Source organism: Scleropages formosus, chromosome 3, assembly GCF_900964775.1.
Source record: "Scleropages formosus chromosome 3, fSclFor1.1, whole genome shotgun sequence".
NCBI classification, from domain to species: Eukaryota; Metazoa; Chordata; class Actinopteri; order Osteoglossiformes; family Osteoglossidae; genus Scleropages; species Scleropages formosus.
The window spans coordinates 31,285,712-31,428,172 of NC_041808.1; the positions used below are offsets into that span (position 1 = coordinate 31,285,712).

The 142,461-nt window shown below is 45.3% G+C and overlaps 6 protein-coding genes and 1 long non-coding RNA gene across 16 annotated transcripts; 5 read left to right on the forward strand and 2 right to left on the reverse strand.

Moving 5' to 3' along the window:
* The first annotated feature begins 2,409 nt into the window (after positions 1-2,409).
* LOC108928816 (extracellular serine/threonine protein kinase FAM20C-like) lies at positions 2,410-7,393 on the forward strand. The gene is given in 12 exon segments (XM_029250718.1): positions 2,410-2,606; positions 3,376-3,551; positions 4,914-4,992; positions 5,549-5,641; positions 5,725-5,840; positions 5,932-6,112; positions 6,319-6,428; positions 6,674-6,687; positions 6,689-6,710; positions 6,713-6,755; positions 6,873-6,932; positions 7,166-7,393. Coding segments are annotated over 12 exon segments (1,275 nt in total). The 5' UTR covers positions 2,410-2,433; the 3' UTR covers positions 7,374-7,393.
* A 1,766-nt stretch (positions 7,394-9,159) lies between these two features.
* Positions 9,160-23,556, forward strand: sp100.1 (SP110 nuclear antigen, tandem duplicate 1). 2 transcript variants are annotated; one of them, XM_018742949.2, is made up of 15 exons: positions 9,160-9,639; positions 9,900-10,074; positions 10,757-10,996; positions 12,023-12,142; positions 12,363-12,496; positions 17,358-17,420; positions 17,682-17,730; positions 17,877-18,086; positions 18,809-18,948; positions 19,042-19,110; positions 19,979-20,106; positions 20,372-20,483; positions 20,591-20,665; positions 20,976-21,119; positions 21,399-23,556. In XM_018742949.2, the coding sequence occupies exons 1-15, from the start codon at positions 9,343-9,345 to the stop codon at positions 21,492-21,494; spliced, it is 2,052 nt and encodes a 683-aa protein (XP_018598465.1). In that variant the 5' UTR covers positions 9,160-9,342; the 3' UTR covers positions 21,495-23,556. The 2 variants fall into 2 exon arrangements, with proteins under 2 accessions (XP_018598465.1, XP_018598466.1); XM_018742950.1 differs by lacking the exons at positions 20,591-20,665; positions 21,399-23,556 and having other exon boundaries at positions 20,372-20,548; positions 20,976-21,050.
* Positions 23,557-27,848: 4,292 nt separating this feature from the next.
* On the forward strand, positions 27,849-40,524 carry LOC108928850 (GTPase IMAP family member 7-like). Of its 4 annotated transcripts, XM_029250498.1 has the most exons (6): positions 27,849-28,334; positions 29,374-30,880; positions 31,681-31,746; positions 31,849-32,276; positions 38,119-38,176; positions 39,293-39,493. In XM_029250498.1, exons 2-6 carry the CDS (start codon positions 30,542-30,544, stop codon positions 39,419-39,421), a joined length of 1,020 nt encoding a protein of 339 aa, XP_029106331.1. In that variant the 5' UTR covers positions 27,849-28,334; positions 29,374-30,541; the 3' UTR covers positions 39,422-39,493. The 4 variants fall into 4 exon arrangements, with proteins under 4 accessions (XP_029106331.1, XP_029106330.1, XP_029106329.1 ...); XM_029250497.1 differs by having other exon boundaries at positions 31,681-32,276; positions 39,313-39,503; XM_029250496.1 differs by having other exon boundaries at positions 31,681-32,276.
* A 6,793-nt stretch (positions 40,525-47,317) lies between these two features.
* Positions 47,318-61,064, reverse strand: LOC108928851 (uncharacterized). 2 transcript variants are annotated; one of them, XR_001965705.2, is made up of 3 exons: positions 60,529-61,064; positions 48,696-48,757; positions 47,318-47,397 (listed from the first exon to the last, which is right to left on the reverse strand). It is a non-coding gene; the product is annotated as an uncharacterized LOC108928851 (long non-coding RNA). The 2 variants fall into 2 exon arrangements; XR_001965706.2 differs by lacking the exons at positions 47,318-47,397; positions 48,696-48,757 and adding an exon at positions 54,063-54,787.
* A 4,715-nt stretch (positions 61,065-65,779) lies between these two features.
* LOC108928818 (Na(+)/H(+) exchange regulatory cofactor NHE-RF2) lies at positions 65,780-89,499 on the reverse strand. Of its 2 annotated transcripts, XR_003797568.1 has the most exons (7): positions 89,284-89,499; positions 87,567-87,824; positions 73,239-73,478; positions 68,571-68,724; positions 68,162-68,271; positions 67,178-68,050; positions 65,780-66,265 (listed from the first exon to the last, which is right to left on the reverse strand). XR_003797568.1 is itself a non-coding variant. In XM_029250584.1 (6 exons), the coding sequence occupies exons 1-6, from the start codon at positions 89,488-89,490 to the stop codon at positions 67,883-67,885; spliced, it is 1,137 nt and encodes a 378-aa protein (XP_029106417.1). In that variant the 5' UTR covers positions 89,491-89,499; the 3' UTR covers positions 65,780-67,882. The 2 variants fall into 2 exon arrangements, 1 of the variants encoding a protein (XP_029106417.1); XM_029250584.1 differs by having other exon boundaries at positions 65,780-68,050.
* Positions 89,500-95,635: 6,136 nt separating this feature from the next.
* Positions 95,636-100,440, forward strand: LOC108928834 (myeloid-associated differentiation marker homolog). 3 transcript variants are annotated; one of them, XM_018742997.2, is made up of 2 exons: positions 95,636-95,782; positions 99,058-100,440. In XM_018742997.2, exon 2 carries the CDS (start codon positions 99,247-99,249, stop codon positions 100,099-100,101), a length of 855 nt encoding a protein of 284 aa, XP_018598513.1. In that variant the 5' UTR covers positions 95,636-95,782; positions 99,058-99,246; the 3' UTR covers positions 100,102-100,440. The 3 variants fall into 3 exon arrangements, with proteins under 3 accessions (XP_018598513.1, XP_018598514.1, XP_018598512.1); XM_018742998.2 differs by lacking the exon at positions 95,636-95,782 and adding an exon at positions 96,692-96,728; XM_018742996.2 differs by lacking the exon at positions 95,636-95,782 and adding an exon at positions 98,859-98,940.
* Positions 100,441-111,259: 10,819 nt separating this feature from the next.
* On the forward strand, positions 111,260-121,858 carry LOC108928802 (somatostatin receptor type 5-like). Of its 2 annotated transcripts, XM_018742952.2 has the most exons (4): positions 111,260-111,609; positions 112,236-112,319; positions 115,953-117,114; positions 119,965-121,858. In XM_018742952.2, the coding sequence occupies exons 3-4, from the start codon at positions 116,017-116,019 to the stop codon at positions 120,046-120,048; spliced, it is 1,182 nt and encodes a 393-aa protein (XP_018598468.1). In that variant the 5' UTR covers positions 111,260-111,609; positions 112,236-112,319; positions 115,953-116,016; the 3' UTR covers positions 120,049-121,858. The 2 variants fall into 2 exon arrangements, with proteins under 2 accessions (XP_018598468.1, XP_018598467.1); XM_018742951.2 differs by lacking the exon at positions 112,236-112,319.
* Positions 121,859-142,461: the final 20,603 nt, after the last annotated feature.

Consider the following 142,461-nt stretch of genomic DNA (forward strand, 5'->3'; position numbering starts at 1 on the left):
CATGTAATATTAATGCAAAGCTGCACGTTTCCCTGCCGTCTGCATGCGCCTCTCCGCTCGGTACGTGAAGACAGCTGTGCGCGCTGGTCCGGGTCTGTCCGGACTCCACTGTGATGTTATCTAAGAGAAGAGACACGGAGAAAAAAGGAAAACGGAAAAAAAAAAAAAAAAAAAACAGCAGGAAGGGAATGTAAAGAGAGACGCTGACAAAGGCAGAGCTGGTAAAGTGAAAAAACAGTGATTTATGATGGTCTCAGAGCTGATTTACAACTGCTTCCCCTCTCCCTGACCCGCTGCTTGCATATATTTGAGCACCTTCTCAAAATTTGCTCAGAAAGCAATAGAGATGTTCTAAAGCAACATTGCTGGGATTGCGTAACGCTCGAGCAAAGGCTGTTTCTGATATGCATTCCGTGCTCTTCAAAAGCGAGGTCTGGAATAAAATGCCCTAATCCTCTCCCTCGAGACAACATTCTCAGTTTAATTCAAGACCAGATGATGTTTTTTTTCCTTTTTCTTCTTTCCCCAGATGGTATTATTTACTTATTAATTTATTTGTGTGTGTGTGTGTGTGTGTGTGTGAAATGGGCTTGTGTACACCTCCATGGTCAGTATGATGCTGTCTGTCCCTCATCTGCAGGTCTTGTGTGGGTGCGTTTAGTCTGCCTTTAAGGTGTGTGGGGCACCGATGGGCATATTGGCACTATTAAACTGCCAGCGTTCATCTTTACCTAGCACATCCTCAGCCCTCGCACCCTGTTCCCTTTGGACCAGGACACATGAGTCTTGAACCCATCTCTGTGGAATACCCTGCACTGCTCCTGGGGAGATTTTCTGGTTCTCACACTACCTGCATGTACGTAACTCTTATTCCCTTACAAATATGCGATCATCTCACCACATGATCCTGCCTGAATATATATTTCATTTGCATATTAACTTCTTTCTCAGAATGTTCAGGCATTTTTGTGTTCGTCTGCATTTAGGGCAGTATGGTGACCCGCCTGGAAGCACTGGCGCTTCACAGATCCTGGGCTGTAGGTTTGCTTGTGGGTTCGATCCTGGCTTGTGTTGATTTTGCATGTTCCTCCCATGTTTCCTCTGTATGCTCTGGTCTCCTCTCACAGTCGAAGGACCGGTCGTAGGTTAACCGATGACTCTAAATTGAACATAGTGTGTGAACTGTACCTTTGATTGACTGGGTGTGTGACCACGTAATGGTCTGGTGCTCTGTCCATGGTCTACTTTGCCTCATGCACTATACCTCCCATATAAGTACAGCACCACTGCAACCCAACACTGGATAAGCAGTCATTGACAATGAGAATAAAAATAAAACTGACACCTCGGACACAGGCGCTCACTAAATAAAAATACTAATTATAATATACACCTCCATCTATACATGATCAGTATAAGCGATCTTGGCTTGCTTTAAGAGTACATGCTGAGAGACAGATAAGTAAATATATGGATCGTTGTGAACAACCAAACATTCAGGTCAGTGTAACCTGGCAACGTCACTGTTTGAACTACAGCTGCATGACGGACAGTGATTGCTCCACAGCAGAATGAAAGAGCTCAAGACAGAGATGAGTAGAAGGTAGGACATTGGGAGATTCATTGGGGGAAGAGGAAAGGTGCTTTTATTCACTGGTGAGGTAAAGAAGTCATCATCCTCTCTGGTTATTTCTATATTCCATAGCTGCAGATGATGACTGCTGGTTCTGTAGTCTATAATCAAGAGCTTTAATTCCATAGGTTTTTGGCGGTCTGCTGTTCATTTCTAACAAGGGTACTTCCACCGAAATTGACTATTTTGACATTGATTAAATATCAAGGATTTCAGCTTTTTATCAGCTTTTCCTGGCTTCCAAACTGCTGACATGAGGTATCCATAAATGGAATGAACAATGTAATTAAAATGTTAGTCTATGTCTGAAAGATTCAAAATCTCATTTTATCGCTCTTGCCTGTTAGTTTTTTTTTTTTTTTTTTTTCTCCAATGACAACTATTCTTCTTCCTCCATGCTTTTTTTCCCCTTCTCTTTCTCTCGCTCCCTGCGCTTCCAGCAGGATGAGGCGAGTCGTGCGCCGCTTTTCCCGGCCCATTTGCATGCTGCTACTTTGCCTGTCCCTGGCACTGCACCTGCTCCTTACCTTCCTGTCCCTGGCCATGCTCCAGATGACCTGTGACACCCAGCCCTGCACCACCGCCGCCACCACCTCCACCAGTGGGGCTTCCGACAGCCTGGCGAATGACAGCTCTGCCTCATCAGTGGCCAGCGAACCCAAACGAGATGCCTTGTCCGTCGCGGCCCCCGGCTGGGAGCCCAAGCCCATGCGTGAGGCATCCACAGCGGAAACAAGAGGCCAGACTGCCGCACAGCAGGGAGAACGGCCCCAATTGCCTCCTTCAACACAGCCAACAAAATGAGCCGCCTGGTGTCTGCGGGCGGGGCTTCCGCCTCGGGCCCCTCCAAGCTACAGGCACTCTTCAAACACCCCCTGTACAACCTGCCTCACCCAACACCCAAGGAAGATGACTGGCTATTGCGGGTGAAGTCCAAAGTGAAGCACGAGACCAAGGACAGTTCGCTCGAGTGGTGAGGGCTGGAACACCCCCGCTGATGTCGTTTCCGTGGATAGCGATGCTTGGCTTTGTCATCAGTTGGACCACAGTCACACAGGACATGCGTGGAAGTTAATTCTGAAACCTCGGGCAAAAATTGCGTTCATTTTTAAATACCTGCGCATGCAAACGTCCTAATTACTAAGGATCTAACTCCTAAACGTCTAACCTCCCCAAGGGTGCATAAATACTGCTGTGCCGATTCGCCCCTTTTTATTTATGCAGTTGTTCAGTTGCTTTGCATAGCTGCCACAGTTGTTATCAAAAGTGTTTCTCAATTCTCAGTACTGTGCAAAAGTTTTAGGCACTGGCGAAAAAAGCTGCAAAGTGAGAATGATTTCAAAAATAATGCTCTTAATTAATAAACTTCCTACAAAGCTCAGTAACCATCCGTCATCAGCAAGCACTTGGCGCAGCAGGCTTGGCTGGGTTGCGCTCTCTGGCGGGTCTAGGGATTGAGCCTTGCTTGGGGTGCCTTGCGATGGACTGGCATCCTGTCCTGGGTGTGTCCCCTCCCCCACCAGCCTTATGCTCCGTGTTGCCGGATTAGGCTCCGGCTCCCTGCGATCCTGTATGGGACAAGCTGTTTCAGACAATGTGTCTGTGTATATTAACTACTTCTTGGCCTTAATGCCATACTCAGAGGTGGGATGGCAGGGCCCTTCCTGGGGTTTGAGCCATCAGATGTTTAACTGCTATGAAGCTATCTGACAATTTGGCTTCTTTCTGTCTTGCCCCGGCAGGATCAGTGACAGTATGGAGGGCTACGACGAAACCCGCTGGACTGAAAATGAGGACTCCCACCCACCGTGGCTGCGCTTTCACCTGGGCATATCACGTTGGGAGATGTACAGTGCCAAGGAACCCAGCCTAGCGGCTCTGCTGGAGCAGCTGGCCACGCACCACATACGCAGCGCAGGTATCTGGGCTGGCTTACCTTACTGCTGAGGCGAAGCAAGCTGCGGCCAGTTAGCACCACAGGCAAAGGTCACCGCTGAAAGATCAAACCTAAGAAATGCTCAGAAGTGAATGTGTGACAGCTGGTGCTACAGGCATCTTAGTGCTTCCTGGCCCAGGTGTAGATGATCGCTGTACTCTGGAGATGTTGCTGGCTGCTCAGCTTCTTCCTGCAAGGTTCGCTCAAGTGGTTGGGTCCGGTATTGATCTTTTTACCAGTGAAAACCTCTGCATCAGAATAGTTAAAACACACTGTACCTGGGACGGGATCATAAAGCCACAATATGAGCATGATGATGAACGGTTATCTTGGCAGAATGATGGCAGTGCAATGAAATGGTCCAACAATCCCTCACTGATACAATCTTTGGTTCAGAGGGTCAGATGTTTTTAATCCAGCCCCAAACAATCTCCTGCACAGGACGTACACTTAATACCGTATGGAGATGAGTGTTACGCAACAATCCAGCTTACGTATGTGCATTCGTCTGCCCCAGTCACCCGTCAACATTGTACTTATCTCATCACCAGCATCTTGTTTGTCAGCGTCTCATTACCAGCGTTAAAGTGACACTCATAACATGCCCACCCAGAATCAATTTAAGGATGGTATTGTGATTATTTTTAATATAATTTGAAAATATATCAACTATTTACTGCATCTGATGTGCGGTGATTCGGTCAGCAACAGCTTCCATCACACCGAGGGTTCCACTTTCCCTTGTTTACTATAGTAAGTGAAGGTGATTGATAATAGCCTGTGCTGCTTTGACTTGTGCTGCAAGATGAGGGTAAAGTCTGCAATAAAGTGAAGCACAGCTTGATTCTCTGTGTTAGGATGACCACTGCTGGAGAAACAGAGGAAGTTCTCTGACCATAAAATCCAGAAGTAATGTGCTAACTGGGCTGTAACTTCATTTAGGCGGTGCCTGCGGTGCCTGCGGTGCCTGCGGTGCCTGCGGTGCCTGCGGTGCCTGCGGTGCCTGCGGTGCCTGCGGTGCCTGCGGTGCCTGCGGTGCCTGCGGTGCCTGCGGGTTGCCTGGTTCGAACTCTGCTTGGAGTGCCTTGTGATGGACTGTGCCCTGTGTTGCTGGATCTGGCTCATCGCAACTCTGTTTAGGATGAGTGGTTGTGATGATGGATGATGCTTGAATGTTCAGTTAGTCAGGTTTTATCTGCGAAATTTGACAGTGTACCATTGTGTTTAAGTGTGGGTGTGTTTTTACATCTGTTTTGCTTCAAAACTTGTTTGCTGCTTTCATCATAGGGAATAATTCTGTGTTTCCGGTATGTTGGTGTGTGTGTGTGTGTGTATCTGTTACAGTGCAGAAGCCCGGAGGGACACAGCTCAAACTTGTCATGTCTTTCCCTAACTACGGACAGGCTCTCTTCAAACCCATGAAGTAAGAAGTAAAACCGTGCTTTTTACTGCTGCATTTTCATACCACTTCCCAGCGATGGTTGTGCTGCTCTGGGATCATTTTTGTAGTGACTCTGTGTCGTTCTTGTACTTTTTAACACGTAGAAAGATGAGAAGAAGCCCCATGGTTTTCCCCAAAGTCAGAAGCTAGAAAACAGTGTCATCTGACTACATATTCTGTCACAGCCCCACTGTGTCTTATACATTCCATTTATAATAATAATAATAATAATAATAATAATAATAATAATACATTTCTTACATGGTGCTTTTTATAAAGATGGGCTCATAGCACTATTCAGTGGAAGGATGACAATATCCGGAAAACTGAAAAATGATTAATACGATAATTACACTACAGCAACTAAAATTAAGGTTTTAACAAAATTTAAACAACAAAATCATAGAAGTGAAAAGTGTAAATTAGAGAAAATATTTCTAAAACAGATTGAAAAGAACAGATTTGTTGCCCTCTGTTACATTTTGCTCCAAACAGCTCTCAGCAGTCCCCTCATTCTGACTCTGTGTCCATGTCACAGACAGGAGCGGGATGAGGAGACCAACCCCAACCTCTTCTACTTCTCAGACTTTGAGAGGCACAACGCTGAGATCGCTGCCTTCCACCTGGACAGGTACCTACAGATGAAAACATGGTCCTCAGAGTTCTGCGGGACAGTTCTCTCCATCTCGTTCCTGCCGTGTGTGTCTTTCCAAGGGTGCTGGGATTTCGGCGGATACCCCCTGTTTCTGGGCGGCTGATCAACGTAACCAAGGAGATCAAGCACATCACCACAGACCGCAAGCTGGCCAGGACCTTCTACACCTCGCCCGGTTTGTCTTAGACTTTCACACACGTCCGTATCATCCAATTTTTAAAACAATCAGTGTGTATACTTTACATGCTCCCTCTCTCTGTCCCCAGCGGGTAATGTGTGCTTCTACGGCCAGTGCTCGTACTACTGCTCCACAGAGCATGCCGTGTGTGGTCGCCCTGTCTTCCTGGAGGGTTCAATGGCTGCTATGTTGCCTGACCTCTCCCTGGCACCCCGCCGGTCCTGGAGGAGCCCCTGGAGGCGCTCGTACAGCCGAAGCAAACTAGCACAGTGGGTCACCTGGTGGTTCATTTGAGAGTCGTTTTGGGTGGGAAAGTGTTGGTTTAAGCTACCCACCGTTGAGGCACAGTGCTCATTAACACATTTATTCTCATCAACATATTTATTTATTCCTCTTTTAAAAGAGTCATATGTGCTTCATTTTGTTGGTTGGGAGGACTGAATACTCTTGACTCTTTCCCATGTTTCTATATCAGATGGGAAAAGGACCCAAAGTTCTGTGACACAGTGAAAAAGACAACGCCGTACAACAAAGGCACAAGACTGGTTGATTTGACTGACATGGCAATACTGGACTTCCTCATGAGTCAGTAAAGATATATCATTATTATTTATCGAGCTGTATCAGTAGGACCAATCAGTTCATAAACCCTAGGCAGGGAAGATTCAAGCATATATTTGTGGGCTGATTGACAGGTTGATTCATTGACTTATTGGTTGGCTGGATGGATTTTTAATTTGTATACATATTAAAAAAACAGTGAAAGCAAATAGAAGAATTAAGTGGCCACCTTAAGTATATGTCACCTTGCGTTTACTCCCAATGTACAGGCAACATGGACAGAACATCATTATGAGACCTTTGAGAAGTTGGGAATGACACTTTCTTGCTGCACCTAGACAATGGAAGGGCGTAAGTAAACGTTAGAGTATGGCCTCCTCCTTACCTTACAGAAAGCATCGTAGTCTACTTTATTACTGTACTCATTGTGTTAAAGAAGTGTTGAGGTTGATACCTTTGGGGTTACAGGTTTGGGCGTCATTCCCGGGATGAACCGTCTATACTGGCACCCTTACAGCAATGCTGCAGGTAAAACACGCCCAGGATGACAATTTCTCCACAGTGGACATATATAAAGAAGCTCAGCTTCACAAAAAATTAACTTCAGACACTTGTTGAATTTCACGGGGTACGAGGTCTGTTTGGAGATATTCTTGCAAGTGCACCTGCACCTTATCTTTGTGTACCCCCACCTTTGCCAGTATCTCCCCTTGCTCTCTATTTTTTTAGAACCATCACCCTCTTGTGCCTCTTCTTTCCAGAATTCGCCGCTCCACACTTCTGCGTCTGCGCCTCCTGTCACTCCCACAGTTTCGTCTCAGCGATATCATGCGGGAGTCCCTTGCCCAGGATCCCCTAACCTCTGTGGCTCCCCTCCTCTCTGAGCCACATCTGTCTGCCCTGGACCGGCGCCTCACCACTGTACTCCAGACTGTGAAGCAGTGTAGGAGACCGACATCCAGGGACTAGGCGAGGTCATCTATGATGACATCGGCACCCTCACGGGCATCAACATCACAGCTGGCCTATAGACAAATGTCATGGTAGCTGTGGTGATGTCTGTCACAGGAAAATTTTTGCTTGCTAATTCCGTTGTGGTTCGTCTGTACAACTGCATCCTGTGGATACCATGTATCTTTGAAGTGAGAGCTACAGAATTTAGCTCAGCAGCACTGACATATAGCATCAGTCAAAAATGTGAGTACACTTGCTGGAAACTAGTTTTTTTTTTCTTCCGCAAGCCATTTGCTTAACTAATTTGGTCAGGAAATCACCCATGTCTTCCCAGCTCTTCTGCAGCAGTTCCTAGAGATGCGGAACAGCTGTTAGTTACTTTGCTTTGCAGTTCATCTCAAATGAATGTTACCTAGCTTGCTGAGGTGTACTCAAACTTTTGGCTGATACTTCACCGCTGCGGGACTCACCTCTGCAAGTGTGCAGGCATCTTGAAGGATGTACAGAGTATCTAAGTGTGTCATCAATACAGACTTGAGGGAGAAGTCTTCGGGTTCAGTCTGGTGAAGAAATATATTTACTGAGCAGACAAACACCTGACTAGATGGTTATGAAAACATAGCTGTAGGCAGTGCGGCATCAAGGGTGTCACCTTAAGATCTGAAGGCTCCAGCTTTGAATCCCACGCCTTCTCTAGTACACTTCCTCAAGGTTCTCACCTTGAATTGCTAACATTACATTTATTTATTTAGCAGACACTTTTCTCTAAAGCAGGGGGGTGCAGCGGCATCTGGGTTAGACCAGGTTCTGCTCTCCGGTGGGTCTGGGGTTTGAGTCCTGCTTGGGGTGCTTTACGACAGAGTGATGTCCCATCCTGGATGTGTCCCCTCCCCCTCACACCCTGTGTTAGGCTCCAGTTCCCCACAACCCCATGTGGGATAAGCAGTTTCAGACAATGTGTGTGTGTTTCTCTAAAGCAACTTCCCAAGAACTCTATGTAGTGTTATCAGCCCACACACCTTATTCACCAAGGTGACTTACACTGCTAGATACACTACTTACATTTATTCACTTAGCAGATGCTTTTCTCCAAAGCAACTTACAATGGATACCACATAGTGTTACTAGCTCACACACCTTATTCACCATGGTGACTTACACTGCTAGATACACTACTTACAATGGGGTCACTCATCCATACATCAGTGGAACACACACACTCTCTCTGTCACTCACACACTATGGGGAATCTGAACAGCACATCTTTGGACTGTGGGAGGAAACCCATGCAGACACGGGGAGAACATGCAAGCTCCGCACAGACTGAGAGGGGAATCAAACCCATGTCCTCTCACACCACCCAGGCGCCATGAGAGACAGCAGCACTACCGGCTGTGCCACCCCAACATAAGAATATCCTGTAGTATAAGTGGATAAATTACATAAAATGCAAATCTACCACGGTACGTTGCTTGTACAAGCGAATAAACCAAATAAAAGCCAACGATGACAGCCGACCCATTCTGTTCATTGAAACACTCATTCAGTCATTCACTGACTGCAGTCAATCGCTCCTCCAAGTGAGGATCGCAGCAGTCTGGAGCCCCTGCCCGACACAGGGCACAACATTGAGAAGGCTACACGTAGACCCTGTGTTTATTGAAACAATTAAATTTCTTTAATTTTTGGAACGAAGTAAAATGAAATGAAATGAAATAAAATGCTGTCAACGGCCACCCGCCCGCGCGCGCCATGTGATCCCGCCGCACAGCGGTTTCACTTTCGGTTTTCTTACGTCATCGCCAACCAGCAGGAATTTGAAAAAAACAGAAACTGAGAAAGTAAATCCGTTCGCGCGCCTGTTTTTGAAGCAAGATTTTTTTGTTGTTGTTGTTGTTGAGGTGGCGGGAGATTTGTCTTTTCGCCGTGTAAGTTAGCGGATCGCCGTCGCGGAGCGTGTCCCACCAGCGAGGTAACGCGTCGCATGTGGATCCGCTGGAAACCCGCCGCCTCCTCGTTCTGCTCAGGTTGCCAGGCCGCCGAACCGCGCCTCCTCTACCGTGTTTCTGAACATTTAGGCCGCTCGACCAGGCGGTTCAGCGGAAACTCGAGCTCTGCTTCTGAGTCTGACACGATCATGGACCCGCTGGACTTTCTGACTGACGAGCAGCTGCTGCAGATTTTCCACTGTAAGAAGACGGAGATGTCGTGCATAGAGCAGCCGCACACCTTCCTCAACCAGCTCCGGGACCACGACCTCATCCCCGAGGACAAGTACAAGGTGCGTCCCTCACCTTTCTTTTCATGCTGTGTACTGTATAGTCACCCATCTGTACAACGGGGTCTTCTTGATGTTTCAGTTTCGGTTAAGTACCAACTTTCGGCAATGGTGCTACAGCAGTGGAGTGGGATTCAAACCTACACCCTTGAGATTACCAGTCTAAAGCCCTAAATGCTGCACGACCTGCTGGCTCTTGCTTTGCAATTGCAAAAATGCTGTGTTATTGACCTGGCTTCGTGCCGCTCTCCCCCTGGAGGCAGACGGTGATGAGGTCGAAGACAAAACACAACCGGGAGATGAGGATGTATGAGATGCTTAGCTGGTTCGAGATAAAGCGACCCGAGCGCGTGAATCTCTTCTGGAAGTGTGTGTTCAAAGACCACATCCTCCAGCAGTACCATGTCCTGCGGCTCCTCCGGAAGAGCCTTCTAGACGGTCAGTGGACTATGGGCCTTGGGGAGGATGGTGCTCTTCAAGTGGATAATGAAAAACCTTTGTTTAGATGTTTGTTTCCTGACCTTTGTTCAGATGACACCTTCTCCCAATTCAGCTTACATTGCTAGATGGTCTACTTTACACTGGTTTACCCATTTATACAGTAGGGTATTCTTACTGTATAAATGTAGGGTAAGTACCTTTATCACAGGTACAACAGCAGTTGTACAACTGCCCTCTAAATCCACTGACTCCAGAATGCTTCAATAAATATGTTATAAATAATAAAAAACACAAAGTTGCAACCATATGTCGCCTTTGATGGAAGACGACCGCGGTGTAGTCCAAACTCCCCTAAAATTGAGGGATTGTTTTAGTGACTCAAGAGGCGCTATGCAATTACAGGCTATTTTTTTTTTCACAACTGGTATCCTGTTATTATTATTAGATTATTGTTGCTGAAGTATTATTATTGCATTACTGCCTGTTCCAGTAATATCATTATTACTGTCGCTTCCAGTCATTATCGGAACGTTACAAAGAAATTTCTATTCAACTTTTATTACTTATATGGAAAATCGTTTTAACAAACTAGTTAAGAGGCTTGATATCAATGGAGTTGTGTTTGATAACTTGGCTTTCACCGGTGTATTCAGTATTGCCTCTTGCCTGTCAAATATAGGGTCTTTCTCTTTTCCTGAGAAACTTCCAGAGAAAGAAACAACACCAGAGGACCCCGAGGTGTCTTCAAAGAAAGTGAAGAAGGCAAAGGTGGAAAAAAAGAAGGGAGAGAAAGGGAAGGAGAAGGAGGCAGCAAAGAAGAGGAAGCAGAATGGAGAATCTGGTGATGAGGAGGAACAGCCAAGCTGCTCATCGCAGGCCACGCCCACCAAGAAGAGGAGACTCTCAAAGCCTACTTATCGTGAGACCCCACTTTCGAGTGTGCAGGCATAGACGTGTGATACATGGACCAGGAACACTGTATCACAAATAACTCCTTGGGCCACAGTCATTATAATGGAGATGTATAAAACTGTGCTGTACTGTGTAGCCCGATACCACAATTTCACAGCAGTCTCAGTCGTTCCCTTCGCTATGTACTTTTCTCTAGATAACGGCATTTGGTGAGTAAATAATGCCGTGTTCTTGATTTTGGTCCACGAATCAATATTCATATTTGGACACTGCTAAAATTGCAGATGTGAGAAGCCATACTGTATAATACAGAGAATGATGTTTTGCGGGTTTCAGAGAATGAGATAGAGGAACAAGGAATAAATCTCATGCTAAGAGTGTGCAAGGTGGCAACCCAGAACAGTGTGTAAGTACAGATGCTCCTTGAATAATGATGGGGTTACGTTGCGATAAACCCATCGGAAGTGGAAAAATCGTGAGTTGAAAAAGAATACAGTACTCCATCTACCTAATATCATAGCCCAACCGTGCTGAGAACACGTACCATAGCCTACAGCTGGGAAAATTTGGGCAGGAGACACACATGGGCATTCAGCAGACATGGTGGAATGCGAAACACAAAATAAAAAACACTTTCAACACAGTATCGGTTGTTTACGCTTGCGCTCATTTACACTCGTTGACATGATCGCTACAGAGATCGCGAGCGTGGTTGAGTTGATGCTGCGGCTCGCTGTCATCGCCCGGCGTCGGGAGAGAGTATCTTACCACATATCGCAAGCATGGTAACGGATCAAAATTCGAAGTATGGATTCTACCGAATGCATGTCGCTTATCGTACCATCGTAACTTTGAAAAAATCGTAAGTCGAACCATCGAAAGTAGAGGAGCATCTGTATGTAGTCTGGGGTCTTGAAGCATAAAGTTGCTTTAGTGTCATTCATGCTACAGACATGTGTAATTAGGTTAGTGTGGGCACAGGGATGCATTGTTGGAACGGACGTGCCAACATGCATCTGCTATAAATCCACAGGGCCTTCCTTAACGAGGGGTGAAGACGAGAACTTCTGGAACTGGCCAATATACAAGACTCAGCTGCCCGTTGTCTGCGGTGACAAGACTGGAACTCTCTATCGAGACAAGCTGGCTAAAGGTGAGGAGGGAAACGGTGCAGATTGTGGAGATGGTATTGTTTCCTAGGGTCCAACAGATAGAATACCGCTGGAGGAGTCCATACGTTACACTGTTTTTTTTTCCAGTAGTGTAGTAGATAAGAGCATGGATTATTATTATTAATATGAATAGTTCTTTGGTTTCATTGGAGGTTAAGGCTGAATGTGGTGTTTTTTTTTTGTCTGTTTTGGCTGTCCTAGGAGAGAAGTGCATCCTGACTGAGCAACGCTGGTTGAACCCAAACGAATTTGAAGTGCTTGGAGGGAAGAAAAGCTGCAAGAACTGGAAGACAAGCATCCGCTGTAGGAACACCACTCTGCACACACTGATCCAGGTGAAGTAGGTGGCTCGGGGGGAGGGGGAGGACCATCAGTGCACAACGTCCGACAACACAGCAAGGCTTAGGTTTGTTCAGATCCCATTGGCCTTCCCGTTTTCCTTTGCTCAGACAGTGAACTTGCACTGTGTGTAACTAACAGCTCATGGTGGGGCAGCAGGTAGTGCTGGATCCTCACGGTGCTAAAGAGTTTTGGGTTTGAATGGCCTTTGTATGTTCTCCCTGTGTTTGTGTGAATTTCTACTCATGAACCAAAGATGTGTTTAGGTGAATTTAAATTGTTCATAGTGTAGATGCTCTATGATGACCAGACATGGGGTCCCCTCCTTAGTTCAGGTCGTCAGGATCGGGGGGGGGGGGGGTCCCGCTTGGGAGCCATGGAGCAGGGAGAGTGTTGTTTGGTTTGATTTGGCTTGGTTCGGTTGTTGATTTTAAATTTATCCATCCATCCATCCATCTTCCTCCGCTTTTATCCGGGGCCGGGTCGCGGGGGCAGCAGTCCGAGCAGAGTACTCTAGACTTCCCTCTCCCCGCACACCTCCTCCAGTTCCTCTGGGGGAACCCCAAGGCGTTCCCAGGCCAGCCGGGAGACATAGTCTCTCCAACGTGTCCTGGGTCTGCCCCGAGGCCTCCTCCCAGTGGGACAAGCCCGGAGCACCTCCCCAGGGAGGCGTCCAGGAGGCATCCGGAACAGATGCCCGAGCCACCTCAACTGGCTCCTCTCGATGCAGAGGAGCAGCGGCTCTACTCCGAGCTCCTCCCGGGTGACTGAGCTCCTCACCCTATCCCTAAGGGTGCGCCCAGCCACTCTGCAGAGGAAACTCATTTCTGCCGCTTGTATCCGCGATCTCATTCTTTCGGTCATGATCCAGAGTTCATGACCATAGGTGAGGGTAGGAACGTAGATCGACCGGTAAATTGCGAGCTTCGCCTTACGACTCAGCTCCCTCTTCACCACAACAGACCGGTACAATGACCGCATTACTGCGGACGCCGCACCGATCCGCCTGTCAACCTGCCGCTCCATTTTTCCCTCACTCGTGAACAAGACCCCAAGATACTTAAACTCCTCCACTTGAGGGAGCAACTCCCCCCTAACCCGGAGGGAGCAATCCACCTTTTTCCGACTGAGAACCATGGCCTCGGATTTGGAGGTGCTGATTCTCATCCCCGCCGCTTCGCACTCGGCTGCAAACCTCCCCAGTGCACGCTGCAAGTCTTGACTTGATGAAGCCAACAGGACCACATCGTCCGCAAAAAGCAGAGACGAGATCTCGCGGCCACCAAAACAGACACCCTCCGTTCCCTGACTGCGCCTAGAAATTCTGTCCATAAAGATAATGAACAGAATCGGTGACAAAGGGCAGCCCTGGCGGAGTCCAACATGCACCGGGAACAGGTCTGACTTACTGCCGGCAATGCGAACCAAGCTCCTACTCCGGTCATACAGGGAACGAACAGCCCGTAGCAACGAGCCCCGAACCCCATAATCCCGAAGTACCCCCCACAGGATGCCACGAGGGACACGGTCGAATGCCTTCTCCAGGTCCACAAAACACATATGGACTGGTTGGGCAAACTCCCACGAACCCTCCAGCACCCTAGTGAGGGTATAGAGCTGGTCCAGTGTTCCACGGCCAGGGCGAAAACCGCATTGCTCCTCCTGAATCCGAGGTTCGACTATCGGTCGGATTCTCCTTTCCAGTACCCTGGCATAGACTTTCCCAGGGAGGCTAAGGAGTGTGATCCCCCTGTAGTTGGAACACAATCTCCGGTCCCCCTTCTTAAAAAGAGGGACCACCACCCCGGTCTGCCAGTCCAGAGGCACCGTTCCCGAACTCCACGCGATGCTGCAGAGGCGTGTCAGCCAAGACAGCCCCACAACATCCAGAGACTTGAGAAACTCGGGGCGGATCTCATCCACCCCCGGAGCCTTGCCACCGAGGAGTTTTTTGACTACCTCAGCAACTTCAGCCAGGGTAATGGACGAGTCCCCCTCCGAGTCCCCAGCCTCAGCTTCCTCTACGGAAGGCGTGTCGGAGGGATTGAGGAGATCCTCAAAGTACTCCTTCCACCGCCCGAGAACATCCTCAGCTGAGGTCAGCAGTGCACCACTTCCACTGTAAACAGTGTTCGTGGAACACCGCTTCCCCCCTCTGAGTCGCCGGACGGTTTGCCAGAATCTCTTTGAGGCCGACCGAAAGTCTTCCTCCATGGCCTCACCGAACTCCTCCCAAGCCCGAGTTTTTGCCGCGGCGACTGCCAGAGCCGCGCTCCGTTTGGCCCGTCGGTACCTGTCAGCTGCTTCAGGAGTCCCATGAGCCAGCCAGGCCCGATAGAACTCCTTCTTCAGCTTGACGGCATCCCTTACTTCCGGTGTCCACCACCGTGTTCGGGGATTGCCGCCGCGACAGGCACCGGAGACCTTATGGCCGCAGCTCCGAACCGCCGCACCGACAATGGAGGAGCGGAACATAGTCCATTCGGACTCGATGTCCCCCACCTCCCTCGGGACCTGGTTGAAGCTCTGTCGGAGGTGGGAGTTGAAGACCTCTCTGACAGGGGCCTCTGCCAAACGTTCCCAACAGACCCTCACTATGCGTTTGGGCCTGCCAGGTCTGTCCAGCTTTTTCCCCCGCCATCGAATCCAACTCACCACCAGGTGGTGATCAGTTGACAGCTCAGCCCCTCTCTTCACCCGAGTGTCCAAGACATATGGCCGAAGGTCAGAAGAAACGACTACAAAGTCGATCATTGACCTCCGACCTAGGGTGTCCTGGTGCCAAGTGCACTGATGGACACTCTTATGCATGAACATGGTGTTCGTTATGGATAAACCGTGACTAGCACAGAAATCCAATAACAACTCACCGCTCGGGTTCAGATCAGGGAGGCCGTTCCTCCCAATCACGCCCCTCCAGGTATCACTGTCGCTGCCCACGTGGGCGTTAAAGTCCCCCAGTAGAACGACAGAGTCCCCAGTGGGAGCGCTTTCCAGCACGCCCCCCAAGGACTCTAAAAAGGCCGGGTACTCTACACTGCCGCTAGGCGCATAAGCACAAACGACAGTGAGAGACCGTTCCCCGACTCGAAGGCGTAGGGAGACGACCCTCTCATTCACCGGGGTAGACTCCTCCGTGAACCGCCACCTTATCGTGGTGGAGGGGTTTGAGTGCCTGAATGAGTCCAGGAGCTATGTTGTCTGGGGCTACATGCCCCTGGTAGGGTCTCCCATGGCAGACAGGTCCTGGATGACAGACGAGACAAAGCGCGGTTCAAAAACCCCTTATGAAGGAAAAATCAAGGCGTCCGTTTACCCCGCCCGGTATGGGGTCACCGGGGCCCCACCCTGGAGCCAGGCCTCGGGGGGGGGGCTCGCATGCGAGCGCCTGGTGGCCAGGTCTATGCCCACGGGGCCTGGCCGGGCTCAGCCCGAAGCCATGACGTGGAGCCGCTCTTCGGTGGGCTCACCACCTGCCGGAGAAACCGTAAGGGGCCGGTGCATTGTGATTTGGGCGGTGGTCGGGGCCGAGTGCCCGGCCGACCCAAACCTCGGGCGCCAACTCTGGATTTTAAATTTGTTTTAACAGGATTTTAAATTGTTGATGTTCAGTAGTATTTTAGAGTTTTGTGTGGTTTTTTTGTTTGCTTCTTAAAGTTAATGATAGTGGAGCAGACCGATTTTATGAAATGTAGGGTTGAGATATGGACGGATTTTGGACTGCAGGTAATGAGAAGCTTTTATAGTGGGATTATAGATTTAATGTTTTAGAGCCTGTGTTTGGGGGTTGTGGTGGTGCAGTGGGTTTGGCCTGTGCCTGCTCTCTGGTGGGTCTGGGGTTCGAGTCCTGCTTGTGGTACCTTGCGATGGATTGGTGTCCCGTCCTGGGTGTGTCCCCTCCCCCTCCAGCCTTGTGCCCTGTGTTGCCGGGTTAGGCTCCGCTTTGCCGTGACCCAACTTGGGATGAGTGGTTTCAGACTGTGTGTTATAATCCGTTGAAGGACACTGAGAGTTGTTCAGCTTTACCTTTCAGAGAAGGTACAGTACTGTGCAAAAGTCTTGAGCACTTAGATGTTTCACAAAGTATTTGTTCTAGACGGTTATTTAATGTTTTCTGCGTTAGTGCCAATGGGAAAGCGCATATTTTACGTAGATTTCCAAGCATTTCTTTTGCAAAAAGTTACAGTATTACAGTAAGGGTTTTGTATGTTGTTAAAGAAAGTACAGACACACTGTCTGAAACCGCTTGTCCCAAGGTTGGAGGGGGAGGGGACCCACCCTGGATGGGACGCCAGTCCATCGCAAGGCACCCCAAGCAAGGCTCGAACCCCACACCCATCAGAAAGTGGGACCCAGCCAAGCCTGCTGCGCCAAGTGGGTGTCGACGATGGACGGTTTTTAAGCTTTGTCGGAAGTTTATTAATTAAGAGCATTATTTTTGGAATCATCCTCACTTTACAGCTTTTTTCCCCCAAATGCCTAAAACTTTTTCCCAGTACTATATCTCATTTTAATGCGAGAGTAGAGTTTAGCATTTGTTACATGGTTTTCTGTAGGGTTGTAAACTTAATGTAGCCGTATTGATCCTGACGTGTAGGAGGTGCTCTGATTTTGGTTGTTTATTGCGTTTGCTGTGTTTTAAGTACTAGAGGAGTTGGGGAAAAAAATCAACGTATAACAGTCCTGACATAATAAGCCACCTTTAGCAAAATCGAAATACGGTATAACTGTAAGGCTGTTAGATCACAATCGGTTAATTTAGAGAGTAACACAAATGCAGCAGGGATGGTGTGTTTGCTGTACGAGATGGCACAGCACTTCAAGCTGCCGCTCTCCTCTCTCACACTTTCATCTCAGGGAGGTCATTTGAAATGTGCAAACTACAAACGACGACGAAGACAGAGCAGCCAGAGTCACCAGGTAGGAGACCTTTCGCACGTTGACTGGTTTTTAGCCGTGTCACGTCCCCATGTTCAAATAAAGATCCTCTCTCAAAGGCTTTACCCTCCTGTCCCATCTGTGCCATCGTGCTGCGTTCCCGGCCTGTTCTAGATGTCCGCCGCGGTTGAAGCGATCCCGCGTCACCTGTTCGTGCTCTCTGAATTGTGTCAAGGCGAATGTGAGCGAAGTCTGTCATTCCACTTGAGTGGTTCAAATGCTGATATTTGATTTTTGTTCCAGGGGAGGAGACTCCACTTCCCCTTCAGCCAGTCAGAAGGCTCCACCTCAGGTCTGGAAGGAGGGGTACCTCTCAGCCCCAACTGCCTTCTTTGTCATGAGAATGAAAGCTGTCGCAGTAGATAACCCCAGACTTGCTCTCCACCTGTGATGTTTTTTATTCTTCGAAAAAAATGTGACATATATGCTGCCTTCCAGTGTCAGACTCAGAATTGGAAGAGGAAGAAGAGGAAGGACATCAGCAAGCTGTGCAGGAGAACACGGGGGAGACCAGTGATACAGATGCACGGGAGAGCAGTGGTGCAGAAAGCCACGATGAGACGGATATGTCCGTTTTCCAAGGAGACTGTCTCTCCGTCACTTGCGGGTCTGCCGAGGGGACTCTGTATAAATACCGCTTTGCGTCAGGTGAGCGTGTGCGGGGTCTGGATATGTACCACGCTCTCTCACGAGCCATTAACCATCAGTCATAAATCATTTTCTGCTGCTCTAAAAGCATATCTATAACAGCATTTCATTTCCGAGTACTATGCGTTTAGCAGGGGCAGCTGGTAGCATAGTGGTTAGAATTGCTGTGTTTGGATCCCTGGGTTACAGGATCCAGTCTCACCTCCAGATAGTAGCCTTGAGCAAAGGATTTACCTTAACTTGTTCTGGTAAAATCAGCCTGCTGTATAAATGGGACGGGGGGTGTGGTGGTGCAGTGGGTTGGACCGGGTCCTGTTCTCTGGAGGGTCTGGGGTTCGAGTCCCACTTGGGGTGCCTTGCAATGGACTGGCGTCCCGTCCTGGGTGTGTCCCCTCTCCCTCCAGCCCTACGCCCTGTGTTGCCAGGTAGGCTCTGGCTCCCTGCGACCCCGTATGGGACAAGCCGTTCAGATGTTGTGTGTGTGTGTGTGTGTGTGTGTGTGTGTGTGTGTGTGTATAAATGGGTAAACAGTTGTATGTAGCAAGTTACTTTGGAGAAAAGCATCAGGTAAATGTGAAGGTAGCTAAAGGTGCTGCTCAGTCTTCTTGAGCATCTAAGCGAAAAGTACCGAGACGTTTAAAAACGTACGGGCTCTGAGATCACGTTCTAGAGAAACGCGCTGTTGAACGGAGCACTGCCGTATCAATCGCTTGTGTTCATAGGCATTTGTGGAAAGTGCATTCGAACAGAGGATAAGTGGCTCACGCCTGAAGATTTTACGAAGGAGGACCCAACACTGAGCAGCCCCCACTGGATGAAGAGCATTCATTGCCACGGCACACCTCTCAGCTTTCTTATAAAGGTAGACGACGGATGGGTGTCGTGCGAGAAAGACGTCAGATGGGCCACGAAACAAAATGTAATTTGTGTTTCTTTCTTTCTTTGTGGGCTGCAGAAGAGGATCCTGCAAGTCCACTCCCTCCTTTGCAAGAGTGACTGCTGTAGCCGTCAGCAGGATCGTTTGGTGAGCTGCTCCCCCGCGCTGTCACGTCCCGCTGAGCCGGTCACAGCACTGACCCCATAAGAAACGAATAAAAGCGAGAGTCACTTCTCACATGAATTACGTTAACGTTGACGATAGCTGAATTTTATTACTGGAACGACTGCTGACCCCTTCAACTTTGCATCGTTGGAAAATATATAAAGCCTGTGGGAGAAAAATTGTAACTGCAAACATTTTTGCCGTTAGATCTCATCTGAGCAAACCTTGTAAGGTAACTTTTAAATCTCTCTCATACTCACTTTGCATAAACACTTGTCCTGGTGAGGGTGCCAGTGGTCTGTAACCTATCCCGGAATCACCTGGTGCAAGGCTCAAGGGGTACACCCTTGACGGGAGGCCTGTCCGTTGCAGGGTGGCCGCACACATGCTCACTCATTCACAAAATAAGTGCAGTTTAGAGTGGCAGTTCACTTGATCTGCGTGTCTTTGGACTGTGGGAGGAAACCAGAGCACCTCTAGGCAAACACGGGGAGAACATGCAAACTCCATGCAGACTGCGCTGGATTTGAAACGCTGCGCCATCGTGTCGCCACCTTTTAAATCTAATTGATTTAATGCCGTCACTGTTTCCTGTCCCAGGGGATGCGGTGGCGCAGTGGGTTGGACCGCAGTCCTGCTCTTTGGTGGGTCTGGGGTTCGAGTCCCGCTTGGGGTGCCTTGCGACGGACTGGCGTCCCGTCCTGGGTGTGTCCCCTCCCCCTCCGGCCTTACGCCCTGTGTTGCCGGGTGGGCTCCGGTTTCCCGTGACCCCGTGAGGGACAAGTGGTTCTGAAAATGTGTGTGTGTGTGTGTGTGTGTGTGTGTGTTTCCTGTCCCTTGTGACCCACAGAAGGAGCAGGAGAATGACGATGAATGCTTTATATGCTGCAAGGAAGGCGACCTTCTCTGCTGTGACCATTGTCCCCGTTCATTCCACTATCTGTGTCACCTGCCCGCTGTAGATAAGGACATTCTGGGGTGAGTGTGGCTGTGTACCACGAAATATATCTCTATTCTTGGCACGTTTGCAAAACACTGCACTTGTCATGAGTTTACAGATTGTAAACTTGTCATTTGAACTCTTCTGTTTACCCATTTTATTATGATATACTTGGAGAGAAACTGCCTCTATGTCTTCAATGGATATGTTCATTATCACTGTCATTCACTACTGAGCCAGGGAGGCATGTCTTAGCCCCAGTGCTTTTGTGTTTGACTCTTTCCACATCCGCTCTACATGCAGGGAGAAGTGGATGTGTACATACTGTGTGCTGAAGCAGAGCCAGCAGTGGCGATACCCGAGCCAAATGACCTTTCAGGCAGCTCTGCAAAGTCTCGTCTCGGACTTTATCCTGGTAAAGCCCACGGTCCATCGCCCTTCACGAGTGGCGTTCGTGCAGATTGCTTTTTCAGATGAGCGGTGATTCCTGTTTTCTTTTATTTCTGCTTTGTCACTTGACAGCACTGCCAGTATCTCCTGCTGTGCCTGTACAAGGCAGACATACAGCATGTGTTCGCACCCAACCCCTGCCATACAGTGAGTCAGTTAATTTATCTGTCATTGGTCTCTGTGGGAACATTTACATTGATTCATTGAGCTGACACTTTTCCCCCAAGCAATGTACAATGTGAAGCTACTTAATTATTTACCCATTTAAACAGCTGGGTAATTTTTTTTACTGGCACAAGTAAGGGTAAGTACTTTGCTCAAGGGTGCTACAGCTGGAGGTGGGATTCAAACCTACAACCTTTCGGGTCCAAAGGCAGCAGCTTTAACCACTGCACTACCAGGTGTCCGACGTGGGCGTTGCTGTTTCTGTGCCTCCAACCCGGTGTCTTTATGCCAGGTGACGGGTTACTCCAGCTTCATTAAGCACCCTATGTGGCTGGACAAGGTTGCTGAAAATTTGGAGCAGAAGCGCTACAGTACAGTATCCCAGTTTTACTCTGACATCCTGCTGACCTTTGACAACTGTGCCAAGTTCAACAGGGTGAGAAACTCAGGAAATCTCTTTTTAAGATGTTGTCCGTTCTGGCATTAAATGAAGTTCACAATGCATAAACGTAAGCACTGAAATGTGGAGTAAGGAGATTCTGAAGATTAAAATGCCTTTGCACTAGTTTTTAGGAACAAAGTAACTCACTACCCTGGTTTAAAGCAACATTGCCTGCTGCTTCCAAGGAAAGAAAATATGTATTAATGCTGGATCGCACTGCAGATTTCTCTGTGCTGTGTATAAGTCTATATTTTAATACGTTTTTTTCCTCAGGACAATGACTTTGGAAAAATGGGCGCCAAACTCAGGAGCTTATTTGAAGAGGAGTTTCACAAAATTTTTGGCATACAAAGCAACTCAGAACCTTGAGTATTTGGCTAGATTTTTATTTTGTATAACATGTAAGTTGATGTCATGATATCCGAACCTACAGAAGTACAGTCCTCCTTGGTATTACAGATCAGACCATCATTGTAAATCTAGAATCTTCCAGCAAACATTGAGAACTTTTACAGCAGACGCATCCTCAACTCTTCTGTATATAATTGTCCTAATCAGGTTTCATACTTTTTATGAGCTGTACGGAAATAAGACGTGCAGTTTTCCCATTTTATGGCTGAAGCGGTTCAAGTTACGGCTTTTTGATTGATTTTGCAGATGATAAATGAGCTTGAAAGGGGTCCGGAGCCTATCCCGGAAGGACAGGGCAATAGGATAATCGGGGTACGCCCTGTTTGGACACCAGTCCATCGCAGGGTAGCCGCACACAAAGTCACGGGCTACAGGCAATTTAGAGTCAATGTTTGCCGTGAAATACAGGTCTTTGGTCTTTTGGAGGAAACACGTGGAGAACATGCAAACTCTGCACAGACTGAGCCAGATCTGAACCAACACAGCATATGGGCTATGAGGTAGCAGCACTACCTGCAAAGCCACCATGTTGCCCTCTGCCTGCTTTAAGTTAGTTTTAATTTTAACGCGGTTCGGAAAATGTTAAATGTTGGCATTAAATTGTCTTTTAATATAGCTATACGTGAGATTTTTACAGAACACTACCCATCAATAAATCTAGAGACATCTAGGCTTTCATTGTTTGCGTAGATGATAGATTAAGCTGAAAGTGGCCTGAATCTGATGAATGTTGAACATGTTGATGGGATTAATTTGCCAGCAGCATTTTATTGGGGATTGTGGTGATTATGCATTTTTTTTTTTTTTACTTTCTGTAGCTTTAAACAAGTTTAAGCTTTATTGAAACTCGAAGTCATGTTTTGTTTCCAGGTGTTAGCCGTCCAGTGCGACCCTACACTGGACAAGCAGTTATTGACTATGGATAAATTGAAGTGTTACAGAGTGTTTCATATAGCTGTGTCTGAAGTTTATGTATAACCTTATTTGTAAAGTGGAGGGATTTCAAAATTATGTGCCCTGCGATGGACTGGTGTCCCGTCCACGGTGTAGCGACCTTAGCCTTACGCCCAGTGCTTCCGGGATAGATACCAGTTCAGCCTGCTCAGGACAAGTGGTTCTTGAAATTGGATGGATGGATGTCTGTATTATTCAGCTTCTGCTGACTGCAGCTGAGTAGTAGAAATGGCTTTGGAGCTACAAACAAATTGAGTTATGAAAAGACTTCCAGTCCCAATTGAGGACTCAGTCTATTCAAAATAATTACTGAAAAGCCATGGGGCATTCATCTATTTTAACTTGCAATGCAAAAGCAATATCCATCTTTTTTGCATATTGCATTTGCATTGCAAGTTAAATCAGATCAAATTAATTTTTAGCTCATTTGAAGGTCGTGGTTTAACAGGGACAGCTGAGAGAGAGTTATGAAGGCTCATTGAAACATTGGAGGAGTCGGCGTCAAGGCCTTGAGACTCAACAGCAATATTAGGATCAGTTTCTGTTTAATCTTTGAGTTGTCGCTCCTCATTGTTAGTAATTAGTTTTGTGATGAATTCTGAGTGAAACATATGGAACAGAGGCAATGGGCAGGGCAACGGCGTTCAGGTGGTGGAAGATTTTGAAAGACAGCGACACAACAGTGACTAAAGACATTCGATGATGGAGTGAAAGAGCCTCAGGCACAAAGCGTGTTTTTGGTTGGCAGGAATTTTAAAATTGTCAGACACATTATTTTAAACTAATTTCTGAGCTTAACATGTATGTACTACGTTTCACTTTTCAATCATCTCACTTTATGTTTTATTTAGTTATTTGTGCCTATTACAGGTATTCTTTACTTTCTGAAACATAATTTCAGGATCTTTGGTTTGTGGTGCCTCCAAGAGAAACTGTTTTCCTATCTACAGCTACCAAGCAACCAGAGAAGGTCACAGTAAACCCATGAAATATCCCAAAACCTCCCTTCATCGCAGTTTATTGTACTTGTTGGAGATTCTATTCAGTGTGCTCTCATGTTGGTGAAGTATCGATCACATGACCTTTGTTGTGCGTGATGTGTTCTGATGAAGCACGTATGTAAATAAAATGTTCTTCCCTTCCGGTTTAAGCAAACCGATGGTGTGAGCGTGTACTTTGTTACCTCCGTTAAGTATAATCTATTTACCACTTCTCAAACGCAGAGATGGCTGCGCCAACAGGTTATGGGCCCAGAAGAGAAGTAGGTAATAGACTGAGTAGACTGTGTTTCGACGGAGACGAAAAGAATTACGAACTTTGGGAGACAAAGTTTTTGGGGCACCTGCGTTTGCTGGGACTGAAAGAGACCATATTGAAAGTCCCCACACCGAGCGATAGAGACAGCGCGGACGAAGATGAGATTGACGACACTGATAAAAATGAAGAAGCCTACGCGGAATTGATCCAGTTTTTGGATGATAAAAGTCTTTCCCTTATAATGCGAGAAGCCGCAGATGACGGAAGAAAGGCACTGCAAACACTGAGGGGCTACTATGCAGGAAAAGGGAAGCCGCGAATTATTAACCTGTACGCAGAATTAACATCCCTTCAGAAAACTGCAAAGGAAAGTATTACGGATTACATTATTCGGGCAGAAACAGCCATTACCGCTCTGAGGAATGCTGAGGAGACGCTCAGTGACGGACTGTTGATTGCAATGATTCTTAAAGGTTTGCCAGAATCGTTTAAACCATTCGCAGTTCATGTAACACAGAGTGATGAAACTATGACTTTTGCAGAATTTAAGACAAAGCTCAGAAGTTTTGAAAACACTGAAAACTATGCTAGGTCAAATGACGACAACGTTATGAAAGCGAGTGGTGCAGCTTCTGAGAGAAGAGGAGGGAGAGAGAAAAACGCAGACCCTTATAATATTACATGTTATAATTGCGGTCAAAAAGGACATAAAGCCTGGAGATGTCCAAATGAACGTCGTAAAAGTCAAAAACAGTGGTGTAGCTATTGCAAAAGCTCAACACATAAAGATGCATCTTGCAGACGCAAAAGAAGGGACGACGTAAAACAAGCGACACATGAAGAGGACGCAGATAAACATGCATTTGTCTTCAAAACGTGTGATTATCAACTAGACGGGCTGAAACATAAAGGGCTAATGGTTGACACGGGAGCAACATCACACATAATTACCGACATCGGAAAGTTTAAGAAATGTGACGAGACTTTCCAAACGGGCAAACATTTCATTGAGCTTGCGGACGGGACAAGAGCGAGTGGCGTTTCGCTGAAGAGAGGTGACGCGGAGATATGTTTGATTGACAGTGAAGGAAAGCAAGTGAGTACAACGCTAAAGAAAGCACTGTACATTCCTTCATATCCACAAGACATATTCTCTGTTAAAGCAGCGACTGCCAACGGGGCTTCTGTTCGTTTTCGACAAGGACATGACGAGCTCATCCACAAGGATGGCACGAGATTTGAAATAAAAGAGTATAATAGACTGTACTATCTAAACACTATAGATAAGGGAGGAGATTATTGTAACGGCTGTTACGACATTCAAACTTGGCACGAAATCCTCGGCCACTGCAACTATGATGATGTTTCCAAGTTGCCAGATATTGTGGAAGGAATGGAAATCAAAGGAAAGATTGACAAGTCCAAACTGCACTGTGAAATCTGCACACAAGGCAAATTTGCGCAAAGCAGGAACAGAGAACCCAATGCACGTGCCAAAGTCCCACTTGAACTTGTGCACACAGATTTGGCTGGTCCTATTCAACCAGAGGCTAAAGACGGTCACAGGTATGCACTTGTATTTGTTGATGATTTCTCAGGCACAATATTTGTTTACTTCCTGAAAGCGAAAAGTGACACTGTAAAGGCTACGGAAAAATTCCTAGCAGACACTGCTCCTTATGGTACTGTAAAGTGAATTAGGTCAGATAATGGCACTGAATTCACAGCAACAAATTTTCGGTCATTGCTAAGCAAAAATCGCATTAAACATGAGACCTCTGCACCGTATTCACCCCACCAAAACGGTACCGCTGAAAGAAGTTGGCGAACATTGTTTGAAATGGCCAGATGCATGCTCATTGAGAGTAAATTACCAAAAGAGTTATGGACTTACGCTGTGATGACTGCTGCAGTAATTCGCAACAGATGCATTAATAACAGAGTAAAGCAGACTCTATACTACATGTTGACAGGAAGAAAACCGGACCTTTCAAAGATGAGAGTTTTTGGATCCATGTGCTATGCATACAAACACGACAGAAAGAAGCTAGATTCACGTTGTGAGAAGGGAATATTTGTTGGGTATGACAAGAATAGCCCTTCATACCTAGTGTATTACACAGACACTGGAAGAGTCCTTAAACACAGGCTTGTCAAATTCTTCAAGAAATGTGCTGTCGAGCAGCAAACTCAAACTGACCCACAAATACCAGATGAGGATGTTTATGGGGGAAGTTATTTGCCATCTAAGGTAACAACAAACATCACTGAACAGAGTTCAGGGAAGTCTCAAGATAGTGGAGACAAAACAGATCTTCAAAATGATGATCAGACTGAAAATATTCAGAATAGATGCAACCCCAAAAGGAACAGGAAAGCTCCCCAATACTTATCTGACTACGTAACTGATATTGAAGATGATGATCAGATACTTACTAATATTGACTACTGTTACAGAATGTGTAATGTACCACAAACCTTCAAGGAAGCCATGAGTTCAACCAAATCACAGATCTGGATTAAAGCCATGGAAGAAGAGATGGATTCTCTAAAAGAAAATGGAACTTTTACATTGATGGCTCTACCCGAAGCAAATATCACATCAGTTCGTGTCTTGAAGCAAATGGCAGAAGTCGCTCCAGCTCCGGCAGCCGCCGCTCCGGCTAAAGCTTCCAAGAAGAAGGCTGCGTCCAAGCCTAAGAAGGCGGGTCCCAGCGTCGGGGACCTGATCGTGAAAGCCGTCTCGGCCTCCAAGGAGCGAAGCGGCGTGTCTCTGGCCGCTCCGAAAAAGGCTCTGGCGGCAGCAGGCTACGATGTGAAGAAGAACAACTCCGCTCTCGGTGTGAAGAGTAACGAGAAGCTGAAACTTACGGCATACAGCGATGCTGACTGGGCATCAGATCCAAATGACAGACGAAGTACGACTGGATACTGTTTCAGTCTAACCAAAAATGGTCCCCTCATTTCCTGGAAGTCAAAGAAGCAGCCTACAGTTGCTTTGTCAACATGCGAAGCGGAATATATGGCACTGGCTGCGACCACACAAGAAAGTCTGTACCTTGTACAATTGATGAATGGACTGGAAAATGGATGTCATTATGCACCGGTAAAAATCTCTGAGGATAACCAAGGTGCAATTGCTCTTTCCAAAAACCCTGTTTGTCGACAAAGATGTAAACACGTTGACGTTAGGTACCACTTCATTCGATCAGCAATTAGTGATGGTAAAATAACAATTGAGTACTGTCCAACAACAGAAATGGTTGCTGATGTGATGACTAAACCAATGACGAAGTATAAGACAGAAAAGTTTGAAAGCTTTATGTTTGGGGCATAAATGTTGCTGATACAGGGATGTAACTGTGTGTTGTATTGTAAATGGACCTGTAGAGAATGAGAGCAAGTGGGGGTGTTGGAGATTCTATTCAGTGTGCTCTCATGTTGGTGAAGTATCGATCACATGACCTTTGTTGTGCGTGATGTGTTCTGATGAAGCACGTATGTAAATAAATGTTCTCCCCTTCCGGTTTAAGCAAACCGATGGTGTGAGCGTGTACTTTGTTACCTCCGTTAAGTATAATCTATTTACCACTTCTCAAACGCAGAGATGGCTGCGCCAACAGTACTGCCACTTTTTGTCACATCCTGTCTGCTTTTATATAGTGAATGTATGTGGACTTGCCAAGGCAAACTCCTGGAGCATTTACTGTTCTTGGCTAATGAAGCAATTCTGATTATGATTGTACAGGTGTTTACACCAAATGGATTGATATTTTTCCAGAACATATTAAAATTTTGGACCAAATAATCTTTTGCAGATTCCATTTTGTGTTCAAAGTGTCTCTTTTTAGTGTTTACTGTCTTGTACACAAATTCAAGTCACCGGCATATAACCTCAATCAGATGAAATGCGCCCGTAAAATGCATGTGCTTATAACAGATAATATCAACAACAAAAAAGCGACTAGCTACACATTTTCTGCATGGAAGCGCAAACACTGCTTTTGCAACAACTGCCTTACGTTCATGCGTATTACGTCATCGGGGACACGCGCAGCGAATCCCAACAAACAAATGCGCAGCCGCGTTGCGCAGACACACTGAGCAGAAAATAAACGAGCAGCTTCAGTGAGGAAAGTGACGGTGGCGCTGTGGATTCGTTGCAAACTGAAATAACTGCATAAAACTGCTGTTTTGAAAACAAAGACTTCTTAGGTGTTGGAAGTGTGACGAAGGATTTAAAATCCTTGAATTCACAGGAACGAAGCGCTAAGAAAATGAACTCGCATTAGCAATATACGGCTAAGCGAGGACTAGCAGTCTCTGACATACAAACTGCTAAGTACAACTTAACTTTATTCTAACAAAAAGAGTCATACACTCTGCACGAACTAACAGAAATGATGAACTGCAGCCGGAGAAACGATGTGACCCCCACTGGGCATGAAACATCACAGCTGCGCAGCAGCGGAGACAGCTTCGCGTCTGCGGGCGGCGGCTGCGCAGCGTTCGGAGGAGACGCGGCAGACAGCGACCACGCGCTGCAGACGGTGCAGACGGCTGGCTCCTCCCCCTCTGCCCTGCTGTGTGAGTCACGCGTTGAGCTCACTTTGTCTGGGACTGTCATATGTAGCTCAGTCATCCAGGAATCAGGGAAATAAGCATAACTTGTCCGCTGTTTTATTTCTGTTACGTGTTTTAGGTGCTTGGAAAATGCGTTTGTAATGGTGTTTAATAAATGTTTACTCATAAATGATGTAGCAGACACTTTTTTCCAAAGCGATTTCCACTGAACTCTAGTGTCATCAGCCCACACACCTTTACCAAGGTGACTTACACTGCTAGATACACTACTTACACTGGGTCACTCATCCATACATCAGTGGAACACACTCTCTGTTTATCACCCACACTATGGGCCATTTTAGAGTTACCAGTCCACCTGAACAGCATGTCTTTGGAGTGTGGGAGGAAACCAGAGCACCTTAAACAAACCCATGCAAACACAGGGAGAACACGCTGACTCCACACACACTGACTCAGGGATCGAACCCACGTCTATTTGCACCACCCAGGCACTGTGAGACACCCTGCCACCATGCCACCATTGTACTTGTTTAAATGTAAATCACAGTGCCTGCTGCAAGTCAAATGCTCCTTTATGTCTGGTTGTCTTTTTTAAGAACACATTCTTTGCCAGACTGCATGTCACATATAAAGAGGTTGTTTCCTTAAAATAAATACCGGTATATGTAGTCATCAGGATGTGAGGTGTCCACAGACTTGCTTAATGCAAGATGGCATTTAAAACTACACTGACAATATTTAACAGTTCAGTTAGTCATTAAGGTCATGCTGAAGTTGGAAAATCTTTTGAGTAATTTGCTGTTAATGGGAACTACACATGAGCTGTTTTTTCTCCAAATAGATGGCATGCAGCTTTCTGATTTGACAAGAGCAATCAGTCAGATAACAGAAAGGGTCTATCGATTAACCGAATAGTTAAAGCTTTTCCATCTAAGGGGACTTTTAAGATTTCATCCCGCTTGCATCCTTGTCTTTTGGAGCCAATAGGCACCCTACCGCTGCAGAAACGTAACGCGTGCCGTACTCTCGTCTTCCACAGATCCTGTGAGCAGCGAGAGGGTCCTGTCCTTGGATGGTAAAGCCATGTTCAAGATCGCTCCAGGTCATCGTTTTTTTTTTTAACCCCTCCAAATTATGATCTTGTGAATTTTGAAAAGAACGGTCTACAACTGTGGGGTTTTAAGCTTAGTGAATCCATTGGTATGGTATAAAATGCCAGTAAATATACTTCTCGTATTAGAGGCTAGTAGCGGTGCAGGACAAGGACAAATATCCATAGATGTGCACCTCAACTTACAAATGCAGTTGGGAAGCAAAGTCTGTTTGTAACTTGGAATTGTTGGAAATTATACCCACTACGCTACAATCCAAGCTTAATAATAAAGCTTAATCCCTCAGTTTCTTCATAGGTTCTGTTAAAAACATCAGATAAAGGTAAAAATGAGCTGGAAAATTCCGTATAAAACTTTGTTCTTTTTCCATCAACAGTTCGTTCAACGCAGGGTCTACGTGTTCCACTGTACCGGAAGACGGGATGCCATGTGGACCAGATGCCGTTTTAACATGAAGCAGCAATAAAGTCTGCTTTAAAATGACTGGAAATAATTTAAAAAGATTAATCTTGACAACTTCCAATTCAGTGTGTTTCGTACACAGAAGGAAGTGGCGTGTTCCTCCCCCCGGGTGCCACAGTGGGGGTATAGAAATTAGACTGATAGAGCTGTAGTGTCATTTCATGGAGAAAATGAGTTGCATTTTCACCTTAAATGCCGACAACATGTCTCACGAAGCTTTAACAAAATTGGCCACAAGGAAAAGACTGTTACTTTGTTTGTTTGATTGCAGTCAAAGAAGCAAAATAGGAGAAACACACCTTTATTCACTGGGTACTTTCTGAAAAAGTGTCGGATAAAATGTATATTTACAAAATACACTGATTGAAATCGGTTCCTGAAGCTGCCCCCCGCAGAGCCGTATGAGAGTTTTACTACCGTCTAATGATGACAAGTGGAAATGCAAGCAATTTTTAAAAAAAATATATTTGTTGGTTTGTTTGTTTTCTTGTTCTTGACAACAGACAAATTTTACAATGTGAAGAAAATACAACTAATAATAAATACGCTGGGAAACGTTAGTATATCTGGAAAACCTAATAGCTGGGAGCTATTAGTAGAAAATGTATTGAATTTCAGCTGTGAGTTACATCGATGCTAAAAGTTACAGCGAGTCTCCTCTTTCTCTGTCCATGGCCCACAGTGGTGACAGTTCCTTCTGCAGGCAGCTCCGAGCAGCCGCCCAACCCAGAGTTCACTTCCCAGGCTGTCGTGTGCCTCATTGGGGCAGTGGGACGGCGCTGGGGGCTGTATGGTCCGCGGGAACGAGCCCAGCTTTTCCAGGGTGTGCAGCGGGAGCTGGAAGACCACGGCTACGTATTGCCCGTTGAGAGGATCCGCCGCAAGTGGAACAACCTCATCGTCACCTACAAGAGGGTCAAGGATCGGAGCTGTGGGACGGGCAAGGCCAAGACCTCTTGGGAGTACTTCGAAGTATGTTAAGAGTACCTGTGGTGGCTTGACTTCACTTTAGGCCAGCAATTAGAACTGTAGTCAAGGATTTGGACTAGTTACCCAAAGACTGGAGTTGCTCCAGTAAAAAATAGCCGGTTACGTGAAAGTGATGAAGACCATAAATTGCTTTGGATAGAATGAAACAAAACAACACCACCATTACATAATAAAAGCAGTACAAACACTGGAACAATAATAAAAGCGATACTAGTAATCGCAGAAGATCCTTGCTGGTTATCCTGCAGCTTTATGGATGATGATGATGAGAAGGACACTAGGTTGCATTGTGGTGTACGCTATGCTTTTACCCTTATGCTCGTGACGTTATTTGCTTTGTCGAATTTGATTTTATTTTACAATAGAAAATTCACTCCAGTACACAAAGAGGCAATGCATAAAAAAATTAACCAGTAGATCAATGTGCAAAAGTTCAGCGCAATAAGTTCTGCTTACAAATATCATATGAACCGGAAATCCATTAAGTCAGATTTTAGTGTTATTGTTTGCAAATCGTGTGCGAGGTATGGTAGCCATTGTAAACATGAATAAAGTGTGTAAACGCATCCAGCGTGTAAAACTTGTAAAATACATAAAACCTCCCACATTTCAGGGTCTTTAAGCTATAATGATAAAATGTATTATATACCTTATTACCCTGCCTGGGGTTAAATACTTGCACTGCTTGTCTTTCATGATACAGTTGAATTGTGGTATGTTTATGATTCAGCTGTTTTCTTGCATGTTCCTCATATTATTTCTTCTTCCTGGTCTCTAAATAGTTGATGGATGCCATGCTGGGAGACACCGTTGGTGCCAAGAGCAGCGGCACTCCATCAGCATCCATGGTAAACATCTCCAATGGTGCTCAGGAGACTCCATCCACCAGTCTGACTGCTACCATCAAAACCAGCCTCCAGTCAAGCAGTCTCATCCCCGCCTGTTCCCAGGTCGCCACCGTAACGCCTGCTTCCCCGCCGCAGTCCACCGCTCCACACCCGTCCTCCACAGCCCCTGGCTACGCTGACCCCCAGGCCCCCTCACCTTCCCGAGGAAGCCCCCCCGATCGACACGACAGGCTGCGCGCACGACGGAAGCCGCGGCAGGGTCCGGCAGATGTGGCCGCATCCTTCTTGTTGCAGCAGCAGAGGCAGGCGGAAGATTGTAGCACGATGCTTTGCGACTTCCTTGCCGGCCAGGAGGATCGGGCTCGGCTGCAGGAGATGCGCCTTGTCCGGCACGAGTCTCGTGAGAGGCGCCGCGAGAGGAGGGAGGGCAAGATGGCAGATGCTCTGTGCAGAATAGCCACTGCCTTGGAGCTGTTGTCCTCCAAGCAGGACACCGTCATTGCCCTGCTACAGCGGCTGGCGGACAAGCAGTGAGTCACGAAAGCGTGTGAATGTGGGGGGAACGTACCCTTCAGAGGTGGGGTATAGTGGAGAGAGGTATGTAAAGATGGATAGAAGTAAAAGAAGCGGAAAGACACTGGGAGCCTTTAAATGTTCGCCCTTGAAAAACCGAAGGCATCCTGTGTGTGTAGCTGCTCGTGTGATGTAAATGTTTGATGTCAGTTTTGTGATTAGAAATTGTCGATTAATGGATAAACCTTTATGCAGCTGCTCGTGCGACGGACATCGGCTCATATGGTGGAAAGTAACGAGTTAACCGTACTTCGGAATCACGTTTGTGCATCTAAGTCGCTTTCGGTTGATGTAATGCACGCATTGTGTTTTTGTGCAAGATGTACGTCGCTTTGGAGAAAAGCGTCAGCCGATTGAATGAATGAGCAAATCTGAATGTGTGTTAAGAACTACAGGTCATTTGACTGCACTGCTATGAATTAATTCCAAAACAGAAGGGGTCTAATGAGGAATAACAGACCTGTGGGTGTGGAATAAACATGTTCATTGAGCAGTCGGTGGGAGGCTTCCGAATAGGAATCACGGATGGAAAAAGGAAACAGAATAAATATAACGTTGTCATGACACCCCTAGTCGCTATTGGAGGCCCCACTCTGTTCCAATAATCCAGAGTTATGCACCTGTTCACAATATGGTAATCACACACACACATTGTCTGAACCGCTTGTCCCAAACGGGGTCGCGGGGAGCCGGAGCCTAACCCGGCACCACAGGGCGAGGGGCCGGAGGGGGAGGGGACACACCCAGGACGGGACGCCAGTCCATCGCAAGGTGACCTAAGCAGGACTTGAACCCAGACCCACCGGAGAGCAGGACCCGGTCCAACCCACTACGCCACCGCCCCCCCCATATGGTAATCAAACAAGTATAAAAGGAACAAACAACCGAGACAAGACTGCGGATTCTTGATCAGCTTTCTACTGCGTTTTTCTCAGTTTCCTTGTAAACCTTAGTTGCTCACTTTCCCAGGTCCTGTTCCATAGTTGTTTATGTTCCAGTCCTCGAGCGCCTGTCCTGTCTGCGCCAGCCTCCTGTACTCCCGTCCAGCTTCACTGTTCGAGCCAGGTGTTCCGTCACACCTCCGTGTTCGAGTCCCACCCGCAGATTTGTTTCCCTTGTTGCCCTCGTGAGAACGCACCGCGCGTCTCTCTGTTCTGTCGTATCACCTCTGCACCGCACTTCCCAAATTGCACAGTGCATTTTGTAAATACACAGTAAACACACTCCGCACGTGGGGTCGCCATACTTTAAGTCCGCATGCGGACGTTACGGTAATACACGTCCGTGCCCATATGTCCACATGTTACAAAAATACTAAATTGAATTAAGTTAGAGGGGGCGCGGTGGCACAGTGGGTTGGACCGGGTCCTGCTCTTCGGTGGGTCTGGGGTTCGAATCCCGATTGGGGTGCTTTGCGACAGACTGGCGTCCCATCCTGGGTGTGTCCCCTCCCCCTCCGGCCTTATGCCCTGTGTTACCGGGTAGGCTCCGGTTCCCCGCGACCCCGTATGGGACAAGCGGTTCCGAAAGTGTGTGCGTGAATTAAGTTACTTGAAATATGAATTGTTATTATTCAGTTAATGGTTTTGACCCATTTGTTCAGGCTATATTTTGTCCCCGATTTGCCATTTAATTCCTTTTTCAAAAGTGCAAATTGATTCACACATGTATCTCTACAACCAGTGTTTTTTTTTGCAATGTTTGCATTCTGAAATATTTTTAGTTTCATCATTTACAGTCCTCAGGTTTAGTGAATACTTGAACTTCATCTTATTTATTTTTTTTTAAAACTTTATTCATTAATTTTTTATCAAATTTATCAAAACATCACAACACATAAACCAACACATCCACAACCATGTACAAAATAATCTCACAAAAAAAAAAAAACCCTCTCCTTGTATATAGTAGTGTCAGCATCCCTCCTCCCTGAACCTGTTCTTTATTCAACAGAAACGGCTAAATTTATCAGAATAGCCTGCATAATTGACAATCTATGAGAAAGCAATTTACATTGCAAAATCCATAAACTTTCCTGACATTAGTCACCTTTACAGGTTAAAAAATGTCCAGGGAAGAAAAAGAAAAAAAAACAAAAAAAGGAAATAAATAAAAAATAATCATAATAATAAAAATAGTAATGAATGGCGGGGGGCATTAGGCTATTAAATACCTCATATATTCATTAAATCCACTTCTTACTTTGATCACTGTATATTAAGGGGTTGTATTGTTTAGTTGTCACCTGTAGAATTAATCTCCTTGAAATAATCTATGAAGGGTTGCCAAATTCTATAAAGATTTTTCTTCTTTCTTTTTCTAGGAGAACCTAATTTTCTCTAGCTCCAAATACTTCATAACCTCTCTCATTAAATTTATATGTGTAGGGGCAGATTTATGTTTCCAATTTAATAATATTAATCTCCGTGCTAGTAAATTGACAAATGAGACCATACCGTGTTCAGCACTGTTTTTTACTATCTCGGATTCTACTATACCTAGAATCGCCGCCATCGGGTCTAGATCAATAGGCCTTTGCAATATTCTTGACAGCGTCAGAAAAACACCTTTCCAGTATGCTGACAATTTAGGGCAGCTCCAAAACATATGGGCCAATGAAGCCCACAACGGTCACATGAAGGGTCTATATCTGGAAATATCCTGTTCAGTTTTTGTTTAGACCAGTGTAAACGATGTATTATTTTGAATTGTAAGAGACCGTGTCTAGCACACACCGATGAGCTATGAATCTGTTTAAGGGCTGACTTCATCTTTTTTTTTTAAGAACCTGTGAGCAGATTTATGATTTTTCTCTGTTTGGAAATTTCGAAGAATACGAATAGGTGCGTTTCTTAGTTTTTTCGGTGTACCGCGTGTACTGCTAGGAACCTTAGCGAACCACATTCTTCCTACGGCTCTTTAATGGCCTTTCTAAGAATACTCTACAACATCTGCGTGCCTGGTCTGATGCCTGGGATGCTGGGTACCCGCTGTCGGTACCTTTCCTCGGGAGGAACGTATCAAAATCGAAGACGAGAGAAAACCTTACTTTGCAGCGTTACGGAAGAGTCACGAGTTATGGTCCGGTTTGAATGGGGCAATATCTGAGAGATCTTTTCCCGGAAAAGTCCAAAAGAATGTCGATAGAGCATTTCAGGATGTGCTTAAAAGCTGATAGGGTACAGTGGTGTTTGCTACTCTGGAAAACAGAAACATGAGGACTGATGCCTTTCAAGGTAAACCGGTTCTATGAAGACTATATGTCACAGGTTTGGACCGAGTCATTAACTTGTATGAATTCCAAACGGTAACACCCAGCCAAACTGCCTTCTGAGCACATTTTAAGGATGACCCTTCGAGAAAAGAATTGGACAGAGTACGGAAGCGTCTCCTTTTACAAAATACAGTAAGTACCCGGTATTTTTATGAGATCGTTTTGGAGATTTCTTGGGAAGTTCAAAGATACTTAAATGTCATCTGTGTGGCACACAAAATACAAATTACTGTTAGTATCTGTCGTTTGCAGCGTTCGTACATCAGTCTTGATTGCGGCGTAAAATTTAACACAGGAGAAAATATGCAGAGTTTAAATTTGAGTGAAAGTGTACAGGTGGCCCTCAGCTGACATGGGGGTTCCGTTCCGACAACGTTGCAAGTCCGCAAGTTCTAATTTTTCAATAAGTATTATTTAACACGAATGTGCGTAATTATGTTATTTTATATGTTATTATTTATATAACTGATGATATATAGAGTATAAATGCAGTCATTTTTATATTTTCATGCAGCACTATTATTTTCACTTTCATTTATACATCTTCTGCTTTTTTATTTTCCGCACCACTATAACACATTTTTGCTTGTTAGCCATTTTAGCTATAAAGTATCCTGAAGAGAAATGAAATGAGCTGTAAATAAAACAGCATTTTTGTAAATAAAATGCAAATGCTGATAGATGCACTATGTAGCAGCAGACAGAGCTGTCATCGTTCGATGTTATGACCAAACATCAGGATTCAAAAATAATATAATACGGTTAAGGATACATAAACCACAAGGATAATATAAAAGGATATAAGGATACATGAAAAGGTACAGCCTTTGTAAGTTCAGGTCTTCATAAGTCAAGTATGTTGTAAGTCGAAAATTATTTGTAGTTAATTATCTGCCTACTTTTTACAAATGAATGGTTTTATTCTGGGAACTGTCCTTAAAATGCTTTCAGTATATTTTGATGATAATATAGAAGACAGGTTTAAAGAGTATAAACTTCTCCTTTGAACTTTTAATAGTTTAATAGTCCATTGCAGTTGTATTTTACGTCTAACAAAGATTCAGTTCGGACTATTGGCTTCTGAGTTAAGTTTCTTCCTTCTTACCTCACCAAGAAGCTGCAATTAATTTTCAGCCAAGCGCTGTGGTTTTCTTCCTAGGCATTGTCATTAATTACCAGTGATGTGTTATAAATGTTTTTATTCATAGTCTGATAACCTGAGGTGACGTAAGCATTCCTTTCATAACTGGGTTGGAGTATGTAGTAGAAACCTGTAAGATCTGTTTATCGCTATGACATTTAGCAGATGCTTTTCTCTGATGTCACTTACAGTGTTAATCTACCTACACCTATTTACTCATTTATACTGTAATTTTACAGGCGCAATTCAGGATGAGTACCTTGCTCAAGGGTACAAGGGTACTAAGACCCTAGTTATTGCCTACAAATGTATCAATAGAACTGCTCCCAGCTATTTACAAGACTTGATCAACCACTTCACACCAGCCAGACCCTTACACTCTTCCACATCTGCCCGCTTGATGGCCCCGCGCACAAAAGGTAAAGCGCGGAGGTTCTCGGTTCTGGCTCCGTCGTGGCGGAATGACCTCCCCCTCTCACTCAGAACTGCTGAAACTCTAAATTCAAGAAGGGCCTGAAAACTCACCTTTTCCGGACTCGCTTCGCCCATGATCTCTCCAGCTCACGTATGGTGTAAATGTTCATGCACCGTAACTTTATAATCATATTTGGATAAGCCTTTAGATAGCCGTTAGTCCTGTACTGTATGTAAATGTTTGTGTATCTTTAAAAAAAAAATTTCAGAAGGTGATCAGGAATCCTCTAGGCTGAGTTTTATGCACCTACTCATGTGATGAACCAAATGGAAAGTAACAAACTAGGTTTACTTAAGAATCGCATCTCTGCCTCTTTCTCCTAACGTAATGCACAAATTATATTTTCTCTGAGATGTACGTCACTTTGGAGAAAACACACACACACACTATCTGAAGCCACACATCCCAAGAGGTGTCACAGTGGTCTGGTGTCTAACCCAGCAACACAGGGTGTAAGGCTGGAGGGAACACACTCAGGAGAGGACGCCAGTCCATCACAAGCCACCCCAAGTAGGACTCGAGCCCCACACTCACCAGAGAGCAGGACCCAGCCAAACCCACTGTGCCACTGCATCCTCTTATGCTTTGGAGAAAAGCATCTGCTAAATGAATAAATGTAATACAGCTTGAGGGAACATTTGAACCTGTAACCTTTGGGTCTAAAGGAAGCAGCACTAACTACGCTGCTACCAGCTGTCTCTGTAACAGAACATATCAGACTAACTTCTGATAGGTTGGTCTTGTTGTAGTTCTACTCTGTCCAGGTATTTCCACCTCAACCAATATGGATTAGAGTAATACACACAGGCTACTCACAGCAAACTTGTTTTAAAATCCATATTTCCTCAACCAGCAGTAGAAAATGGTTATGTTGTAACAGCGGGACATTTCTATGACTTCTTGTTTCAGGAGAAACAGCTTTCAAATATGGAAAAAAATCTGGAAAGAAAGTCTGAGGTTCTCACTTGTGAGTATAATCTAAGAAGACTTTCACATTTCACATCCCGCCCATCCATCCAGTTCCAAAAAAAATCCACTTGTCCTGACCAGGGTCGCGGTTAAGTGGAGCTTGTCCTGGAAGCATTGGGAACAACACCCTGGATGGAACAACAGTCCATTGCAGGGTAGCCACACATGCACTCCTCATTTCACACACTACAGGCAATCTAACATTACCAATTCACCTGAACTGCGGGAGGAAACCAGAGCACTCGGAGGAAACCCAGCAGACACGGAGAGCACATGCAAACCGCACAGACTGAGTGGAGATCAAACCCACATTCTCTTGCACCACCCAAGCAGTGTTGAGGCAGCAGCGCTACTCATTGCCTGCATGTTGTGTCCCCTTTTATAGTAACTGGAGAATGACAGTGCATATGGTATACTTAACACATTTGAAATAACACAAATACTACTTTCTCTGGAAAAGACATTGCCCTCTTAGGCCAAAAAAACAAAAAATTAGAGCTCATTCATTTGTTCATTTATTGTCCGCAATCACTTGTCCTAAGACATGGCTGCGCTGCCTACATGCAGACCTCAAACGTCTGGAAATTTTCACACCAACGTGTTCGTTATGTACAAAGAGTCTAATTGTATGTCTTTCTAAACTTTATAGATGATGGTCAATGTTGAGTTTAAGTTTGGATACTGAAATCTGTACTTGTAACAGGTACAGTGTGGTAGTACCTCGTCTTTCCTGGGCTGTGGGTTGGGACATGGGTTTGAATGTGACTCAGTCTATGAGAGTTTGCATGTTCTCTCAGTGTTTGTGTCTTCTGGGTGCACTAGTTTTGTCCTACAATCCAAAGAAATGTTTCAAGTAAACTAGGCTCTTTAAATTGCCGTTATTGTGTGACTGTGTGAGTGAATGAGTGTCTGTGTGATGGACTAGCATACCATGCAGGGTGTACCCTGCTTTACTCGTGATGCTTCAAGGATCGGCTCCGGGACATTGCGACCCTAAATCGGAAAAGCAATACTGATGGATGGATGGAAGGATGGATGGATGACATCAGGTAATAGAAATAATAAAAGATAGCATTCACAAAAAGTGTTGCATTCGGTGACATTTGCATTACAGCGGACACTGCTGTTCCCCAGATCCACAGGAAGTCGAGGAGGAATGGAGGATCATGCTTTTGGGGAAAACTGGCGCCGGCAAAAGCTCCTCTGCAAACACCATCCTTGGGAGGGAGGCATTCAAGTCTGACATGAGACTATCCAGGGTCACCTGGTCCTGTGAGAAGGAAAGGGGGCGGATTAACGAACGACCTGTCGTTGTGATTGATACACCGGGCCTTTTTGAGACTAATCGCACAGAGAAAGAGGTGGTGCGTGAGATCTTGAAGAGCGTCAATATGTGTAAACCCGGGCCTCACGTCTTTGTGGTGTTCATTCCCCTGGGACGGTTCACCCTAGAAGATCAGGAGACTAACCGGCTGATTGAGAACACGTTTGGGGAAAACGTCTGGAAGTACACAGTAGTGCTGTTTACACACGGTGACCGAATGGAGGGCAAGACACTCAACAACATCATCCAGAGTGGTGATGAGGAGCTCCGTGATTTCATCAGAAAGTGCAGCGGCGGGTTCCTTGTTTTCGACAACAAGGACACGGGGAACCGGGAGCAGGTCGTCAAACTCCTGGAGAAGATTGAGATTGTGGTGGCGCTGAACGGAGGGCTCTGTTACACCAGTGCCATGTACCCCTCCCGCGAGCGAAAGATCCGAGAAGAGCAGGAGAGGATTCTCGCGGAGAAGGAGAGGGAGATCGCCAGGAAGGAGGAGCTGGAGGAGTATCACAAGGGCGAGGAGCTGCAGAGAAAAAGGAGGGATCTGTGGAGGAAGGAGGAGGAAGCAGCAAGGAAACAAGCAGAGAATCAGCCCAGCCGCTTGGCTCAAGTGCTTAAATACCTTGGTTCAATAGGATTTGGGGCAGTAGTTGGCATGTCTTTAGGTGATACCCCATGGGGTCAAGTCGTTGGGGTGGCAATAGCTATAGGGTTCTTACATAAGACTACGCTGTCTGAGCTTTATGAGAAATTTCAAAACAGTCAGTATTACATACTGAGAAGATGATGAGAGTCATGTAAATCCACATGTCAGTGCGTAAGCCACTGTTTACTAAAACATTTCTAAAAATATTTACATTTTTCTTTGAATGATAAAGTGGAGTACAACCTTTTTTTTTTACATCTGCTAATGCGATTGTTCTGTTCGCCATTAATCACATTATTGTAAATGATTGCAAACTGTTATTATCTAAATGTGCGTGAATGAAACACACACACACTTTCTGAACCGCCTGTCCCATACGGGGTCGCGAGGAACCAGAGCCTACCCGGCAACTCAGGGCGTAAGGCTGGAGGGGGAGGGGACACACCCAGGATGGGACGCCAGCCCATCACAAGGCACCCCAAGCGGGACTCGAACCCAAGACTCAGCAGAGAGCAGGATACGGTCCAACCCACTGCATCACCGCACCCCCTGTGAATGAAATATTTTTAAATAAAAATGTTTTATAATAGTGGTCTTACACACGACAGTAAAATCTCTACTTAAAGCACATGGGAAGTTATTTATTGAGACCCCAAGTGGGTTTAGTCCACCCACTACATCACAATTATACACACACACACACACACACACACTGCCTGAAACCACTTGTCCCAAGTGGGGTCGCAGTGAGCCAGAGCCTAACTCAGCAGCACAGGGCGCAAGGCTTGAGGGGGAGGAGACACACCCAGGACGGGGCACCAGTCCATCACAAGGCACCCCAAGCGGGACTCGAACCCCAGACCCACCAGAGAGCAGGACCCCGTCAAACCCACAGCACCACAGCACCACCGCACCCCCCTTACATCACAATTAATGAAAGTTTAATCATATATCTTAATCCTTTGATTTATTCTCATGTTTGGTGCTGTAAAAAAACATCAGATAACATTAAAGTGGATTTAAAATTTGCCGTAAAAGTTTTACTGATGAAATATCTCTTCAAGAACAACTCACAGAACACAGGGTCTCAGTGTTTCTCCATAAGGCACTGGAGGTGTGAGAGGGTAAGACACGATGCCAGTTTATTTTACCAATAACACAGAACAACTTTAAAGCCTCATTTTGAATGGCTGGCATCAAAAAATAACATCTCCACTGTCTCCTGCGCGTGCGTTGCGTCCCACTCATACACGTGAGAGGACGCTGAGCTTCTTCTCACAATGAGGTGCTGCGGGAGAATTAAACGGTGGAGATGAGCTGCAGCGTGAAGGAGGATCGTGCGGGAGGAAGAGCGTTTCACCTCAAATACCAACTGCGTGTCTCATGTTAAACATTAACAAAACTGACCCTAAGAAAGAAACCGAAGTATCACGTGCAGTGAACATGTTTGTCACCATCTGGTTTCTTCACGTTTTCACTCAAAATAGCATAATGATGGGTGCATTCTGGATATAGCAGTGATTTAAAAACGCACTGGCAAAAAGGTTGGAAAAGCTGCACGATCCTCCCTCCAAGTTTGAGTTTTATGGAAATGGTGAAAAGTAGAAATGCAGACCAGTTTCGCTCTGCAACAGATAAATTTTATGAAATAAATCAGTGAAGAAAAATCTAATTAAAAATAAATGAACTTGGAAAAGTCTTCAAAAAGGTGTCAGTTGGATGTTGGTAATAAGAGGTCCAAGTGCACATTATTATCATAATTCATAGCAGCCGTAGCGTTTTTTGTGACCCCCGCCATCATACCCATCGAGGAGCACAAAAGGGCGCCCATTCCTGAGTTCCGAGGAAAACCCCGTCTACCTAGAATCAGTCTCCTGATGTAAAAGAGTCTGCTGAATGAATACGTGTGAATTGTTGTATTAAATCATGGCTTGACAGTCATATACATGTTTTACAGTGTCATTTGCTAGTGTGCTAGTGATATTTTAGAAATTTGCATTCATGGTGGTGGTGTGGTGGGTTTGACCAAGTCTTGCTATTGGGTGGGTCTAGGGTTCGAGTCCTGCTGGGGGTGCCTTGCAAAAGAGTGGTGTCCTATCCTGAGTGTGTCCCCTCCCCCTCTAGCCTTATGTCCTGTGTTGCCAGGTTACGCTCTGGCTCCGTGAGACAAGTGGTTTCAGATAATGTGTGTGTGCATTTGGTTCTTCAGTGGGTTGTGAACGCTTTGTTATTTTTCCCATTGAAAATAATGGGAAATAAGCTTTCGGGATATCCAAAATTTCGATATCCATACTGCTTTCAGAGAGATTAATTTCGTAAATCAAGGGATGTCTGTATATTCCTGCTCTGGGTTCAACTTAATCTGTTCTCTGTAATGTTATAGTATGAGTACTATTTCTGTAAGTACTTGCTAGTTAGGAAATCTTCAGTCACTATTACAAATCTGCACTAAGGGTCCTTTCCCAGCTTAAATGCACCAGTGAAATAAAGCAAATCAAAAAATATTAAACTGCTTTCACGAATTACCTCTGAAGTAGGTATGATTCTGTTGAATTTCTTCAAAAAGTCTTTAAATCAGAAAAAAATTAAAAATTACTTGGATCAGGATTGGGGGGGAGGGTGCAGTGGCACAGCGGGCTTGACCAGGCCCTGCTCCCTGGTGGGTCCGGGGTTCAAGTCCCACTCGGGTTGCCTTGTGATGGACTGGCATCCCGCCCTGGGTGCCAAATACTGTGACCTACACATGAATTTAGAGTTAAATCAAGATTCTACAAAGTACACATGCAATGACACTGAAATTCCTATCCTTACAAAATTGTAAACGAATATACATTCATGATTAGTACATCTTTATCATTTTTCTTAGGCTCCACAAAACACACCAGAGTTCTGCCAAGAACGTGCGAGGACAGTAAATTTAAAATTGTTCCTTGAATGTCCACCAGAGGTCGCCCCTGTATAACAATTATTCCAGTTCGCTAAATAACAGCACGGAACATATTGCATAATTCAAACTTCTCTATAATAAACATTCCACTTCTGGTCCAACCCCAGCAGTGGTCCATCTCAGTCTGTTTGGCACAAATCTGACACATCACCTTTGTCAGCGGTGCGATGAGGCCTCTATGAATTTTTCTCGTGAGTAGAATACAAGATAGAGCCATTTAATTTGCTGGATTGCGTTGCTAGGCTACCCCGTAAATGATTGCGCAATAAAATATTTGCTGTTAAAGTTTCTCCATGTGTGGATCGCTACCTTGGGATTCAAGGGAGCTGCCAGTCAAGACTGATGCCCTGAGGAGGGATCGTTTCGTTTCGTGCAGCTGTAATTCGGAGGAACATTAATTGATTTAATTTGGATGGTGTCATGTTCATCCCGTGATCAGGAATTCTAATTTGCATGACCTTAATCTTTATTCTGCTGATTCCCTTGGACATGGCGAATGGCAATCAACTTTGCAATGATGTACAAATTTATAGCAGGGTATTCTTACTGTGCTCCGGGGTGCGGTGGCGCAGTGGGTTGGACCGCAGTCCTGCTCTCCGGTGGGTCTGGGGTTCAAGTCCCGCTTGGGGTGCCGTGCGACGGACTGGCGTCCCGTCCTGGGTGTGTCCCCTTCCCCCTCTGGCCTTACGCCCTGTGTTGCCGGGTAGGCTCCGGTTCCCCGTGACCCCGTAAGGGACAAGCGGTTCAGAAAATGTGTGTGTGTGTGTATTCTTACTGTGTCAGTTCAAGGTGAGTACAAGTACAGTACCATGAATCATCAAATGCGCCACAGCAGAAGCGGGATTCGAACTGAGAACATGAGGGAAGCTGGAGGTTCCAGTCTCTTGCTATAACTTCACATGGTGAATATGTAACAAACTGAATAGCAGGGAGTACAGTATTTTAATATGGATATAATCCATTCTTCTAATGCGGTGGGAAATCTCCACACACATACACACACACACACTTTCAGAACCGCTTGTCCCATACGGGGTCGTGGGGAACCGGAGCCTACCCGGTAACACAGGGCGTAAGGCCGGAGGGGGAGGGGGAGGGGACACACCCAGGACAGGACGCCAGTACGTCGCAAGGCACTCCAAGCGGGACTCGAACCCCGGACCCACTGAAGAGCAGGACCCCATCAGACCCACCGCGCCACCATACCCCCTACTGCTCCATAAGTTGGTGTTTTCAATTAAAATAAAATAAAATAAAATAAAATTTAAACCGCTTAACAGCGCAGCGCAGCGCAGCAAACTTGGAGGGAGGGGGGGGAGGATCCAGACAACCCCGCCCCCCAGGACAAAACCCCCTCCTTCCAAACATAAAACAGGACAAAACCTTCATAATTAAGTTTAAAAAATGACAAAAGTCTCAGTTTTTTTCTGTTTTTGCACTTTAAAGAAGAAAAGGTATAAATTAAGTAGTTTAACACTGAAGTAATCCTACAAAATATTACAATCTTTCTCTGTTGGTTCATGGCGTAGGACACAACATCAGGTGGTAGTAAATTAAATTTAAGTAAACCTTAACAGCCGATGATGTTTTTAATATTGCTTTTTTATTTTTCAAAGATATTATATCATAATGATGTTCTTTTAATTATGCTCTTTTTATGATTGTATAAATATTAATGTTGTGAAACAGTGAGCATGTCCTGGGGGGTTCTGTCCTACACTCTGAGAGAGGGAGACGCGGAGACCGGGTCACGTGCTGCAGCGTGGCGCTCATTGGCGGATTTATACACACGTGGCTGTTCGCGAGCCTCTTTCGAATGTTGGCGCGCGCACAGACAGGTCTGCGCCTGTGTACATTTGTATGTATGTGTTGAGGTATTTATACACTTTTATTGTTTTAATGAATATTTTTCATTTGTTCTCCCTCTCTCTTTTTCAACAGAATGTCCACAATAAATGTTGTTGAATAAAGGACACGCTTAGAAAAGAGCTCTTTTGAAGATATGAAAAGTTATTTGCAGTAATTAGGGAACTGCACCTGGGGCCCCTAATAGTGCAGTGGTTACGGCTGCTGTCTTTGGACCCCAAGGTCACAGGTTTGATCCCCACCCCGTGCTGCAGTACCCTTAAGCAAGGTCCTTACCTTAAATTGCTCCGGTAAAATTACCCAGCTGTATAAATGGGTAAATAACTATAAGCTGCTTTGGAGAAGAATACAATGCTGTGAAAAAGTATTTGCCCCCTTCCTGTTTTTTTTTTTTTTTTTTTTTGGATATGTGTCACAGTTAAATGATTGAGATCAAACAAATTTTAATATTACACAAAGATAACCTGAGTAAATACAAAATGCAGTTTTTAAATGATGATTTCATTTATTAAGGGAAAAAAGTTGTCCAAACCTACCTAGCCCTGTGTGAAAAAGTAATTGCCCCCCTCCTTGTTAAATTATGAATGAACTATGATTAACCACATTTTTTTTGGAAAGCTGGGCTAAATTTCACTTGCCACACCCAGGCCTGATTACTGCCAGACCTGTTGAATCAAGAAATCACTTAAACAGAACCTGTTTGACGAAGTGAAGCACATCTCAAAAAGCAACACATGATGCCGCCATCTAAAGAAATTCAAGAACAGATGAGAAACAAAGTCATTGATATGTATCAGTCTGGAAAGGGTTACAAAGCCATTTCTAAGGCTTTGGGACTCCAGCGAACCATGGTGAGAGCCATTATCCACAAATGGTGACAACTTGGAACAGTGGTGAACCGTCCCAGGAGTGGCCGGGCTACCAAAATTACTCCAAGAGCGCAATGATGACTCATCCAGGAGCTCATAAAAGAACCCAGAACAACATCTAAAGAACTGCAGGCCTCACTTGCCTCAGTTAAGGTCAGTGTTCATGATTCAACAATAAGAAAGAGACTGGGCAAAAATGGCATCCATAGGAGAGTTCCAAGGCAAAAGCCACTGCTGACCAAAAAGAACACAAAGGCTCGTCTCACATTTGCCAAAAAACATCTTAATTATCCCCAAGACTTTTGGGAAAATATTCTGTGCACTGATAAGACAAAAGTTGAACTTTTTGGAAGGTGTGCGTCCCATTACATCTAGCGTAAAACTAACACAGCATTTCATAAAAAGAACATTATACCAACAGTCAAACATGGTGGTGGTGGTAATGTAATGGTCTGGGGCTACTTTGCAGCTTCAGGACCTGGACGACTTCCCATAATTGATGGAACCATGAATTCTGCGCCCTACCAGAAAATCCTGAAGGAGAATGTCCGGCCATCAGCTCGTGACCTGAAGCTCAAGCGCATTTGGGTTATGCAGCAGGACAATGACCCAAAACACACCAGCAAGTCCACCTCTGAATGGTTCAAAAAAAACAAAATTAAGGTTTTGGAGTGGCCTAGTCAAAGTCCGGACTTAAAGCTAACTGAGATGCTGTGGCATGATCTTAAACAGGCCGTTCATGCTCGAAAACCCTCCAATGTGGCTGAATTAAAACAATTCTGCAAAGAAGAGTGGGCCAAAATTCCTCCACTGCGATGTGAAAGACTCCTTGCCAGTTAACGCAAACGCTTGATTGCAGTTGTATTTGGGGTGGCACAACCAGTTATTAGGTTTAGGGGGCAATTACTTTTTCACATAGGGCCAGGTAGGTTTGGACAGCTTTTTTTCCCTTAATAAATGAAATCATAATCTAAAACCTGCATTTTGTATTCACTTGGGTTATCTTTGTGTTATATTAAAATTTGTTTGATCTCAATCAGTCAACTGTGACAAATATGCAAAAAAATCAGAAAGGGAGCAAATACTTTTTCACAGCACTGTGTCTGCTAGATGAACAACTGAAATTAGTGACTAATAGCTTTGAAACATGGGCTTTCAGTTTGTCCTGTCACCTCCACCACAGGTTTAATGGCCTGCACTGGTGTAACTGGAAGTGTCCTCTGGCCCGCTGCATTCAATCGAGTTGATGTTAAAGGAAAACTTGTAGGATCTCTGAATGCTCATTTTCGAAACTGATTTAGTGTCGAGTCCTATTCAAGTTACCCAATCCATTCGGAAGGCTGAGAAAAATTCAAGAAGTCATTCTTGTGATGACTGACTTGAAATCACACACACACTGGCTGAAACCGCTCGTCCCAAGCGGGGTCATGGCAAACGGGAGCCTAACCTGGAGGGGGGAGGCACAGCCAGAATGGGACACCAATCCATCACAAGGCATCCCAGGTGGGACTTGAACCCCAGACCCACCAGAGAGCGGGACCCAGCCATGCCACACTCCTGTTGAAATCTGTCAATTTAAAGGATAAATTAATATCGATTTTAAATATTATGTGCATAATATTTTATCTGTATTAAAAACTCAAGCACACACACACACACACACACACACACACACACACACACATTTTTGGAACCGCTTGTCCCATACGGTGTCGCGGGGAACCGGAGCCTACCCGGCAACACAGGGCATAAAAACTCAAGCATAATCATTTAAATTTCTTTTTATAGGATGCCCTTCTCACACAGTGACACAGAGTGCTGAACAAAGGATCAGATATAATGCAAATAAAAGGCTGGCTGTACATTAAATTATGACAATGACTATGTAATTATTAAAGCTTTAAGTAAGCCACCTGGCCACGGAGGGAAGGAAGAAAAAAGCTCCTAGCCAAAAGGCCAGAGAGAGGAAAAAAAACCTCTTATGGTCCAAGTGTCAGTGGCTGCCCATCCCTCCTGGGCATTCTAGATTAAAAACACATGTAAGTCAATTAGCAGTTATTTATAACATTGTCACTAAATACTAATAAGTTGATTAAAAGCTAAAGTAGAAGAAAAAAACAACATGTACAGAAATTATGGAAATTGCCCAGGTTTGTTTTTAAACAAGTGTGTAGGATTTTGAAAGAATGTCTGGGCTTTCATTTGTTTATTCTAAAGAAAAAGTTCCCCCTGAACACACAGCAGCCAGATCATCGACTGCACGTAACAAATGCATGTTCTGAGTATTTTTGCTGTAATACCATCGTGTCCTATATGGTTGTATCTGTAATATACTGTATTTCATCTTCATGCTAATCAGCCAGAAGTTCAAGGGATGCTTGAGTTTTTGTTGAGTTTCTCAGGTTTGCCTTAAGAATAAGCAAGAGTATTTCCAAGTAGAGGTTACAACTAAAATACACTGAACGTGGCACTCATCAATTAGTTGTAGTTCTTTTTAAGCATTGTTTAGATGAATGGTGTAATACGCACTTACGTACATCTTGTATTAGTTACAATATAATGTTGAATGATTGATCGTCACCTGATTATCTTCTGTTCGATAAAGAGCTACATTTGATGCGAGGCCTGTTGCAGGTCTCTGAAATAGATGTTAAGTTGTTGAGCTGCATTTATTAATATGTGGCATATATGAGGAGGTTAGCAGATGTACCGCAGAAGAATTTAAGAAGCCACATTTTCCGAGCAACTTTCCATTCGGTCTCTTTGCGATTTCCCGAGAGCCTCGCTGAGCAGTTCGGAATAAATCTCAATATTGTGTGGTGACCAATGCCTCGGCCACACAGTGACCGTGCAGTGGATACGTACCGTGGAAGTGGCACAGCCGCTAGAAGGTCTGTTTGCCTAATAACTCAAGGACAGCAGGGAGCCTGTGGCAGACAGAGTGAGAAGGAAAACTGTTTATTACAGTGTTGTGGGAACAGAGCTTTCCAAGACTCTGACACATTTAGACCAGAGGTTCTGGGAAGTACTTCACTCTTATAAAATGCTTTAAACACTTCTCTTGGTCAATAAAAATCAGTGCACCCAATTATTATTACATTAAAAAGCCACATTTTTCTTCAAAAGAAAGGCTCACGCATTCAGAGGAGCCACAGATGATTAAAAGTAATGACGTATAATAAGTCACTCATGAATACCGGACCACGTAAAGCTTTGCATACATTTGGAGCTATTTTCTTTATTACTAAGCAAACCCCGTAACACGTAAAAGTAATAATCTTTGTGTGCAAACTTGTTTTACCACTTAAATTTTCTAAAATAAAAACGTATTTGTAAAATATGGGCAGCAGCGGTGACTTTCCTCGCGAAGGGCCAAGGATCTTTGAGCCAAGAAAAATTGCCCAGCTTATAAATAGGTCAATAATTGTAAGCAGCTTACAATTAAGTCACTCTGGAGAAAAGTCTCAGCTAAATACATGTATTTCAATAAAATACTACATGACTCATTGCATGTTTCAATGTGTGTCTAAGAAAAGGTGAACCCATCTCTCTGTTATATATTTTGTGTAAATGCATTTTTATATATATATATAGATGCTGTGCCTTAAAAAAAATTTTATTTAATTTCAAAACACGAGGCCTTCTGACATCACGCTCCACACAGGTTGAGTATCCCCTACCCCCGTCGTGTTGACTGCCTTCTCCTATTAATTTCAGTTGCCTCTTAGCCGTGTGCCTGCTTACAAGCAACTTGGAAATCTCATGACTCTTTATTACCTTTAATAAAAATGAATCTGTTTTGTAGTCGTAGGGCGTGACGAAGGGTACAGCCTGCAATTGAGGTCGGTCCGTCATAAAGGAAGTCACACACACACTCACACTGACTCACATACGGGCAAGGTAGAGTGACTAATTCACCAGAAATGTCTTTGGACTGACAGGAGGAAACCAGAGCACCCTGAGGAAACCCATTCCGACACAGGATGAACGTAGAGTGAACAGGAGCTGTGAGGCGCCGATAAATACTCCACGCTGCTCTACCTGACAACACCGGAATAAGGCAATAAGCTCATAGCAAAATATATTATGAGAGGGAAATGGAGTAGAAAAAAGGGAGCGCACAAAGGTATTGCGTATAAGCGATCAGTGTTAATAAGTTCTTTTTACGAGAGTTCACTTTGGAAGCAAACTTTCAGAGACTCACGCCTTACTCCTTATGAGAGAAGCCTATGGCTTTTATGAGATTTTTAAAATGCAGTTTTCCACAATTTTTAGTGTAATTATAGTATGTGCCATGTGATTGCATTGTTCTCTATTTTAATAGGATAAGACCTAGAGTATGTGAAATTTTTTGTAATAAAGATGATGAATGCGTTTCTAAAATCGCTGTCAGTTTCATTTTCATTACTTGAAAATGCGTTACTTTATGTATGAAAATGCATAAAAATTTTTTTAAAAAAATATTTATTTTCCTGGTATTTACTGTTGCATTCATTTTTTTTATATGCAAACCATCTCACAATATACCCAAACTAAACTGATATCTGAAATCAAAAACATCCGTTCATACATTGTGTATTTTTCACAAAAAAGAAAAATATCTGACACGTTTTTGACAATTATTGTTGCATAGTTCTCTGTATAAATTCTTTTCCTCTCCAGTTATTTTTTCGAACCAGCTATAAAAAAGCCATATTTTTATCTAGATGTGACGATAAGCAGAAAAAAAAATAGTCTCCCTACCCATAAAATTAAAATATCGGATGAATTTTGCTTATTAAATTGGTTTCATTTCAAAATTGTATTGTATTAGAAACTCCGTGTTGCCACCCATTAAAAACAGTAAACAAAATAGTGGAAATTCTGAACGATATGTGAATATAAAGCGACTTGTAAGCAGAAATGCCACTGTTTACCTTCAGAACAGCTTCAGTCTTTCTTGGAATCATGTCACTTTAGTGGGAATTGTGTGTGAGATACTGGAAAGTTCTTAGAAGAAGAAATCCAGTTTTTAAGACAAAGGAGGTGGGAACTTACTATTACACTCTGTGTTCGATAACATCACAAAATGAGTCAGCGATTTTTTGATTTTTATACACAGAGCGTGTTCGGTCTTGTGTTTATGAACTGCTTATGAACGTATGAGGGGTTTGTGTTAGAACATGGGAATATTGTGAGGGTGTGTTTGGTACCGCAAATATTCTTTGGCTCGGTGGCACAGCGAGTAGCGCTGCTGGCTCACAGAGCCTGGGTGGTGTGAGAAGACATGAGTTCAGAGATTGACTGTTCCATGTCCCCCCCCCCGTGGGTTTCCTATGGGTGCTCTGGTTTCCTCCCACAGTCCAAAGACATGCTGTCCAGGTTCCCCCACAGCGTGTGGGTGACAGGGAGAGAGAGTGTGTGTTCCACTGATGTATGGATGAGTGACCCATTTAAGTAGTGTATCTAGCAGTGTAAGTCACCCTGGTGAACAAGGTATGTGGGCTGATAAAATTACATAGAGTTCATTGGAAGTTGCTTTGGAGAAAAGCATCTGCTAAATAAATACATGTAAATTCTATTGCTATGAGGTTTTTAGCAACTCTCTTTTTCAATGTTTATTTATCCCTTTGGGCTGTCTTGCAATTTGGCCACCAAATACTTGACCTCTCGAGTTCTGTTAGCTCCAGTTGCATTTTGCTCTCACATACAGTATTAAAGAGCTACTTGTTCGGCTTCTTTCATAGCCAACTTAATGGCCGATGGAATTCAATTTAAGGTTGCGTTTATTTTGTGCCTTTTTATACTATTTATTTACATTTCCTGTGTGGGTGCCGGGAGGTGCCGGGGGGTGGAGTGTTTGGACGGGTCCTGCTCTCCACTGGGTCTGGGGTTTGAGTCCCGCTTGGGGTGCCTTGCGATGGATTGGCGTCCTGCCCTGGGTATGTCTCCTCCCCCTCCAGCCTTGCGCCCTGTGTTGCCGGATTAGGCTCCGGCTCGCCGCAACCCTGCTGGGATCAAGCGGCTTCAGCCAGTGTGTGTGTGTGTGTATGTGTGTGTGGATTTCCTGTGCTGTAAGTTTCGGAATGATAATCATCCTCTTTATTCGTAATTTGGATCAACTCCTGTACTTGTTAGCACAAGTTTTAAAGATAAAGCACATTTAAATGACCACAAGCAAAAATGCTGATTATTTGAAGTTATCTCAATCTGCCGAAAGCTTTCAGTGATGTATCATTGCCATTATTTTATCTTTAGTGCTTAATGCAAAGGGGTGCGGTGGTGCAGTGGGTTGGACCGGGTCCTACTCTCCGGTGGATCTGGGGTTCGAGTCCCGCTTGGGGTGCCTTGCAATGGACTGGTGTCCCATCCTGGGTGTGTCCCCTCCCCCTCAAGCCTTATGCCCTTAGTTGCTGGGTTGAGCTCTGGCTCCCAGTGACCCCATATGGGACAAGCAGTTCAGAAAGTGTATGTGTGTATTTAAAGCAGGCTTTGCAGCTGACCTTTCGAGCACCTCACTCAGTGCTGAAGTTGTGAGTTGAGCCAAACATCCCTGCTGTGCTGCTCGGAGCGAGAGGGTAACAAGCGCCAGAGTCGCTACCTTCTGTGAGTGTGCGGTCGAGACGTCAGATGTTTATTTACGCCACGGTATCCTCAGCATTGCCGAGCCCTTCCTTCCGTTCGTATTTACCTGTTATTTTACCATGGTATCTCCCCGTGCTCCGCGAGGTGGTGCGGGTGAGGTGAGGAACACTCGCTGGAACAACTTGGAGCTTCTCGAATGCCAAAAGCATCCGAGCAGCGACCAAGCCAAGCCGCTGCCGCTGGGCTATTTCCGGAGGTGGGTCCACTGGTGGCAAGAGCGCAAATGCTCAGGCTGCTGACCGCTTCTTCAAACCGCCTGACTGATGTGAGGAGGTGCAGTCGATAGTGTACCCTCTGCCCTGCTCACTGAGGATTACGTGGAAGATATACTCCTCGTGAGCTTTTCGTGCAGCACGGTTTACGTGTTTAATTCCTGCTTTTGAGTTGCGTTGAACTCGGTTTTATAGAACGGCAGCACCTGCTCTATGCCAGGTCTACCGCGGGAGGAGGTCCTGACTATCATTACTGTCCCTCCAATGTGGGTAACTTGAAATATAACGTGTTAGGCCAACATGAGAGACTGCAGGCATGGGGACCATGTATTCTCCCGTCATCCTCTTGTTTTATTCCACACTGTTTGGGAATTATCGATTATTCATGTTGATGTCTAACCGCTTCTTTTCCTACCGTGCTACTTGAAAGTATGCGAACCGCCAGCGTCCCTTCGCTTTACCGCAAAATGGATGTTTAACGAGAAGCAGTCTTTCTCATCTGACATAATAGGTGTAAAATTATCAATTCGATATGCTGCTTTAGAGCAAATCGTGCGTGTGGCAGAAACACTGAAGTAGTGCAGGTGCAAAAATAAGTGAACCCCAAGCTGCTGCATTGGTTGAACCAAGTAGGTAAGTAGAATCAGGTGTGTAAATCACAGCAATTTATTCGTAAGTTTTTTTTAACATTTAAATTTTATATTTTATACAAGACTAATGACCGTTTCTATAGAATACATATACTTTCAAGCAGCACTGTATATCGTGTATGTGCCTTTTGTTATAATTCTCTCAATTTGGAAAAGTCTGTTGTTTTGCACACAGATCTCACACCTTCTATTCAGCGCTACATTACTTTACTTCTCGTTATAATAATTAAACTCTTTATTATTCCCACTGTGCTCACTTCCCTGTACTGAGTTATGTTAGTTTTTCTCTGCTTTGTACTCTTGACCAGAAGGAATGTTAGTCTTGTCGAACTTGCTGAGCTCCAGTTGAACCTGTTGATTAAGGTGAAGTTATCCTTCTAATTGCTCTTATTACTGCTGAGGGTTACTAAGTTGAAAAGCTGTGATGTTATGACCGGCAATACCAGTTTTGCAAAGGAGTGTGTTTGTATCAGTTATGTTGCTGTATTTTCCATTTGAGCTCTGTGAATACACCTCCTGTGTACTGTCAGAGAACAAAAATTCACATGTCAGGCCACGTAAGCGGTGCAGTCGCCCCACTGTTTCAGCACAACACGCGAAGGACGATTCTACGTTGCACTGATGCGGGAAGGGGAAACTCAGAAATGAGACTTCAGCCCGAGCGCTAAAGTGTCGTTATGAAAATTACGCAAGTTTTCTTCCACGTGTCATTTTAAATGTTTGCCGATGAAAGCCATTGACATCGCTTGGAGTTCGATTTCATTTTTATTTTATTTTTAGCAGATGAATATGCTCTGTCCACGTTCGGGTTACCGGTGTGCAACGGTATTGATCTCAGAATGGATCTTGGAGTTATGGTGTGAAGGACTTTTCTTCCTCCTCCTCTTCCACCACCACCGTAGCACTGGTGGCACGAGGCTCCTGTTCCTGCTGAACTGAGCCAGCTGGAGTGAGTTGCTGATTATCAGCGCAGCAGGCACGGGAGACGAGTACGCTGGGGCAACGGAGGGACCCGTGGAGGGACACAGCACAGGAGACAAGGGAGTGGCAGAGAGATCCTTGGAATGAGACGCTAATAATCGACACATAGAAGTCTGGGGGGGGGGGGATTTAGAGAGACCTCTGGTGTGAGACAATATTCTCAGCACAAGTGCAAAACAGAAGCGGAGGACAGATAGATCTTTTGCGTGAGACACTGGCACTGGCATTGTGGACAAGGGGGACAGAGGGACACTTGGAGTGAGACAGTGATTGAGATGGTTATCAGAGCAGGCACAGAAGACAAGGACAGACCCCCCACGTGAGGACTGAAACATAGAAGCCCCTCACCTGCGGGTAGGGAGCGGGCCGCCAACAGCTTTTCTGATATCGACACTATCCAGACACGTCAGCAGCGGAGGGATCAGGAAGGGATACTTTGCTCACTTTGACATTCAGTGTTTACAGAAGAGCGGCGGGACAATGGAAGACCCTGTGTCCAATAAGCAAATAAAATGGAAGAGAAGCAAATTTATTGAAGAATCATCGCATGTAACGTCGTGTTACATTATGAGCTGACTAACTGTTCTGGAAAGGCATTCTGCGAAGCTTTAGAAACTTAACTCAGCGGTGCAGACCTTGAGGCCTTGGAGGCCAGAGTCCTGCAGGTCTTGGAGATCACGTTTTAATCAGCACGTGGTTTGTTAGTTAATGAGTTAGTTTTGCTCTTCGCCCCAAGTGAGGTACAGGCCATCAACTATAGTTTACTAAAGACTTTCCTGTAGCACCTGGCGTGTGGATGACGCCCAAAATACCACATAACTGCTTCACCGAAACAATAAAGAGTGGACATTGAACAAACCAGCACATCCTTTTGGCCCCAGAGCACTAGAGTTGTACATCACTGGTTAACATTGTCACAGAATGCAAAAAGTGAAGATAAAACAGGTAACAGAGAAAAACAAAGGCTGCATTGAAGCGAAACATACTCCTGGACCTCAGTAATCCAAACCTAAGATGAAAAAGACACATGCTCTCCAAACATGGAGCTAATGCTGGTATTTCGATGGAAGGCTCCGGTAGAAGGCTGATCTAGCTGCTGAGGGAGAGGCAGGAGGTCTGCGGACTTCAAGGAGAAAGGACAAGTATGACGAGAGAGTATATTGCCGGTGGAGGACCTGTGTTCACACGTGTACATTGGGGGATGGAGAAAGGTGATGGTTCTTAAGCGGATGAGGAAGGCCGCTGGGCGGCAGAACTTATCCACTGTGAACATGGAAGGAGCACACAGTGTTCACATGTGGGCTAAGTCCTGACGCAGAGGAGGCCTGGTCTCGCCCTTTCTCTCTCTCCGTTTGCCAGGTAGAAGAGTCGACGGGGCCCCGTGCTGCTCACTTCATGTCGGCCATTGGAAATCCCTGGCAATGTGATTCAGTCCCTAATTCCAAAATCACTCTGCCAGGAATTCCCCTGGCCAGCAGCATGGGTGCTGTTGGGGGGAGTTTGGGAGGTGGGCTCAGGATCGAGTTCCTCTTTTGTGCTGTGGATTGAATTGCTGGGGGGGGGGTGGCTGCCAGACAGCGGCGGCAAACAACAGTGAGGCAGTGGTGCGGGCTGCCGGCGAGCATAACTAGCAGCGGACCGCGGAACGAACCAGCCGCTGGAGAACGGAGGGAAGCGCGACCCTTGCGTCCCTGACGCAGCTCTGCCTTGCTCTGCTTCTCCGGCTCACCTTTTCGTTCTCATCCGTCCCAAGCCAGTTCCTCTTTTGCACCAGGAGATGGCCATAGAGTGTTTTTTTTTTTTTGTTCAAGGATCGATCCTTGACGCGTGTCTTGAGGACCAGAACTTCACACGGTTTTGTAAAAAATATCGGTTTGATGACTCGGTCGAACGGAATCCCGGTTGCGGTTTGTAATACTTTACAGGCAAAGATTAATGAGCAGGTGACCGCTGGCATCGTGCAGCAATGCAGGAGACACCATCAATTCCGTCCCTCCGTCGATTTGTTGGTCTCGGTGGCCAGCGCCTCCCCGAACCGTTCCTATTCTAAGCGGTACCTCTCTAGCCTGTTCCCTTTCCCTCCTAGTCCCGTACTCCCATACAATTTTTCCACACCTCGCTCTTTTTTCCAGCACATAGTCACATCATGTGTAAGTAGGATATGACTATGGCGGTTTGACTGACCCGTTTGAAAAAAAGTTCCGTAATCGAGTTTAACTTATCGTTAAGCAAATATTTAATCTGGAAAGCTCCTAACCTATGGAGCAATATATTTAAAGAGACACTTTTTTTTTTTTTTTTTTTTTGTGAACTTTTCAATAAAGTTGAAGACCGAGACGTGAGTCAGTGCACGTTTGGGGGAAATTCCAGCATTTAATGGGTTTCCTCCGCCGTCTGTGCTGACGGCCCCTGTCTCTCCTATTAGGGAAAACTGTCTGTGCGACTCGGGCCGTATTAATCAGGCGGTTGGGCTTCCTTCTGAGCTTCAGTTCTACGGGAATCCAGCCGCTTTCAGATGAAACAAGCGGCACGACTGCGGATGTATGCTGACGGGCAACGTTCGCGGTTTTTTAACCGTTTTCCTCGCCTGTGGGATAGCAGTGATTCGGTGGGTTTGTTTACACCCGGTACCTGTGCAAAAATGTGCAAAACCTATTTTGTCGCATGTGCCAGAAATGAAGTCCCGGCATCGCTGTTCCCCTGAGCTGCGCTCTTGCGGCAAAACGTCGCGAGCACTAAAAGCATCTGTTTTCTCATCATCAGCATTTCACGTGGTCGCCGGAATATCGCAACCTTTCGACCGTCTGTCCTCGTTTTGCGCACTTGGAGATATTTGCAGCTTCTCAGTGTACCGCCGCTGTGCTGCTGTGACCCAGCGATGTCCGTAAAACTAAAAAAAAAAAACATTCCACAAGTCGTTGTAAATTGCCCGGTGGCTTGCCTGCTCCTTTCAGGCCACTATCTACCGTTACTCTCTTTGTCTTGCTGTTTTTCGCCGACGCTGTTTCTCTTCGCAGTCTTTCAACTTCTGTTATGTCAGATCTCTGAAATTTGTCTCCGCGATACACATTTTTCAGTTACGGCTGAAAACGTCGCGCGAAAATTGTTTAATTGCATGCGTATAGCCTCTTGTGAAATGGAGGGAACGTTGCCGAGCCTGATATTACTTGGGTCCAGTATCAACCCGATATACCTGTCAGTTTGCTTACTCGTTCACAGATCTTCGCAGGCCTCTCAGCAACCCTGGAAGGCTATAACCTGTCGGTTGCTGCCTTCGGGTGATGGACTGGAGACTTCATCTGCTATTCAGGAGTGGCGAAGTTCTGCTCTTCTCTGCCTTTTGACCAAGCTGTTTAGAGTACACCCATCTGTTTAACGTCCTGCGCTGCCCTGTTCCAGCTGTCACTTTCCCCAAACACACCCGTAGTCATGCCCATGATCTCATCTCAGGCCAGCCCCTAACTCTCACTTGAGCAGCCAGGGCCATGAAGAACCTATCTGCTCCTGGGGTACCCGGAAAGTTAAAGGATCTTTTTTCGGATATAAAAAATTAAGGCTTTTCCCCTGCCTTTCTGTCTGTATTTACTCAACGCTGAGGATGTAGAACAAACGCCATACCAGGTCTTTATATACCTAGTTCTGATTTAAAAACCATATTTGCCAAGCCCACCTCACCTGTACAGTCCAGTTAAATTTGGAATCTGGCAGCTGGTCTTGAACCGCATCTAAATGAATTGGACACTATTCACCTTGGTCACCTACCTTACCTTTAGTGTGTGTGAGTGCGTACAAGTGTGCATGACTATTCCCCTTACACACACTTCCAAAGAAGGGGTTAAGTATCAATTGAGTGAGGGTTTGGAACAAATGTACCATAGTAATTAGGAAGTCTTTGTCAGGATGGAAGCAGGAAGGTGGTGGGGAGGTTTCCATGGGCACATGCTCACTACAGGCTCTGTCATTTCAGTAGAATGTTTTGATGCGTCAGTTTTCAGGGCTGTGGTCGCGTCACAGTTCAACAGCGGAGCACATCAGAGGCCAAGTTGCATTGTGCCGAAACAAGTGCCGCACGCATGCACGCTCCAGTAAGCGGTACAGTCCTTCTGGCCACATCGCGCTAACACTTCGTCTTCAAAATCCTGCTTTGCAGCATCGCCTTAATCGGGATTCATCCCCAGTTTTTCTCACAGCAGGCAAAGTGTCCATCTTACACATTTAAATGCAGATTGGAACTACTTGAATGTATTCGAACGCAGATTTTTACCATCCAAAACACGAATAGGTCCGCAGCGAATAATCGGTTCAACATTTGTTCCTCGCATTCCTCCTTTTTTCCTCTACTGTTGATCTGTACAGTTAATACTGTTAATTCTTATTAAAGAGTTCATTTTAATTCTTCTTCCTGCATTAACAAGGAAATTGGGAACCTCCAGAACACAGATTGACCTTGCTTTTACTTGCACTTAATTGTTACAGGCTTATAACTTAGGACCCGTTTTGCAGTTTGCAGTTCTCGGGGGGGGTGAGAGCCCCGCAACTCATCAACTTGATGCACAGATGTACTGGAGGACAGGATTCACCACCAACTATTTTAAAAAGAAATACCCTAATTTTTATCTTTGACCGTTTGTCAGAAACACAGATTTAGTTTCTTCTCAGATGAACAATTGCTTGTACATTTAAACATTCCCAGGCCGTTGAGACAATGCAAAAAAAAATGAGTTCATGCCTGAAATGTATTAACTTTCACTATGCAGAAAATGTTTTAGATTTTTTTTTTGTTGTTGTTTATGCAAATACAACACTCACATGCCATTATAAACTCGTAGAACTTTTTCTGATTTCTGCGGAAAGACTAAACTTAAAGTGAATTTGATTGCCCATTGTCTGAGGCAGAAAAAGATTGGAACTATGTGGTTAAGGGTTGAACAGGGTAGTACAATTGGGCTGTTTGGCTATATGCAAATTTTACAATATGGAAATATGTCTGGCATACCTGCCTTAACAGTTGAATAGATAGTTAAGAGCCGAAACTCATTTAGTCAATTAAAGGGAGCTAAAAGTACATATATGGATCTACCAAGGTCCGTGAGCATTTGAAAAGTTCTCGGCAATTATTATAAGCAAGTTTCTTCATTTTTGGTTTTACCACTTCATTGTTCTTGAATGTTCACTCGATTTACCTTTATGCAACAACTTGTAATGCTGGCCGTGGAAACTACTTCACGAGAGCCGCCAACTGTAAAGGACGCACGGGTGACACAGCAAAAAGAACGAAAATGCCCCACGATGACGTGATCTTTGCTCACTTTACTTCTGCGCGGCATCCTCCGAGCGTGTGTGTTAAGACAAAAAAAAAAAAGCATCCGAGCTCGAGCGAATGCAGGAAGGAACCACACTCCAAAGCCGTCCCTTCTTCATCCTCCGCCAGGCTTTTGAAAACCAGCTCTACACATGCACTCCCTCCACGACCGGCAGCCAAACCCCAATACCAACCCTGTACTTAGAAATGTCAGGGAGCTGGATGACAGCTCTGAGATCCACCCTCTCCCCACCCTTGACAGGCCCTAGAACCTTGACTCAACCATTCCGCCGTAACCTTGCGGTCCCCGCACCAGAATAAGACTCGCTCGAGGCAGTCGACTCATCGGCTACGGAACGAAATGGATTTCTACGACACCCGCTTGACACAAACACCTCCGCGTTCCCTCCTCCACCCCAGCATGTTTCTGGTTGAAAAATATGACTGAAATTCATACCGACATAGCCCCTTGTTGGCAGGTTCGGGACAGGGAGAAGGACTGAGCCGGACGCGACTGGAGCAAGAAACCGCACGCGTCCTTCCAGCGTCACACTTATTCCCTTTAGTTTCCTGAAGTTTTGATCACCTGTTTTCACAGCGAAGGGGACTGTTACCTCTTTCCAGTCGCGCGAGGGCTTGAGCCTAATTCGGCATTACTCATTTCCGAAGCGGGCGCACGCGCCGAGTACCTCCGGCGAAACACGGGACTTTTGACACCAGTTAAAGTGAGACGTGACCAGCAAAGTGACAAACGTTGCTCTCGGCGTCAGCGCAAGTTTCCAACTTTCGCTGAAGCCCAGGAGGCCCGATAAGCAAAACGAACAAGCCAACCTCAGCCTTGCCCTCGAAAAAGTGTCCCGAATTATTCAGTGCTGGCTATTTTCTCCGGAGCGTTTAGGCGATACACTTACTCGGGGCACCGCACATACCTTCAGTGAGCTCGCTCCCGGGCTCCTCTTTTAGGCTGGGAGGTGTCTGCGCCTCCGCAATGCAGACGGGGCAGGCGAGCGTGCGTCAGGGAGCCACACGGGGCCCGAGTGAGCTCCCGGCCAGAGGAGGGAATTCCTTTTTGTCGGCGTCAGAGCCTGCATCCTCCTCCTTGCCGGGGCGGTGAGACGCACAGGAAGGGGCAGGGAGGCCTGGGGAGCCACACAGCTGGGAGTAAAAGGGCAGGGCTCTTTTCTCTCTCTCTCTCTCTCTCTCTCTCTCTCTCTCTCTCTCTCTCTCTCTCTCTCTCACACACACACTCAGAGGACGGGAGTGTGGGCAGCTAAGATTTAACGCCCGCCTGCGATCGCAACTCACCGCCTCGGTCCACATCGTCCCGATCCGCACGTCGCTCACAAGGCGCCAAATGCGCCTTAGTTCCTTTACCTAATCAGCCGCTCTCTTACTTCATTTCCGCACCGTTGTGTCACGTTTACTTTTCCACAACCGCTCGGACATTTTTAGCCGTGCCCGCACGTGACCGAAAACAGAAAGTTTGAAGCGTGCGCGTGTAAACGGGAGTACCTTGAGCAATGTATGGTTACAGTAGTAATAAATCTCTTTGCTCTGTCATAACTGCATGCAGAGTTTTTCGGTTTAAACAGGGTGTGTCTGCCTGCAGATGGAGGATCTTTGTCTCCCCTCGCTGGATGTGCTATTAGGTGTTTTACGAGGCTGTTTCCACCCCTCCCATCCGGCCGCTGGCCTAAGTGTTTGTGAGGAAGAGAAACGCGCTGTGATGGGCACACCCCTCCGGAGCACAGCACCCGCCTCGCTCGTTTCTCCCACGCATGCAAGCGCGCACGCCCCCCCACCCCCCCTCGCACGCCCTCTGTCGCCCGGCAACGCACGGACACACACACACACGTATACACACAAGCGCTTTGCAGGTAGGGCCACGTGCGTGGCATAAACGCACACGCTGTAAAGCCCCATGGGAGACCTGTTTCAGGCTGAATGTGGACATTTCACATAAATCTTGTTGCTGGAAGTGAAGATCTTTGCCATGCTGGGATTAGGGCTGCTTGCGCTTTATTATGGCCCGAGGAAGGTGAAGTACTCGTTTTATCATGATTGCGTATTATTATGAATGCAGCTGTTCAGATACTGCGTTCAGACGTGATGTCCAAGTAAACAAGCAGTACGCAAGTGAGCGACCATGAACATTTTAACTGTTTTGACAGCTGTAGTCGCAGTGTTTATTCCGGGTACAGCCGCTCCGTTTCCTTTGAAGGTGAACCTGCAACGCTGGTTTAAAATTCAGTTTTATCACCACTGGACCACACTGCTGCCTCTTTTGTGTGATTTTACTTGCATTTCAGAGTGTATATAGGCACAGGCTTGTAAACTGAAAGGTGCTGATTTGTAAGCAGCCTGCCATTGTATTCTGTATCTCTGCGAATAATCACACATACACTTTCTGAAATCACTTGTCCCAAGCGGGGTTGCGGCAAGCCGGAGCCTAACCCGGCAACACAGGGCATAAGGCTGGAGGGGGAGGGGACACACCCAGGACGGGACGCCAGTCTGTCACAAGGCACCCCAAGTGGGACTCGAACCCCAGACCCACCGGAGGGCAGGACCCGGTCCAACCCACTGCGCCACCGCGCCCCCTGCTGCAAATAATCAGCTGTGAGTATTTTTTTACAGCAAATAAAAATTATTCTTAATTAATTTAATGTGGTGTTTGGACTGCACTGTAGTGCAATAGAAATTGAATTTGTGCTGTGTGCTTTGCAGGTACTCTGTGTGTGTGTGTGTGTGTTGCATTGGGTCAGAGTTCACACTGCAGTGTCTGCATCTGGCTGCATGGGCAGCACGTCAGTGTGTTCGCTTGTCAGACAATGACTCACATCTATAAACTAACTCTGATCTCAGGGTCAGGTCAAGCAAATCCCGCCTTTGGTTGTCAAGACCACAAAGATCTAATTATTCAAGTGTTTGAAACAGGAAATGGTGACTTAGAGCAGCGCTGTCTAACTGAACATCTGCCCGCTTTGTCCCACTCCACCACCCCTGACCAGACTTCCTGCGATGAAAATGTTTGAATCGTAGGTATATCATCACAATTTTATTTTAACCAAGTTCAGTCCATTCTGGGTACGTTGCGGTGCTTTCTGCTTTAGCTCTTCGTCAGCCGAGCCTCAGTTCGGGGCAGACCGCTTGATCAAGAGGCCCGGTTTGGGTCTAGTCCGTTTCCTCGTAATGGTTTTGTCCTTATTCCCCCCTCCTTTTTTCCCCCCGGTATTTATAAGTTGGTAGTTACCATGGCGACAAGATACACAAACACTGTGGCAGACAGGAAGTGCGATCGAAACCACAAATGGCGTCACTGCGGCTCCCGCGCTCATGCGCTCGCTTACTCTCCTAGCATAGGGCGCCCGTTTCTGTCCGCATCGGCAACGCGCGGATTCCTCTGGCGTCGTCCTCGGTGCCGTCTCCGCTGCCATTTCGAGTTTTCAGATGTGGATTCCTGCAGCGTGCCGGGAGAAGTTAACCTTCTTAAAATAACGCCGTGCAGAAAAAAACACTCAAGTTTTTTTACACGTTTAAATTGTTGAATCCGCTTGTTTTCAGCCGTCACCCAGAACGCTAGGCAGAGCGTACGCATGGCAGGGGCCCGCGGTGCTACACATGCAGAAGTGATTATTAGCCTTTGCGTGTTTTCCATTGAGCTCTGAGACGGACGTGTGTGTGACACCGAGTGCGTGCTTGAGTCCAGCTGTATTGCAGTGTGTTACATCAGATCCTTTCCCAGCAGTTACTACTGTACATGGACCATTTCAGATTTTTTTTCTAAGTGGAGTCTAAATATACACCTCTGGAAAAACCCCTTCAGATCAGACCCCCCCTCCCTTTCTCTGCTGCCCTCACCCTCTAAATATATCTACTCGCATCCCCTTCCCCGTGCGTTCCCCCTCCACCTCATCCTTTCCTCCTGTCCCGAAAAGCGCACGCTACGATCCGCTGTTTTCCTCCGCCATCGCGCTTTGGCACGGGCTGCTGAATCAGACCCGGCGTAATGGAGGGGAGCTTAAGTTCTCGAGTTCAGAACGGTTTGCTTGGGAACGACCTTCTGAAAGCGTGTGAAGTAAAGGCTGTAAGAACGTTATGGCTGCTCAGCACCAAGTGCAAGGGTGCAGTCCGTCCTCACGTATGACCCCAGGCCCGTGGCCCTAACCCAACTTCCTCCCCTCTGCCATTGCAGCAGTTGGGGATGTTCTCTTGTAGCGTGAAGACGATTGATCCGAACGTCTTTGCCACCACCGAGGTTAGGGACTGTGAGCGATGTACTTAGATACTGAGATAGGTAAACAACTAGAAATACTGCAAGCCTTTCCAATCCCATGTGTTCAATTCTAACTGGGCCCATCTGGGGCTCTTTGTCGTTCTGCTGCTGTGCGGTGGAAGAGCACCAAAGGGGGATCTGCTCTTTTAAAGGTTGGGCTGTGATGACATCTTTATTACTCGTATTCAGTACTTTAGGACGAAGCGTGTTATGCGGGCAGCGTAAATGTCTTAGTAATTCCAACTGAAGAACCTACACACTATAATAGCTCTCTCTCAGGTGACCTTAATATGATAGATCATGCCATGTGATGCAGCTGATGATGGTCATGTGGCCATACGTTGCATCTTTCTTGTAGAAACCCAGGAAAAAAAACCTCCATAAATGCCAGATGGGACACAGCGTGTGCTTGTGGTCTACGTATTAGATATCGTTGAGATAAAAGTCGGTACTATCAATACAAGTGGACTCATTCGTCCACGAGGTCCTATTCCCGCTGCATTGGAAATGGTTAAGGACTTGCATTTAGCTGACACTTTTCTCCGAAGAAAGGAGGGTGGCATGATGGGCTGAAAAATCTTGCCATTAGCAGTTTTTCAGATATTTCCTATTATGATGTGGTAGGACTGGGAGAGAGAATTTAAGCGTAAGCCCTTGAATTAAAAAAGAAACCTGGCTAGCTGCGTCTCCCTGCACCCTCTACCGCAACCGCCGGTCCTGTCCTTGGGTAAGAAGTGCACACTGGTGCTGTTTGTGAGCCATGTCTCCTTCTGTGTGCGTTTTGTGTACTTGTCCTTATTTGGCTCTCCCCCGGGAGAAACTGTGTGTGAGACTGTGCGAAGTGTCTTAGCGCGCTTCCCCTGCTGACTCTGACTCACCGCTGCTCTGACTCATTCATACTAACAAACACCACATCGCCCTGGAAACCAGACTCCGTGGCTCCTCGCCAAAGTTCCCGCCCACCACTCGCATTACAGCCGGCACCGTCGCTTCTCGGCCGAGTCTGCCTTGCATACGTGTGCGTGTTTCTGAAGTCCAGCACTGTGAATTCAGCCCTATTTGCACTGACTGAAGGTAATAACTGACCAGCGTCAGGAAACAAGTGGAATAAAACCAGGAGCAGTGTGTCCTCCTCTTGGTCTACACGGCCACGGCCACAAACCTCCTTATGTAGTTGTTCCCCCATCTAGTGGCAGAAATGGTGTTTCAGTGAAGGATGTTGAGATGCACCATGATCACTGTGGTACACGCCCCTCTCCCCATGAATGAATGGCACTTGCTTCCCAAACAAGCCACTGGTCTCTACCGTGCTTTCTTACACCGTCAGTGTTTCTTGCCAGCTGTTCTGCAGAAGCTCCGAGAGACGTGGGGCACCTGCGGGACGCCTTGCTTTCAGTCGTCTTTCCAGGTCGTACCATACCAAGCATTGGGCCGGATGGCCAGGTGAACTCAAAGTTTTGGCTGATGCTGTACATGCAGTTTTATTTGTCATGAATAGGATTTCAGCGTTAAGCCTATACTGTCATGTATGTTAGTATTTAAGCGTTGTGGCAACAATCGGTTGCCTGTTTGCCAAGTCTCCCGGAAAGATCTCTGCGGTTCTGTTTGTGGATGGTGTTGTGGAAAGTGAGCAAGCAGTGAGGTAATGTAATCTCGGAAGGGGGTGGTCAAATGAAAATCCTTTCGATCGCTCTATCGCCTCCCTTCACGTAAATGACAGCACGGCGGAAAGGAATCTCTGCGCTCATCGTGCACTGAGCTCACTTCCCCGGAACGCCCCACCCGCCCAACCAGGTGGATGGAGATGGAACCGCTGGAGCAGGTGCAATGAAAGAAGTCAAATCCATGCGGTTGGGTTTCTGACCACTTCCTAGCCTTTTATTCAGAGCAGCTGGGGAGGGGGTGAAGGGGTCATGGGGAAAAAGCGTAATAAATGAACACAGTGCTGACTCTTTAAAGATCCTGCTGGAGACAGTCTGGACAGGGTCTGCTCCTCCTTGCTGTCATTTGTCCGCTTTGAGAGGCATACCAGGGGTGGGGAATTATTTCAGCAAAATTTCACCTGGTTTGACAAGAGTGATTTGGGCACACGCACCTCAAAAACAGGTCGGAGATGTATATAACATCACACTTTATTCAAATATAAACTGAACTACATGAGTGTTATTCCGCTGTAGCCTGAATGGCTGAGTTCAGCAGGTTTTCCAATTCTCCTCATGCCAGTGAGAACTCAAAAGTGGTTTTACGTGGGTTCGGACAGTAAGCAGAATCAAGTGGTTCATTTCTAGGCTGAGATGAAAACCTTCCTGGATTGCCCCTCCAGGAGCACAGCTCAACAGCCTCGGAGTACATCCCCATGTAGCCATCAGTTTTAAGAATGATGAATCAGCCTGAAATGAGGTCAGCAGAAGAGAAGTAATAGAGAACTACTACAAACATAGCAATGCTACACTGTTTAGCCTGATGGAGCAAAAAAGACATATGGTTAATTACCATATAATATTAACAATGTGGTGGTACTAGAAAACTGCTGCAGGTAGAATATGCGTGTTATGCAGGAGGGATCTCAATAACAAACCAGGTGCATTCCATCATGGAGCTCTAACGCTCACCTATACACATAGTCCAGGCTGCCTTTCCAGTAAAACCAAGGATGCCCATCCTGTACTTGGAACAAATGTAAAGCGTATGAATTTTGAACGACCTCTCGGAAATGTCAGCACGCGCTGTTAGGAAACGCTGAGTTTCTTGTCCAGTTTTACGATGAGAAGCACTGAGGATGTTCCTGAAAGGCTTCTCTCCCCAATCGGGGATCCTTTCCATCTGCGAGATCTTAGATGAGCCCTTATTTGCAGAAGCCCCAAAACATTCCTCAGTCTTTGAAAATCTAACCTTTCCCTCCTTTTTTAAAACACAGCTTTGATGCATACAAAATAATTTATATATATATATATAAAAAAAAAATTGCTTTGGTGGATTTGAAGTTAGCGTCGAAGGGTGATCGTCCACTTAAATTCGGAGCATCACATATCATAGGGGTTCTCTATTCATAGTGGTTAATTGTCCTAATTATGCTCATGCAGCCAATACGCATGATCTCTTTAACACGTTTTACCGTCTGCCTGTAAAACCCGTCAAATGTATGTCATACCACCGCAGCCACAACTTGTTTGCTTGTGCCAAATATAATTGTAATTAAATTCATTAGGTGCGCCCCAAGGTACACATACTCAAACAGTCTGGCTAAGTATGCCCAGTAAGTGGTACAAAGCAATGCTCAGGCAGGTTCTCCATATGCTTACCCTGCTTCGTTAGCCTATCTTCCCTGTGTTCCTTTTTTGAAACAGGCAGTAGAAAAACAATGACCGTCATTTCCCGCTGTCCATTGAATGCGGCCTGCTGTCATGTCCTTTCAGGCATAGGATGGCAACTGTCCTTTTCTTAGTTTTGACCCGGTCCACTCCTGCGGGAAACTTCCCAGACACAAATTGTACCGTCTCGCTCACGACCCCTGCTGGCAAGGCCAAACCGTCTACAGGTTCCCTTTTTCGGCCGCGTGGAAGGGGTCTGCGGCAGTCTGGTTATCTTCAGCACTCACTCCATTGGGTAAGACTGGGTCATCATCAGAGAGATGCTCAGTCGCTGGTGATAATCTGAGCCAGGTGCCTTTAAGCATCCCCACGATGATCTAATACTGATAATTGGGGCACGTAGGAGTCGGGGCAGCGCAGGATACATAAGTATGCAAATAAGCTGCTGGGATGTTCTAAATAAAGTAATAAAAAAAAACAATGGTCTATGATCTTACTGCCTCCTTTTTGGGGGTAAAAGGGTCCGGTGTCTCTTTCATTCTGGCCCCAGGAGATGTCAGTTGTGAGTAACAGTTTTCTCCTCTGCCTTTTGTACAAACACAGTTGGCCCCTTTCTTCCATACTATTCTCATTAGGAGGCAGCGGGTGTGGGATTCGGGAGCTGGGAGAGCCGTGGGCGGGGCGCATGGAAGCACATCAGAAATTGCTGAAAATCTCGTGCTTCTTGTTCCAGTCCATTTGCGGTGCCCTCTTCTTGGCGCGCTTGGCGTGAGCCTTCTCCCTGGCCTCGGCTGCTGTGGGACTCAGGCGAAGGCCGCTCTCCTCAAAAGGGTCCGGCAAGGGGCTCTCGTCCTCGTCCACCACCTGGCAAAAAAATGCGTGGTGCGCGTAGCTTGAGGGGCAAGACGAGCAAGGACACGCACGGAAGAGCGAGCGCTCTGCAGTTTGCCTCACCTGCGACGCACTGCATCTTACCTGTGCGCTTGCGTCCGGGCTGCTCGCATCAGAGTGAGTGGATTGCGATGTCGAGTTGCCGTTGATCTGTGGACTCTGAGAGCCATTTGTCACGGGTTCAGCGACAAAATCTGCAGAAAGGAGGAACATTTAGAAACGAAATTGGAGTCTTGGGGTTCAGTGCTGAAAGAGTACTGGGAAACGATGAGCCTATGTCATTGAACTGGTGTTTTGGTGGCCCCTAGAGGTAGGAGTAGGTAACATCAAAAATCTTGCGGCGAAACATCCGGTTATGGGACAGCTCCAGGTTACACTCACTGGGCAACATTGACGGACAATCGTTGGATTGCAGCGAGGGCAATAAAAATGGCTGCCCGTGGAAATTCATAAACCTTTCCGATTCCAACAGGTCAGCAGCACGTAGTTGTACCTTTAACGTGACTTGCTGTGGGAGTGATTCCAAGCTTTTTGAAGTGTTGGTCTGTGTCTGGGTCGACCACCAGCAGGCGCGTCTCGTTTCCTCCGCTCTTGATGAAGGCCACCACCTCCGAGTGCCTGAGGTTCTCGATGTTGACCCCGTTCACCTGCCGAAAGAACAGCCCGCCTTTCATTATGCCGCGCAAGCAACGGATGGCCCACCAAACAGAAGAGTCCTGTTTGAGACCCTCACCAGTAGATGGCGCTATAAGCATGTGTCGGTCACCGTCTCACGAGTTCAGGAAATTTTTTTTTAAAAAAAAAAAAAGACAAACACTTCTCTGCATTGTTTTAGAAAGTGAATTTTGTGTTTTCAGGCGCTGAACTACTTTTGAAATCCGGGGACGACGCAGCACTAGAAAATAGGGGGTAACCATCGTGTTAAAAAAAAAGGATCGTTACCCCGTATTTACCAGTGCTGTGCTTTGAGGGAAATATTCCTTCCCCTTTGTTGGCACTGTCTGCCTACATCACAAGCGTGAGAAGTAGAAATGGGCTGTTGGAGAAAGCACATTTCCATCCAGCTAGACAAAACAAAATCGTGTTTCGGGGCTGGCGATGGTGCGCTGTGGCCGTTTTGCTTAATAACGGTCCCCCGCACGTCTCGCAGCGGCAGCACAACACGCAGCGGCAGCACAACACACAGCGGCTCTCGCGCTCAACCATGAAATATTGATGAACGGCCCTCGCCGTACCAGCAAAGAGGGTTTCAGGTTCCTGCATCCTTCCAGGGCATTTTCTTTAATATCCATGCAGCTTATGAAATGAGAAAGCAGATGGCAGCGCCATTCAACGGGCGCCTAAGGGCTGCGCCCAGCGCCCGTGACCCAGAGGCCGCGGCGCGCTGACAAACGCGCGTGTGAGAAAACAGCAAGAGAGCGTGCTGCGCTCGTGAAGAAACAACAGGGAAGAGCGTGTTCGGAAAGACCCCCAAAGCGACTCTTCTGCACCTTGTTAGCGTAATGGAAGGCAGTCCTGCACATCCTCTCTGTCCCATCTGCACACGTGTTTCCAGTGAGCGTGTACAGAATTTCAAGGGTGTTAAACTACAGGCCTCCAGTCTAACGTTCTGCAGATGTCCAGCTATACACCTATTCCTCCCCATGGGAATAATTCATTCCATTAAATCAACCCATTAGGTGAATTCCCATTGGGAGGGTGTCAAGTTACAATTATTTCAAACAGGGATTTTTTTTTTTTCCCCCAATACTATATCTTATTCATAATAAGAAATATATGCATATTTTCAAGATTGCTTTTTAATGTTGTATTTTTATTCAGTCATTATACAATGTAACAAAAATTTTATTATGTTGATTTTTTTTCCATTTCCCATTCAGTTTTCGTTAGATTAAGCATACTTTTGGTGTTAGTTTGTACTACATGTCAGATTTTAGAGAAATATTCTACATTCTAGGGGGGCACGTTGGCGCAGTGGGTTGGACCGGGTCCTGCTCTCTGGTGGATCTGGGCTTCGAGTCCCGCTTGGGGTGCTTTTGCGATGAACTGGTGCCTTGTTCTGAGTGTGACGCCTTGCGCCCTGTGTTGCTGGGTTAGGCTCCAGTTTGCTGTGACCCCACTCAGGACATGTGGGTGGGTGGGTTCCTTTCAGAATCTTCCAGTGGCTGTAAAGTACCAACCTGACACTCTAGAAACGCAAGTGATACTTTTGTAATCGATAAACTTTAACTAATCATAATCAACGTTAAAAACTGACATAACTAAGAACTTTGAAAAATTTCGTTGAGTTGTGATCAAGAACCGTTTATCCACAGCAGGGCAGCAGCGCCTCGAAGCGTGCCTCGCATGCATAAAACGTGAGACGAGATTCATTCTGGATGGAGATATTTCGATAAATGACTCACTGATGTTAATGATAGAAAGTGAGTTCATAAGATTTCTGAAGATGTCCTTCAGTCTTCCAAGCACGTGGACATCGAAGCGGTAGAGGCACTGTACAGTGGCTGCAGGAAGTGTAGAGAGTTGCTGCCTTGCGCTCAAAGACCTCTGGTTTGAATCCCACCTCTTAGTACCCATGAACAGTGTACACCCTAAAACTCCAGTAAAAATTACCCAGCTGTATAGATGGGTGAAACAATGCAAGTCACTTTGGAGCAAACTGTTTAGTAAATAAGTTTTTGCTGCAGGACTCTTAAGAAACGTTCTCACCCTGAATTAATCCAGTAGAAATTAGCTGCAGCTCTGGAGAAAAGAATCAGCTCAATCCATTAGTAATAACAGTAGTGTTGTAATATTGGATTGACTGTTTAGTATTTAGACACTAAATATTTAGTATTTAGATTTAATCTCCCATTTACAGGGGGATGTGATGGTGCAGCAGGTTTGGCCTGTGCCTGCTCTCTGGTGGGTCTGGGGTTCGAGTCCCACTTGGGGTGCCTTGTGATGGACTGGCATCCTGTCCTGGGTGTTTCCCCTCCAGCCTTGCACCCTGTGTTGCTGGGTTAGGCTCTGGCTTGCTCCAACCCCATTTGGGACAAGCTGTGTGAGTGATTATACTTATATTAATGGCTGAGAGTGTCAATGTGACAGGAAGTAGCTCTCTCGTTGTCTTGTGCTAAGCATAATTGTTTCTGTACGTAATTAAATTAATTTATTATTATCTCTAATAGTCTAAAATGTTCCACACAAGTGTTTACACCATATTTACTTTGCTGTTGCTTTGAATGCCGGCTCCGAACCAATAGCGAGGGGATGGGAGTTGTGCTGTCGCAAATCACCAGCCCTGCGTCGACTGCATGTATGGTGAAGCCATTGTTGAAGTTTTCTGCCGCACGCGACCCTTTTATATAAAGGCTGAGTATGTTTTTATCATTGCTGGATCTCTGCCTGAGAAATAGGTGAAGCTACTTAGCGTGCAAAGAATTACTTCCAATAAAGCAATGGCGGAGATGAGGCTGCAGGAAAAAACAAGCACACCTGTGACCCCCGAGAAGCGGAGCTTGACGCCCTGCTTTAAGTCTAACGTAATTAATGAAATTAATTGTCCCTCTTTGCCGTCCTTACTAATGTTACCTAGAGATTAGCGCAGCGGAACTCAATTGCTGAGCCACGTTAATACGTTTGCTGCGTTAACTTTTCGCCAACTGTTCAGCAGAATAGTGTTTACTTCCCGCCTCCTTGAAGCTCTACTTTAGCACTGAGGTTAGTGTCAGCGCTTTGGAAGTAATTGTAAAACTGTATTAGGATGTGTGGTTTTCATTGTTTCGCTTACATACGCCGTACTGATTTTTTTTCACTTTATGTTTGTCTTTTTAATCTAGTTCTTTTTTTCCTCCTCCATTGTGGTTCTATTTACTTAGAGGTTATTGCTTGCGGGGCGGCGTGGTGGCGCAGCGGGTTTGGCTAGGGCCTGCTCTCCGGTGGGTCAGGGATTCGAGGCCTACTTGGGGTGCCGCGTGATGGCCTGGCATCCCGTCCTGGGTGTGTCCCCTCCCCCTCCAGCCTTGTGCCCTGCGTTGCCGGGTAGGGACAAGCGGCTTCAGACAGTGTGTGTGTGTTATTGCCTGTTGTAAATCTCAGTTCATTTGTCATCTATTTGAGTCTATTGGGCATCTACTGTGGCCTGCTGTAAAATACATTGCTGTACTGCAGTCTATTCTACTCTCAGTAGGCTACTTTATCCGGTTCTGTTGCGCCCAAGCTTATTGCAGGCCGAGCGGAAAAGTACATTTCACCGACAGCGATTGTGTTCCTGTACCACTAATGACTTTTAGAAGCACTCACCCTAAGTGGAAGAGTGGGAGCAGAGGGACCTGACAACACTGTTAATGAGCTACTGGCAGATGACAAACATGTTGCAGCAATTAGGGTAAGAATTAATTAGCCACTCAGCAAAATCAACCAATTACTCAAACAGCCAGAGTTGGAGTCTTTATGCTTAAGCTGTGAGTATCTGCTGAGTGGATTCATTTTTAACATTTGTCACACAGAAGCTAAGAAGCGATATCTGAAGACTCAGATGCGCGTGTGTCAGTCTCATTACACATACTGCTGAAACAAGGTATTGTAACGACCCGCGTTACTGTTTAGGCGGGAAGATTTGCTTAATGTAAATAGTTGCATTGTGGGTAACTTGTAAATAACATGTGCAACCAGGGGTGGCACTTGTGGGGGAAATGATGAGGTGACTGTGTTGGCGAGAGCTTGGGGGTGCTAGGTAGGCTGGGAAGGCTGGCTTGAGATGTAGGTTCTGGAGGAAACGGGGTCTTTGGTGTGCTGATTTTTGATTAAATGTTTGAGCTGAACTCTGCTTCTGCATCCTTCTTCGCCCCATCCAAACCCATGGCGCTGTACAACATGGTATTCCCGCCAAATGAGAATGAATGCAAGCATGCATCGTGTTGGTGTTCTTTTCATGCCCTCAAGGACGGGTCACTCCGTAGATGACGTAGCATTTTGACTGAGAATTTTACTGTGTAATGGTGCTTTGATGAACATGTCTACACCTGGCATTTCTGAGGTGGTCCTCCAGAAACGCTTCTGTCACATGTCCTCGGCTGCAAACGGTTTCTTGTGTTCAGAAGGGTACCGTGCAGCAAATGGAAGAAAGCTCAAGCCGGAGACCTGACCTGTGCTGTGTTACGCAGTCTCCCCAAATCACCTCAATGAGCCGGTCCTGCGGCCTTAGCCCGGCTCGATCCGCAGGCGAGCCCGGGTCCAGCGAGCGGATGTACTGGCCCGGCCGGGACTTCTCGCTGTGCAGGTTGAAGCCGTAGCCCGTTTCGCCCCTCACCAGGTGGCAGAGCCTTGGCAGAAGCTCAGCAGCTTCCGTCTCAGCCTCCACCTGGATCTCATTCTGGGCTGGAGGCTCAACTGGGTCTTGGGCTTTACTCTTTGACTCCTGTGGCCACCAGAAAGGAAAGAAAAAACATTAGTGTCCATACTTAATATTACATTTCGTGATTTCTGTTTCAAAAAGTGACATCTGTTACTTATATTTCCCACTAGAATTCCATAAAAGACCCTGAGAAATCTTAAGAAGTAGCAGTACCGCAAATTTCCGTGCGTGGTCCATTTTCCTGGTAGACACACTTCTACAGTTACTACGGTTTATCAGACGTTTCCATGAAAGGCAATAACCATAAACTTTCCATTTTTGTTTTTAGGTAAAAACCTGGCCGTGCCAGTTTGCAGAAACATTCGAGATCGGCGGTTAAAAAGCAGAGCTGAACCCTTGTCCATGTGGAGGCTGATAAAAAGCTGAAATGATTGCTTCGAGCCCTTAATAGTTCTTCAGTGCAAAGATTACAGGGCCTTGCCTTTTGTGGTAGACCCAGATATGATTTGAAGGCTCCGTCCGTGAAAAAAAAACGGGCCGCAGGAAATCGCAGGACTTTTACCCTAGCGCCATCCCACGCCCGCCTCTGAACAATCGACACAAAGATTCCGTTCCTGTTGCCTGAACAGGGTCATGCCCCACCTCGCATGTCAGATAAAAATAGGCAGGATTTTGAGACCTGGAGTTTAGCGGTGGGGTCTGCGCAAATGGAACAATGTATCGTGGTGCTCGCTAAGAGGATCCTTCCTTTAGTGTCTTCGCTGCAGTAATCCTCTTGATTGGATAACCAAACCCACTTCTGTAACCTTTGTCCCCAGTCTGAATGCCCTTCTGCAGCTGTAGTACCCTTGAGCAAAGTACTTACACTGAATCGTCCCGATAAAAATACCCTCCAGCACATGAGCGCATAATTGTAAGAAGCTTATTGTTGTACGCAACCTTCTCTTGGACAAAGGAAAAAGGTGTAACCTAACTTACTTTAATTTATTTTTATAATAAGAAAGGTGCAGACACTGGCAGATAAATTTGTTTTTGGCTCCCCTGTACTTTCCCCCATTGCTCTCGTATGTTTGTTTCCGAGAAATGCCCAGGTAGGTGGTACACAGGTAGCACATGGGATGTGAACTCACGGTGCTCCATCTTTGTGTTTGTGAACTGCAAACAAAAAAAAATGACATTATCCAGAAATCCTTCTATTACCTTACCTGGTCAACCTTAAAACTTTTGACACCTGTAGAGAACACTGTGCTGATCCTGTGAGTTGAGCTGCAGAGAGTGGGAGAGAGAAGCGGACGAGACCCTTCTCTGCACTCACGGGAGGGGATATTATGGGGATGAAGGTGCTTTTATTGGAGACTTCAAATTAAACCCATTAACAAGCTGATCCCATAAGCAGATTTGTGGTTCCGAGATGTCGCAAACATGATGTAAAAAGTAAAAGAGGGGAAATATACAGCAACCACAAACATAATGAAGGAAACCTTCCAGGTTTGCTTCGACAGACTGCCTCTTGCAGACGTCCTGCCGTAGGAACGCAAGCGATCTGAGTACAAGAACACAGACGAAGGACGATTTTATTCAGCGTATCAAATCTTGAGAGGACCTGTCACCCGAGAGGCCAGAGAGCCATCGCGACCGGTCATTTCGCTCCAATGATCTCCATCACAAGTTCAGGCACTGCAAAAGCTGGATGGCTGCTTGTGAAATAAGTATCAGAAACTGCGCAGCTGGTAAGCATTAGAGCTGAGAGACAGCCTTCCTGGCCAAGCTTCCCGCAGCTGCCCGTTAGTGTGCTGTGACTAATTTCGGGGCGACCGCCAGTGCTTCACCCCCAGCCTGGACTGAGGGCTTCTCTAATTGGCCAGCCATGCCAGTGGGTTCCAGGCTGCCAGCTTGTGAGCCTTCTTCTAGATGGCCATCCCAGGTCAACAAATGAAAAATGGCTTTGAGATCAGAAATGCAGCTTACCCTGCTAGAGATGGACCCTGGTGTGGTTGTACTAGTCATTAGACCAGTGAAATACTTAGATACATCCCAAGAACAGCAAAGCTGATAACAGTGTGACAGCCTTTCGAACGCTGAAGAGATCGTTTCGCCTTGACAACCTGCAAAAGGCTGTTTGTGGGATGAGAATCACAGGAGAGGAGAATCAGAGTGCGGCTGACTTGACCTTTCTCTAAAACCACACCAACTGTGGAGGCAAGTCTGCAGGCAGTCTAGAGGACCATTTCCTACCGCTGTGTAAAATATGATAGAGGGCTTCAGTGCAGGCGCCACCCAAATGAGAACAAGTTTAACTCGACGCTTTATATAACTAGCAGAGCCAGTTTCTCTGCACTAACACGTAGCTTTTGCAGGGTTATTTCTCTCTGTGATGGATTGGTGTTCTGTCCTGGGTGTTCCCTCTCTGGCCTCGCGCCCTTTTCTTCCAGGATAGGCTCTGCACCACTGTGACACTAACAGAACAAGCAGCTATTGATGGTAAGGGACAGAGAGAGTTCTTTATTATAACATTTCAATTCCTCTCTGAACCCTAAATAAAATCCTCCTCGTATTCCACACTCCTCACTTCTTCATTTCAGTGCTGTACACCCACTTTATTTACAGTACCGCCTGCTCCGTGTCCACGCTCAAAACTGCAAAAATTGCACTGTATGCTCTGTACAGACTTATTACGACCTCACGATAGACCAGGACCACATTTCTTTTATGTCCCATCACAATAAGACGTTATGGACGTCTGCGTGCCTCTGTGTGCTTGCAAAGGGCATCCTCTGGCTGCGGAACCTCGGAGGTAAAACGAGATCCTGATGACGCTGAATTATTTAAGGCCGACTCCTGGGACAGATGGATCACGGGCTGCCCTTAACCCCTTCGCAGTCACGGCCCACCGATCTCCGTCCTCCGAGCGGCCCGATACCACGATGTCCCCCAGTGTGAAAAACTAGGTGAACCGGGGAGGTCGGCGGTGAACAGTTGTTATCTGTCTGGGCTTATGCTGGGTGTCAGTTTTTGGGTTTCGCCCAAATCCTGTTTTGCATATCATTCTTCAAAATCCAACAGCCGAAAAGCCTTACTCTGTCGTTTTCAGTGGGGGAAAGCCCTGACACACTGCAATAACAAATGGCAGAAGCAGAGCTTCCAACACAACAAGCATTATTTAGTCTGAAAGCTACACCTTTGCTGGAGGTAAAGAGGTCATTTGTTTACGGAAGGGAACTGAAACACATTTGCCGTAACACTTCGCGTATCACCTATTACTTCTTGCCAACCTTGTCTGTTGTTTCGCCGCTGCCCGTAGGGTGAGCTGGGTTGCGTGGGTTCAAATTAAAATTTGAACGCAATTTCAAAGCAGAACGCAACCATCTGCTCGACACCGGTCAAGCGTTTCAGGCCTAACAGCACTGCATGCTGGAAGCTTGCGAGACTCCATGACCAGCCGGTGTCCTATTATTTATTGGGAATGAAGTCTTTGTGGTCATTGGCCGGTACGAAGATGACTGCATGTCTGTGTATAGCAATATTTTATAAAATAAAAAGTTAATCGCTATTGATTAAAACCAGTTTATCACAAGTAAAGGCTTCACGGAGCCAGTGAGACAACACCAAATCTGTAGCACGGGTTCGAATGCACTTCTTCGTTTTTGAAGAATCGGTACTTAGAACTAGGATTTTGCCGACGTTCATTTTTCACGATCCTCGTTTACCTTGTCGAAAGATTCCCTCGCCTTGCTAAGCCAGGTTGTACAAAGTGGAAGTGTTTTCCTTGGAAAGTATAGCCTTCTCAGGCGTTCGGATAAATGCTTTGGGTCTTCTCTCTAGAACCCAAGCCTGGGAATGGATGCCTCCAGAGTGCGACGGCATCCTGCGGTATCTGGCCAGCTTCCTCCCCCACAAACAGCCTTGGCTGAACAGGGTCCAGGCCCCGCAGGCAGTCAAAGGGTCTGGACTGCAGCACAGCACTCGTGGCTCAGTTCTCTGTATTCTCATAACTGACTTTAAGGAATTCAAGCTGACATCTTAAGATCGCAATCACTGCAAAAAGACCCGTTTCAATGACTCTCGCATGCACTAACGGGAAACACTGGCTGCGGCAGGAGAAAAGCAGCGCTTTTGCCTTTTCTATTTGACTTGAGGTGATGCGGGTCTTTGCGTTGCTGTTAATAAAGCATTGAAGAAGTATTTCTGACTTTGTTCAGGCTGGCGTATAAAATAGGGTGCAGGAATTCCTCAACAATGTGAGAGAGAGAGAAGGGGGAGGCCCGCATTTGCTCAGTGCTTCATGCCAAATCAACAGGAATTCTCCATACTTTCCATCTGCCTCTGCCACAATCCCTTTCCCTGACACCCCTTGGAAAGCTCTGGCAGGTCTGAGAGGAAAGGATTCGCACCGTATCGCTATCAGACCTTCAGAAGCCTGTGCCTGGTATACAGTGCCTTGTAAAAGTATTCACACTCCTGCCTATTTCTCTCGTTTTACTGGATCACAACTGGTGCATTGAAATTTTCTCCTCAGCGACACTTCATTTCAGAGCGCTGACTCTCAAATTACGTCAAGGTGGCGTCGTTTTAGTGAGATTAAATATTTTAAAATAAAAACAAAAACGGAGACGTGCCGTCTGCATGGGTATTCGAACCCCATGCGTTAAAACTTGGCAGGGACACCTCTCGGTGCAAAAACAGCTTTAAGTTTTCTGGGGGAAGCATGAACCAGGTTTGCACAAGAGTGATTTTGGTACATTCCTCCTGATTTGCTACAGGTTGCTCAGGTTGGCCGTACGACGCTCGTGCATCGCAGTTCTTCAACAGTGATGAGACTGAGATCAGGACTTTGACTGGGCTACAGTAGGACATTCACCTTTTGTCTGAGCCACTCCAGTGTTGCTCTGGCCTTGTTCTCTGGATCATCATCCTGCTGAAAGGTGACCTTCCTCACTTTATTTCAAGTAACATTTTTACTCGTTCCCAGTACATCATGTCCTTCTGTCACTACGACTATCACTGCATATTCACCCTCAGTTGTTTGTTAGTTCAAGATTCACTGTCAGCATTTTGCGTACGACAATTGCTTTGTCAAAGATAAAGGGGGTGTATTTGGTGATCTTCCACTGGTTATAAACAAACAAAGAGCCACCCGCAACTCTTTAACGGGACGGTCTATTTGAATACAGCACTTACTCTAGAGTTTCCCTCTTTCCCTGTTAAAGCCTTGAACTTCTGGTTTGAATTACCATGGCATCGCCCTTCATGCCGTGCACTCTCCAAAACCGCAAGGGCGGTTAATAAAGCTGTCCGCTTGCTGAACAAAACCAGGAAAAGCTTGGTTTTCGCATTTACCCAAAGTTTGCTTCTGCGACATGTTGCGGGCTGCGTGTGGGCATTTGGATTCAGACTGTGACCCACGAGAGACACTACAGCTCTGAGGTTTGAGATGTCCGAGAATGTCCGAAATGGCTTGCTGAAAGTTGAAGTGGACACGGATGAGCAGGAAAGGGCAGGTACACTCTCTTGGTCGACCATGGGAGAATAGTTTGAACTTTCCAGGCTCCGTTTTTCTCGGTGGGTTTCTCAGGAGAGACAATAAGGCAATTGTGCTTGGAGACAATAGATGTGAGCTTTAACTGGGAGCATCTCCCTGGATTGTCATATACCAGACAAGTTCTCTACCATGGTAATTAACACTGCTCAGTTAAGACTTAATTTTTTTTTTCTCCTTAAGAACACCTTAATGTCCAGAATTGAGTAAGCAGAGCAGAAGAGGTCATGTTTGTTTCTGTTGGCACTACACCTCTGTAGACTGTGAGAAAGGTTCTGCACAAATTTTCCGAAACGATGTGCTTGGAATGTCTTTATGGCCATTTGAATTAACCGAAAGAGAAACTGATAGCGTGCGTTTTTGTGACTCATTCAACCCTGAAAAGCACCAGGTCACAAAATCCATTAGCCTCTTTATATCAGCAAGGTGTCAGCAATCGTCATCTTAACGCCATGTAACTTACAGTTGCACAATAGATTTTGAACAGGCCTGAGATACTGCTGCATTTCGTTGTTTATTTTTTTTTTTAATTAAATTCTGTAAAAACTGATTCAGTGTTTCTTCCACAGAACAACCAGTCCTTGTGTCGCTGACTGGCGTGCTCTTTCTCTCTACTGTAATCAAATCCTCCCCCAGGGATCGCAGTAGACTTGGGTGGTCTGCGTCGGTCGGACAACACGGAGCTTCTCCACGTATGCAATCAGCGCTCTGTAGGTCACCCACCCCTGTTCTGTCACTATGAACCCATGGACACACGGGGACCACAGTCCCTCGAGTCACTCCAGTAAGAATGCCTTGAGATCACCACGGACAACATTTACGTAACAGCTACATAGAGGCGTGGTCAAAAGAGAACACGCTGTCCTTTCCCTTTCAGGAAACTTGAGCACCGGAGAATGCAAAGAGACAATTAGCAGGGAGTGAAAGTGTGACATTGACTCGCAACCCTTGCTTGATCCAGAGACCTTTGCTTGGAGAAAGAAGTACAGAAAGAGTGCATGCTGTTGCATGTAGATTGCTTTTTTAGACAGTTGGATCGAGACACGTCACCTCACCTTGACAAGGTTTCAAAGTCCAGAAGAATCAAAGTGCTCCATGGGTCATCCACCTAATTTTCACACCGAGTCTTAGTGACATCGATCCTTTAAAACCCATTAACATGACTGAAGACCCAGGGAATGAAATTTCCTCAAAAGCAGCTAGGGATCTGGGAAGCATTCAACAGCGGAAATTAACTGGGTTTCAGAGATTGGAGTACCATGCAAGGGGAAATGTGGGGAAAATACTCTATAATACGAGGAGCGACTGCTGGTACTGGAGGCTTGAGAATGGGAGTTGTCAGTTCAGGAGGATTGTTAAGATGTCAGGTGAGTGCTGAAAAGTGATGAAATCCAGGCCAGGAAGTTTGGAAACAGCATTGTTTCGTTTGCAGAGAGCACGGTGTAGCCAGCTTCAGGGTCCTCTACTCCACCTCTACTTATTACTCAACTGTGCAGCACAGGGTCCTTCTACTGCTTCAGATTATGCATTCAGAAATGAACTTAATGGGCTTTCTAGAACATTCTTGGGTCGCAGTTGAATTGTCTGGTTGCAACACTGCCTTTTTCCAACGAAACGTGGCTACGCTGAGAATAGAACTTGCATTTTTGGGTGTGAAACTCAGCACCTGCCCTTGCCACTGTGCCCACTAGCGCAAAGGAGGCACATGCTTGTTTTCTCATACATTCTCCAGAGCCAAATTCCCACCCCACATGCCAGAGGAAAGAACAGGCATTCCTGAGCCTTAGCTCCAGTTGTCCCGTGGGGAGGACTGGGGCCTCACATGTGGAAGCAAAACAGCTGTCTGAGGACAGACCCTGGCGCAAGAGCCGCAGAACACAAAAAATGCATTTAAGACAGAGACCCGTATAAAAATGCCTGAATAATGACTGAACTCAAATGTTAGGAAAATAGGGTCGAGTGTTGAAATAAAGTAAACCCATTCCGAAAACGGCAGATAATCCACAAGAACATGTAGGAAGCGCAGTGTGTCTTTTGCAGTGTACATGAAATGACTCGGATGCACTACTCTTGTTTTTTTCTATTCTCTTGATATTATTCCCCATTAGCTCACAGCTCCTCAGGGTTTACCTGTTGCACCCAGGAACTGTAACACCATCTGACATCAAATATTCATTCAATAAATATGACCCTGCCTCTGACCTTATGACCTGTTTTCTCAATATATTTTCCCCACAGATGTCTTCTGTTACATCAATCTCTCCTGAACTCTGTCCATCAGAGGAAAATTCCACCTGTAACCAGCTTAGAAGCAGAGCAGCTTACGTGACATTTGCCCTGGAACACACATCACCATTTTCGTCACACGCCAACTCTCTCACATGTACCTCGAGTGGGGAAAAGCGACATATAGACCATGTTGAAGCACAAACACCATAAACGCCTCATGAGTCTGTTTTTTATTTTGCATAAACGAAGCCCCGACTTCAGGCTTCTCAATGAAATTAACATTAAATGACATTTTCAGTTTGACTAAAGAAGGATTGCTGAAATAAAATTTTTAACAGCATCTTCTAGGGACTGCCCTATGCATTTTATGTAATTGAGTACACACACTTGTAAGTGTGTTTCAGTGGGTGACTTCTAAAGTTGGTTTTCGGCACTTTAATCCTGGCAAATCTAGGCACGTGCCAGTTTTTGATCCGGCTTGTTGAAAACCGATGTTTTAGAACAACGTCAGCATTCCAGATACAGATCTACTTAAAAGGAGAATCGGGACCATTTGGTCAGTAGATAGGAAGGATGATAAATGACCGAGTGGTCTTGGAGCTGAAGCATTCTCTCTGTGCCACAACATCATTGCGTTTATTCTCGGCATTGACTCAGCTGGGAAAAGCAAACAGCTGCAGGTAGAGTCTGATTTTGCTTCCAAGTCTTAATCAGTACAATACGCAATCGAGGCCGAGAAGGAACAAAACCGACTAACAAACAACTCAAATGCGTTGGTTTCCGTCACTGATGAGATGATTGTGAAAATCACCTAATGATGTGAATTTGTTCCATGAAACCACCCCATAAGGTAAACTCCTGTTATTGGGAGGTTAATATTTCTTATGGGGCGAAACAATGTGTTCCTGGACGAAAAATATTTCATCAAAATTTAAGCGATATAAAGCGTATTTTTGTGCATAACAATGGTAACACAAACATTTTAAATATTTGTACAAAAATTATTCTACTCTTTCCCTTATTATCCAAATTATTTAATGTGGTACAATGAATTATTTAGGTGGGGGGGCATGCTGGCGTAGTGGGTTTGGCCTGGGCCTGTTCTGTGGTGGATCTGGGGTTCAAGTCCTGCTTGGGGTGTCTTGCGATGGACTGGCATCCCGTCCTGGGTGTGTCCCCTCCCCCTCCAGCCTTGTGCCCTGCACTGTCGGGTTAGGCTCCAGTTCACTGCAACCCCACTTGGGACAAGCAGTTTCAGACTGTGTGTGTGAATTATTGAGGAGATGGAATAATTTTTGGACCATTACCATCAGTCTATAAAAGGAGAAACATTTACTTTGTGAAAGTGTAAGGGTACTGATGTTTGTATTATTTAAATAATTGGGTTCATAATTGCATATTCATGCAACTTAATTCCAAATGTTTGCATGGAATCTGCTATTTTTACCATAATTGATGTTGACTGTCAAAGTGACAGGAAGAACAACGCAGGAATTACGGACCGTGAGGATACGTCCTGGATTTACGTTGGGGTTCCCTCACGCTGCATTAAAGGAACCATAATGTTACAGCATTCATATTTGTAGCATCATTCTAATTAACGTATGAAAGCTATGTTGTATCATCAGGCTCTGTTATTTTTTTTTCTGTTTTGCCACATTAGTCAAGTTAACATAATATTAACATAGAATAATAACATGCAGTATAGTATTACATTTTCATGGTGCTCTATTTTTCCTGCACTACCAGAACACTCATGTTTTTGTTTGCTAGCCATTTTCAATAGAAAGTAATTTGAATGGAATCATAAACAATCACAAAACTTTCTGTATGTAAAACAACGTTTTGGTAAACAAGATGCAGTGACTGCTACGCACACTGACCGAGCCAATATGAAATATCGTGCCTTGCAGCAGTGTGGTTAGCCAGTGTTATACAGCAGATGGAGGGTCGTCTTTAGAAGTTACGACCAAACGTCGCCACCGAAGAATAATATAATAAGGTTGATGGTACGACTGTCATATAAGTCCAGGTCATCGTGTGTCGCATGTCATAAGCCGACAACTACCTATAGTTGGCTTTGTTACGGAAGAAGCATGGCATCTGCACGTTTTGCAGTGAATCGTATAGTAGGCAATGAATAAAATTCCCGTGGATGTAAAATAAAGATGTAAAATTTTTAAAAAAAGTTGTACTGAATAAAGGGGGTGCGGTGGCGCAGTGGGTTGGACCGCAGTCCTGCTCTCCGGTGGGTCTGGGGTTCGAGTCCCGCTTGGGGTGCCTTGTGACGGACTGGCGTCCCGTCCTGGGTGTGTCCCCTTACACCCTGTGTTGCCGGGTAGGCTCCGGTTCCCCGTGACCCCGTAAGGGACAAGCGGTTCTGAAAATGTGTGTGTGTGTGTACTGAATAATAAGCCCATTATATGAAAAATTTGACATACTTTTATAAGCCATTGTAGCAATTTTTCATTGCACAGAACCCCATTATTTGAGGAAAGGGTGTATATATTAAAAGAGCCACGAACCTTCGGTCCTTTTTCCCGGAAGGAAGTTGCCACTTCTGCGTATGTGTTGGTACCTGAGGTAAAACACTTTGTTGTTACCTGCCTTACCCGGGCTAAGCCGTAGACATATTAACAAAATCTTCTCAGTGTTTTTAAGCTTCTAAATGGCCCATCAGAGATCTACAAACCTTCTTAAGTGGATGCAGGAGCTGGAGCTCCACCTCTGGAAGAGATGAACTGTAACAAAAGGAATTCACTCATCTGCCAGAACTGAAAATACTAAACGATGAGCAGTTAAAATGGGAGGGGAAGAAGAGTCTCAAGGTATCGCATGTCCCCCGCATACACACACACCTCCGCCACTGGAGCAGTTATTAGCGCAATGTGTTAGCAATTACGTTCAGCTGCAGTTCACTGCGAGCAGGGGGATATGAAACCTAAATTGAAACCTGCAATGTGGAGCAATTCGGATACTTCCCCTCGAGTGGAATTTCTTGCATTTGAGCGAACGGCCCGGCTGCCCTCGACCCTTAAGAAAGCCGTGGTTGCACCTTGACCTATGATCTGCTTTATTTTGAAGTGTTACTCCAGATTAAGTGTCCTAGAGTCTGACTGGAGGCTGGTCTCCGGTATTCAGAGCGACCAGTACTAATTGGTTTGAAAAGTAGACTTTTATAAACTGAGTGAAGGGAATTTGCAAGAAAGCCAGCTTGGATAAGGATCCACTTTAGGCCCAGCATGTCCTTCCCAAGCGGTAGCATCCTGCCATGCAGAATGCAGGGAAGTCTACTGGCTTGCCACCACCGTTTCTGCTGCCACTGCTCTAGCAGATGACCCCCATAGGAGACCCCTCCCCCCATCCTAGGCCCCATTTTTGCAAGACTCGAGACCCTTCCCCCCAGTCTTCAGCTGGGGCCCCATTTCCTGCCTGCCTGGCTCTTTCTCCTCACAGCAGCCTTGCTGGTCCTTCTTTCTCGGGTCTAACGCAGCAAATCCTGGAGCTGCAAGGCAGCTTTCTGATGTATCTGCTCTGCAGGAAATGTGGAAAACCAGGAGGTCGTCCGTGCAGTTCTGCAACAAAGATTTTATCCAGTGCTCACTGACCATTTGGTGCAGGCTGGCTGTGACTTTCTGTTAGGGACCATAATTGGTTCCTGGCACTAAAAGGTTCATCATGTCAGTCATTCATGAAATTACCTAATGCAGGATAGTTTAACAGTCATAAAACGTTGTTTGTCATCAGCTGACTCATTTTTTGAAGTTATTATTACAGTATACATACAAGCATCAGTCACAAACGGACACGGTTGTGCAGTGAGGAATACCTGCTTTGTTATATATGATTCGAAATTCCACAGGCTGCACCGGAACGGCACCGGATAGCACTACCAGAGATGGTTTTAGAAGAATAATATGTAAATATATAGAATACATCTCCATTTATGCATTTGGCACATGCTTCTGCCTAAAACGACATACAGCTGATGACAATATATCGTTAAATTACTTGTGACACAAGACATCTGATGAAAGTTATCTACTAAAACACATCCATGTAGATCCTTATATCACATGAAATACAAGTGATGCCCACATCGGTTCCATTTTATCAGTTCTTGGGTAATTCAGCAACTGTTGTAAAGTCCTTGTCTCCTGTAATGGAGCTGAGGGCTATCAGCAAGTACTGTCTCTGAAAGCAGGTGGCTCACTGCTTCATCCTCCAAACACCAGTCTTGTGGCCCCCAAGTGCATGGGCACTGACACCGATTGATAGCAGCAGCTTCGGGTAACTCTCAAAGCAAGCTCATATCTTCAACACCATGTTACTGGAGCAATTTTGGGTAAGTACCGTACTCTGGGGTAGTACAGCCAGAGGTGGGGATCAGACCTGCGACCTCTGGTCCAAAGGCAGCAGCTCTAACCACTGCACTACCAGCTGCCCTGGTTTCCGCACAGCAGCACCAGTTGGCACCCTGCGTTATTACTCCTGCTGACCACCACGTATTGATCCGTTTCAGTCGCGGCAAAAGGTTCCCTTGGGACGCGTCCAGCTTTATGCTGGAAATTTAAACAAAATAAGACAAACGCAATTTCTGACAGTAGGGGGTGCAGTGGCGCAGTGTGTTGGACCGGGTCCTGCTCTCCGGTGGATCTGGGGTTCGAGTCCCGCTTGGGGTGCCTTGCAATGGACTGGCGTCCCATCCTGGGTGTGTCCTCTCCCCCTCCAGCCTTACGCCCTGTGTTGCTGGGTTAGGCTCCGGCTCCCCGCGACCCCGTATGGGACAAACAGTTCAGATAGTGTGCGTGTGCAATTTCTGACGACTGGACGACCTGTGGTTTTCCATCACGAGAACCTGGGAAATGAACGACGCTGTCTCCGTAGCACAGGAGAACATCCACACAGCTGTGTTTGCAAGCGGCCGCTCCTTTTCGCACCCTCCGTTCTTCCCCCTCCTTCCTGTTGCCTCCCGCATTTCACTCTCAACTTTCTCCAACTTCTTTCTCAGCTGCCAACTGCGATGGGATGGCGCTGCGCAACTCAAGCTTTATCTTCTCAAAAAGAGAAAAAAAAAAAACTTTGTTGCTTTCACTTAAGAACTTTTCTTGGCAGGCACGTACATCTGCTTTTCCAAGCCGTTCTCACTACTCTCCTCCTCCCTGGAGAAGGTTTTGTTGTTTCAGCCTCAAGTTCTTTGAGTCGCCTTTTCAAGCTGAGCTTTAATCGCAGCTCTGTGAGAAGAGGTATTGAGCGTACTTCCGCCGCTTAACCACGGTGTCCTAATATCACGAGCAGCTGGGACTTCTCCCCGGGACTCGCAGAGCAATAACAGCTGAACACCACTCCTAAACAGAAAGCTCTGTAGGCGTGAGAATAATAGGAGCGCTCACCCCTTCTGCAGAGACTTACACCTGGTGCAAAAGAAAACGTAGGTTCTAGAAATGGGAGCTGGAAACACATCCCACGCAGGTGCTGCACCCTGTTCACCACACCAGCTTGGATGAACATCAGCACCAACATCATGCACAACTCTTGCTTTTGCTGTTGTGTTTGATTCGTGCTATCCATGTACAAATTCCAGAACCCCGTGCATACATGACATTTCTGTATTTCATTTTCGGTATAGACCACCGATGTCTTCCTTCAAGTGAGCTCTCCAAGATATCCTCTCGTTAAACAGATCTCAGCTCCGTATACCGAATACCTACGCAAACACCGCATTAATTTATACGTATTAAGCAGCAACTGACAGAATCCCGGGGCTCTCGTCACACCAGAGAAAACACTCATTAGTATTCCATCTCTTTGTGGCCTAAACTATTAAGATTCCGTCATTTTGCCAAAATGCACATTCCTGGGAGACCTGAACGGTAGCAGCTCCAGGATAATGTTCTTCGTTCCCGAAGAGACCCTCGGTTCTTCCGAACACCCAGATCAAATCACGGTGTGCTTCATCTCGGGGAAACAGCCGGAAGAGGCCACCGAGTCGTATCCCCTGGAGATCTCTAAAATCAGGCTGTCGCCCAGGTTACCTTCTCATGCATAGTCAGTACCTGGCCATAACCGCGCTGGCATCCGGCATGTGGCAGTTGACGCACAAACGCTGGCATGGGATGCAAGACGAGCGGATGTCTTGTGACGCTCCTTCACGTTACATCACTTGTCTGTGATCATAGGTATGTGTTCTTTTCGCTTGTATGTATCCATATGTGCATGTACCGGTGCCCAACCAAATGCTGACACTTTGAAGCAATTCAGTCATTTTTTAAATTAGCCTGCTTAATGACACAATAAGCATTGCCCCTCTCGGTGTTCAACGCTGCAGCCCTATGCTCATAACTCGAGCACACGTACCACTGTTGGAGACCCAAAGCGCTGCTTACCTTTCTGGTGCTCCGCGAAGGTGACCTCTTGTTCGGTTTGGGCTTTTCGTTGGCCACTTTGATGGCCTGTCTGGACACAGACCCATTTTCCCTCCTGCTGGGAGTGCTGGGCGTGCTGGAGGGTGATGAAGAAACACCACCGCTGATCGCCATGTCCTCTGTGCAGGCGAGGCGCATGCTGCGCAGGTACTCGTCCGTCTCACGATCCACCACCAGCAGCCTCGTCTCGTGCTCCACGGCCTTGATCCGCTGGACAACCTGAGCGGAGGGGGGCAGATGGAACTGTAGTCAAACCTTTACCACTGATAAAGAGTATTGCTCATGGAAATTGAGAACATGGAAATGAGACTTAAATGCCTTTTATTTTTATATCGTGCCGTACCAGCACGGTGTACTCAGAGGTCTCCATATAAAAGGCAGCAGGCAGCTCTGGGTAATAATCTTAGATTTAGTGACCCATGTAACGTTTGCCTCTGTACATAAATCAGTGCAATGAAATGAAATTTCTGCTGAGAATTAATCGTGACAGATGCGGAGCCCTCTGTCTTCCAGCCAGGGTGAATCATTACAATAAGGCGGCCGGACTGTGTAGGGACATCACCCCCACGGCGTATGCAGGGGGAATGACTTCCTGAAAGCTTGGACAACATTCAGGTTACATATCGGGAGCTGCAGTGTCTCCAGTTCAAGGACGTTCTCTGTGCCTTTAGCCGTTTTTTGTGACGTTGTTCTGGTCGCAGTACATACTGTGAGCTTCTTTCAAAGCCCCCGTCCTCCAGCTGGCTTCCCGCTGTTCCGTGCCGCTTGCAGCAATATTCACCTTAAACTTACTTTCTCCTTGTAACAGGAATAAAGACCCAAATGAGACTGCCTGTACTAACTGGGTTTGTCCTTTAAGATTTACACAGTGTTTGTAGAAGCGTGGAGATCTTTTTCCGTTTTTGCTAGAGTTGGACCATGAGTATCTCAGCCTAACGTTCCGAGTCATTGTGACTACGTACCGGAATTCCTCACGCCCGTGAGGATAACGCTGTTATTCTTCATTTAGACCTTCGCTCAAGACGGACTTGAACCCCAGACCCACCAGAGAGCAGGACTCAGCCAAACCCGCTGCACCACCATGCTGCCCCCCGCCATAAAATTACTTTCTTTAATTTTCTCTGGCATTCAGTCAGAGAAGAGAAGAGTGAAATTTGTAAGACACCCCCTATGGATCCTTTAACTGAGCCTCAAAAGCCACTGCAGGTGGGCAGCCTGTTGGCTGTCGGGTACTTCTAGAAACTTTGTCTCGCACAGCAATGCACAGTACAACCCCAAAGAGAAATCTGTCTTATCTGGCATCATAGCAGAGCCCTCTTTAATAAACGATTAGGACAAAAGCAGGATAACGTGCCAGGAAGCCGAGTGCCCAATGTTGCCTGTGTGACTCTGAAGTTGTGTAAGTGTCTAATGAGGTTTATCAACCACGATTTCGGGGACTCCTACTGTATTGGATGAAGGCGGCAGGATATTTTTACTGTATCACAAAAGGGTCTAAACCAGGAGTGGGATTCGAACCCAGGACGTTCACATTGGTAGGGAGGGGAAGAGCTGGATGACAACTGATGGACTTAAGGAGGATGTAGCTGTGGGTTTTTGATCAGGCTGGGCTCCGTTATGATGATGATGATGATGATGATGAAGCGCGGAGCTGTCACCCGTCACACGCGCCACTCACCTGGTGGTGCGTCTCCCTTTCCACGTTCTCCCCGTTCACCTCCACCACTCGGTCCCCGGCCCGCAGCCCCGACGCCTCTGCGGGCGAGTCGAGCTCCACTTTGCGGATGTACTGGCCGCTTTTGCCCTTCTCGCCGTGCAGGTGGAAGCCGTAGCCGTTGTCGCCTCTGGCCATGACGCAGAGCCGCGGTCGGAGCTCGCCTGCCATGTCTGCGGGGGGGGGGGGGGTAGGATCGCGGCGGCGCCCGCACAACCAACGAGCTCCTTAACTGGCAACTTGAACTTTCACGAGCTCGAACCTCATAACTCCGTGAACCCACTCTGTCTCCGATCCTCCTCTCCGGACCCACTCACGAGGACAGCTCAGCTCGCGCGCCCCCCTGCCCCGGGCTGCGCGACGCGTCACGCGGCCGCTCTCCGGAGCACCAGGCGGACGACGTCTCTGTGGTCCATGCGGGGAAGCGTGAGCGCGAGATCTCCGCAGATCGTCCGCGTGCAGCTCAAAGCTCCGCTCGCCTTTCGCATTCCGCGAAGAATCCCAAGTTTTCCGGCAGAATGTAACGTTCGGCGATATATAATTTAATAAGCCGGGCGAAAAACGTGTGTGTGGCGAAGGTGCGCAGCGGTAGCGAGTTGTGAGAGCCGAGCGGTCCTGGACGTCCAGCCTAAGACGGAGCAAGCGGGGTTCCTCCTCCTCCTCCTCTTAGTCCTCCTCCTCCTCCTCCTTCTCTTCCTCGCTCCTTCATCCATAATAGCTGAGCGCCGCGGGGGTCCGGTTACACCGCGGACAGGTTCTAGCGCAGACGCAGTTTACTGTAGTATAAACATGGTGAGCCACGGCGGGGACCCCGGGCTGGAATGTTTTTATTGCGCTGAACCTCGCAGTTACTGAACGGTTTAAGACCCTGCGTTCACTTCACCCACAGAGTTCCCTTTTTCCGTGGAAGGTAAATCAGGGTGAAATTCGACAAAAATACAGTTGTAAGTCACTCTGGGCTTAATGCGGGGAAAAGTAGTTTCGGTAAAGAAAAGGAGGTACAGGCAATACGCAAGAACTAAAAACAGAGATTTAAAATGCATAAACGGAGGAGCGGAGGAAAGAACAACATCATCAGCATCTCCTCCTCGTGCTCAACTTAACACTTTCTTTCTTGGCCGCTTGCTTCATGTACATGATGATCATTGTGGGCTCTGTCTGACAGCGATAGCAGCGTTTTGCGGTCAAAGTAAACACAAATGTAATTAATTAAAGTCGAGGCGCACTTTGCCAAAAAGGAGTTTTTTTTCAAGCGAAAACACTTTCATATGTAGTTGTGCAAACTCACTCGGTCCTTTTCTTACTTTACTCTGCTGTCCCCAACCGGACATCTGCGGAACTTTCTCTATGGAAGAAACAGGAGACAAGAAAGTTATTATAATAATAATAATAATAATAAGAAGAAGAAGAAGAAGAAAATTATTATTATAGTAACAGAAGAGTTCTTATAATAATTATAACTATTCTATAATAATAGTAATATAATATTATTATATTAATAGTAATTATTATTATTCTTTTTGTTCAGTTTTGAGTACACTTGTTGGAAACTAATTTTGTCTTTGTTCCCATCGTTTTCATCAGGAATCTTCACTGGTAGGTTTGCACAATGCAAAAGTTAATAGAAAGTCAGAATTAAAGTGAAATAATTGCATTTCACGGAAGTATGATTACAATAACTTAAAAGCAGCTGCACAAAGAAGAAAGATGTACAATCTAAGGTACAATACTAAAACAAGCATAATAAAGGTGACCATAATAAATATCACAACAAAAACCCTTCAACAAGAGACAGCAAAATAATGTAAAGTATAAAACAGTATGTAATATCTTATTGTATATGATCTTTATATTTTTGTATGAAATATAAAACAAGACAGTAGTAAAATGATAAAGAGAAAAGAAAAAGGGAAGAAATGTGCGGGTCTTAAGCCTGGATTTAAGGGTGCTCTCAGCAGGAGAGTTCCTGGTATTCCTGGGAAGGGAATTCCATGCTTGGAGGCATAGCAGGAGAAGGCCCTATCTCCCATGGATTGTAGGTGAGCTTGAGGGACATGTAAAAATCAGTGTCAAATGAATGAGGACTGTGACGGGGCAAATACACTGACCGAACCATACAGAGACTTTTTCTTTGTAAAGCAAGAGCATTTTGATGTCAACTGAAAACCTTACAGGAATCCAGTGCAGGGATTCTAACACAAATTTGATTTGGTCACTGGTGGAAGGACTTCGTCAGGATTCTAGCTGTCGGATTCTGGACACACTTCAGCGTGTTTAAGATGGATTTTGAGGATTTTGTCTTCGAGATGCTCAGCCCTGGTTTGCACAAGACAATCATTAAAATAAAAGAAAATGATGAAAAGGCAGGGACAACAGCTTAAACATAAAGCCAAACTATTACATGGAAGCAGTTGTTAAGAGGACAGCAATGTACCGTGAGAAAGATAAGAGAATGGCAGTAAGAGAAGTACCTTCATGCTGGGGTTTAGAATTAAAGTTTCTGAAACATTTTCAATGTCAAAAATACAATGTCTGAATTGATCTGCAGTGTTCTCATCACATAACTTTTAGAGGAATAATGCATCAAAAATGCATGGAAAGTGTGACCAAGTTAAAAATCCTACGTTTTTAATCTTCTAAATTAAGGAAATATAATGGTGAAAAGGTGAGGAGTGCAATTTCATTTATTGATCGCATTGATTTCCTAAATCTTTTTAATTAACTGCCATCAAAATGGTTTGTGTTGGATTGCCTTTATAGTGAAGAATGTCCAATGTCTGAATGTCCATGAGAGAAATAGTAATGGAAAGTGCAATTAGAATCAGAACATCTGGTTCTGGTTGTCAGACAACAGCAGGACTTCTGCCAGAAAGTAAATGAAAGATGTCTTTGTATTTGCAAGACAAGGAACTTGATCAGGCAGCAGGGGGAGGCAAATGACTGACATAGCAACCATGAGACATACCCTAAACAGTCTGTGTCATAAAGGAATCTTACATTTTTATTTGTATACTGTACTTTCAGAATGAAGGTGTTTCAGCCGTTGCTTTCAGCTGAGGGTAGAACTTAAGAAGAGTGTTAAAAAACTCTTTTGACTGACATCCATTCTGCAGTGCATGCTGCAAGTTGCCTGCTGTTAATGATTATTTTTTATTTTTCCTCTCTTGCTTTAGAAGTTGTGCTTTATTTTAACTGCATTAGAGCAGATGCGTATGGGTTTTTCGACAAACTCGTGTGTTTTGAATTGGCAGCTCTCTTGACAACAGTCTGAAGTGTGTTTATTTTAGCCATCATGGCTTGTGTAATTGTTAGTATGAGAATCTGTTACTTTGAATGATTTATTTGCACTGATCAGATTTTGTAGTTCATGAAAAATATAAATATTTCCATGCATGCGTAATTTTGAAAAACAAAACAAGTTGTTTTTTGGCTGAAAATTTAATTTGTGCTTCAATATATGTTTTCTTGACTGTTGATGGGAAGTAGGTGTATACTGAATATCAGTTTCAGATATGTTTTCCATCCCAGCAGTAGTCCTGTGGGCTTTAACAACTAAGCCTCTAGTGCTTCAGAAAACAATCCACTAGACCATGTTTTCAGATGTGTTCATCAGTGAAGCTGAAGTTGTTTTGTGTCATTACACGTTGAGACCATTTCCTTACATACTGCTAGCGTTTTGACGGCTGCTGTGATTTAAACGCAATGACATAGGAGATACGAATGCTAATAAAGCCGTTTTCTGCGGTGACCGGAAGAAATTGATTCTGTGGGTTACGTTAGCTCTGGGTTTTTTCTTTGTGTCACTTTTTTCCCCAGTGCAAAAGATTTTTTTTTTTTTTTTTGTATTTTATTTCTTCCATATTCCTTTTTTGCATCTGAGTGCAATTGTCATAGTGAGGCACATTTGTGCCATTGTTCCACGCGCTAATCGCTGTGTTCCCTGAAACTGGGAGTCCTAATTCCAGTCAGAGTCGAGGCAGCTTAGAAAATAGCGAAATAACTGCAAAGCTAAAATTAAATCTTCTAACAGTGCCCTATGGTCTAGCAGAAATTAAATGGAAAGTTTCAGGAGGAAATTATATAAAATAATGAGCCATTTATACGTGCCAAGAAAAGAACTGAGGGTAGTACTTGAGGATCTGAAAATCTAATGTACTGATGATGGCCGAAACTTGAATGAATGTTACTTTCGTTAAAATGTCATACATTGTAGGAACACTCTGAAGTTCTCTTTAGTGAAGAGGGTGATTGGGATAATTGGTATGATTGGTTACAATTATCTCTGCCAAAATATCGATGCTTGTGCAGTTGCACTAAAAAAGGAGATGGAAATTAGACTATTTTATCTGCATAGCAGGGGGTGCGGTGGCGCAGTGGGTTGGACCGCAGTCCTGCTCTCCCGTGGGTCTGGGGTTCGAGTCCCGCTTGGGGTGCCTTGCGACGGACTGGCGTCCCGTCCTGGGTGTGTCCCCTCCCCCTCCGGCCTTACGCCCTGTGTTACCGGGTTGGCTCCGGTTCCCCGTGACCCCGTATGGGACAAGCGGTTCTGAAAATGTGTGTGTGTGTGTGTGTATCTGCATAGCTAAATCTTTGGATTTTTTCCTTCCATCCATCCATCCATTAGCAGTAACCATTTTTTCCAATGCAGGTGAAATACAGAGAACTGATGGATCCCGATGTATGACTTTTATTTACAGTAATAAGTGCTAAAAGAGACTAGGAACTAGGTGGGAAATGTAGGACAAGGAACTATGATGAATTAAACCACTAGTACCTAATGCTGTGTTCACTATGAGGGCAGATCCTGCAACAAGTGGCCGAATTCCGTGCCCTTTTGAAGGTTTGGCTGATTAGCACATGCCTCACAAATGTACCGACTCCCTTTGTACTGAAGAAACGGAGCCCTCTTTTGGAAACTGGTGTCTACGGTGCTTGGGGCCATGATGGTAGAGTTATGGTTGTCTGGAGCCTATTCTACAAGGTTTCGACACTTACCTGAGCAGGAAACACCTTGGATGGGACCTTGACCCGCTGCAGGGCAACCACACACAAAGTATCACTCACCCATACGCAAACTATGGACAATTTGAAGTTACCTGAAACACATGTCTTTGAATTGTGGGAGGAAACCTGAGCACCTGGAGAAAACTGGGAGGGCATGCAAACTCTTCCTCCTAGATTGTACAGGGTTCAGACGTAGGTCCTAATCCACAACCCCAGCACTGTGAGGCAGTCAATACTGGCTCCACTACTGTGCCACCAAAATTTTTCAGGATCCTTCAAATTCTGCCAACAGTCTGTCGCAAATCTTGCTTTGTTACTTTGGCTCTGTTATCCCCCACAGCCTATCCATGGAGGAGCCACTCTGGTTTTGGGTTTCCTTGTAACAGAGTTTTCCACAGGTGTGTTAATTTAATGATTATTTTGAGAAGGGCAGGTAAAACGAGAAGGAAAATCTATATATGTGTATGTTTGTATGCATATGTACTGCACATATACATGTATGCAGAATTCTAGAACTGAGAACCACATATACATGTGTGTATGTATGCACACACATATATATATATATATATATATATATATATACACACGTACTGTATATATATAGTACATGAATATGGAGCTCTGGAAGAGAGGACCACTCGCTCATATGTCTCTCATACATGTATACAATAATATTTTTTCACTGAAAACAGTATTCTGGTACTCAGCTGAGGAAATGTTCAAGGAATGGAAGAGCACGCTTGAGAGAGTGGTTCTCTCTTCTTGAGGGTTCTCGGTTCTACTCATCATTCCCCACTATGCTGGGCTTTAAACATTTTTTTGTTATTAATCAGTTATGATTGTGCTGTTTAATGAACGAACCACATTATTTAATCTCCGCTCCGTCATAGCAATGTAGGAACATGGCAAACATATACGGTGAATGTAACGCCCACCCACACCCTCTTAGCTGAGTCAGCTTTTGTAGTATTTGAAAAAAAATGTGTGTGTGTGTGTGTTTTTAATGTTTCTATTAAAAAGAGAGACAGAAAGGGTCCGGAGTTCTTTCTGCACCCTCACCCCCAGACTTTATTCCAACAATCTTCAGAACCCACTCATTATTCCTCGTACCCCTGGTTTGAAAGCATTTACTCCCTGGTAAATGATAACTTAATATTGCATTCACAGTTCCACTTCACACTGCTCTGTGCATCTTGCCGTAATACATCACTAATGACGTCTAATGGCTGAAGGGGACCAGAAGTGGATGCCTTTTGATTATTTTGAAAGTTGCTATGTCTGTATCTTTATAACACAGATCTCCCTCTTCACCAAGGTGAAAAAGTTTACCCCTCCATGAGAACCAGCATATCAGAGGCGTGGAGAGATCCAGATGTAACCACATCCTTGACTCCCTCTCAGATATTCCCCCGCGAGGCTGACAATAGTCAACCAGGATGTGGAGCTCAGCATGCAAGTGAGGAAAATATCAGAATTCAAGTCCCAAGGTTACAGAGTTGGGAACGATTCTGGGTAATAGGTGGGAACAGAGAAGTTTCCTTTGAAAGGTTATTGCCAGTTTTGTTGCCAAAGTTTTCTTGATCAGATTCTAGTGTGTTAATGGACAACAATTTATTGGTGATCTAAAATTAAATTTATATTTCGAGCAGTATTCTTCTCACCAGTGACACAGTGATGAACAAGGTGGTTATGCTAAACAAGGTTACTAAAAATACCCCAAAATGACGATTATAACATATAAATAACAACAGAGTATGCCAGCTGGCAACAGCTGAGAGGAAAACAAAAGAACTCCCAGTCCCAGCCAATGGAGAAAAGTAAGCGTTTGCAGTCCAAGTACAAGCGGCTGCCCTGCCCTCCTGCATCGAAAATGCCAGCAAATAAGGCCATTTATTCTTTTCCTTAGATTTTTCTCATACAATGAAGCAGTAAATAATTACCGAATATTGCAGTCACTGTGTAGGGGGTGCGGTGGCACAGTGGCGCAGTGGGGTGGACTGGGTCCTGCTCTCTGGTTGGTCTGGGGTTCGAGTCCCACTTGGGGTGCCTTGCGGCGGATTGGCGTCCCGTCCTGGGTGTGTCCCCTCCCCCTCCGGCCTTACGCCCTGAGTTGCCGGGTTAGGCTCCGGTTCCCTGTGACCCTGTATGGGACAAGCGGTTCTGAAAATGTGTGCGTGCAGTCACTGTAGCACTCAACACTGCTATGTGCTCTCTGTGGCTGAAAGTCAAATGTTTTTTGCATGCCAGTGATCTTACTTCCTGTGTCAACATTGTCGATAATTGACTGAAAATGAATTTGATCCGTTCTCTGTACATCCCTTTCTTTATAGTGTTTAGTGCTTTAACCTGCCATTTTTTTCCATAGTTCTGCGGAACGCAAACTGCCTAGACGTATTCATTCCGTGAGTACGAATTCTTCATTTCTTTCCATTGAAAACTTGTGGTGTGTCAAATAACCATAACGAATATTAAAAATAAATACATTTGTTAGTTTAGCAACTGAAATGTCACATCACATCATCTGAAAGTGCTGGTCCCATACGGGGTCATGGAGCCTAACCCGGCAGCAGAGGACAAAGAGCGAAGGGGACACACCCAGGACAGGATACCAGTCCTTTGCAAGGCACCCCAAGCGGGACTCGAACCCTAGACCCACTGGAGAGGAGGACCCGGTCCAACCCACTGCACCGCTGCACCACCACACCCTCCATGCTTGAAATAGCAGATATGAAAAACGTGAACTCATGAACTATATTTATGAGTGTACATATGTGCAGTGTTACATTTATCTACGTGTATCTAATTTTTTTGATTCACCGACACAGGACAAGGTGGCATTTCGTGCTTCAGTTGTGTGCTTTCATGCCATTACTCTGTTCAACATTATATTACCCCTGTAATTTATGCAGGAGAATTGCTTCATGTTTGCCACAAGCAGAAATAAAACTGAAAGTAGTTTATCTATTTTTTGTTTCTCTCCCAATAACATGGTGCCCATAAGACCAATGGTGATGAAAACCTCATTGGTGGAGCTAACGCTCTGATGGAGCACCTCGATTCCATCTTAATCATTTCCTTGCTGATTATTAAATTTCTCAGAAGCCTAACTTGTGCAATCTTTTTGGGGAATGGATTATCCTGCTTGTGTTTTTGCTGAGATGTACGTCGCTTTGGAGAAAAGCATCTGCTAAATGAATAAATGTAAATGTAATTATTAGACAAAATAATGTTTTGGAACGGCATCATCTTAGTATCTATTACATTCATCCTAGCGAGTTGCCATCGCTGGAATTAACTGCTATGAATGGCTTATGTCTCAGTAAAATAATGGACAGGAGCTGTCACATTTTATCTTCTATCCCTCTCCATGGTGTTGGGGGAACAAGGCAAACACCTTCCATCATTATATCTCCGGAATGAAATTACCGACTGAATCGATGCTGGCTGGGAGGGTTAGGCAGTGGGGTCCGGAACTGACGGGGACGGCGAGCCGAAACAGGTGACATCACAGAGGGCAGCCGAAGGGGATGGAGGGACCTGATGGGATGGCTGTTTGTGACTCAACATGAACAGCAAAGATTAACTCTTGTCCTGGGTAGGGAAGAGTTAATGCCACTGACTTGCTCTAAATGGGAAAAATGTCTGTATCTGGCACATTGAATTTGTCTGCAGACCAGTGTCCTTAAGATTAAAAGGAAGTGCACCTTGACGTAGAGAGTTTTCAGAACATTGATCTGCTTGCAGCTGTAGCGTCTCAGCCTGAAGGTACATGGCATTGCCAAGCCCACCATGCCAACCCTAGATTGACAGTGCTTGCCTACAAACTGGGTTTGTTCATCTGTATATGACAAGGCAGACATTGGAATAACAGCTTGTATAGCCTGTCATGTCAGGCAGAACAAAGGCTGGCCAAGGTCATCCTTGGCTGACCACCCAACAGAACTCTGAAAGGGGGACACCGCTCTACCTCAGAAGGGTGTCTTTTGTGTTTATTTGCGTATTTCTATCTCAGGTGGCTTGCAAAATTCTTGCATTCCTGTTCCCTGTCTTTAATTACTCCCAAGTCCGAGACTAGATGTGTCTCAACACGTTGCGTTATTATGGCATATGTATGGCCGTAATAATTCGTTATCGCTTCATTTCGTTTTCCCAATTTTGCGTGGGCTACATATTTTGCTTTTCCTTCACCGTATTACACAAAATGGAGATCGATAAGGTGGGACCTTGCTTCTCTGTACGGGCTTCTTTTGCAGAGCCTTTTGTCAGAAAAAATAGGACAGAGAGTCTGTGATCAAGGTTCTTTTTCCCTATGACGTCATCAGATGCTTGGAGTTCCACAGTGCCCATTTTAGGGATAGGCTCTGTTTAAGATCAGAGTCCAGCTTGTCCATGTGAGCGAGCAAGGGTGGCTCACGATAACCGGCCCCAAGCAACCAATGAAATGTGGAAGTCCGGCCATAAACAAACAGAAAAAAAGAGGGACAACGCCCTCTTAGTACTCATTCCATTTACATAGAGGATGTGGTGTCGAAAGTCAGGCAGACGCATGCGTACACGCATACACAGCGACTCCAGACACAGTGCGCGAACCTGCTGTTTTTTATTTAGAGGAAGGTAAGGCAGAAAAAAGTAGTGGGACCAGTTCCGTCTTCCCCAGGCTCCCGTGTCGCTCTGGGAGACGCCCTGCTTCTGTTAGCGAATAACTTTTTTTTTTTTTTTTTTCCATTTCAGTGGACGCAGAGGAGTTTGGAGGTGCACGTTGCAACTTACAAATACCCGCAGACAAGGTAAGAGGGAGTGACTGCATTTAAAGACGGAGAAAGGACGGCGGAAAAGACGGAGAGACTTTATCAAAGGGGAAACTGGCAGTGAACGAAGAACTTTAACCTAGCTGAGCAATTGCAAGAAGAGCAGGTTACCATGGTTTCCTTGGACGTACGGTCTTTGACCGTGCCTGTGGGCATTGTGCGGATCCTGGAAGTGGTCCTGTCCTGCATCGCCTTTAGCTTGGCGGCATCGGCCGGCAGCCAGAATTTGTCGTACTGGGCCTGGAGCATGTTCACCTGGTGCTTCTGCTTCATCATTACCCTGCTCATCCTCATCCTGGAGTTCACCACCCTGCACACGAAAGTGCCTATCTCCTGGGACGACTTCACTACCGCCTTTGCCATGCTAGCCACCCTGATGGTACTGGCAGCCTCCATCATCTACCCGAATTTTTTCGCCTGTTCTGGCTGCTCCAAGCAGATCGCCGCAACCGCGATGTCCTGCTTGTGCTTCATCGCATATGCCGTGGAGGTGGGATTGACGCGGGCTCGGCCTGGAGAGATCAGCGGCTTTCTGTCCACCGTGCCTGGCCTGCTCAAGGTGCTGGAGGCCTTTGTGGCTTGCATCATTTTCATTTCCATGGATCCCAATATATACCCCATTTATCCAGGGCTGCAGTGGTGTGTGGCAGTGTACTGTTTATGCTTTATCTTTGCGCTCATCATAATCATCTTCACCATCTGCCGCCTCCTTGCACTGTTCCCCTTCTCCTTCGACAAGGTTCTGACGGGCTACAACATCTTGGCTGTCCTCATGTACACGACAGCAGTGGTTATCTGGCCCCTCTACAGCTTCAAAAATAACCCCCGACCCAATAATTGTAACCCCAGAAACTGTTACTGGGATGGTTTGGTAGTGGTGTCCTTCATGACTTGCGTGAACCTCATCGTCTACATTGTGGACACGGTTTACTCTGTACGTTTGGTTTTCTTCGTTACCCCAGCATAAGTTTTGCAGCACAGAGCCCTCATGCAGCACGTCAACAGCACTCCAGCATTCTAAGCAGGATGAATTGCAGCTTCGACGAAATGTTACCCTACCATGTGTCGATTAAATGATTTAGCTTCTACGTGCCCATTCTCAGTAGGCCGTTATGTTCATTAGGAGGTGACGTTGTTCTTTTTTAAATGATTTGTACCTTTTATTTTATTCTCTTAAATTTCTCATTATGAATATGAAGGGCCAGTTGTCATGTTGTTCCTGAGGTCTGAATGTCGTACCCAGCCAAACGTGTTCACGCAAATATTTTTTGTGGTTTTAATACACCCCAAACAAGTTGCCTGAAATATGCACTGCCAATGCTTTCTAAGAATTCGGAATAATAAAAGGAACTTTGTCTTAATCTTAGTCTTTGTTTCTGTAAGTTCTTTCTTTGGTCTTTGATTTTTATTAAGTCATTACCTAATAAGCTCACACACAGATGCAGTCTGCGATTAAAACAGTTGTTCCCCTTCAGGTGGTTTATAAGGGAAGTTGATGCAGGGAGATTGTTACTGTAGCTGACAAGAATAGAGAATTAAAGTGAATATCAGAGAGAAAATCGGTTGAGTCACTTTGTAGTCATAGTGATAGACTGTCCAACATGCTACAGGTGTTCTTTGTTCCTTACACTTTACATCTTGTAAACATGGTAGAGTTGGGGGGGGGGGGTCTGAACATTATGACTCAAAAACATGTAACAGTGAAAAACATGAGGTCCCTTTTCTCTCTTGTCCATTAGGGCACGGTTATTAGATAGATGCGAAGTGAATGGATTTGCCGACAGCCTCAGATGAAGGGTTGGGCTTATTGTGGCTTATCTGTGTGTATAGTGTCAGAGATAGGAGAAGCGAGATAAGAGTGAATTCCTAAGGAAGTTCACATTATGATAAGCAATAAAAACTCTACACCCTAAAACTGCTGTAATGAAACAATAGGAATCGCGGATATTTTTATTTGTTTTGAATACGCTGAAAAAACTGAGCAAAATTACATTGGGTGTTAAAATTCTCCGCAAAGAGCAGGTCAGCTGCACCTATCTAAAATTACGAGTTAAGTATTTACGTTTAACAAAATCAGTTAAGTAATATGTTAGGCATATTTTTTTTGGAAGCATCCTTCTTTGAATAACTGATACTGCATATATAAGATGACTGGGGAGGTGATCCATTAGCTTGGTAGTTATGGTGATCACCTTTAAGGACCTAGCAGTCAAAGCTCACCTCTAAAGCAGGGCAGTATAGATGAAGAAACGCCCCGGCATTTCTGAAGGTGTAGCAGTCAAAACTCCCAAATGGAGGACGGAAATGTCCCATCAGCCTGAGAGGAGGTTGATATGCAGTGTGCTAAACTGTTGCTCAAGGTAAAGTACAACCATGCCTCATCGCACTCGGGGGCCCAAACAGCTCAACATGATAGCAACAGGTAGATCATTAACTTACAGAGCTTCTCTTTCTCTTTCCATCTCTCCCTCACTCTCTCTCGTGTGTCTGGCTCGGTTCCCTGCCCTAATTTTTTTCATACTTGTTTCTCGGTTTTCCGCAGCACCCGCCGACAAAACCTGGAGTGCTTTTGTCTCTCGGGGCAATCTTCCATCCCAGCACATCCCAGAACCCACAAATCATGGATGATGTTCCTGCAGCTACTCACATGTTCTTTTCCCACACTGGAAATGTCCACGAGTAATCCCATATCCATTCACTTACTGCTCTCCAGACCTTAACTCGCGCAGCGGTAACAAAAGTCACATAAATCTCAAATGAGCATTTTTTTTTTTTTTTTTTTTTTTACTTTCCATTGTTTTCACTGTGCTAGTAGTGCATCTGTTCCTACAGGATGTGGCAACAGCGGTCCCAAATCTGTAACCATAGAAAAAATAGTAAGGGTTTCCCTCTGTGAATGTAAACAGGCTCTTTGAAAACAGATTTTAGTCATTTTTCTATTAATATTGATACTTCAGGTTGCAGCACTGAGGCGGGTAACTGCAGCCTGCCTGTAAGGCAATCTCTGAAATCACCCAGTGTTGTATCAAGTGTTCGCTGTAACCATTGGCATGATGGACACTGCAAGAAGAGGTTCTAATAATTTAAAAGCATGCATGGGAAAATAACACATTACTGAGACCATCAAACTGTCCCTAGAATTAGAGGGGCAAAAATTCCATCCAACAGAAAAGCCTGCGAATCATTCAAAAGTTTAAGATTTTACAGCATTGCTTCACTGTCACATCACTTTTGAAAAAGATATTGGTGTCTCAGCACCGCAACACCTTATCAAACTACAAGAATTAATATTTTCCATATCTACTGGATTAAAAAAATATATATTTGTTCTATTGGGGGGGGCGTGGTGACGTGGCATGGCGGATTTGACCAGGCCCCGCTGTGTGGCGGGTCTGGGGTTTGGGCCCTGCTGGGGTGCCTTGCAGAGGACTGGCATCCTGTGCAGGGTGTGTTCCCTCCCCCTTTGGCCTTGCACCCTGTTTTGACAGGTAGGCTCTGGCTCGCCGCTTCCCCCCTAGGGACGAGCGGTTGTGGACATTGGTCGGTATATTTGTTGTATTAATAAAACTTGCAGTAAAATTCTGAAAATGATCAGTAAAAGGAAGGTGCCTACAGAAAAAAATGTTCAAAAGGTTTAAGAGTGACTTTGACCAATACTTCAGAATCAGAATCAGAATCAGAACGAGCTTTATTGCCAAGTATGCTCACATACTTCTAGGTACATTCGCTCCAGATTGTTCAGATTAGGTAGATGCTGCTTCTGGACTATAGTGCCAGAGATTCTCAGGGGGATTATGATTAGGGCTTTGTCTGGGTCACTACTGGACACTGACTTTTTGTTTTCTTGACCTATTCCAATGTTGGTTTGGACTTTTGCCTGGGATCACAATCTTACTGAAAGGTAATCTGTCTCAGTTTTTTTTAGCAGACCGAAGCAAATTCTCTTTTAGTATATCTTTGAGTTTCTCTCTGTCTATTCGTTTTTTTTAACAAGATGCACAGTCACTGCTGAGGAAAAGCAGCCCCACAGCATGATCCTGCCATCACCATATTTTAATCTCAGCAAGGTGTTTCTTGAGAGACAAGCTGTGCTAGGTTGGCACGTACACAGCACTTTGACTTTTAGCCAAAAAGCTCAGTCTTGGCTGTATCTGACCACAAAATCTTTTCCTACATCATGCTCTCTTTTAAAGTACAGATATACTTCAATATGGTTAATTTTGAGTGATAGGTGGCACAACAGAAGCCATGCATAGTCACAACTTAGTGTGTATTTACATTCAGATTTACATTTATTCATTTTGCAAATGCAACGTATATCTCAGAGAGCAATACAAAGAGTGCATTACACACACACACACACACACACACACACACACACACACTTTCTGACCCGCTTGTCCCATACAGAGTCACAGGGAACCAGAGCCCAACCGGGCAATACAGGGCAAGGGAACACACCCAGGACGGGACGCCAGTCCGTCGCAAGGCACCCCCAGCAGGACTCAAACCCCAGACCCAGCGGAGAGCAGGAGCTGGTCCAACCCACTGCGTCACCACGCCTCCCAGAGTGCTTTACTTCAACAGAAAAAGTATATGACATGAATGAGGCCCAAGTGAGTTGATCCCTGATTGAAATGCAAAATTGAAATGAATTTAAATTTAAAGTGTTAGCTGTCAGAATACATATATATATATATATATATATATATAGTGGCATGCAGTGTTGTGGATTTTGATGGGGCAAAGAAGGGCACAGAGGCAGCATTCATCTCGAACATTTATTTGAACACCAGCACACAGGTAAATAATGCTCTCAGTCCAAGGACCCCGTTTCCTCCAGGACCTGTGCTTCCGGCCAGTCTTCCCAGCCTGCTTAGCGCCCCCAGACTCTCTCTTCTTTTCTCCCTATGGCAGACGCAATCACCCCCTTATATTCCCAGTAGGTCATCAAAATCTAACCAATTACAAGAAAGACATTTCCCACTCAAACACAGTAACACGGGTCATTACAATATACATGTCATGTCCATTCCCGCACCACAGCCAACAGCACCTGACACCAATCAAGCACCTGACTGAGCGCTCGCCTTTAAAAGACCCTCCTCAGCTCCTGTACAATTGCGGAATCTCACTGAGACAACTGTCTCTCCTGCGGTATGTCTAGTTCTTCCTCGTCCCTTGCTTCCTGTCTCCGTTCCCAGGCTTTCGACCTTTCGCTTCGTCCCCTGACCACATCCTTGGATCCTCGCTCTCACTCTGACTGCCGATCGACCGACTCTTCACCCGTCCCCAACAACGAGAACTTGCCTGATCCCTTGATTCCTGACGACTGATCCTGCACTTGGGTCTAGCTGCCCCCACGTCCTCGGTTCTGCGTGACAATACACATATATACATATATACATACAGGTGGTCCCCGACTTACAATGAGGTTACGTTCTGTGAGACCCATTGTAAGTCCAAAAAATTATAAGTCAAAAATGCATTTAATACACCTAATACACATCTCTGCATGACAATGTACATATATACATGAATACACATATTCTGACAGCTAACACTTAACTGAAGTTCATTTCAATTTTGCATTTCAATCAGGAGTCAGCTCACTCAGGCCTCATTAATTATAAGTTGGTTTCAACAGTAACTGTAAAACAGGTTCTGTTATGCACAAATTAACTTGCTTATATTAAAACACAAAATACTGTTGGCCAAAAATAAAATTCACTATAATCCATTATCAATAAGTGCTTTTCTAATGTCACAGTACACACACACACACACATTTTCAGAACCGCTTGTCCCATACGGGGTCACGGGGAACCGGAGCCAACCCGGTAACACAGGGCGTAAGGCCGGAGGGGGAGGGGACACACCCAGGACGGGACGCCAGTCCGTCGCAGAGCACCCCAAGCGGGACTCGAACCCCAGACCCACCGCAGAGCAGGACTGTGGTCCAACCCACTGCGCCACCGCACCCCCAATACTGTCACAGTAGTCTACAGTCAATCCAAAACGTATAGGGCATGAGGCAGAGTACATCCTAAACAGGGTGCCGGTCCATCACAGAGCAGTCCTACACACAATCATTCATTCCTACATACACCATGGGCACTCTGGGGTCCCAGATTTACCTGAACCACATGTCCAAACCCACAGCCTAGAAGAGGTGAGGCACCTGCGCTACCTGCTGTAACAGGAAGCCACCCCAGTACATACTCCTTGTACAAAATTTGTTGTCTATTTTGAAAGGTTTAAATTTCCTCATTGATCAAGTTTGAAAATTGTTATCAGTTTAAATATTGCCTGCAAATGCATCAATAGAACTGCTCCCAGCTATTTACAAGACTTGATCAACCGCTACACCCCAACCACACCCCTTCGCTCATCTACTTCTGCCTGCTGGTGGTCTCACACAAAAAGAAAAGTGTGGATGTTCTCAGTTCTGGCTCCGTTGTGGTGGAATGACCTCCCCCTCTCACTCAGAACTGCTGAAACTCTGTCTACATTCAAGAAGGGTCTGAAAACTCACCTTTTCCAGACTCAATTCACCCATGATCTCTCAAGCACATGTATGGTGTAAATGTTCATGTGCCGCAACTTTATGATCATCCCACGATAAGTCTTTACACAGCCGCTACTCCTGTATTGTATGTAAATGTTTGTGTACCTTAAAAAATGTAGGAAGGTTATCAGGATTCGTCTATCCTGAGTTTTATTCACATACTCGAGCGATGAACATCGGTGCATCAAGTGGAAAGAAGCAAATTAAGTTTACTTAAGAGTCACACATTTGCAACAATGTCTCTCTTTCTCATAATGTAACATACAAAGTGTCTTTCTCTGAGATGTACGTCACTTTGGAGAAAAGCGTCTGCTAAATGAATAAATGTAAATATATAAATACACACACACATTTTCAGAACCGCTTGTCCCATACGGGGTCACGGGGAACCGGAGCCTACCCGGTAACACAGGGCGTAAGGCTGGAGGGGGAGGGGACACACCCAGGACGGGACGCCAGTCCGCCGCAAGGCACCCCAAGCGGGACTCGAACCCCAGACCCACCGGAGAGCAGGACTGTGGTCCAACCTACTGCGCCACCGCGCCCCCATAACATATAAATATTTAAAATCAAAATATCATTAAGAAGAAACAATATAATTACCTGTTCTTGATTTTTTTTATTTCAGCTCTCATGTCCTTCAAGTTGTATCACTGAATGAAAATTTTGTCTCTTTTTGTCTTTGAAATTGGACGTTTTTCTCAAGTGCATTAGAAACTTCACAAAGAACTTGTCGGGCACTTAAAGAAGCTGTCACAGGCTTTTATGGTTCAAGAGAAGAATTCTTTTTTCTCCTTTTGCAGGCATTTTGTAGCTAATAGACAAACCAAGACTGGCTAATCCAATAATACTCCCACGGGAATCTGAGTTGGCAGGCTGTTAAATTATGTCCTTTGGGGTCACAGTGACAGTGCATCTTCTGGAAACAGAGTAGTGTTGTGTCTCTTACCTCCGGATTACCACTCCACAAACACTGCACCTTGCCCATTCATCAACATTCACAGTGATATTTCAGGTGTTGTTTCAATGTGTGTCATCTTTATTATACTACCTGTATAAAATTTAAACCCCTCAACACATTGTGGCGGGGGTGCGGGGGTGCGGTGGTGCAGGGGGCTTGGCCAGGTCCTGCTCTCTGGTGGGTCTGGGGTTCGAGTCCTGCTTGGGGTGCCTTGTGATAGACTGGCGTCCCGTCCTGGGTGTGTCCCCTCCCCCTCCAGCCTTGTGCCCTGTGTTGCCCGGTTAGGCTCTAGTTTGCTGCAACAAGTAGTTTCACTCAATAAACACTTTGTATATACACAACAACAAAGATAATTCTTGTGAAAAATTATATATACAATTTAAATTTGTGTGCCATTAAAACTTTTTTAGATTCTGAATGACAAAATATACCAGGTTCACTGAGCCATAAATAGTAATGATGCACAGAACTCACCTTCCGACCAGTAACCGCTTTTTTTGACTTACTTACTGATTAAGAGCTTATCTAACTAATATTATAAATATTATTTGTTTGCATGTATTAACCGTCTTCAAGCTGCCATCTTCAAGTAGAGGCATGCTAATAAAAAACACAGACGCGCTCTTACTGACTCATATTTCATTTTGTACAGCAGCTCCAAAAAACAGAACCAAATAGTATGAATCTACAACATTTTATCTGAATTTCATTCTGCATTTTGCTTTTTTTACAGTACCCTTTCACATTTCCTGCTGTGACAATTGATTAGACGGCTGCTCGAGTTATCAGGCGTGTTGCTAACCCTCACTCAAGGAGGAACCAGAGCTCTCTTTGTATTATCTGCTTGTCTGCTTCCTGCAGCAGCATATCTGCGCCTTGCCTATGAGCCAAGGTGTCTGCCTGTTTAACACTTTCTCCAAGGCTGACATCGCGGACATGGGATCTGACCAGCTGTTCCCTGGGACATAAGGGTCAGGAGATCAGGTATTTAACCACAGACGTTCTTTCTTGACTTGCAAGTTTGACTTTCCCTTTCAAAGGAACCTAAAAAATGTAAAAAAAAAAAAAAAAAATGACAGCTCATTAAAGTACTGAAGGCTTGAAAATAAAGCAAGAGAAAGTTAATGGACAGCAATGCCACAAAAAAATACCTTAAGAACTGCAAAATTAACACAAAGGAATTAACCAGTGAGAACTTCCTGCTACTAATTATCTGAAAGAAAACACTGAGCATTTAAAAAAGCACTTAGTATACTGTTACTTGTAACTCAAATGTGTGTATGTGTGTGTGTACAAATAATTTTTAATTTCAGCTACATTTCTTTAAGTGAACATCAGTAAGTTTCACTATTACTGGATTTTAATTTTTTAGTGTTTTGGTTGATGGGGGGGTGTGGCGGTGCTACGGGTTCAGCTGGAGTGTGCTGTTTGGCGAGTCTGGGGTTCGAGCCCTGCTTGGGGTGCCTTGTGATGGACTGGCGTCCCGTCCTGGGTGTGTCCCCTCCCCCTTCAGCCTTGTGCCCCGCTTGCGGGGACCCTGCGTAGGATAAGCGGTTGTTGAGGATGGATGGCTGGCTTGCTTTGGTTGATCTTTTCCTAGGGACAAAAAAAATTGGATAAGTATGATCTTGTCACACGAGCTGAGCTACTGGGAATGTCTGGCTGTGTTTACATACATAATAGAGAATGCCCATATTTTTCATTTGTTTTGTTAGCAAGAAACGACTTTCGCTCCATTTTTTAACGGACCGTGAATTAGACTGAAAATGTTCTCTCTGTTATTTGTATATATAAATGACGTGTTTTCACAGAATCACAAAGCAAGTTGAGTTTTTTTGTATTATCCAGTGTTTTGCAGTCTAACGTTGTTGCTCTGTGCTTATTGCACACACGGTACTTTTAATTACTTGGAAATGTTAATGTGCTCCGTGGGACTCATGAAGATTTATAAGCAATGAAAATTTTTTAAAAAAGACTTATTGAATAGGTTCCCGCCAATTTTCAGTCAACAAGGTTTACGCCTGGGCCCAGTGTAAGAGAAAACAATGTAAAAACAAGAGCTCCTCTCAGTGCATGCCACAGGTAAAGTGGTAATTTGCCATCTGATAGTTTACAGCCATTACCCATTATTAACATTTCTTTCTTTCCTTCTTTCCATCATCCAAAGCCAGGATATATGCATTCTCTCCTTTACTTCAGCTGGTCAGATTAATTTCTTTTAAATGATTCTCCTCTTCAGTCCTCATTCTGCATCAGCTTGCATATACATTCAAAACGTTCTACTTCCTCGAGGATCCCTTGAGTTCTATTGTTAAAATATCTCAAATAGGCTATTCACCCACCTAATTTCAGTCCGAGGCTGATGCCTACTCCCGGACGATGCTGCATACCAGAAAAGGATGGTGCCGAATGTAATCGAACCTCTTCCTCCAACAGTCACATTATTTCCGAGCCATTTCTCCTCTATTTAGATAATCCAAGAAGTGAAATCTACAATCATTTGACCCAACAGTATCCGACACAATTGTTTCATCATAAAAGGGTCTAATAAGAGCTTCGCATTTTATTTTATTATTATTATTATTATTTTTATTTTTTATAGAGCGCTCTTCTCACGCAGTGACACAGAGCACTTTAACACAGGCATACAGCAAGAAAAATTGAAAGAAGACAGTCAACTAATAGCTACCATAATAAAGAAATTATTATAGAGCTATAAGTATACCTACTGGCCACTGGGGAAAGGAACAAAAACTCCCAGCTGAAGGCTGAGGGAGGAAAACCCACTGGGGGTCCATGGGCCAGTGGTAGCCCACCCCTCCTGGGCATTCTAGAAAGTAACAATTTGTAAGCCAGTGTTTAACAAGTAATTATAACGTTGGTAAATGGAATCTTGGATCCCCAGCTCGGCATGGAACGTCTCGATCGTCACGGCAGGTGGGCATCATCCTCCGTCAGCACGGAATTCGTCCGTCACCGCTGGCCGGCCTCCTCGGGTCTTATGTAGCGAGGTAGTGCTCAACGAGAAGATAGGACAGAGTTAGTACTTTGTTAAGCAAATTTAAAATGCATTTTTTGTAAAGGTGATAAAATAAACAACCAAGGCAGGTCAAATTAAATTATTATGAGGTGGAATGCCTGAGTGAACATATAAGTCATATATTTGAGTGGCTGAGAGCAGGCAGTGGGACAGCAGACACATGGAGTTAGGTGATATCATGACGTGGTCTCCCAGCCTCCTTCTAGTGACCACACACGTTATGTTTTGCCCGCAGTGTGAGTGTGGAACGGTTTCTCCCCTTTGCCCGCTGTACACCTGCGCGTCTGTTCGCCTCCGCGAAAACCGCACCAGCTGCTTTCCGCGCAAGTGAAGCGCAATTCTCGTAAACATGTTCCCTCTGCGGCCGCCAGGGGGGGACATTGAGCCGCCGGTTCCATCGGCGTCCAACGCGACGAGTCTTTTTTTCAGTCAAATTCTCTCTTTTTCCCACGGAGAATCGTTTATGGATCTCGCTAAATAACTTTAATAGCGAAACAGCCTAAGTGTTGCTGGCGTGGATTTTTTCTCTTATCTGTTGTTGGAAAAACATAATTGAGAAATATGAACTCCAGTTTTTTTTTAAATCTTATGAGAAAAACAAATGAAGAAAATGAATGTTTTTTTTCTTACATTTTCTACTTATAATGGAATTTGAAATGAACTGATATAGGTGATGGAGTATATGATTAAAATTAATAATACCATTTTAAATAGTGAAGCTTTTATTCCGTGTTTTGTAGCTATAATCGTTTTTATTATTTTTGCCGCCTGTATAAACATAATAAAAATAGGAAATGTTAAAAAGCTTGCCCCGCACGGAGGCACAGCGAGTAGTGCTACTGTCTCACAGCGCCTGGGTAGTGCGATAGGATGTGGGGTCGATCCCCGCTCAGTCTGTGTATAGTTTGTATGTTCTCCCCGTGTCTGCGTGGGTTTCCTCAGGGTGCTCTGGTTTCCTCCCACAGTCCAAAGACATGCTGTCCAGGTTCACCCATAGTGGGTGAGTGACAGAGAGTGTGTTCCACTGATGTATGGATGAGTGACCCATTGTAGTGTATCTAGCAATGTAAGTTACCCTGGTGAATAAGGTGCGTGGGCTGATATGATAACACTACACAGAGGTCAGTGGAAGTCGCTTTGGAGAAAAGCGTTTAAGTAAATAAAAGTAACTTTCAACATACTTTAAGAAGAATAATTTCATTTCAACTGGTTTTAGAACCGAACACAGCTAAATGAAAGACAGAGTGAGAGTTAGTGGAGATTTAACGCTACGGTGTTTCAATAAATATGCATTTACGCCAAAAGCTGAAAGAAGGTGCTCAGAAGTCGCTCAAACTTCAAAGTGCTTTATTTCGCGGACAAACTTTTTAACGAGTCCTAACTTTCCAGGGCTGCTGGAGATGAGCGCTCGCGGTCGAGTCCGACTCCGAGTCGCGACGCAAATGGGCCGAAACGTGCGCGAGGACATGGTGGTGACGTAGGCGCTCGGCTGTCACATTGTTTCTGCGCCTTAAATAGCGGGGCGGCGGGCGGACGCTGGAACCCGCCCCGTTCGGCTCCGCGAGCAGCATCGCGCAGCACGCGCTCACGACTTTCTTTTTCAAGAAGAAGATGCACGTTTGGGTGCTTTTGGGGAAACATAGATCTGCGCCCCTTGGTGTTCAGTGCGAAGGGTGATGCGGTCTGAGAGGCGCCCGATCGTCCGGAGCGGGGCTGAGGGGCGCTACTGATGCCCCATGTCATGTGCTGTCCGGGCTCAGAGCGAACACCTGCGGAGTGTTGAGTGCGACACCAGCACGGTGTCGCGCTGCGCGAGAGAGACCCCCTGGAGAGGCACGCAGAGGCGCGCGGTGCCCGCGAGCGGACGGACGACAGGGTACCATGGACAGCGTTTGAAAGCGCGAAGGTGAGACCTTTCTTTGAAACGGGCAGGTTTGGAGAACACCCGCAGCATCTCACATGTTTACAGGTAACACGTCGATTAACGCGCACGCAACCTTTCGTGGCACCAGAATGTAATATTCATGGATCTCACCATGCAGGGAAGGTTGCTGGTTCGAATCCCACTCCTGCTGTAGCCCACCTGATCAAGGGACTTACCCTGAACTGATACAGTAAGAATGTCCTGCTCTGCAAATAGGTAAATCATTGTGAAGTTGCTTACCTAACACTGCAGGACTGCTTGGATAAAGGACTTACCTAAATATTGTAAAGAGTAATAATAAAAATTTTAGTGGCTGGTTGCGAAAGCCTTTTAACTGCTCACATTGCATTTTTCCTTATAAAAGTTACAGTAAAACTTTTATTTGGGTAGTCTGATGCAGTTCTTTTATTGAGGTATATCTATGAAATAACTATCTTAACTTTCTTTGCGGAATCAAGGTTTTTTGCCATTTATGCAGTCTTGCATGACCTGTTTTTCTGTCCCGGATTTCGTGTGTCTATTTTTCCATATAAGCATGTGCATTAAGAGTTTCGATACTTCAATTCCTGTGGCATCCTAACACTCATTTCTCACACCTGTACACTCAGGAGCAATAAAAGGCACGGTGCATGTTTCTGCAACCCGCCGAACCGGTTTTACAGCACGTTCAGCCCGTCATGTTCGTGAAATATGTGAGTGAACAATTTGTTTCCGTCAAGGGGGAATGTCTTCTGTCGAGTTTAGGGACCTGCATAACTTGCGTGCCTTCAGAGAAATACAGCCTGCGCTTCAAGGGATCGTACAGAGTGTACATATTCCAGATCTGGTACCATTTCAGCTCTCAGAGAGGTGATTGCAGTTGCAAGGCCCAGCTTTTCTCAGACCTGAAGAGGAGCTCATGTGTCAGGATGTAATGATGTGATTGAGAAGAACCAGGTGGTCTGTGTCTCTCTTCCCATCACTGGGAGACAACTTACTTGTCACCCAAAGTGGATAATGTCCTCATTGCAGGATGCTTTTAGGAACTGCGGCAGTTCGCTTTCGCGGCAACGGATGCCTTACGATCCGCAGGTTCCTGGTTGGAACCCTTGATCAAGGTACGTTCCTTGAGTTGATACTAAAGGAACGGCCTGCTGTGGAAATTGTTAAATCGTTGAAAAGTTCACATTCAAAGTCGCCTCGGATAAAGGCGTCACCTAGATAGTGGTTATCGATCATTTATTTCGCCCTTTTTTTCAGTATCAGGAAAATTAATTATTTCCTACACGAAGATAGCGTGCATTTAATTAGTTGCAGCTATTTTGCTTGCAAAAAAAAAAGGAAAATTGTGACGTTTCCAGCTTCGGCCGTCGTTTAAAATTCAGGATTACATTATCAGCTGTGAAATGCTGACAGCCAGGTTTGTGGTGAACTTTGCTCCAGCTACCAGCAGTTTGTTGAGTTGCATGTTTCTTTCAAGCGTTTTGCCTTCAGCTGAGCACGTATCGCAGTCGTACTGTTACGAGCTTGCTGATTTATAGACATTAATTATGCAATCCAGTGGTGGAGCAACTAGTCGCCCCTGCCGACCAGAGGAATTGCATACAAATATCGGGGGACAAATTAGACTTGCTTGATTGCTGTGGAGGACGTATCCCCGCATTTCCACCTTGTTACATTTACATTACATTTACATGTATTCATTTAGCAGATGCTTTTCTCCAAAAGTAACGTACATCTCATCGAAAATACGATTTGTTCTTTACATTAGGAGAGAGAGACATAGTTGCAGGTGTGTGATTCTTAAGTACAGTTTATTTTCCACCATATGAACCAATGTTCATCACAAGAGTCGCTGCATAAAACTTTATCCGAATATCCACGATTCCAAATCACCTTCCATATATACATATATATATATATAATTTTTTTTTTTTAGATACATATATACATTAAATTACAGGAGTAGCTGTGTATAGGTAGAACAACTGTGATTCCCCCCCCCATTCTGGATTCCCTTTATAAAGCTCCCAATAGACTTTGTTTATTGTTTACATCTCTTTGAAGCTTTTCTACTCACAATACAGGCATTGGCATCAGCCCTGTGTTTTGAGTCCTGGTTCACCGATTTAACCCCATCATTAGTATTTGTGCAACAGGAGAGGAAAGCTGCATCTGCTGACTTGGTTTAATTGACTGGAACCCCCTCGACCGAAGGTCAAACTATTTTTCTGTCCCTACTTCTAGATATTGTATATTTCTCCAATATTAACTATTTTTGAGCACACAATAGACACAGCTTTTTAAATATCTGTATTTTAAGCAGCCGGATGAGATGTTTATACCCTTAGAGAGAATTTTATTAATTAATTGAGAGAGCCTCTTATGCTCCCTGCACATCTGTTCATTTATCTGGTGCTTTTCTCCAAAGTTATTTACAATGTTAAGCTACTCACAACTATTTACCCATTTATACAGCTGCATAATTGTACTGGAGCAATTTTACTCACATCTCATGCATTGACACAGAGCGCTTGAACACAGGCATAAGGCAAAGAAACAAACACATCAGACAAAAAAACAAATAAGCCTTTCTAACCACTATGCTCTCATCTGTCAGCGTCCCACAACTTCTAATTGTATTTAATTCTCAGATATTCAGTCACAGTTTAGAGAAGAAATATTTTACCAGGAAATTGGTTAATTTTAAATGAACTGAGTGGTGTTTCCATGTTTTGGTTCAGTGGCCCCACAATGAACTAGCTTGAGGCATTTTGCATACTGTTGCTGATTGTTGTGTAGATGTTCTCAGTTTAAGCCAGATAACCTGAAGCCCATGGAGCTCTGTGTTATTTGCCACCAAGTGTTACGCTCTGAGAGCCCGGGAGAGACAGCAAGGTCCAAGGGATGGCAAGTTAACAATAGTGTCACCGAGCTTGGGCAGTTGGCTTCACCTGGTTTGGGGCCCATTCCCCACATTCAGTTCTGGAGCTCCTTTGGCCCAGCAGTGCACATGGGTCTTCGTTTGAGATGAGATGAGCTACTTTATTGCCACTGTATGCAATACAGCAAAATTTTGTGTGGCAGTCCTCAGAACAACAGCAGCAGCAAGAAAGAACACTTTAAATAAATAAATAATATTTCTCGTTCTCAACTGTCATCTGGCTGGGCAGCGAAGTAAATACAGATCTGGATTTATGTTTTCACTGGGAAAAAATGTGCTCTGTAGCCAGCTTGGAATAAGAATGTATGGTACTGAGCTACACTATCATTTCCAAACTAAGATTTTTAGACTTGAAGACATTTTATAACTCCCCTACATGTGAAGAAATGCGTGAATGAAAATGCTGTATTATAAATTGTCATTTGGCCGTGGTGTCTGGTCTGCCAGCCCACATTTCTCTATGGTTCTATTTTGAGTCCTTCTGCTGTAAAGGATTCAAGAGGACTCAGGGTGGGTTTCGAAAACACTGGTGACACCCACATGATGTACATCTGCACGTACTGGCCAAATACAGCTGGTCCAACACTAAATAGTACACCTTTCCCAGGCCACAAATAAGGAGCCTAAACCAAAATACACTGAAAAACTGAGTAAGCAAAACTTTTTTCCATTTTCTTTCTTATCGTTCTTTACTCGGCCGACACCTTTGTCCAAAGCGACTTACATTAGATTTGCGGATTACATGAGCACCTAACAAAGAAATGGGCAGATTTTTTTATAACAGCACAAGCCACGTTTACGTAATAACAAACTGTACCGTATGTGCATGGTTTGCACACACATTTTCCTGTTGCTTCTTTTGTAGAATCTGCTGACACTACTGGAAACACACCTACTGTGATTGGCAAAGAAGCACCCAGAATGTGTCTGGTGGATGCTATATTAAGGGGTGTAAAATTCAAAGCTAAAGGACACAAAAGCAAATCCATCCACTTCAACAAAGTATTATTATAGTGTCTTCTCAAAAGACATGATTTTTACATTTTCCTTTGGATCCAACAGCAGTAGCTCTAACCACTACATGACCAGCTGTCCTGTCCTTGGGCAGTCCCATAATTTCCCATCATAAGTTTGCTTTCTTGTCTTTGGGAGTCCATTATCCTAAATCTTTTGATAAGCATATTTCTTCTGAGTAGATATAGTTGCTATGTACAAATACAGTGTGCGCAAGGTCTTATTAAAAATGTGTTGTGCATTTTGTATTTTTGTCATTACTTCATCTACCTTTATGTTTATTTTTTAAATTTCAGCTTTTTCTTTGAGTTATTTGATTTTAATAGAATCTCACTGTTATATGGTAGTGTGGCATTAGGTTTCAAGGCTGGTGTTTCTCTCTTTTCAGTTGTGTTTATTCCCTCCAACCGTGACTCAAAAGTGCGTGACCTCTACTCTCTATCTCACGACCCATGACCTACAAAGCAATGGAACCCATGGACCAGCCTTCTTTCCCTGATGGCTTCAACTGCTCCAATTCTTCCTTTGACAACATTTCCAAGTCCGGAAAACCCATGGGCTTTCAGAGCGCAAGCACCGTTGTGATGGCGATTATCTCCCTCACCGTGTTTGTTATCGGACTGATGGGAAACACACTGTCCATATACGTAGTCCTGCGCTACGCCAAGATGAAGACCGTCACCAACATCTACATTTTAAATCTCTCAATAGCTGATGAACTGTACATCCTGGGACTGCCATTCCTCACTGTCCAGAACATGCTGTCCTACTGGCCTTTTGGCTCCTTTCTGTGCCAGGTAGTGATGACAACAGACTCGATCAATCAATTCACCAGCATCTTCTGCCTCACGATGATGAGCATTGACCGCTACCTGGCTGTGGTGCATCCCATCCGCAGCGCCAACTGGCGGCGGCCGCAGGTGGCCAGACTTATCAACGGGATGGTGTGGCTGCTGTCCATCCTGGTGGTACTGCCCGTTATTATCTTTTCCAAAGTCCAAGAAGACTTCAACACATGCAACATAAGCTGGCCAGAGCCCCTCAACGTGTGGTCAACAGCCTTCATTTTGTACACGTCGATCCTGGGCTTCTTTGGCCCACTGCTGGTCATCTGCCTGTGTTATCTGCTCATCATTGTCAAGGTGAAGTCAGCAGGAGCACGCGCCGGCCTTGCAAACCGGCGCAAGTCAGAGCGCAAGGTGACGCGCTTAGTGGTGGCCATGGTGGTTGTGTTTGCGTTCTGCTGGCTGCCATTCTACCTCTCCAACATCGTCAACCTGGTCTTCATCCTGCCGGAGAACAGCTTCACAGCTGGGCTCTACTTCTTCACCGTCAGCCTGTCCTACGTCAACAGCTGCGCTAACCCAGTGCTGTACGGTTTTCTGTCTGACAACTTCAAGCAGAGCTACCTCAAAGTCCTCTGCATCCACAGGGTATTTGGGCTGAAGCACGGTGATCCCAGAGTGCCCCAGTCACAGATGGACAGGGCACGCAACTCCACGCTCCCCCTCAACAACCACACCTTTAACGGGCATCTGCAGAACAGCCAGGTACTACATTTACATTTGCATTTATGTGTATTCATTTAGCAGACGCTTTTCTCCAAAGCGACGTACATCTCAGAGAAAATACAATGTGGGCATTACGTTAGGAGAAGGAGAGACATAGTTGCAGACGTGATTCTTAAGTAAACGTAGTTTGTTTCTTTCCATTTTATGCACCAATGTTCATCGCACGAGTAGGTGCATAAAACTCAGAATAGACGAATCCTGATCACCTTCTTAGAATTTTTAAAAGGTACACAAACATTTATATACAGTAGCGGCTGTGTAAATGCTTATCTGGGCATGATCATAAAGTTACGGTGTGTGAATATTTACACCATACATGAGCTTGAGAGATCATGGGTGAATTGAGTCTGGAAAAGGTGAGTTTTCAGACCCTTCTCTAATATAGACAGAGTTTCAGCAGTTCTGAGTTAGAGGGGAAGGTCATTCCACCACAATGGAGCCAGAACTGAGAACCGCCGCGCTTTACCTTTCGTGCGTGGGACCACCAGCAGGCAGAAGTAGATGAGTGAAGGGGTCTGGTTGGGGTGTAGTAGTGGATCAAGTCTTGTAAATAGCTGGGAGCAGTTCTATTGATGCATTTGTTGGCAATAACCAGGGTAATAACCAGGGTGTTACAAGCACAAGATTAATATAATTTTCATTCAGTGTTATGGTAGTATGGCTGATATGCTGTGAGAGGAACACAAGGGTAGGAAAGTGAGTATAACTGGCTGGCAGAATACTGGAAAAAATCGTATGATCGAAGGTAGCAAGTCGATAGGAGGTTCAGCTATTGAGTTTTTTATTTAAGGAAATTATGTAACTCAAAAGGCTTTAGTAAATACACAGCAGCATAATTTCACATTGTATTCTTCTTAAGTGAACCTGAATGAGGGCAGGTGCTAAGTAAAAAAAAAAAAAGTAACATAATAATATCTCCCATAAATAAGTAGGTTGATTATTGGGTTTATCCTTGCTGACTACAGAGGTCTTCTGCCTATGACTTAGAGTCAGTGATTGTGGCTGTAGTTGTCAGTCAGAATGATCTTTCAACTATGAGTTACGTGCCTTAACAGCCATAGCCGCTCTAACCACTTCTGGCAGGCTGAGTGGTTCTGACTTATGTAATAACCACAGCATTAAGGAATAGCCACTGAAGATGACACCTGCTCCATTTTGGTATGCTTTTTATTTACATCCACTTTGGGTGTGTGTCTGTGTGTGCGTTGTTTCTGCTAGTTGCGCAGAGAGCTGAAAAGCAGACAGAAGAACTTTGCCACACTTTTTGCTGTCGTCTCATCTACAGTCACTTGAGTTCAGTGAAAAGTTTTGACAATCGCTCCATCTGGAGAGTCCGCGTTACGTGGGTTTGGAAGGAGTCCCGTGATCACGTGCGGAAAACCAAAGTGATTAATTTTACTTAGATGAAGGAGATTGTCTTCTGGGGACACGTCTCATTGGCTTTTGGGAGGGCTCTCCCATAGACTGAAGATCGCTTCATGTTCAAAGTTCTGTTTGAGTTACAGTGACACTTGCCTTGCACGGTATCTGGAAAAGAATGTAAATGTCCTGCATAGCTACTTGACAGTTATGGATTGTTGCTGTGTCTGTCACAGATAAAGAGTTACTGGTGAAACTCCATAGAGATCATAACTTAAAACTATTTGTACTCGCTTGGCCATAAGCCATCATTTGACTGTTGCACTTAGAGAGCAGAGGCATTTTGTTCATAGGTTGTGTGGCATCGTATCGCAGTACTTTCCCCTTGTGCTTGAGGGGATTGCAGATGGAAAGAGGTGAGACGCAGAGAGCACTGTTGCTCGTAAACAGTAGCCAATGAAGAGGATGACCGGGAGAGAGAAAACGAACGACTGACTCTGCACATTGTATACGTGATCCTGGTGCTAGATGATATTGAGTCAGTTGTTGATCTCTCTTCTGTAGTGCTTGAACTGAGATTGCTAATGGAGATCATGGGTGCATGAAAGGAATGTGCGATTTTGACATGTCTAGTAGGTGATTGCTGGATGTGATCTGAGGCTTTTATTAGTTTATGACCACTTACAACTTCACATTGATTTATGCAGACTGGCTTATATGACTTCCCTGTCCTGTTCACCGCAATCAGATGTTCAGGACAAGAACCGAGACATGACATTGCATCATTTTGATTTACAGTAGTGATTCTTTCACTAGTTAGTGGTCTTTAGAGATCAGGTTTATACTCTTCTTCTGCCCGAATTTCTGCTGAAGTTCTGTATAGTTCAGAGGCATGTGAGCTGATATTTCCAGAATATTAAAGAAGGCTCAAGAGGTGTATTTATAATAGTTCTATCCTTCAGTACAACCAGGTACTGTAACTATTAATGGCACTAACTGGAGCAGCTGGTAGTGTCGTGGTTAGAGCTGCTCTATTTGAGCCTAAAGGTCACAGGTTGGAATCTTACCTCCAGCTGTAGTACTTGAGCAAGGTACCTACCCTAAATTGCTCCAGTAAAATTACTCAGCTGTATAAAGGAGTAAACAGTTTTAAGTAGCTTAACATTCTAAGTTGCTTTGGAGAAAAGTGTCAGCTAAATGCAAGCTTTGTATTATGTTGCTTAGCAGACATTTTTGTGTAATTCATCTTTCAGAATTGGCCATTTACACAGCTTACATTGTATAGGAGCAAATCCTTTGGTCAAGGATTCAATATCAGAGTTGCTCCAAAGACTTTTAATAAAACCTTTAAGTTGTAACTCCCTGTCTTTAACCCCTTTTCCCGTCTTATGTCTTGCCATAGCAGTAGCTTTTACAGTCTTGCTTCTTGTCAAAAATAATCTGAAAGCTCATGTTGACTTTTTTTTTAAGGGCATCGCAATGGAGACTTCATTTAACATGAAGCCGGGATTCCTATCTACGGATGGCCAGGTGGTTAACAACCACATGCTATAAACGCCAACTACTTAAGAAGCTATTTCACTATACACTCTTGTGGGACAAATGTGGACAGCGGAAGAAAGCAGGGCTGTTGCACTGAACATGTATTGTAACCGCTTGCTGTACCCATTTGCTATTGCTTCCCAGAGTCCTGAGGGCACCTTCTTCACCCTTATTCCCGGGCTTTTCTGGGACCTAACCTTCTGCAGATTAAGCAGCATGATCTTTTTCCCAAAGGGTGACTGTGTTTTGGGATGAAACAAAGGGAAAAGAAACATTTTGGCATGAATACCTTAGACATCTGTATCAACTCGTAGAATATATCTATGTACAAAGAGACTGATTTACATATACAAACAAACCACACTATGAATGTTTTTGGTGTTGTAAAATGTCAATATTTTAATTGAACGTGCTGCCAGAAATTCTGTTTTCCACTCTGACCAACTAAAGAAACATCCAGAAAGGTCTCCAGTTTGATTCCCAAGGCAAGAATGTAAAATGAGGCTCGACAAGAACTTTGGACCTCACAAAGACTCTTCCCAGAAATATGGAAGTTCAAACTCCTTTATCTACTTTAACAGTTAGTGCGTTGTATCATCCCTTGCTACTAGGTCCCTTCGATGCAGCAGGATTTAGTTTGATTCAGGTTTTTTTTTTTTTTTTTAATAGCGTGCTCTTGTACACAGTGATATAAAGTGCTGAACAGCTGAAAACAAATGGTTTGCAAACAGTACATAAGCAAGGCAGCTGAGGAGAGGAAAACAAAAAACTCTAAATCCAAAGAAATGCTAGAAAGATTATCCTCTGGGGGTCCAAGTACCTGTGGCTGTCCACCCCTCCTGGGTATTGTGGTGTCTGGCAATGGACCTGGGGCAGAAGAGTCTGTAACTAAGACCAGGTCATTTATTTGATGCAGTATTGGTGCCAAGATTAAATTCATAATCTTATATTCAGGTAGTTGGTCTAATGGGTATCGAAATGCATCTATCATAATCCAGTAATCCTGGATGTCTCACAATGAGCAACTGTCATTTCTCCTTGGTGACTGAACACCCAAAGGACATAAATCCACGGAGATTAAGCCACGAATACTTGGAGGAAACAACCTCTCGGCCCGTTCTTTCAACACCATGGAGTCCTTGGATTGAAGGCATTGGGGAAAAGGGTGTTGCCAGTACTGTCAGAGTTTGAGCACAGCAATTCCTAGGATCTGAATGGTGGGCCAGCTGCACAAGTTGGAGCAGGGTTGGACATACTGCTGGCAGTCAAGCCCAGGGACAGCATCTTCAACCCTCCCAGACTGTTGACATCACTATGTTGCCTGTTCATCTTTGTATTCTTCTGATTTGAACTTAAGAGCAACAGAGTAAAACCTTATCATTAGTCTTAATAGTGCTAATGCACCTATAAGCATTTTTCCTTCATTTACCTCTGTTGTTATTTGTTATTTCAGTTTTATGGAATCACTGCTGGGCCTTTGCATGCCTCAACTTTTGACAGCCCACACAAGTTAATATTGGTACATGTAGCATGCCTTTACAGGCCTCCCAGCCATGTGACTTGTACAGTTTTCTCCAAACTCTGTTGAAAGGCAGCAGAAATGGCTGTTGGTGTAAAATAAGACTCTTGGTATCCATATGATAAAACATCACCAGGCTGCACCCACACTGGGTAACACAGAGCTCCATGTGTAATTTTTGCTTTTGTATTTTTATTTGCAATGTTAATACTGTGAGTTTAAGTGCCTGGTGTGTTACTGATGATAAAATGTTATGGAATAACTTTTCGGCTGAGATGCAGTTTCAAGCTGAATAAAATTGTCACAAGCAAAGATGACGTGTCAAGCTAAAGTGAATTCCATCACTCAGGTAGATCTCAACAATTCATCAAGCATATTGCCATAGAGCAGGAGTCTTGATTGTTTTATGAGGGCACATCAGAGACCTTAAAATACACAGACAGAAGTTATAGCAATACACACCACACACCATCATTGTGTTCCCCCAACCCACCTTGTTGTACCTGCACTCCCACCCCCCTAAAGCTTCCAAAGGTACAAATAGAAACATATAATTACCATGTTTTGGCTTTCGGTCACATCAAATGTCTTTGTTTATATTTTGGATGTTAGGATGGCTACCCTTGATCACACCAGCACCATGTGCTCTGTATCCCTGCTCTGCCCCTATGTGCTGTGTTTATACACAACGTTTCCCCTCGTCACAGTGCCCCTGCTGAGATCTGGGTGTGAACACAGCATGTCCAAGGCAGGACTGTTCCTGCCCTCTGCCCTTCAGCGGTGGGACAGGAGGTGGAGGTCAAGCTGGATGGGTCTTCTTCATAGCCTTCGGGGCTCAGGTTTTTCGGGGTTACCTGGGCACAAATGTACGCCGCTGCAGCGCAGGCTATGCCGAGGAAGGGCAGAAGCCAAACACACTGAAATGTTTAGCGTACACTGGGGGTGAGTGCATCCTAAATGAATCCAGCATGCTCTTTTCCCTGGGAAATGTGGAGCCGTTACTACAGGCCAGTAAACAAGAGCGCTGCGTCAGCCCCGGAGTTATCAGCATCGCCCTGCATATTGCTCACTTGGGGCCGGCTGAGGAAGCCCATTACAGATACGCAGGGTTCGAACAATTTTAACGAGGAACAAATGTTGTTATTATTATTATTATTGTTATAATAATGCAGCGCTACATATGTTTAATATATGTATTATTATTATCATCATCATTATTATTATTGTTGTTGTTGTTAGTAGTATTATTCAATTTAAATCAATTTATTTTTATAGAGCGCTCTTCTCACGCGGTGACACAGAGCGCTTTAACACAGGCGTAAGGCAAGAAAAACAGATACAAACAAAGAAGACAGTCGACTAATGGCTACCAAAATAAAGTACTTTTATAGAGCTATAAGTATGCCTACTGGCCACCAGAGAAAGGAACAAAAAATCCCAACTGAAAGTTGAGGGAGGAAAACCCACTGCGGGTCCACAGGACAGTGGTTACCCACCCCTCCTGGGCATTCTAGATTAAGTGTATACACACACACACACTTTTTAAACCGCTTGTCCCATACGGGGTCACAGGGAACCGGAGCCTAATCCGGCACCACAGGGCGCAAGACTGGAGGGGGGAGGGGACACACCCAGGACGGGACGCCAGTCCATCACAAGGCACCCCAAATGGGACTCGAACCCCAGACCCACCAGAGAGCAGGACCCAGTCCAACCCACTGCACCACCACACTCCCTCTTATATTTACATTTACATTTATTCATTTAGCAGACACTTTTGTCCAAAGCGACATACATCTCAGCAAAAGTACAATTTATGCATTACATTGAGAGAAGGAGATGAAAGTCTCAAGCAAACCTAGTTTGTTCCCTACCACTTGCTGTAAAGAGGTTCATCGCTCAAGTAGGTGCGTAAGACACGACAGACAAATCCCGATACTGACACCAGTTTTCTTTTTTTTTTATTAAATATTAGAAGATACACAAATGAGCAAGTACAATGCCAGAGTAATGGCTGAATAAAGGTTGTATCTGGGGATGCTTCTGGAGTTACGATGCATGAACAGTTACACCATAGATGAGCTGGAGAGATCTTGGGCGAAGTGGATCTGGAAAAGGTGGGTTTTCAGACCCTTCTTGAAAACAGACAGAGTTTCCGCAGTTCTGAGCGACAGGGGAAGGTCGTTCCACCACAACGGACCCAGAATCGAGAACCTCCAAGCTTTGCCTTTCGTGTGTGGGACCACCGAGCGAGCAGAAGTAGACGAGCGAAGGGGCCTGGCTGGGGTGTACCGGTTGATCAAGTCCTGTAAATAGCCAGGAGCAGTTCTATTGATGCATTTGCACACAGTAATCAGGGTTTTGAATTTGATACGGGCAGCTATAGGAAGCCAGTGCAGAGAGATGAGTAGAGGAGATTCATGGGATTTGGCAAATTAAACACAACTCGTGCAGCAGCATTCCGTAAAAGCTACAGAGGTCTGATGGCCGTAGCAGGAAGGCCACACAGAAGAGAGTTGACGGGAAGTCACCGTGGGCTGGACAAGTAGTTGGGTGGAGTCAGTAGTGAGGTAGGGACGGATCCTACAAATATTATGCAGGATGTATCTGCAGGACCGGGTTGTGGTTTCAGTATGTTGAGAGAATGACAGACTCGCATCAATCATAACTCCCCGACTCTTAGCAAAGGAGCTAGGCGAAATGAGAGAGTTGTCCAGTTTGATCGAGAAATCGTGACAGGAGGACAGGCCAAAGTTAATTTATTATCTTAATTTATTATGCATTTATATAATGGTGGTAAAAAACAACCAAGGCGAGTGGAATTACAGTACTAGTACTAGTAGTAATAGTACTAGTAGTAGTAGTAATTTAGTTGGTACCTTTGTCCAAGGTAACTTACAGTGTTAATACCAAGCAAAAGTGCTGACAAATGTAATTTTTTTTTTTTTTTTTTTGCTGAGGATGGTGCACAATGACTTGATTTTCATATTTTGCTTTGTTCCCTAAAACTGCTTTGGTTTTTTAATAAGGCTGATGTTTTGCAGCTCTGGTTCCATGAGAGGCACCTTGCCAGCAGTGTGAAACTTGGCTAGAGGACACACTGGAGCGCTGTGTTTGTGGGAGGTGAGTAGGAGGTGCAAGGCTTTAAGATATGGACTCCAGATCCCAAAACAGCTTCGTCGTCTCAGTGACACTGGCTGCCTGACAGTTTTCTGAGGTATAACTCATTTGTATTCAGAATTAATTTTGTTTCATATTCTATAAATGAATAACAGTAATTAAATTTAGAAGAGCAGCTTCAGAAAGGAACGTGAGATGAGACGCAAATGTGCGGCAATGTCATATAGATAACAATAAAACATTGTGATGTTTATGGAAATTTAAAAAATGTGCTGTATCTGTTTAAGTGACCCTGGTTGTCATGCCTTCCGTCTGTCTGCTGACACTTGGGTCAGAAAATATCACACTGCCACGGTGGACAGACATCACTTTGGAAGCCAGGGCACATTCTGGGCTACTGATATTGCAGTGATTGAGCAGCCGGAGCAGGTACTTTTACTTCTGACCTTTGTTTAGTTGTTTGTTACATTTTAGAGGAATTTCAGGGAGAAATCAATAGGTTCTCAAGACACTGATGATGTAGTTGCAAGAATAGTCAATAATGAATTATTGTTTGAGCTCTTCAACTTTTGTCTTCTGGGTCTTTAAGAGCTGCTACCCCTGAGAGTTAGGGGTGGAGGCTGGTTGCCAGGATAAGACTCTGGTTGTCTCCATTCTCCTAGTCTTCCTCCAAGAATGAATTGAGCAGATGTGACCTTTGCAGAAGGAGCACGAGAGAGCGAGGAAGGACCAGCTGTGAGGTCCTAAATCAGACACGAGCACCAGAAACTGAGGACTCCAGCAACCCCAACAATTTCAGTGTATTCCAAATGAGAAGATGTGCAAGACTTCCGCTTTAATTTTCCCTTGCCAGGCTCCTGTGTTTCGGTTATTTTTTGCGGCAGAAACAGCACACGCTCCACAGGCTCTCTCGAACTGTAGTCACAAAGGGAATACCCTGAAACTCGACGAATCATTTAGTGTGTGCAAGGGGAGTTTACCCATAATACCCTTTCCTTGGGAATCTGAAATTATTGTAAAACATCATCCCCCAACCACTCCAGCTCCCCACCACTCCTGTCTGCCTGCCAAGATACACACTCGTACAGCTTAACTGCCTTATTGCAGCATTAAAAAATGGGAAGTAAATAACACGCCAGTATTGGCGGCAGTTTAATCCCAGCGAGAAGGAGCGTGTCATTGATTAATGGAAAGAAACCCTAACAATGCAACAGTGCTCAACATTCCCCTGACCTCGCTGTCACCTGCCCCACACAAGGGACTTTCAGCTGGAAGTCCATTCTGGAACTCAGAACCCCAAGAGCTCAGGCACAAATACCAAGAAAACCTGCCATTGATTTAGTTTCCAGGAAATAAGGTTCCTTCACTCTGCTGATGGGCCTCTGATTATTTAACCTTAAAACTCCTGCTGTTTTGTCGAACAAAGTGTAAAGCTACTCAGCTTTTCTGCTGCATATTTGAAATTGTATGTAAGCTGTAAATAAAAGGCATACAGAAAGATTTAAAAACAGGTACAAGTTGTCTTTTTTCAATCGGAACAGAGGACGCGGGGAAGGCTGGACCCAAGTGCAGGATCGGTTATCTGGAACTGAGGGGTCAGGCGAGTTCTTTTCGGGGATGGGCGATGAGTCAGTCGATCGGCGGTCAGAGTGGGAGCGAAGATCCGTGGACGAAGTCAGGGGACAAGGTGAATGGTAAAAATCCGGGGACCGAAGAACAGGAACCAGGGATGGCCAGGACATGAGCGCAAACGGGACGGTTGTCTCAAAGAGATTCCGCGAGTGCGAAGGGGCTGAGGAGGGTCTTTTAAACCCGAGTGCTCTGATTGTCGTCGGGTGCTTGATCGGTGTCAGGTGTTGTTGCCTGCGGCGCGGGTGTGGACGTGACACCTACAAGATCGCAGTTCAGACTGGCGAAAGGCTCCAGGGCAGAGAAACATTCCTTGAATTCATTAAAACACATGAGAATTCTTAAGCGGTAAACTGACTCTACCATTTCTCTCGGTCCAAACTATTAAGGATGAGATAAGACCACACCTTTCTCTAGGGGCCATGTAGCACGTAGAACTGAAACACCTCAAGCATCTTGTATGTTGTATGCTTGAGCGCCCGGTGAGGCCCCATAGTTATGCCCTGAAGTCTGTGTTTAAATAGAATTGTTTTGGGGCTAAATGTGTGCAAGTTTAAAAAAAATAATGACATACAATGCATTAAATCATAAATCATAAAGTTCAGATTGCAGCCCTTACTGAAACTAAGTCTCCAAAGAATAGGTTTCACAAAAAGTAATTGCAGAAATTGTAATTCAGCATCAGCAAGAAGGTTGTTTGTGATACTTGTTCATACAAAACTTTTTTTTTTATTCACAGCACTGGGCCACTCCAACAAAGAAGGAGTTCGCTGACAAATACATCTGCATACATAAGGCAAGGGCAAGAGATGACAGTATTTCAAAAGTGTGATCATATATTTCAAGGAGTGTTCACACTGCTATGTTTTCAAGTGCTGTCCATCAAAATCTCAGCTAAGGCACTAAAGACAAAATGGGACATCAGTTTCAATTGGGTGTTAAACAGATTCACGAAACGACAGCGATCAGACAAGGAAAACAGATGTGGTTTATACATGACTGGAATTTGGAAGAACATTTTGTCTAGTGTTATCGGTATTTCACTTTATAGTCATTTTCGCCACTGCCAACTGGAACAAGACGTTCATCGTTCATCAAGAATTTTTGAATGAAAAAGACTCCATGGAGGTTTAGTGACAGAATGGGCGTACTGATTTAAATATTTCCAACAGGGAACAAATACTGTATATTTCCCAACATGATGAAAGCAGGGAACAGCGAGTTATTTCACTAATGGCTCTGCGTGGAGCTATTGTGGGAGTGGCAGGGAACGTGCAGGTATTTATGGAGCACTCCAGCTGTGCTGACACTATACGTCCAGTCGCGTGGAGACAGCAGTGCCAGGCACGTGTCCCAGACCCAGGATCCAAGTCTCGGACTCCTCTCCAGCTCTCAGCAATTCTTACAGAAACGGGACGGAAAGAGACGGAACAGGAAGAGCATTGAACTTCAGACTGGAGACACTGCAGAGCGTGACACGGGCTTGACACCCTGAAGAAACCTCTCGTAACTGTCTGTGTTTTAGTGGCACATCAAAAATTACAAGGCTGCATGTGTCGTAAAGAGAAACCAGGATTCATCTTGAATATGTCACGCCCTCTCAATATAATCTTCAACACAGATGGTCTCACGAGCACACGCAATGTCATTTAATAGCCGCAGCCGGGATGTTTGATTTTAGAGTCCATTCAAATTAGTGTGAGGGTATCTCACATGTCCTTGTATTGGAAAGGCGTAGGGAAGTAATAATAATTCCCATTTTTCCATAACTCCCACCAGCAGGAAGCTCTAGCCAGTCAATATTTGCTGCCACATTTATTAAGTTAGTTTGTATCTCAAGTGTTTAAACGTTTTCCATACCCATCTGTGTCCTGCTGCAGGTTCAAAATCTAAATTACATCATGGTAATGGAAATGTGCCATCTGCTCTTTTTAAAAATTATCTGTTTATTTTCTCCCCCCCCCCCCCCCCCCCCCACCATGTGCCAATCGCTCGACCTGATTGGATTAATTCTGCTGTGACGTAGGCTGTGTCCTTGTGCTTCCAGAAGTCAGAAAAATGAATCAGGAGGATGAGCTCAATGAGCTTTAGATTATATCTCCCATCCAACCCTTTGTCCCTTTGCGAAAGAGGACAGTCAGCGCAGTCCAGGGTCCAGCTCAAAGTAGGAAAGCTTGTGGGCAAACCAGGGCAAAAAGCCGAAGGATACTTAGCTGGACATCAGACTTTTCTTGATGGAGCTTCAAGACACTCGAGCTGGAGCAGAAATCTGCTCTCTGGACACCAGAGCTCATAAGAAACAAATCAAATAGCAGCGTCTTTAATGCCTGTTAATTGAAAACTCAAGAAAGGTTGGAGAAAGGCCAGGCAGAGCACACAATGCACCCTGTTCCAAATCCCTCATCAGGCACCGTTTTCCCAGCTGCTCATAATTTCTACAGTGTTGTCAGCTACAAGTTTTGGGCCAGATGACTGGGACATTGATGGGAACAAGAAACTCCATCCGATCAAAAAAATCAGGTCATTCAAAACGAAAACCTTCCAGCTTGTTCCTTGCAAAAAAAAGAGTTGATTGATAGGCAAACGTCCTATAGTTTTGTTACTAGGGGTACAGCATGGAGCAGGGCTGGAGTTGCAGACAGTGCTCAGATGCTTCGCAGATACATGTGCACATTTAATTCACTTTATTCATTCATCTGTGCCCTCAGAACAGCAGAAGTATGCCGCACACATCGGAGTGTGCGTGCATGCATGTGAAACGTGATTGATTCCGTAACCAGGATCCCAGAGTCCAAGAAGCGCTGTCAGAAAGGTCACCCTGCCCACGACCAGTCTGGGTCACTTTTCCACCGCGTAGGCGCCATCTCCTAAAGTCTGCATTCTTTTTTATTAATCAGACATCATGAGCTTTCCACTCCATTAAAGATCGTTTAATTTTCCTATAATGCATTTTAAAAATTTACTGTCTGTGAACTGAGAGGTTGAGGTTCGACAAGGTGAAGAGAGTAAATAAAGGAGGAATTACAAATGTTAAGTGTTTGAAATTAAATAGGCTTTGAAGATTACATCAATATTGAAAAAGATACAGCACTAGCACTGTACAGGGGGTAGAGGGTGTTTTGTCTTTTCAAAGTGGGAGAGGAATGCTGATGCCTTCTTCTCCAAGGGTCAGTAGTGTGACTGAGACCCCTGTCAAAAGCAAGGCTGTCATGGACCATCTAGACCATGAGGGCACTTGACCGAAGTTCAGTTTCTCATTGAGGTGTCGTCTTTGCATAACCTTGCGACCAGAAACCAGTCCGTTAACAAAACCTTGCTGATGTCCTGGTGCCTCATGTCCCGGAGTGTCAGTTTAGGTCTGTTTCTTTTTGTACATTTATGAGAGTGTTATAGGCCACCCTGGGTGACAACCATGAAGCAGGGGAGTTCTATAGTGTGGAGTAATGTCAATCCATAGTAATACAGATCACCTAAAAACAAGCCCTTTCCACCAACCTTGACCAACTGTGACCCTGAGTCATACTTAAGAGAGTTGCGCTGAGGTCATCAATGTGACGGAATGCAGCAAATTTGTCGGAATGAGGAACATGGCAGGTTGAGGTGTGTCATGTCATGGGATTCAGCGCAATACTGTGTCGTCCTGCACAGGGAGACAGTACACCAAACGGAGAGGTGTATCAGTGCCCCTTGCAGCCAGTCTTGGGTCTTCAGTGTGTATCTGTGTGACTTCAATGTGTTTGATTACCTTGTTTTGACAGTGTCTTAAATTTCATTGACATAAATTATGATATACAACACTGTAAACCGCCATTAATGGTTAACAGGAGAACCCTGAAATTCTGCTCTTGAGATGAACTTCTATGGGAGATTTGAATGCGAGGCATAAAAAGGATGAAGTGTGTTTGGTTTTTGGGTCCTGTGGGATGAGGCATGTTTGTATTTTGGTTGAGAGGGCATTCATCACGAATGCACAGCTAGAGGAAGTTCTGTTGAGTGCCAGACAAATCCAAACATGAGCATCTACACTTCCATGGTGGGGAGTCCTTAATCCTGAGGCTTCAGTTGTGAAACGGGTGGCACAGTGGGTAGCACTGGCGCCTTGCTGAGCGCCGGCTGTGCGGTTAGAGGTAGATTTGATCCCTCTTCAGCTGTACAGGGAATTTACATGTGTTTACCCTGCTCACATGGGTTTCCTCCCACAGTCCACATACATGTTCCAGCTGATGAACTGGAGACTGAACTGTTTGTAGTTTGTAGTCTGTGTGTGTGTGTGTGTGTGTGTGTGTGTTACATTACTCTGTTCTACAGATGGGTGAATGACTGCAGAGTTTAGTGTGTTTGTAAGTTGCTTTGGATAAAGGTGTTGGCTAAATAATGCATAGACATATTATTGTATATGTTACTTTGGAGAAAAGTGTCTGCCAAATTAATAGATGTAATTTTAAAATATTTTTAGCTCTCATGTGAGCATACAGGTAAATTCCAAAATGCTGGTGTAATCAAAGTTCTTTCCCACTGTCATCTCTGAAATGACTTCAGTTTTGACCACAAGGCATAGTTTGTATGGTTGGAGTTTACATACAGGTAAAGAACTGTTTAAAAAATCCAAGTATGTGCATGAGATACATTAGGCAGAATATGTAATGCGCCACCTTCACAAGCTCAGATCATTGAATCCATCATTTGAGTTTATGAAGGTGGCGTGTTTGAAGGTATCTATGGAGCTGTGGTTTAACTAGGTTAGCTGAGTTTGTGGAGTTACTGTATTTGTTGAGTGTGAAGAGCATCTAACGTGTGTAGGGGGGATTCGGTCTGGGACACCAAACTGCACTGTTGAGCCTTCCGGAGGTGTCCTGGGCCTAATTCAACAAAACACCAACAAAAGGAGGTGCCCATTTGACAACCTCAATGAAATATTCATGTTGGTACCCTGTGATTATGTGCATTGGTTGGTTGGTTGATTGGTTGGTTGGTTGGTTGGCTGGTTGGTTGGTTGGTTGGTTGGTTGGTTGGTTGGTTGGAGAAAGTAGTGAACCTTCTTGGTCTCTAGTCATAGAGATATATGTTGGCAGTGCTAATGTTGTAATCTGTGGCTTCATGGTGATGTTGGTTGGACTGGGTCCTTGTGTACAGCCGTTGTAATATACGCATGGGATATAACATCTTGTCCTGTGTATCATGAGTGTGACTGAATCTGTGCATGCAGATATTTTATACATGAGATTTACTGTCCAGTGGTAACTGGTATCCGGTGAGACCTTTGTTACTGGATGGAACCCAATGCCTCCTTAACTCTTACTAAACATTATTCATCTAATGTGGCAAAAGTGGAACTTCATGTGGTTACAGGAGGTGCATCATCTATTTGTTGTGCATGTAACCCCGGGTTTGCAGCTGCCCACGCCTTGCATACAGCCCAGAGCAAAACTTTTCCCCTTGTCTCCTAGCAGCAAGATCTGCTTCTATGTTCCGAGTTACCTATTAGCATAATTCTCTCATAATCTTAATGACACAAAGCCCGTCTTGGTGAGAGCAGCAAGCAGCCGTCACAACAAATAACAACTGCAGTAATGATGGCTGCAGCCACAATTGTTCCTGGAAAAGACACAAGTGAAAAAGACATTAGAGTTGATCACCTGATGCTATATATGCGATTCAAATAGGGTCTGTGGAATTTTCTTTTCTTTTTTTTTCTGATCCTCTAAGAGAGTATAGAACGTCCTTGAAGATCTCTACTCTCTCTCCAAAGAAAACGTCCAGCACAAAAATTCATATGCAGCTCCTATGCTCTCGTCTTTGGAGATTACACAGAAAAAAGTGCACAGGAGACACATGATGCTTCATTGTCAGTCTTCTTCATCAGTCCAGCATCCATATGGCCACCAGTGCGGGACCTACAGTATACTGGAATCTCTGAGGCGGCTCTTTAAGAGGGCTGGGTAAAGATTAATCTTACCTTCAGTCTTGTTCCGTCCAAGGGTATGTTCCAGGACCAAATAGGGTATGTTCACCGTCTGATTAACAGACAGGCTGCAGCACCTTCTACCTCTTTTCCAGTTCTTTTCCCCCCAAATAAACCATTCCTGTTTTTTAATTTTAATATCAGCTTTATTGCTGTACTGGCATGGCGTAGTGCCAAGGCATGAAGCGCTGTATAAAACAAACAGTCAATACTTAGGAAGGAATTTTTACCTTGTGATAAAAGAGGTGACACAAATAGGGAGCAAATGTAAAAGAGCAATGGTACAATATATTTCTACTTTGTTTTTTTACACTCCCCTTTTGCATTCTTTACCTTGTTTTCCCCACTCACCAGATGTGTGTGAATACACCCCATTTAGCCATGGAGCTGAACAGACCATTGCCATCTCCTTGGTGTACACCATGTACTACACCCTGTACTCCATCTCTGCCTCAATCTCAATGTACACAGATGCTGCTGTCAATAATCATTTTGAGATTCATGTTTTTTGATCAGATATAGCTGGAGTATGCTCAGATTGTTGGTCCTGTTCTCCACAGACCAAGAAGGCCAGAACGCCTAAAATTAGTTAGCCAGACCTTCATAAATGTGATTTCTCTGGTGCTCATGGAGGGGTGCCCGCTGACACTTTAAGCCTCTTTCCAATCAAACCCCAATGCTTACTGGAATGAAGCACAGTGAAAATCATAGCTATGTCTGTATATGTGTGCTGTAATTTATGTTTAGACTCATGTCATGCCCATATAGTGCCTTGAAATTCAGCTGAAACTGAGGGAGGAAGCAGCTGTAATTAAATGTGAGTTGGAATACCCGCAATACGTTCTTTACCAGGCATATGCGTTTTTAAATTGCCAACACATGGAGAATGATTCCCGCAGGCACGAGTGAAAAGTGAATTGCGACATCTTGATGCTTCTGAAGTCCGGATGCCATTACATCCTCTTTCTCCCGTGACCTTTGCTCTTCTGCTCTCCAATTACACTGGAGTAAGAGGAAGTTCACATTTAGCCCCATGGCAAGGAAATAAGAGGAACAGACCTCCATATGTGTGTGTGTGTGTGTGTGTGTGTGTGTGTGTATATCTGGCCATCCTACAGATGCAATAGTAATAAAGGTAAGATCAGTAGCTAACACAATAGACTGTACAACTACACAGGCAACTGAGTCAGAGCATCAATACCAAAATCAATGATACGTATATGAATGACAAAATGTGCCTTTGTGGTCGTCTGTTTTACGTCGTTTGCTTGTTTTTTTTTTTTTGCAAGGAATGATTGCCCTTTAAGGGGGGGCGCGGTGGCGCAGTGGCGCAGTGGGTTGGACCGGGTCCTGCTCTCCGGTGGGTCTGGGGTTTGAGTCCCGCTTGGGGTGCCTTGGGATGGACTGGTGTCCCTTCCTGGGTGTGTCCCCTCCCCCTCCAGCCTCATGCCCTGAGTTGCCGGGTTAGGCTCCGGTTCCCCGTGATCCCGTATGGGAGAAGCGGTTCAGAAAGTATGTGTGTGATTGGCCTTTATTTGTGAGGCTGATTTGTTCTCATTCAGTATTTTTCTGTGCTGAAACTGGGAGTTTTTCCAGCCAGTGATCCTGAACATTTCCCACAATTTACGTTTTGCATCTCCTGGAAATTGAAAATGGGAAATCACACTACTGGAAATCACACGTCAGTCAGGGGGTGGACCAAATACCAGAAAAACCACATGAAACAAATGAGTTCAACTCTGAAATGATAAAATATATTTCAATTTCAAATCAATTACAAACACAACAACAAAGGTGAGTTATATTAAGCCAAATTACAGTGTGTCGGGTATAAAATAAGTGTGACAATTAACAGCTAATAGTTCCAGAAAGGAGTTTGAATCGCAGGTGCAACAGTCTCAAAAACCATTAAATTATTTAATGTGCCAAGAGGAACAGTCTTAAAGATAATGACAGCATATGCCAAACATGGACAAACTGCATCGGCAAAGAGGAACAGTGGTCACAAAGTAAAAGCTCACCAACAAGGATAGAAAGCAACTTCATAGGATAGTTGCTAAATGTCCCAAAAGTACAGCCTCAAAAATAACTGCAGAATTGAATCTGCAACTCTGTGATGCAGTCTCAACAAAAACTATACATTGTGAGCTTACAAAGCTGAAATTTATAGCAGAGCTGTGATTCAGAAATCACTTGTACCTAAGGCCAACACACAAAGACACTTAATCTGGAGTAAGAAGTACAAATCATGGACCAGCGAGCAATGAAACAAGTAATGTGGTCTGATACCTTCCTCTGCGTTGGACAGGAAACCCAAGATGGGCTTACATTTGGAAAAAGCTAAAGGATGCCTCCAACCTTCGAGCCCTGCTTGGGATGCCCTGCGACGGATTGGTCCCCTCCCCCTTCGGACTTGCTCCGGCTCGCCACGACCCCACTCGGGACGAGCAGTTGTTGACATTGGTTGGCTGGTTGCCTCCACCCAACAAGGTTTGTTGCTAACTGCTAAACATGGGAGGGGAATTTTAATGGTATGGGCAGCCTTCTCATGGGAGCTCAGCACAGTCATATCACAGCCAAAGAATGCGAGGTCATTTTACATGACCACGTGCACTCCATGGTACAAACAGTTCCCTTATGATATTCTCAAAATCCAGGATTATGAAGTCTACAAGCACATTGCTAAACAAGTCAAATATCTTCCATGGCCCCTCAGTCGCCGGACCTAAACATCACTGAACTTTTGTGGAAAGTTCTAGAATGCGGCGTGAGTAGTAGTTTTCAGCATCAATCACCTCTCAACGAACTGGAGGCTTTTCTTCCTGAAGAATGGTGCCAGAGATATCCCATAAAGACAGTCCAGGACTTGTATGACAGCATTTCAAAAAGGAATGAAGCTGATATTAACGTGTTTTTAGTGGTTCCCGTTATTTTGTCTAGCCACCGTGTCTTCTATATGTGCATTTTAAGAAGTCTTAAGAGAGTTTTTTTTTGACAGAGTACCTCAATTACACCATTATTGATTTGCTGGCTAGTGCTTTGCAGATGTGTGGTGGCGCAGTGGGTTGGACTACAGTCCTGCTCTCTGGTGGGTCTGGGGTTTGAGTCCTGCTTGGGGTGCCTTGCAATGGACTGGTGTCCTGTCCTGGGTGTGTCCCCTCCCCCTCCGGCCTTATGCCCTGTGTTACCGGGTTGGCTCTGGTTCCCTGTGACCCTGTATGGGACAAGTGGTTCTAAAAATGTGTGTGTGTGTGTGTGTGTGTGTGTGTGTGTGTGCTTTGCAGATTTGAATCCTAGCTTTCACATATAAGTTACGGCTTTGGGTAGGCTACTTTTAAGTATGTAGGGGTGGCTAGTGGCGTCATAGTTGGAGCAACTGTGTTTGGCTCCGGAGGTTGCCGGCTCGATCGCCGCCTCCGGCTGTGGTGCCATTGAGCAAAGTGCTTGCCCTACTATTGCTCCAGTATCTTCGCCCAGTTGTGTGACTGGGTACATAGTTGTGGCCCTGTGATGGACTGGTGTCCTGTCCAGGGTGTGTCTCCCACCCCCTCAGCTTTGAGCCCAGTGTCTCCAGGATAGACTCCAGCTCCCCAGACCCTGCTCGGGATAAGCGGTTATTGAAGTTGGTTGGTTTTGGGTATGTCTCCTGACACCTGTACATTTGGGTTGTGTCATGTGTCGTCACCGCAAATGATGATTCACAGTGGTGAGGGAGGCGAAAATGAAAATACAGAAAGTGCCAATGGCACGGCAAAAATGGGCAGCACGGTGGCACAGCGAGCAGCGCTGCTGTCTCACAGCGCCTGGTTGGTGCGAGAGAACATGGGTTTGATCCCTGCTCAGTCTGTGTGGCGTTTGCCTGTTCTCCCTGTGTCTATGTTGGTGTCCTCCAGGTGCTCTGGTTACCTCCCACAGTCCAAAGACATGCCATTCAGGTTCACCCAAAGTATGAGTGACACAGAGAGAATGTGTTCCATGAATGTATGTATGGATGATTGACCAATTGTAAGTAGTGTATCTAGCAGTGTAAGTCACCTTGGTGAATAAGGTGTGTGGGCTGGTAACACTACATAGTGTCCATTGTAAGTCACTTTGGAGAAAAGGGTCTGCTAAATAAATAAGTGTAAATATAAATTTGATCAAGAGGGTGTGGTGGCGCAGTGGGTTGGACCGGGTCCTGCTCTCCGGTGGGTCTGGGGTTCAAGTCCCGCTTGGGGTGCCTTGCAACGGACTGGCGTCCCGTCCTGGGTGTGTCCCCTTCCCCCTCCGGCCTTACGCCCTGTGTTGCCAGGTAGGCTCCGTGACCCCGTATGGGACAAGTGGTTCAGAAAATGTGTGTGTGTGTAAATTTGATCACACAAGATGACATGTCCATTCCATCTTTAATTATAACAATAAATAAATAAAATAATAAAAACAACCTCTGCGGAAGGCTGTCAGTCTGCTGTTACGGTTCAGTAGGGCTCTGGTTTGACCAGGCTGTGGTTCAGTTGGACTGTTTGTCCCCTCTGGTGGACAAACATAGAATTGACAGAGCACTGCCATCCTGGGAAGACAACTCTCAGGCGTGGGTGTGAAATCACCCTACCTGTTTCTTCACGGATGGCTTCCGGTACTAGCACGGTGAGTCCTTTCCTTTATTCTTGCATCTTCACATCTTCTGAGAACTTTTCCCACACCATAGACAACAAGGCATTTGCCTGATTTTTTCCTGCATCAATGTAACTTCATGTGGAAGGATGTGTCAATTAAAATAAGCCTTATTCCAATACACCAGATGTTCTCCACAGAACCATCCAAAGTGTACTTTCAGTGGCAGGGTAATAACGTGAGAGTGGACCCACCAAGGTTGGAGACTGAGCAATACTGGAAAAACATATGGAAGAAGAAGGCATCACGTAACAACAAAGCTCAGTGGCTAGTGGATCTAAGAGCAGACCACAGCAACCTCCTTGAACAGGATCCAGTAACCATCACAGTGGAAGACATCCAAGAAAGAGTCTCAAGTATGAAGAACTGGACAGCACCAGGCCCTGATATGATCCATGCCTTCTGGCTAAAGAAGCTAACTGCACTCCATGAGCGCCTGACAACACAAATGAACCAGCTGCTAATGGGTGCAGGTGGGGGTGGGACCCACCCTGAATGGTTAACAGAAGCTCCCACCCTGAATGGTTAACAGAAGGCCGGACAGTCCTGATCCTGAAGGACCCCCAGAAATGAGCAGTCCCATCCAACTATCGCCCGATAACCTGCCTCTGCACAACATGGAAGCTGCTCTCAGGTATCACAGCGGCTAAGATGAACAGGCATATGGCTCAATACATGAGCGGGGCCCAGAAAGGAATTGGTAGAAACACCAGAGGAGCAAAACACCAGCTACTGGTAGACAGAACAGTCACTCGAGACTGCAAGACCAGACAGACCAAGCTGTGCACCGCCTGGATTGACTACAAGAAAGCCTATGACTTGATGCCTCACTCATGGATCCTGGAATGCGTAGAACTATACAAGATCAACAGGACACTAAGAGCCTTCATCAGGAACTCAATGGGGCAATGGAAAACAACCCTAGAGGCCAACTCCAAGCAAATTGCACAAGTCATCATCAAGTGCGGAATCTACCAAGGAGATGCATTGTCCCCACTGCTGTTCTGCATAGGCCTGAACCCCCTCAGCCAGATCATCACCAAGACTGGCTATGGATACCGACTACGGAATGGAGTAAACATCAGTCACCTCCTCTACATGGATGACATCAAGCTGTATGTCAAGAGTGAACAAGACATCGATTCCCTGATCCACACCACCAGGATCTTCAGCAATGGCATCGGAATGTCACTCGGATTGGATAAGTGTAGCCGGATGGTAACAAAGAGAGGGAAGGTAGTCAGAACTGAGGGGATTGTACTACCAGAAGGCAACATAGCAGATGTTGAGGACAGCCACAAGTACCTTGGAATCCCGCAGGCGCATGGGAATCATGAAGAGGTCGCAAGGAAAGCAGCAACCTCCAAATACCTGCAGAGAGTAAGGCAAGTCCTGAGAAGTCAGCTGAATGGGAAGAACAAGGTTCGGGCTATCAACACCTACGCCCTGCCGGTCATCAGATACCCCGCTGGCATAATAAGCTGGCCAAAAGAGGAGATAGAAGCCACTGACATCAAGACAAGGAAGCTCCTGACAATGCGTGGAGGGTTTCACCCCAAATCCAGCACCCTGAGGCTGTACGCTAAGCGGAAAGAAGGAGGCCGAGGACTAGTGAGCGTCAGAGCCACTATCCAGGATGAAACAACAAAGATCCTTGACTACGTCAGGGAGATGGCCCCGACTGATGAGATATTTAGTGAATACCTCAGGCAGCAGAAACCCGAGAAGGAGGACGAGGAAGAAGAGGAACCATCATGGAAGGACAAACCCCTACATGGTATGTACCACCGGCAGATTGAAGAAGTGGCTAACATCGAAAAACCATACCAGTGGCTGGACAAAGCTGGACTGAAAGACAGCACAGAGGCACTAATCATAGCAGCACAGAAACAAGCTCTAAGTACAAGATCAATAGAGGCCGGGGTCTACCGCACCAGGCAGGACCCCAGGTGCAGGCTGTGCAAAGATGCCCCTGAGACAATCCAGCACATAACAGCAGGGTGTAAGATGCTAGCGGGCAAGGCATACATGGAACACCATAACCAAGTGGCTGGCATAGTGTACAGGAACATCTGTGCCGAGTATGGGCTGGAAGTCCCAGGATCAACGTGGGATACACCCCCAAGGGTGGTCGAGAATGACCAAGCTAAGATCCTGTGGGACTTCCAGATCCAGACTGACAAACTGGTAATGGCTAACCAACCGGACATAGTAGTGGTGGACAAACAGAGGAAGAAAGCCGTAATGATAGATGTCGCCATCCCAAGCGATGGCAACATCAGAAAGAAAGAACATGAGAAGTTTGAGAAATACCAAGGACTGAGAGAGGAGCTAGAAAAGATGTAGAAGGTGAAGGCAACAGTGGTCCCCGCGGTAATCGGAACACTTGGGGCTGTGACCCCTAAGCTGGGAGAGTGGCTCCAGCAGATCCCGGGAAGAACATCCGAGATCTCTGTCCAGAAGAGCGCGGTCCTAGGAACAGCTAAGATACTGCGCAGAACCCTCAAGCTCCCAGGCCTCTGGTAGAGGACCCGAGCTTGAAGGAGTAAGACCGCCCGCAAAAAGGGGGGGGCGAGTGGGGAATTTTTTTTTTTTATACACATACATATATATATATATGTATATATGCACAATAAATGCACAAATAGGCCCAAATATACAGATTCACAAATTGTATTTTCTGAGATGTACATCGCTTAGGAGAAAAGCATCTGCTAAATGAATAAATGTAAATGTAAATATGATCACACAAGGTGACATGTTCATTCCATCTTTAATTATTTGGCAAAACACCTGCGGTACAATGCAGTATTGTTACTGTAGCAGCTTCATATTAAGCATAAAATATACTTTAATAAGGGCTAATATGTTAGAGAATACTATTGCATAAGCCAAATGCATAGTATGGCCTATGGCGGGGCACTTTCAGTACTAAAAAGTACACCTGTTTATGTGTTAATGCTAATAATAAATGGTGGTGCTATTATCTACACTGCAGTTATTAGTGTTGTATGAAGACATACCAATAATTTCTTAATATACAATGAATTTTGTTGATGTGACAATATTGGAAAGATGCAAATTTTATACAGTACCTCATCCACAAAAGTTTGTAAAGTGGGTACATTTATTACCATGCTTTTTTGCAAAGCGACTTACAATGAGCTCTATGTCGTTACCAGCCCTCATCTTGTTCACCAAGGTGACTTACACTACTAGATACACTCTTTAAAATGTCCTCACTCATCCATACACCAATAAGACACACTCTTTCTCTGTTACTCACACACACTATGGGTGATTTTAAAGTCACCAAGACACCTGAACAGCAGAGTACCTTGAGGAAACCCACATAGACATGAAGAGAACATGCAAACTCCAGACAAGCTGAGTGGGGATCGAACCTATGTCCTTTCACACCACCCAGGTGCTGTGAAACAGCAGCACTACTTGCTGTTCCACCATGCCACTGTCACAGCTACGCTCTCGAGCTGAGTGACTGCACCTGCCTCAAATCAGCCAGGCCAGGTGTAAAAGAAGCAACGTCAACTCAGCAGGTTGCGGAAACTTACAGAGCTCACCTGCTTGGCCTGTGATTCAGCATGTCTACATTCCTTGTCCCTTGTTCTTCGATTTACTGGCTTTGGACCACCTGCACGTCCGCTCGGTTTTGATTCTTGCCTCGCCTCACGGAAAGACATCCGCGCCTCGGAAGACCCATTCCTGCCCATGACCTTGATCCTTGTCTGTTCCCGTGTCCCGTCCTGAAATAAAAAAAGCCTCGCATTTGGGTCCAGAACTTACCTCCTGTTGCTCGTCTGTGTGCGTGACAACCACCATACAAGTAGCATTTATGTTCTGTGTCATAGAGGATTGTTAAACTGTACACGAACCTTTCACTTCCTGCATTACACCTGAAATCTCCTTTTTCACCAACTGGTCATACCTTCATCTGTAATACAGAACTATTGAGAAATAAATGCAGGGAAACAGCTGAAGGATGTGCTACTTTTTAATAGCACTAGTTCCATACGCACCACACACATTGACTGAAATCACTTGTCCCAGGTGGGGCTGCAGAAAGCTGGATCCTAACCCGGCAGCATAGGGCATAAGACTGGAGGAGGAGGGGACACACCCAGGACGGGATCCCAGTCCATCACAATGCACCCCAAGCAGGACTCGAACCCCAGACTGACCAGAGAGGAGGCATAGGCCAAGCCTGCACCCGCCCTTATTAGTTCCATATGTTTTCTGTGTATTTAATACTACCCTCATGTACTTTCCCTGTACAAAAGATAAAAAATTCTCTATTAAAAACAGGTATGAAATAGAAATTTGTATATTTAAGCAACCCATCAACATGCAGTATCTTACACAGCTGTGAAGTGCTTTATACAAACTTGAGTTTTATAGTTTTTACTAGATTTTGTAGAAATATTATAAGCCATTATCTAACCTTGGTTTTTAATTCCCGTGAAACAACTTAAATAATAATTAACTCTTTAGTGTGCCAAACAATTATGTTTATATTTAGTTGTCATAATGTGTAAATTACCGTTTCAAAGGCAGCGCTGTTGCACTACTCGTTTTGGCCACAGGGTGGCAGGAGAGCAAAGAAAACAGCAGCGCCTCCACTGGTTACTTTAAATAGGACTAAATAACTGCCATCTACCTGTTCCATTTTGGCCCCAAGGTAGAAACCATTTTCTACCTTTAACTTTATTTTCAAAGATTGTGAAGCAAATGAAAAAAGAACTAACAGAACACCCGTTAGGGAAAGATATGTCACTGTTTCTGGTAAGGATACAATGGTCTGCACTGTTAGTTCTAAGTTCTCAAAATCATGAAAATACTTGTTTTTGAATAGTTGCACTTCTGTCCTCTATAGCAAATGAGGACATTTTCAGAGACGTCATTCCAGAAATCACACACACTGTCTGAAACTGCTTGTCCCGAGTGGAGTCGCGGCAAACCGGAGCCTAATCCAGCAACACAGGGTGCAAGGCTGGAGGGGGAGGGGACACACCCTAGGCAGGATTCCAGTCTGTCACAAGGCACCCCAAGCGGGACTTGAACCCCAGCCCTGCCAGAGAGCAAGCACAGGCCAAACCCACCACGCTGCCACACCCCCCCTACTATTCCAAAAATGTTTAGAAAAAATTAAGAGACACTCTTATGCTGCTGCCCAGGGGTCTTGTAGTTAACATACAAGCCTGTGGTTAAGAAAACAGACTGTGATTCACAGAGTTGTGGGTTCAAGGTCCTCTTTATATGGAGATTTCCAGCTATTCTTGCACTGAGGAGATTACACACACACATTTTCTGAACCGCATGTCCCATACGGGGTCGCGGGGGAGCCGGAGCCTAACCCGGCAACACAGGGCGTAAGGGACACACCCAGGACGGGACGCCAGTCCACTGCAAGGCACCCCAAGCGGGACTCGAACCCTAGACCCACCAGAGAGCAGGACCCAGTACAACCCACTGCGCCACCGTGCCCCCGTTGAGGAGATTACAGTTCATGTCAATTAAACAGGAGCAG

Bases quoted from the DNA above. Each gene is read 5' to 3' on its own strand.
- LOC108928818 (XM_029250584.1), bottom strand. From the start codon at position 89,490: ATGGCAGGCGAGCTCCGACCGCGGCTCTGCGTCATGGCCAGAGGCGAC. The intron at 73,479-87,566 runs GTAAGCAGCGCT...TGGTGGCCACAG, and splicing joins CTTCGCGGAGCACCAGAAAG to GAGTCAAAGAGTAAAGCCCA. The intron at 68,051-68,161 runs GTAAGATGCAGT...TTTTTTTGCCAG, and splicing joins GCCCGGACGCAAGCGCACAG to GTGGTGGACGAGGACGAGAG.
- LOC108928850 (XM_029250496.1), top strand. From the start codon at position 30,542: ATGCTAAAAGTTACAGCGAGTCTCCTCTTTCTCTGTCCATGGCCCACA. The intron at 32,277-38,118 runs GTGAGTCACGAA...TTCTTGTTTCAG, and splicing joins CAGCGGCTGGCGGACAAGCA to GAGAAACAGCTTTCAAATAT. The intron at 38,177-39,292 runs GTGAGTATAATC...TTTGCATTACAG, and splicing joins AAAGTCTGAGGTTCTCACTT to CGGACACTGCTGTTCCCCAG.
- sp100.1 (XM_018742949.2), top strand. From the start codon at position 9,343: ATGTGGATCCGCTGGAAACCCGCCGCCTCCTCGTTCTGCTCAGGTTGC. The intron at 12,497-17,357 runs GTGAAGTAGGTG...CTTTCATCTCAG, and splicing joins CTCTGCACACACTGATCCAG to GGAGGTCATTTGAAATGTGC. The intron at 17,421-17,681 runs GTAGGAGACCTT...TTTTTGTTCCAG, and splicing joins AGAGCAGCCAGAGTCACCAG to GGGAGGAGACTCCACTTCCC.
- LOC108928834 (XM_018742997.2), top strand. From the start codon at position 99,247: ATGGTTTCCTTGGACGTACGGTCTTTGACCGTGCCTGTGGGCATTGTG.
- LOC108928802 (XM_018742952.2), top strand. From the start codon at position 116,017: ATGACCTACAAAGCAATGGAACCCATGGACCAGCCTTCTTTCCCTGAT. The intron at 117,115-119,964 runs GTACTACATTTA...TTTTTTTTTAAG, and splicing joins GGCATCTGCAGAACAGCCAG to GGCATCGCAATGGAGACTTC.